This window comes from Castanea sativa, chromosome 8 (genome assembly GCF_040712315.1).
Source record: "Castanea sativa cultivar Marrone di Chiusa Pesio chromosome 8, ASM4071231v1".
Classification (NCBI taxonomy): domain Eukaryota; kingdom Viridiplantae; phylum Streptophyta; class Magnoliopsida; order Fagales; family Fagaceae; genus Castanea; species Castanea sativa.
Window position 1 is genome coordinate 20,535,777 of NC_134020.1, and position 143,474 is coordinate 20,679,250.

The 143,474-nt window shown below is 34.6% G+C and overlaps 7 protein-coding genes across 13 annotated transcripts; 3 read left to right on the plus strand and 4 right to left on the minus strand.

Annotated features, from left to right (window-relative positions):
* Positions 1 to 3,243: 3,243 nt before the first annotated feature.
* Positions 3,244 to 10,399, minus strand: LOC142605578 (protein DAMAGED DNA-BINDING 2). The gene is made up of 11 exons (XM_075776993.1): positions 10,033 to 10,399; positions 9,823 to 9,913; positions 9,390 to 9,517; positions 7,874 to 7,996; positions 7,662 to 7,750; positions 7,425 to 7,545; positions 6,590 to 6,681; positions 5,270 to 5,399; positions 4,757 to 5,005; positions 4,462 to 4,658; positions 3,244 to 4,116 (listed from the first exon to the last, which is right to left on the minus strand). Exons 1-11 carry the CDS (start codon positions 10,258 to 10,260, stop codon positions 3,897 to 3,899), a joined length of 1,668 nt encoding a protein of 555 aa, XP_075633108.1. The 5' UTR covers positions 10,261 to 10,399; the 3' UTR covers positions 3,244 to 3,896.
* Positions 10,400 to 38,150: 27,751 nt separating this feature from the next.
* LOC142607195 (dehydrodolichyl diphosphate synthase 2) lies at positions 38,151 to 42,711 on the plus strand. Its single transcript, XM_075778620.1, has 3 exons — positions 38,151 to 38,841; positions 39,995 to 40,062; positions 42,171 to 42,711. The coding sequence occupies exons 1-3, from the start codon at positions 38,398 to 38,400 to the stop codon at positions 42,616 to 42,618; spliced, it is 960 nt and encodes a 319-aa protein (XP_075634735.1). The 5' UTR covers positions 38,151 to 38,397; the 3' UTR covers positions 42,619 to 42,711.
* Positions 42,712 to 61,165: 18,454 nt separating this feature from the next.
* On the plus strand, positions 61,166 to 66,615 carry LOC142606824 (E3 ubiquitin-protein ligase AIRP2). The gene is made up of 5 exons (XM_075778176.1): positions 61,166 to 61,378; positions 63,851 to 64,001; positions 64,211 to 64,277; positions 64,425 to 64,659; positions 66,278 to 66,615. The coding sequence occupies exons 1-5, from the start codon at positions 61,311 to 61,313 to the stop codon at positions 66,486 to 66,488; spliced, it is 732 nt and encodes a 243-aa protein (XP_075634291.1). The 5' UTR covers positions 61,166 to 61,310; the 3' UTR covers positions 66,489 to 66,615.
* Positions 66,616 to 67,451: 836 nt separating this feature from the next.
* Positions 67,452 to 69,180, minus strand: LOC142606823 (ammonium transporter 1 member 3-like). Its single transcript, XM_075778175.1, has one exon. The coding sequence runs from the start codon at positions 69,046 to 69,048 to the stop codon at positions 67,666 to 67,668; it is 1,383 nt and encodes a 460-aa protein (XP_075634290.1). The 5' UTR covers positions 69,049 to 69,180; the 3' UTR covers positions 67,452 to 67,665.
* A 2,271-nt stretch (positions 69,181 to 71,451) lies between these two features.
* Positions 71,452 to 76,840, minus strand: LOC142607251 (non-specific phospholipase C1). Its single transcript, XM_075778674.1, has 3 exons — positions 75,484 to 76,840; positions 74,003 to 74,179; positions 71,452 to 72,030 (listed from the first exon to the last, which is right to left on the minus strand). The coding sequence occupies exons 1-3, from the start codon at positions 76,571 to 76,573 to the stop codon at positions 71,699 to 71,701; spliced, it is 1,599 nt and encodes a 532-aa protein (XP_075634789.1). The 5' UTR covers positions 76,574 to 76,840; the 3' UTR covers positions 71,452 to 71,698.
* A 5,669-nt stretch (positions 76,841 to 82,509) lies between these two features.
* LOC142607364 (villin-1) lies at positions 82,510 to 96,098 on the minus strand. 6 transcript variants are annotated; one of them, XR_012839303.1, is made up of 23 exons: positions 95,927 to 96,098; positions 94,454 to 94,571; positions 93,776 to 93,875; positions 93,323 to 93,391; positions 92,640 to 92,876; positions 92,054 to 92,231; positions 91,829 to 91,961; positions 91,276 to 91,441; positions 89,500 to 89,650; positions 89,307 to 89,392; positions 89,057 to 89,212; positions 88,663 to 88,731; positions 88,329 to 88,397; positions 88,079 to 88,216; positions 87,509 to 87,637; positions 87,122 to 87,269; positions 86,984 to 86,994; positions 86,320 to 86,460; positions 85,870 to 85,995; positions 85,280 to 85,342; positions 84,105 to 84,405; positions 83,425 to 83,603; positions 82,510 to 82,891 (listed from the first exon to the last, which is right to left on the minus strand). XR_012839303.1 is itself a non-coding variant. In XM_075778819.1 (23 exons), the coding sequence occupies exons 2-23, from the start codon at positions 94,507 to 94,509 to the stop codon at positions 82,778 to 82,780; spliced, it is 2,703 nt and encodes a 900-aa protein (XP_075634934.1). In that variant the 5' UTR covers positions 94,510 to 94,571; positions 95,927 to 96,098; the 3' UTR covers positions 82,510 to 82,777. The 6 variants fall into 6 exon arrangements, 5 of the variants coding, with proteins under 5 accessions (XP_075634934.1, XP_075634932.1, XP_075634933.1 ...); XM_075778819.1 differs by having other exon boundaries at positions 83,425 to 83,582; positions 84,201 to 84,405; XM_075778817.1 differs by having other exon boundaries at positions 84,201 to 84,405.
* A 30,131-nt stretch (positions 96,099 to 126,229) lies between these two features.
* On the plus strand, positions 126,230 to 140,190 carry LOC142607170 (zinc finger CCCH domain-containing protein 25-like). 2 transcript variants are annotated; one of them, XM_075778595.1, is made up of 5 exons: positions 126,230 to 127,388; positions 133,438 to 133,612; positions 133,749 to 133,858; positions 134,006 to 134,193; positions 139,100 to 140,190. In XM_075778595.1, exons 2-5 carry the CDS (start codon positions 133,440 to 133,442, stop codon positions 139,814 to 139,816), a joined length of 1,188 nt encoding a protein of 395 aa, XP_075634710.1. In that variant the 5' UTR covers positions 126,230 to 127,388; positions 133,438 to 133,439; the 3' UTR covers positions 139,817 to 140,190. The 2 variants fall into 2 exon arrangements, with proteins under 2 accessions (XP_075634710.1, XP_075634709.1); XM_075778594.1 differs by having other exon boundaries at positions 126,231 to 127,388; positions 133,435 to 133,612.
* Positions 140,191 to 143,474: the final 3,284 nt, after the last annotated feature.

Consider the following 143,474-nt stretch of genomic DNA (forward strand, 5'->3'; position numbering starts at 1 on the left):
GCACTGCCTTTGGTTATGTGATGAGGCACGCTCAGTTTGGTGGTCTGACCCAGGCTTCCAACTAGTTTTTACTTCGGAAGAAATTTCGCTCCTTTTACGATCTAGTGGAGGTATTGCTCAATGAGGGGTCGAGCTATAGGGTTGCTTTGTTTGCTACGATCACTTGGGGTTTATGGCAGAGGCGTAACCGATTAAGGAAAAATCGGCGTTGTTGGCAACTTCAGGAGATTGGTGGTCATGCGAAGGCGTTGATTAGGGAGTTTTTTGAGGTGCATAACCCTGACTTGCTAGTGCCAATTCCTTGTCCTTGTGCTCGCTAGTGTCCTCCTCAGCTTGGATATTATAAGGCAAATGTGGATGCTGCTATGTTTGTCGACTTGGATTGTACAAGCATTGGGGTGGTGTTTCAAGATGATGTGGGCTATGTCATTGTTGCACTGAGCCAGTGTATTCCCTTGTCCCAATCTGTTGAGATGGCTAAAGCATTAGCAGTGAGGCGAGCAGTGGTCTTTGCTCAGGAGCTTAGCTTGACAAATGTGATTATTGAAGGGGATTGCCTTAGGGTGATACATGCTTTGGTTGATTCAAGTCGATGCAAAACGTTGTTTGGTTAGGTGATTAAGGAAACTAAGAGGCTTGGGGAGTCACTTCGATTGTGCCAGTTCTTGCACGTTGGACGAGATGGTAACAGGTTGGCTCATGCCTTAGCTAAAAGAGCAGTTTCATCTGTAGATACTGTTATTTGGGTAGAAGAACTACCTAGTGATTTGGATGATGTATTTCAATCTGGTTTTACTCTTCTTTAATAATACTTCACTTACCTCTTTCTCAACAAAAAAAAAAAAAAAAAGATTTCCACTAGGCACAATCATATCTTTTAAGACCCAATTTTTGCTATGTAGTATATAAATAAATAAATAGATAAATACGTGTCTAAAGTGATTTTTTCATCATGAAAGATCAATAGAAAATAAAGTCAAGCTAAATAATAAGAAATTATTATGTCAGGAAAAAAAAAAGTTAGGATTTGTGTTGTCATTAGAGATTTAGCAGGTTACGTATCCCATTAACAAATTCAGTCGAATTAGTGGAGGCACTAGCATGCCGCAGATCAATCACTTTCGCTGCTGAAATAATTCGTATTCAATAATTCAAAAGATTATCTTTGAAAGTGACGCTCAAATTATTATAAACATGATCCATAACAACGACAGATGCTATTCATAGTATGGCCATGTACGTGATAGAAGATTATAAAGCTTTGGACACTGGGTTCAAATGGGCTATAACTTCTTCCATGTTAAACGTACGTGTAATGTTGTTGACTTGTTGCTCAGTCTCTGTGAATGAGTTTCAAGTTTGGTCAGTACAAGGGGTGGAGCCAGAGGGGGGCGAGGGGGCACCTGCCCCCCCTTGACTCCTCCTAAAATTGTCATATATATATATATATATATATATATATATATATATATATATATATATATATATATATATAATCTTAATTCTTAAGTAGTTACTCACTAGCATAAAAAATTAAAATTAAAAATTAAAAAAAAAAAAAAGGACTCTCACTTGGTTGAAACTTGAAAGTGATTTTGACACAGGAAAAAAGAAAGTAAAAAAAAAAAGTTTTCTCAAACATCAAACCGTATGACCTTTCCATAGACTCGAGCGTACAACCCATGGCAATCGAGTGGGTTCTGCTTGAAGGAGGGAAATAAGTGTTAGACCATTAACGGTTTAACACCCAGATGTAATTATAATTCGGTAATAATCACACATGCAAGTTTTGCAATTATACTATGTGTGAGCTTAGAAATTATGCCACAAATTGGCCTAGTAATAAAGTCGTCTGTAAATTTAGAACTTATGTGATGTGAATCTTAAGAAGAATGGTTCTAGGGTTCATAAAACAAAAATGAAGAATGTTTCTAAGAAGTTAAAATCCTAAGTCATTATCTTGAAGTGAGATTACATGGTAAAAAATATATTGGTGCATCAATACTATATATATCACTAGATAAGCATTAACAAACTGATGCTTTTAAAACACAAATAGCAATAATAATAATAATTAAGAAATTTATTTATTATGTTATTGATGATGTGGCACAAATGAGTAATACTACAAGTACAAACTAATTTACAACATTTTTATAAAATGCTTATGTTGTCAATCTTTTATTGGTTTTCATCTAAGTCCATCATTAATATCACTTTTTCATTTACCAATAATCATTCACCACATCAGCAATTTGTAAAAAAATTTATAAAAAATTTTGTATCTTTAGTATTATTCAGCACAAATTGCATTCATTTACATGTCAATTGTAAGTTTTTTTTTTTTTTTGGTAAAATTGGTTATAGTTTTAACCCTCCTAGGAAATAACTAATTTTTACTTATATTACATGGGACAATAAATGACATTTGTCAATTTAGTTATAAAAAACCTTTTTTTTTTATACAAGATAGAAATTCTACTCTAACCTAATCTAAGTGTATATGTGTGTAAAAGTTCCCTCTTAGAGACTTAAACCCCGGCCCTTACCCCCCACACCTCACAAGCACTTGTACTTATAAAGTGATCATCGCACCAAGTAGAATTTAAGAAACTTGAAGCTACTTATCACTCAAGTAGAAGACTTAAGGACAAAGAAAAGTAGTTACTAGAATTTAAGAAATTGCTCCCTTATCTTGTAAAGTAGTTATTGGTTAGAAATTACTACCTTTTTTTCCTATAAAAAGTAGAACAATCCATGGATAAGGGACATAAACAATGAAAAATTCAACACCAACACTTTAACAAGTCTACTTTACTTCTATTCTAGGAGTAGTGTAATTCTTCCGGTTCATTTACATTTCCCTTGTTGCCATATACTTTAGAGCAAGCAACAGTAGGGTATTTAGTTATTAAAACGCTTGTATTAAGTTAGGTTTTTTTTTTTTTTTTCCTACGTATCCTGTTCTTCAATAATGCATATAATTTTCTTTAGTTTCTTAGTTGTTGATTCTATTTACATTAGTTTCATTGTTGTTATTATGCTTTTCCATCTCTGTTTAAATTAATTCCTATCAATTGAAATATTATCAAATCTGCTGAATTCACTAGAGTTTTAATAAAAAAGTTTTTTTAAAGAAACGTGAATATTATATTTTTAGATGAGACCAGGTTTGATCAACTTGATATTTTGCAGACAGTATACGAAAATGGAGTACGACTGCTAGACTACAAGTCTACAATATTTCTAATATGTACTCATATTATATACACAAGTAACACAACCCGCAAATAATAACAATAAGTCAATGTTCATAAAAAAAATAACAATAAGTCAATAAGTTACCTTCACATTCCTGCCCTGCCACTACAGACTCGGTTGACAGGAATGTCATCAGTCCAAATGCTTCTTCCCACTTTCTAGTTTGTTAAGCAACTGCTTAAGGTTTTACTTGACCGATGAAAACAAAAAATAATAATCAGGTGAAAAAACTCCATCACCATGTAGACTAAGCCAATTGTGGGAATTCCTCACACACAAAGTTACATTCTGAAATGTAAAATACAATGCAACATGCTGAGACCACATACCCAACTTTGTACAATGCTGCAGAAAGATTATCATGCATCCTCCTGCAGGCTACAGTCAGCCTTCCAAATGTAAAGGAAAAAGAGGAAGCAAGATGCTAAACAGCTAAATACAGCTTCCTAGTACTAAATCAAAAAGGTCTTTGCCTGAAAGGCTAAGCAAAAAGTGGCAAAGGTATCTTCCTGTACACAGATGTGGCAGATGGAAAGCTTCAAAACAGCTAAAAAAGTTCTGCCAGGGTTGGTAGATATATTCCAGCTCTTGGACCAAAAAGGAAAGAGGGCTTTGAGTTCAAATTTAGTGCTAGATTAGCGTTTGACCTTGCCAGAACAGCGAGTTAGTTTCCATTCAGGTTTATTGGACTTCAACTTCTTACCCTTGGAGGTGAATTTGTCATCATCAGAATCATCACTTTTATTCCCATACTTTCGACTTTGTTTCTTCTCGGCTCTATCGCAAATAACTATCTTCCTTTCAACCTTCTGTTCCACAAGCTCAGACTTCTTTGGCCTCCAAATGAAAAGTGACCTAAGAGAGAGTAGCATGGTAAGACTACAAATAGCAATAGAACAAAACAAAAGTAACATTCCAAATCCAAAGTTATCTATTTAGGGGGGAAAAATGAAGAAGCGACAGAAATCAAGAATTTCAACTCCTCTATATTAATGTAACAAAATAATAGAATTTTCAAATCATTAAAAGGTACTCTAGATCTCAGAAATTAATGTTTGTTAATCAGGAAAAAATATCTCCTACTCCCATCTAGCCAAATTTAATCGCATAAACAAAGCTAATTATCAGAACATAACGGAGGAACATAAACAAAGCTTTATCACTTTGCATTATAAGTTGATGAGGGAATAGAGTCCTAACCTTGAACTACCAGAGGCCAAAACATCATCACATGGATGCAGCTTGTTCACAGGAGTAATAGTTGTGATGTTTGGATCCATGACCTCAGCAACTAGTTGTCCAGTGCTGATGTCTATGAAATCAATGGGATGTAAGGCAGCTCCATTATAATTTTCACTAATGTAGCGACCAATAACTACAAGGGACTCCGAAGGGTCCTGCACCGAAAAACATCAGTAATTCATAGGAAAAAGAAAAATTCAAAGAGTATATTGTATAATAAGTATATCATAAAAATATGCTACAATTATATTACCTTTGGATCCCATTCTGCTTTAAAAGGAGTCAAATGTCGATTAAAATCATGACTATGCACTATTTCTCGGCTTGGGGAGTCCAAATCACCAAATATAGAATCCCATATACGAAGACGATTGTCCTGTGATGTGGTCAGGATTTTGCTGCCCGACAGTGGAGAGAAATATGCTGAGTTAACAACTCGTTTGTGTGCAAGGTCATAGAGGGAAGATCCAGCTTCCATTCGACGCAAATCCCATATACGAGCCTAAGGTGCAGAAACCAGTTTATAAGGGCTACTACGATGAGAACAATATTTATAAAGTATTATTGCACAATTGCAGATTTACAAGTAGCAGCAATTGCATAGAATAAATCTATTTTTATCATCATGGCACATTGAAAATAAAAATTCTAAAAATTCTTTAAAATACGTACAAAGCAAAACCAAATTACACCTGGGTATACACAGGGAAACAAACCAACAATAAATAAAAACTCAAACTAATCACATTAAAACTAAAAGACTCACAAAATGATCATTTCCACAGCTCAAAAGAAGCTCTGGTTGAACAGGATTGCAGTGGAGTCCAACCACCTTGCTACCTTTCTTATGGATCAAAATTGCCTCCCCAATTTTGTTGTTTGAGCGAGTATCCACCCTAAATATGCCAAAAGAGAAATCAAACCTACCTGTGAGTATGCCTGAAGTTCAAAGAAATAAATTATGGGTAAAACTATATCATAGCAAGAGATCTTGAGTTCAATCCTTGTAAGCAATAAATTTCACAGCAGTAAATTGCAAATTGGCTCTAAGCAATAACAATGTACATCATGTCAAAACACTCTAGCATGACCTGCGTGATGGGAAACCCAAAACAAGGACTAGATTATCCTTTGTTAACATGTATAGTGTTGTGGGCTTTAGGCCCAACTAGTTTACTTGTATAGCACACATTCTTGTACTACACTCTTACTTGTATTGCACTCATATTTACTTATACTGCACTCATATGCCTCCTATAAAAAGGCACTCATATATATTCTTTCAGTGAGAAATACAATACAATCATTCAGTATTTCTAACATCCTTGATAGCATCTATCAAATAAAAATATACTAAAGCTGAGTAATAAAATAGGATATATTGGGGTTAAATGAGAGAAAATGAGAAAAGAAGAATGAAGGGAGGGAGGGAGAGAAGGAGAGAAAGTGAGATTTAAAAAAAGTTCTAGGGCTATATTAATCAATTCCTCATCTTCGCACATATTTATATTAGGGTTTATGGCATGATTACAACATTCACAAGTCACAACAACCAAGCCTTAGTCCCAAATTTTGGGGTAGGCTATGGATCCTCAAAAAATTACTCAAGGTCAGCCAGATAATTACAAGAATACCCTAATGCTAATATAAATTTTATTTTTTGATAGGTAGTAATATAAATAACAAGCTAATGAAAAATAGCCAGCAACTCTAACAAATAAATAATTAGTTGCCAGTTTTATCATTCATTAACCATAAAGGTGGCCCACCAACAAGGCAATGCCAATGACAAAAAGAAAAAAACGTACCGGATAGCAATGAAGTAGCCACATACTATTACAAAATAGTACAAATATAAAAATACTTTCAAATAACTATTTCAGTAGCATGCAATGCAGCAGGGTAAATTCTATAAGAAATTTAACATAGATGGCAAAAATTTGTTAAACAAAATGCCAACTGTATCACTTAAGTGTCTTACTATTTAGGTTCACTTTTCATTAAGTGCCTGTATCTGTATATATCTTTTTATCAGTCTAACCATACGACTCTTTATTTTAAGAAAAGCAGTTAAGAAAATACTTACATGTAGAGAAAACCGAAGTTATCAGCAACCAGCACAAGACTTTTCTCTGAGTTGATATCCATGCCATAGAGCATCCTCCAGCTGCTTGGACCCTACAAGCAAACCATATATAATCCATGCCTGATGGTATAATATAACATTAATTGTACAAGTAAAAACAGTCACCCTTTACTTTTCTCTCCTACTCTGTTCCCCAGACTGTTCAACCTAAAAGAGACCCAAAATCCCACAAAGGGAAGGAAAGGGGTGGAACACCCCCTGCGGCTTCCCTATACTTTTACTATAAAATTTCAGACATTGCCAACACAGATCTTTCCATAGAGTTTAAGACTGAACCATGGTGATGTCATTTTTTTTTCCCATCACACAACTACCAAAAAATAATAATAATAATTCTAGTATGTAAAGCATTATGAGATGCATCTGAAATGGTATCGTTTAAACTTAAAATGATTTCAGAAACTAAATCAATACACAAACCAATACCATAGATTCAAACCTGAAGAAAATGAACACTGACTAATGACAGATATATAAAAATCTACTTAATTTAAAACATATAAACTTAAAAGATATTATTACACAGGGGGTAAGAGAAACTGCTTCAGAGTGAAAAAATAATCAATGTAACTCTTACTAAAGATTGTGCTACAGATAAATCAAGTCTCAACAGTTATAAATTTATCTTAAATTTTTGAAAATTGAGTGGTTTTTAGGCATCAGGTCCAATAGCTTAGATATACAATTGAAAAACAACTCTCACACTTAAGATTAATAAAATAACATGACAAGTCATAATTAATTAACTCCAAAAAAAAATGGAGAAAAATATCACCTGCCACCCATCAGGATTGAGATTCATCAGAGATAATGAAATTCCGGTCTCCAAGTCAGTGCAACTAATGGTTCCATCTGAGGATGCAGCATATACTGAATCATCATTTGTAGGATTGAACCTGTAAGTATTCAAATAGTGCTTAGCACTCTGACTTTGATGTGCACTATAATATATATATATATATATATAGAGAGAGAGAGAGAGAGAGAGAGAGAGTGAGCCAAGATAACTAACCTCATATTATTCACTATGCAAGAGTGAATATTTCCATAGACCATCTTTTCATGAACTTTACCAAAATCCCAAACTCCAACTTGCCCTTTCTTTAACATCAAACCAGAATTCAGAAGAAAGAAAAACAAGTGTCAATGATCACTAAACAATTACTGAATTACACAACATAAAACTTGAACCAAGCAATGACATGTAATGCGGGTGAGACTGACCTTATCTCCAGATAAAAGGACGTTATTGCTTGTTGGATGGAACTCCAAGCACGTTATACGTCTACTATGATATCTGATAACCGCACAAGTCACCTCATCTGGGATTACAAAAGCTGGTTTGATCTGTTGCAGAGATGATAAAAAATACAATAAATTCATCGCAGTGAAGATCACATTTCCACCCACTCCTTTCTAATACAATGGTACAGCTCCATGAAGACCCAGAGGGCCAGGCATTAATAAAATTGAAAAAGTTGTATAAACAGCCCAAATGCCAAGAAAGAGAGAAAATGAAATAGTTTAACTGTCAAAAATATTCCAATGGTATGACTATGGCCTAGGAAATTTTCTTACTAAAAAAGATCATATAAAGAGAATTCTGTTTGTCTAGACCCATAATAGCAAACCTGGAAGCCTCAACTTAAGATAGCCTGACCATGACTTCATGATTCAGATTCCTTATTAAAGTAACGAAACATTAATGACTTTATGACTCAGATTCCATGTTGAATCTATGATAAACATTTAAAGTTACAACCAGGAGACAGAACCCCATCCTCTGGCCAAGAAAAGAAGAAACTGTGAGAAGATAGACAGAGTGACAAGACCCATAGTAATGCAACCAACATAAATAGAAGGCAGCAGATATGATCTGACATCTAAAATTGAAAAATTCAGTATCATTTCTTTTACTTTTATATTTTTTTAGTCCATTTGCCCTCACCAACAGGAAGGCACCACCAACACTCCATATTCACCGTTTGGAACCCAAAGTCTTGTAGTCGCCCATCTTTTTGCTTCAATTACAAATTTGTCATATGTAACTCGGAAGATTCATACCAACGAATAGCACAATCAGATGGAGACCATGCCTAAGTAGAGACAACTGGTTCAAAACTCCACTTCTAGGAAAAACTTACTTGATAGCCACCCTAAAAATCATGCTCCTCCCAGGTCCTGTGTTCCAAAATGATAGCCACCTAATTGACCAAACTTCTTTTTTATATACATATGCATATGACATGGAAGAACTTCACTCAGATTAGCTACACATCACAAAACATATGGTACAACTTTTCACTGTTAATCAAACTCCTACAGGCAACTAATCCAACCTGCCAGAGCCAGTTACTGGGTAATCCAGGAGCTTTTCGCACCTGGCGGGCTGAGCAGTTTGTCCTCATGCCCAGGAGGCACCTAAATGACCAAACTTGATATCTAAAGTAGAGTAATAAGTCAAAACAGTGTGAATTCTAAAATACCTAGAAATTCCTTATCATACAGTAAACCAAACTAGCAATACTAAATGTCTTCACATGCTTCTTAAGAGACAATTTGACATGTAAAAAATATACTTCGATACTACAGATCATACTAAAATAAAACACAAACACAAAAACAGAAGGGGAAATCATAGCTCCCACCCAAGGGAAAAAAAAAAAAAATAATAATAATAATAATAATAATAATAAATAAAAATAATAATAATAAAAAAAATAGTGAGTTGAAGGATTACCCGAAGAACGCCTGGTCTGAACTGGCGCTCAAAGACATATTCCAATGGATTACGGGTATTTCTGCGGGGTGCAGGGATGACCCCATGCTCAGTAGCCACTCGATGCGGGCAAGCCATTGTAGTGTGACCTTAAATTCACAAAATCCACATGCCAAAACACATAAATTAACCTCAAAGTAACACAAATTATAAAACTTTTATAACAATGTCACACAATATCAAAATCATTATATCATTTAAAAGATGTGTAACTAGTATATTACCAAAGTGTTTTTGAATAGATGTACATCAGTGCTATCAAGAACAAAATACATAAATTTACCCACAAAAAATTCCTAATTCCATTAGACCGATTCACGAGGAGACATTGCAATTCAATTAGCAATGCCCAGTAAGCAGAATTCTACAAACAAATAAAAAGGTTCGAACTTACCAGGCATTTTGCAGAGAAAGCATGGTTTCATGGGGCAGTCTATATACGTAGCCCCCTTGAATCCCGCTTCATGACCCACTTTTTTGCAAACCTGAAACATCACCCAAAAAAAAAACACACACGCACACACAAAAACAGAAACAAAAATTATAAATAAAAAAAAGTGGAATTTTGAAAAAGCCCATAGGGTAAGGGTAAAGCCTCCATTACTTTGCAAACTTTCTTGAGACTAATAGTAATGGGTGTTTTCCCTTTCTTCTTCGCTTCCAAGGGTTCCTCCATTCTCTCTTCATTTTTGTTCTCCACAACTTTTTCTTCTTCTTCTTCTACTTCTTCTTCTTCTTCTTCTTCTTCTTCATCGGACGAACTGGGTTCAGAGTCAGTGTCTCTCTCAATGACCACATTGGGAAATGTCATTCTTCTGGTTTGTGGGGCCATTTTTGGCAATCAAAAGAGAAAGAGAAGTTATGTATGAGCAGGAAGTAGAAAGCAGCAAAAAGGCTATGATGGAAAGGGATGGGAAAAGACAAGAGGACAAGACCGAGGGAAGAAATGAAACGAGGATTCCCATCCCAAGAACACGAACCGACTTTTCTGCACGAAGCTCATTGGGAATCAAAGTTACTCAAATGCCCCTTGGAATGTGAAACGTGCCTTTTGACTTTTTAAAATCTATTTCCAAATGGAAACTGCCGTGTGGTGGTAGTGATACTCTTGGAAAAATTGTTTTCATTCTTGGGCTATATCCGGAATACGGATTTTGGTGCGTGGCGGGAGAACACGTGGCTCGCTATTTGCCTTTCGCACTGATACGATGTCGCTATTTCTTTTCTTTTCTCTTTTTTTTCTTTTTTTTTTTTATGGAGAGTTTTAAGTTTTTAACTTATATATTCAATAAAAAAAATTTTTATCATCAAACTAATACATCAATTAGTTTTTGGAGTAGACAATAATTAGACATCAATATCGTATTGAAGTTTTCAACCTATGTCTCTTTCTTTCTTTTAAAAGAAAATAATAAAACTCATTTTTCTATCTCTCCCATCATCAAAATAAAAAAGTGAAAAGGTGTCCATATTTTTTTTTTTTTTTGTAAGAGCACTCACAGCAGTGGTAGTATATTGGTATATTGATATTTTTTAGCTCTTCAAACATCAAAAAGCATGCTCCAGCAGTAGAGCTAAATCTATTTTTGTTTAGCTCTAATGAACAGTGCACATCTATAGATAGATGTGCACTGTTCATGAGAGCTAAACAAAAAAATATTATTTTATTGTAGTTGGTGTTGTGAATGTTTTTTGAGTTGTGGGATATATTATTTTATTGTAGAATATATATTATTTTATTGTGATGTTTATATTATTTTATTGTGTTGAAAGCTAAAATAGATCCACTGCTGCAGCATGTGTGTAAATATGTATAGGTAAAATAGATAAAGTAACTTTTGGTGGGGCTAAAAAGCTAATTTTTTAGCTCCACTGCTGTGGATGCTCTTATAGTACCAAATCATTGGGGGTAAATCGTATTTTTCCCTTAAATAAGGCAACACATAGTGAACTTTTGAGATACACTTACAAATCAGTTTATTACTTATTTTTTTATACTATATACAGGTTTCACAAAAGTTAATAACTTATTTTATTTAACTTTTTTTTATATTTCTTATTATTTGTGAGCCCTACAGGAGTCATCTACGTATTTTATTTAAGTTTTACCTTTTATTTACAATATTTTTAGTAAAAAGTTAAATAAGTTATTCCAACCTCAAATACACTATTTGACAATTGAACAAAAATGAGAAGAAAAAAAATCTCCATCAAAATCGATTGAATTAATTATTTTCATCAATAGAATCCAGGAAATTTTTTAAATAAATTATTCCCAAATAGAACCTTAAATGCACTATTTAATAATTGAACAAAAATTAGAAGAAAGAAAAAAATTTCATCAAGACCGATTGAACTAATTATCACCTATAGAATCTAGGAATTCGTTAAAACATGAGTTATTTTGAAATAGTGAAGAATAAGATTTGTTTTCCTTGTTATTTTGAAATAGTGAAGAATAAGATTTGTTTTCCTTGATAGTCTAATGGAGAAGATTACATTGACCCTCCTAAAAACTTCCCTTCAAGTGGGAGTGTTTGTTCATAAGGTCCAACTTGCCAAGGTCAATACCATAAATGTAAAGTCCCAAATTAGCAAACAATCAAAGATAGAAACCCACAAGGAAACAAATACAAACACAATTCTTTAAAATATATATATAAAAGAAGAAGAAGAAGAAGAAGAGATACTTATTGGAAAAAGGAGTCGGTATTTCTTCCCTGACTGTCTCCCATGTATTTTTTTTCTAATAAAAATTTGATTTGAGGGAGTCGATTTGGTCCAAATAGATAGAATAGAGAAAGAGAGAGAAGATACACGAAGAAACTCTCTCTCTCTCTCTCTCTCTCTCTCTCTCTCTCTCTCTCTCTCTCTCTCTCTCTCCACCCCCTTGATTGTTATATTCAGCCAAACCCACCATTTAGACCTCAACAAATGGACAACTTAACGAAACAAAAGTTACTGTACATAGAGTGACTCCTCTTTTTATATAGTTAGTAGACTTGGGAACCTATTTGAGGTGGGTTAGGAATTCCTTAAGCCTTTTAAGTGTTTAAAGTAGAAAGTTTTGTGTTTAATTCCTTAAGTTGGCTATTGAATGCCTAGTCTAGGAGGTCTTGATAGCCCACACCCTATAAGCATACCAGACAGACAGATAGACGAAAGCAATAATTATGTTTTTTTATTATAGAGTTTCAACCTATATTGTCTGCCTCTAATGATTTTTTATATAGTTAGTAGACTTGGAAACCTACTTGAGGTGGGTTAGGAATTTCCTTAATCCTTTTAAGTGTTTAAAGTAAAAAAGTTTTATGTTTAATTCCTTAAGCTGGCTGTTGAATCCCTAGTCTAAGAGGTCTAGATGGTCCACACCCTATAAGCATACCAGACAGATAGACAAACCAAAGTAATAATTATGTTTTTTATTATAGAGTTTCAAACTTTCAATCTATAGTATCTACTTTTAATGATTGTGTTATTTATCATTAGACCAAAACACCAATCGGTTTTTTGTGTAAGAGAAGATTGAGCCTCAGATCTCTCATTCAATTATTAGAGACTTTACCAGTTGACAAAAGTAATAATTATGTTTCATGTTATGATAAAGAAAACTTTTAATTATTTAGTGGTTAATAACTATGTTATAAGAGGATAAACAAGATTGTTATATGAAGTTAAATCATGGAAGCATGATTTTAATGAAATATTCATGAAGTTAAGAAGCTTTCAAGAAAGAGGCTTTCTCAAAAGATGTCATGTTTATGAAGTTAAGAAGTTTTCAAGAAAGAGTTTATTTATTTATTTATTTATTATTACAAAGCTTTCTCATAAGATATTTTAATTAAAGTTGTTCTAAGGTGATATATTTTTCTAAGAAAAGTGTTTTATTTATGCAATGAGGTATATTTTTTAAGAATGTATCCAAGTTATTTTCCAAAACAATGTAAAGACTTGTTTATATTCATGAAAATTTATTTGTGCCTGGTCAAAGAATTTTACCTTGATACATGCATTCTTTCTAAAATATCATACCACCTAACCCCCTTATCGTGTATTTTTGCTCACCCTTTTTTAAAATACATTTAGTGAGTAGGCAGCGAGAGCCTTTGTTGAGCTTTGCACTAGCTTATTTAAGTATTAACCAGCTTATAGTTCCATGCATATGCATGAATACACTATACATTAAAATGCATAATATAATTCCTATATATATAATTTAAATATTATTGATAGTTATTTTATATTTTGTTAACTCTTTAAAAAAAATTTGTAAGGATATTATTAGGTATAAAATGTAAATTGTCCATTTAAAAAAAAAATTATTGTGAAGCACTTTTTTTTTACAATTCATTTATTCTAGACTCTTTAGTTTTTGTACTTAATAACTCACTTTAATGAATATTTATGACGTGGTCTCACATTTGATTCTAAAATTAAGAAATAAAACTCTTTTAAGAATAAATAATTTGGAACACATAGCACAAAATAAGAACTCTAATTTGGAATTATAATTTGAGTTTCTCTCAATTTCACCATTACTATATATATATGCCAAAGGCTTTAAGTTTATTTCTATAGAGTTCGATTTATAAATCAATAGTTGAAAGTTGGAGCTTCTGATGTAATCAGAGATTTTAGTATGTGAACCCATAGTATTTTCCTAATTGATGATTTATATTATGATTTGGAGAAAAATATTAGATGCTTTGAATATTAAGTAGTGAATAGGAAAGTTTTTTGTTTACAAGTTTGGTTTTGTTGTGTTAATATTAGGCTTAGGCTTGGTATTAATATGTTAGTCATGGTTGCAAATTTGGAATTCAGGTTTGGCTCATGATAGGGTGTGGTGGGCCTTTTTTGTGTTTTGGGCTGGATTGTTCCTGCTGTACCAAGACTTGTGATTCTAGGATAGGAGAGTCAAGACTGGCTTAACTGAAACACACCTTAGGCCAGCTTGTGCGCAAATTGGGCCCCTTATTATGCTGACATGTTCTATCAAGAATCTTGAACATATCACGTACTCACGACATGAAAGATTGTTACAAATGTTATAGCATGAAACACAATGCAACAAGATAAACACTTTAACTAAAACATCTTCTACTAATAACAATAATACTTGAGTAACTCCACGAAGGAAGATATCACAATGTGATTACGACAAAGAAAGAAAGATTAATAACAAGATGTCAAGTTAGTCATTAATCAACCAAGACAAAAGAAAAGAAGATTAGTCTGTTAAAAGAATGGGCTTGACTCTTTAGTAGATTCAAGTCCAAAAAGGAACCAATCTCTAATGTAGGTAACCTCAGAAGGGGCTCCTGACATAGAAGTTACACACTTTGGAAAAATGGCCTAGATGACTTAATCTTGGATTCTTGATTCATTATAGAGTGGGCTATTAAGAGGGAGAGAAGTGAGTAGCTTATTGATACATGATTTTACTCCTATCACTCATATTTTTCCATTACTTTTGGTTTTTAGGATTCTTTCTTTCCTTCTTCATTTGCTCTATTTTCTTTTCTTTCTCTTTGTTTTTTTATATCTCTCGTTTGCCCTTTTTTCCCCTTTTTTTCACTATGCACGTCTATGCTATTTTATACTGCTTGTTGTGACAAGGTTTACCATTTTTACTCCTTAACCACTTTTTGCTGGTTATGAGTGTACTTCCAAGACTGCTCACTAATTTGTCGGCTGCCCAACCACCACAACTAGACTGTGTTGGCCATGCCACACCTTATTACCAGACAAAAGTGACTTTATTATGTTTGTTACTTCCCTTAACACTCCCATCTGAGTAAGGGTTAAACTTCTCCATTATCAACCTCTATAGCATGTATTTACTGATTCCAGCTCATACTTGCCTCTTTTGGAGGAAATGTCATCTCAGCAGGACATTTTTCCCAAAAGAGCTTGAGTAGGAATCCCAAAAATAGGTTGTTCCTTCTCCCCACCGCTAGACCACACCCTCTTTTACCTCTGACTCGTGGCCCACCTCCCCTGTATTGACTGGGTACTGGTAGGTGGTGCCTGAGCCTTGTGTGCATGCTCCATTTCCATATGAGACCATTGCTTTTCTGGCTCTCACGCGTTTGCCATTGTCTCTAGGTTTGTCTGATTCTGCTACACTCCCTGGTGCTTGCTTGACTCTTGCGGCGTGAATGAGTCTTTGGGCTTTCGTTCTCTGCATCCCATCTCTTTTTGGGTATGGGCTTTCTCTTCTTTAACTTGGTTCATGTCCCTTTTTTATCTTGCATCCATGGGCTGACTAGCGTTCTTGCCATGCCACTACACTGCTCCTGCTATGATATCACTTATCTTTTGCCTTGTTGTTACCTCTAGGCTTATGAGCTGAAGCATTTGTCACGTCAATTTCTTACACTATTCCTTCTTTTGGTCTTTACTGTCCAGCATTCCTGCTAGGCCAATCTATTCAATACATAGAGCTTCCTTGACCCATTTCGTTCTTTAGGCATTCTCGGCCCATTTCATCATTTCCTACCTCTTTCATTCCTATGGGCTTTTGCTAAATCTTTTGGGCTTCCCTGTCCCAATTACAATATCCTTACCTTTGGGCTTATTAGCCTTTAAGCCAACCTCATTTACTAATTCCTTTCTTTGGGCTTCCCCGACCCATTTTTTACTTTCTTACAATTTTCATGGGCTTACTACATCATCCTTTGGGCTTCCTTAGCCTTTTTGCTTTCTCTTTGGCCACATATTGTTTTTTATGGGCTTGTTAACCATTATTCCTGCCATTCTGGCCTAATGGTCTTTATTTTACTGCCTTCTTTCTCCATCTTTTTCATATTGTTGGGCTTCTTCTGCCATTGGACTCTTTTGTCAAAAAATGGGCATCAACACAGGGCAACCAGTACCCAAGATGAACTTGTCCTATTTTTCAAGTTGGTTTTTTTTTTCCCCAACATATCAAATTCAAATGGGATAATACAGTATACCAATTCTTCACCAATGTTGTTAATATCGTTTTGATACTCATTCTAGTTTGTCCATTAGAACGGAATATTTCGGTATCAGATTGTTTCAGCGTACCATTTGGGTATATATTGGTTAGGTTCAGGTTACACCTAGTGCAGCTCTAAGTAATATTACATAACCCGATAACTTATTATACAATTCATATTATGAAAATCTCACTGTTAAATCACATGTTCTATATATTCTTAACATTCATACCAATTTTCATGTTAATTAGATGTTATTTATCATTCGATTCATAAACTTATCTTTTATGCATTATTTTAAACTACAAAAACTTGAATTTAAACAATCGATTGATGACATGGCTATTAATTTTTTATCACCTTGAAATTTTGCTATCATGGAGAATATACAAAAATAATGTAATCTAACAGTAGATTTGTCAAAATTCTCATATAATTAAAAACTATTGAGTGGTTTAATACTACTTAAAGTTACACCAAGTATCTTTCATATACTTTGGCCAGCACAAGTAGTTTTGTGTCCTCACCAGAGTTTGGACCATAAAAGGACCTAATGCAACTAAGGAAGTTGTTTAGTCTACCCATCCACCTCTAGTCAAATTACCCACAACTAAGCACACCAACCTTAGTTATCCTAAGGACAAAACAGCCTTAAAAATAGTTGCTCAGAAACTAGAAGAACTAGTGAAGAAGGAACCAGTCACCCCTTCATCAGCTTCAACTAGTAAGAATCCCCACCTTAAAGTTTTAAACATCCGTACAACCTCTAGCAATTCCTCCTCTGACACTGAAGAAGATAGAGAACCCTAAAAGCCAAATGGAAACGTTTAAAAATAAAAAGACTTGAAAACCGTGATAGCAGAGCCCCAAGGCTAAGAATAGTTTCAAAATCCTACAGTAAGGCTAAGAAACTTGAAAATCATATTCCACAGAAATTGGGAAAATGCTTCAATTGTGGCAAGCGTAACCATCTCAAAAAAAATTGTGGAACCAATTCCTTTACCATAAAAATAGAAGACCCAGTGGTCAAGATTCAAGAGCCTAGCCAAACCCATCAGCCTTTAGTACAGGGAACCAATAAATCTGAATTAAGGATCCAGCAACCGAAGTTAGAAATAATCTACACCAAGTCCTCGAAGGGAGTAACGGTCAACGACCTCTAGAGAGAAGCCAAGGAAACCAAGTGTAAGATTAGAACATTAAAGCAAGAGCTAAATGCTCTCCAGAAAGCTCATGTTTGCCAGGATAACATGTGTTTCAAAACCACATTTGTTCTTGTCAAAAATATGGCAAACAGGGTTATCTTAGGAAATCCTTTCCTATGCATCCTGTACCCTTTCACAGTAGATAGTAAAGGACTTACTACCCATCCCTTTGGTCAAACCATCAAGTTTAAGTTTCTTAGTGGACCAGTGCCTAGAAACATTAGCACCATCCAAGCAGACTCTGTCTCCAAAACCTTAAACCTGATTAGTGCCAAGACCATACATCTTAAGTACCTTCAGGAGGAAATGAGATACAAGAAAGTTGAGGACCAACTAACTTGTAAAACCTTCCAAGAAAATATCAGAAAGTTTGAGGAAAAACTTAAGCAAGAAGTCTGCTCTGATCTACCCACAGCTTTTTGGCATAGAAAGAGACACAAGGTAGCTCTTCCATATGTCAAAGATTTCAATGAAAAGGATATCCCTACCAAAGCTCTACCTATCCAAATAAACCAAGAACTCATGGATACTTGCAGAGTAGAAATAGAGGACCTCCTTAAGAAAAGAATCATTAGAAAGTCCAGATCACCATAGTCCTATCCAGCCTTCACCACACCCTTTGGACATTACGAATGGAATGTAATGCCCTTTGGTCTCAAAAATGTACCTTCTGAATTCCAAAATATCATGAATGAGATCTTTAATCCTTTCTCCAGCCATGCAATTGTGTACATCGATGATGTACTCATCTTCTCAGAATCTTTGGAACTACATCAGAAACAACTAAGAGCATTCCTTCATACTATCAAGCTCAATGGTCTTGTTGTTTCAGCCCCCAAGATCAAACTTTTCCAAACTAGAGTTCGATTCTTAGGTTTTGATATCCACCATGGTGTAATCAAACCCATAGATAGAGCTATCCAGTTTGCAGATAAGTTTCCAGATGAAATCTTAGATAAAACTCAGCTTCAGAGATTTCTAGGATCTCTCAACTACATCTCAGATTTCTATCAGAATCTCAAGCAGCAATGCAAACTTCTTTTTGATAGACTTCGAACCAATCCATCCCCTTGGACTCCATCCCATACCACAGTGGTCCAACGTATCAAACAATATGTCAAAACCCTTCCTTGTTTAGGAATTCCCTTAGTCAATTCCTTCAAGATTGTCCAGATAGATGCCTCTAACATAGGTTATAGTGGCATCCTCCTCCAGCGTGTTAGTTCCAATTCCCCTGAACAGATAGTCTGTTTCTATTCGGGAATTTGGACTCTCACTCAGATTAATTATAGTACTATTAAGAAAGAAATACTATCTATAGTACTATGCATTTCAAAATTTCAAAGTGATCTTTTGAATCAAAAGTTTTTGATCAAGATTGATTGTAAATCTGCAAAACATGTTCTAGAAAAAGATGTTCAAAACATTGCATCAAAACAGATTTTTGCGTGATGGCAAGCCATCCTTTCAGCTTTTGACTTTGATTTAGAATTCATTGAAGGAAGCCAAAGCAGCATCCTTGATTTCCTAACCCGTGAATTTTTGCAGAGTCACAGCCAAGATGTCCAGGAAGAAACCCGTACAACCCCAACCCCCAAAGTTACCTAAACAACAAAACCCTGTTGGTACCAACCAAAGCTCTAGCAAGCCTATACTGATCACTCCTAGCCAAATTGTCCCATTCTCCCCTAGTCAGAAAATGAACCCTGGACAGCATTCAGCCTCCCCATCAGTCATTGCTAATCGTTACTTAGTATCGACAATTCCAAAACCAAATTATGAAAGGCCACCGTATGGTCAACCCAGTTATAGTTCAGCCTTAGCCACTCCAGTACCAAGGGGAATTAACCCTTATGCTGTTGAAGAGCCTTTTGACCCGATCCAAACTCAAAAGTCTTTTTCCTATCCAGCCAAGAAAGGAAAAATCTTCTTACATTAAGAAGTCCTTCATCCAGCATATCTCTTATATTGAACCTCACCAAGCCCATATAATAGATCCCCTTGCCCTAGCCATGGAAGTTTTGCCACCAGGATGGCATTTCTTACCTAGACATCCAGAAAAAAAACATCAAGTTCTATAGGAGCATCCTCACCCAGGAAAAGTCTGCTCAAATAGAAAACATTTTTAATAAAGAGGACCCCCCCAATTGTCATCTATCACAAGTTTATCATCACAGGCTTCGTCAGTTGCCAAGATTGGGGATAGTATCCTTCTTTATCTTCCTGATTTGGTTTAGTCAGCCCGTGAGAAGCCGAGGGAAGGCGATAAGGGTGGTCCCCATTTGGAAGAGTTTGGTTGGATTGCGTTGGCACAGATAAGGCTTTTGTCCTAATAGTATACCCTATTCCAGATCCAAAGGTTAGATCCAGAAGTTTGAAGTTATTAAAGGTGATTAGGTTGTAATTGTTAATTTAAGCTTTTAATCCTGAATAATGAATAGGTTGTTTAGAAGTTACTCTTCTACCAGCAGTAGATGTTCCTAACCATCATCCTCCCAAAGATACCAGCAGATGTAGGAATATTTAATTCAGAGTCTTATGAGTTATTAGATGTAGATCTAGACATAGGAGATTGGAATATCCCTAAAGTTCCCACCCACCAGATCTATAGGTCCTCATGGTCTTGGAAGAAAGCCTTCAAGACAAATTACCATGTTAAGACTATAGAACAAGTTTATGGTATAAAGAAGGAGTACGAAACGTGCTACTTGTTATCCCCTTCAGCCATTCAAGCACATAGGAAGCAAGGTCATAACTTCCTACACATAGGTTTAGTCCAAGTCGGAGTTAAACCACTTGTCAAAAAGGTTTGAACAACTCAATCCTTATGGCCCTCAGAGATACCTGTCATGTTAGATTCCATGATAGCCTCTTAGGAACCATAGAAACCAGTCTCAGCAACGGACCAGTCCATTTTGACTGTTTCCCAGATTTTGCTATCCATATCCATGACAAGAATGTCATCAATGCCTTCACACTCAATATCAAGACCCATGGAACCCTCATGACGCAGGGAACTAGCTAGATAGCCTTGATATACAGAGTCTATTACAAGTGCATGAGAACGAACATGAATGTCGGAGCACTTGACAAAAGGGAAAAGGGTGAGACAACCCTCATCCAAACTACTGACCCTAGTGCCAAGATTCGGGTCCCAAGAACCCTGAAATGGACAGAGGTCACATTCCCAGCCAATTGGACTTTAGAGAATGAGAACCATACTCTACAAATCCAAAAGCTAGCCCAGAATACAGATCTAGAATTTGTCCAACAGCTAGCCGACGGCATGGTTAGGTTGAGTTTTGACAGATCTAGGCTTAGCACTCCTCTAGACTATGAGTGTAGACCACCCCTGGATATATCTCAGTTTAGATCCCCAATAGATCTACACCAACCCCATAGGCAGTCACCTATCTACCTTAGAGATAGACCTGCATCCCAATGTAGCTCATCCAGACCTTCAGGATCACCATTCCTAAGATCTAGAAGAGATTTAGGTGTCCAACTCCAAGGAGTCCAATTCAAATCCCAGCTTAGCACACCTTACTACACAGCCAAAGATAATTCGGTTGCCAATGAAGAAGACGACACCTTTAACTTGAAACTTCTGGATCTAACCTTTGGATCTGGAACAGGGTATACTATTAAGACAAAAGCCTTATCTGTGCCAACACAATCCGACCAAACTCTTCCAAATGGGGACCACCCTTATCGCCTTCCCTCAGCTTCTCACGGGTTGACCAAACCAAACCAGGAAGATACTGGACTTATAGGGCTAACAACACAAATCCCGACTCAGAATGTCTCAACAGTACTTCTACAACAAATTTTAAGGCTAAACACAGGAATAAGAAGAAGCAGATAACTGGGAAACAAAAGTTAATCTGAACAAATAATCACAGAATAACAAATAGAATAGCTATATATATATATATATATATAATTGGTCAAAATCCATATAATTTATTAAGAGTCTTAAAACAATAAGTCCATATTTCAATTAATATATCAATTTCAAGTCTAAATATCTACCCAATAATTATAATAATAATATTAAAACAACTTTACTATTAAAAAAACAAGAGATAAAGGAAAAAGTTAAATATTAAAATAGTTTTATTATTTATAGGGAAAAGTTAACAATACCCTAAGGGCATTTGTTATTGTTTTATTATTTATGAGAAAAGAAAAGAAAGTAATTAATATTTGGGTAAACTATATATTTGATCCCTAAGCTTTACATCATATGTCAATTTGGTCCCTAACGTTTCACTTGTGTCAATTTAGTCTCTAACCTTTTGATATTGTGTCAAAATAGTCACTGTCATTAAGTGATGGATAAAAAATAATGACGCGGCTAACAACCAAAATAAAAAATTTATTTTTCATGCCAAATGTACTGACATGATTAAAATTCCAATTAGTCAACACCACCTCACCCAATGGCTAATAGAAACCTAAGAATCCATCTCTTTCTCAATTAACACTCTTCTTCGTGTAAGCTTAAATCTCCAGGTAGGCCAACAATGATCGCCTACCCAAATACTGTTGTCTTAGTCACTCTTCTTCCTAACACTCGTCACTCTGCCTTCCTTTACATCCATCCATATTTTTCCCTACTTCTACTAAGGTGTTTCATTTTCTCTAAGGCATTTGGTCGAGCATATAGCAAACATAGGCAATGTTAATAATTAGTTAACCATGACCATAAGCATATACCACACAAAAATAGTAGCAACACCACTCTCTTTGCCTTTAGGTTTTCACCCACAATCTCCAATCATTATTATCAATGCTTCTTAGTTAGTAGTCGCTAGTCAAAATTGTAATTGAAGTTGTTGATTTGATCACATGGTTGCTAGTGTTGCCGCCCTTAAGTTGAAATTGCAACATTCTTTCTTTATTAATAATTCAGATTTTGTTTGTTTTGGTAAGCTGAGAGGAATGAGATAGTCTTAGTAGTTACTTTTATAAATTGAAATTGGCCTTTTGAATTCTAATTTCTCATTCTGAATTGAACCTTAGACACAAATATACATGACTTAATGAAGTTTATGGTCAGCTGGAGCTGGACATTGTTCTCTCTCTCTCATTAGTTAAAATCAGAAGATAGGTTTTTTTTTGCTGTGTTAGTACACTTGGCATCCCATGTGGCATAATTTTTATTTTTATTTTTTTTAGTTAGCCATGTCAACATTTTTCATCCATTACTTAACATCAAGAAATATTTTGACATAATAATAAAAGGTTGGAGACTAAACTGACACAAATGAAATGTTAAGGACTAAATTGACATATAATGCAAAGGTTAGAGACTAAATATATAATTTATCCTTAATATTTTAACAGCTTTTTCTATTTTCCATAAAAGTGATATAAATTTTTTCCTAAAATGATTTATTAATAATTATCCTAAGGGCAGCCATTAACATGACCCTTATTTATATAAGGAAATACTAAGGGCATTGGTTTAGGAGCTATTTTTAGAAACATTTTATTGGAAGAATAATAAAACAATAAATATTGTTAATAATTTTTTATATTTCCTATAAAAGTAGTATTAAAACTTTCTTATTATGGTTTATCAATAATTACACTAAAGATATTTGTTATCAAACCATTTATATATTATCTATGGGCCCATGAAAATAAAGCCTAAAACTTTTTTTTAAGCCTCCTTTGCCATTTCCAATGCCTAGTCATGGGTCTAGGCTCACAAAGCAAAAAAGAAAACTCAAAAAAAGGTAAAGGAAAATTCAAAATTGAACTAAAGAATGACCGGCAGACAAAACAAAGAGGAAGCAACCTCTGCCATAGCTTGGGTTCATTCAAGTGATCAGCAACGTGGTGGAAAGGAGTCAAAGGGTCAAAAGGTAAGGTAAATGTTATGTTATGTCAGTACCAATCTATATATATATATATATATAATAGGTGAAGCAGAAAGAAAATCTAATTGCAATTCTAAATTAGAATTCTAATCTATATTGTGTCATGTGTCAATGTAAATATGAAATTGGAGTCTAATTTTCCTCCATCTGTTGTAATTCCAATGTGCTCTTTTTTTTTTTGTCCACAGTCGTGTATTTTCAAGTTCACCTCCCTTTTCCACACCCGCGTATTTTCAGGTTCACCTCCCTTTTCCACACCGATTCAGGCACCTTAATATACATCTCCTCTCTTCTTCAATCAATGCTATGGAATTTCAATGATGCATGTATTTGGGTATTTCTGTATCTTATACAGGAAGAGGTTCCCTAGATATTCTGATTGTACTTGTCTTTATAATTTTCATGGTCCTAGTTGAAATTAAGAGCATCCACAGCAGTGGAGCTAAATTTTTAGCTTTTTAGCTACACAAAAAGTTACTTTATCTATTTTACCTTCTCACATTCTACAGCAGTGGAGCTATTTTTAGTTTTTAACAGAATAAAATAATATAAACACTACAATAAAATAATATTTCATTTAACCACCAACTCACAACAACAACCACCGTCAAACCCATAAAAATTACTGTACAACCACAACCCCATCGTGCCCATCAAATCCCATCAAAACCAGTGAAGAATAACAAAACAAAAACCTAGAAAAATCAACACGGCACCGAGGGGCACAGTTTCAGTATCGGTGGACGAAACCCATGCCCGATACTCTGTCCGATTCAGTATCGGTGGACGGTACCTGCACCGAGGGGCACGGTTTCATGGTCTTCACCGACGAATCGAGCCTTAACTGATACAGACCGCTCGATTTTGCTGCCAACGGCGTGGCTCGGTCCTTCACGATCGAAATCGGAGCAAGGCAACATAGTGGATTCAACACAGCCAAACCGAAATCCATGCCCGATACTCTGTCCAATTCGGTACCGGCCGACGAGACTTGCGCCAATCATCAATCAATGATCATAGACAGTGATGATGAGTGCAAAGCGAAACGGAGTGCTTCGATTTGAGGTGAGTCGCCGATGCTTTGGTTTCCGATTATGCTACAACTCTCTCTTGGCTTCGATCTCATCGCTCTACTCGTGGGTATGAGGCGGATGGCGGATTGGCGGCGTGGGTCTGAGGCGGATGGTGGCATGGGTTTGAGGCTGATCGACGGTGGGTCGGTGACGTCAAGCTTCAGAGTTAAGAGAGATGAGGTTCAGATGTGATGAATGAGTGAGAGAGAGAGAGAGAGAGAGAGAGAGAGAGAGAGAGAGAGAGAGAGAGAGAGAAAGAGAGAGAGGCACGGTGGGATTTGGGATTATTTTAATCGGAAGCTGAAATAAAAAATTATTAATATTTTTAGCTCTCATGAACAGTGCACATCTATTGATAGATGTGCACTGTTCATGAGAGCTAAAAAAAAAGAAGATTTAGCTCCATTGCTGGAGCAAGCTTTTTGATGTTTAAGGAGCTAAAAAATACCAATATAGCAATATACCACCACTGCTGTGAGTGCTCTAATGCTCTAGCCAAAATTAATCGAAATAAGCCAAAATGACTAAAATGGACTAGAATGAAGTGGAATTTAGGCTGAGGTGGAACAAGAAATTTTCAGGCTGCACTGGCCAAAACAAAGTGGAATTCATAACAATGTTCTTCATAGCTTCACAATTCACGTACACATTTAGTATTTATAACAATGGCAGAGCTAGGATTTAAGTTCAGGGGAAAAATTTATAAGCAATGCACACAGGCACACACCCAAAAAATAACATTAATATGATTGTGTGGGAAGGAGGGACCCGAACACAATGTAAAGCCCAAAGGCCAAGTCCGAGGACGGGAAAAGGCCCATACATGCACCAATCCTGATCTGACACGTGGACTAAGCTCGAGGAGGGAAGACATAAAGACCACGTTGATTCAGACTTAAAATATGAACAGAAGTCCGAGGATGAGAAATGGATGGACCCACCGTCTAAGGAGTCCAAGGAACGAATGCACCTCAAGAATGCCTCAGTTGGCCACTTGCACCAAAAAGTAGGGAACTGTAGAAGACATCAAAGACGTGTAGGTGAAGAAGAGATGAAATATCTGGGGAAGATAGACATCGCCTCCGCATTCAATGCACTGCACCAACTAAGCTAACCGCATTTCTGAGGAAAAGACATCTAAACAGTAGTTCCAAAGCTCACCACACTCTCTACGACTTCTAGAAGGGTCTTGATGGGACAAGCATCCCAACTACAACCCTAAGGCGTACAGGTGGAAGGCTCAGATGCATTAGAGGAGACTATATAAAGGAAAGGAACCCCTCTAGGAAAGGGGGTGATTGAAAAACAGAAGCGAAAACCAGATATTAGAGTGCATCAACTTGTGTAAAGAAAGGAAGAAACAATATATATGAACAATCCATCCTCGGACAAGCCCGAGGAAGAATTTACACTTAACTCGTGTATCATTTCATCATAATAAGAGTCATCACTTCATTAATTTCACGCTTGGATCCTACTTAGCATTATAGGTGACTTAGGAAGCCCACTATCTTACAAATTAATTATGTTGGGCCAAAAATACTGAGTACCACTATTCTAAGTAGGCTTAGGCCAATTTTTTGAGCTCCTACAGTTTGCTATACTATATTTTTCTATTAGGGATTTATTTATATATGAATAATTTTTTTTAATTCAAAATTTCATTTACAATTCTGAAAAAGGATTTTAGCAGCTAGATACTCTATTGCAAATCATATGAATATGATATTTTAGTGAACAAATTGTAATATTTTAAAAATGAAATTGTGAACTTATAAACACTTGAAAATTCAAAGTTTAACATGAAAACAATATTGAGCTCTAGAATTTATTATATAATTATCTTTACATTTTATTGCTTACGCTAATAAAAGAAGAATACATTATTACATTAGAAATTGATTTTTCTTTTATCGTTTTTATCAATTCAAAGGCAATAATAATATTCTTTTTCAATCTTTTCAATTAAAACTTGTGCTTCTTTACACATTTTTTTTTTTTATGTTTGCCTTTTCTTTTTCTTTTTTTTATTATATATTTTGAGCTTTGAAACACATTTATAGATTATAAATGATTTTATTTTATTTTTATATTTAATGAAGTTTTCATATATAAAAAATAATAGTCCAACGATAATTTTACAAATGAAGAAAATACGTAAATGCAAATCCATGCAAACAGAATAAAATAAATAAATGAAATACAATAATTAAGATGGGACCAACAAAATGAAGGGGAAGGAACAAGTCAATAAAAGGACAAAAAAAAAAAAAAAACTTGAAACTCACAAAACAGTTATTACTCTTTGAGCTCTATTTTCTCATAATCTTCTTATTTGGTGTAGACATATGATTGGAGGTACCAAACTCACTAGGTAATAATTTAGGGATGGCAATGGGACGGGGCGGGGCCGAAGGATGGGATCTTTGCCCCCGCCCCGTATAGATTTTTCTTGCCCCATCTCCGCCCCGCCCCGCATGACGGGAAAAATTTCTTGCCCCATCTTTGCCCCTTAAGGCCCTGCGAAGCCTCGCCCTACACCATAAAACTTTATTTCTTGTTAATTTTCCATATAACTATTATCATTTTTTCAAATAAAATGACATGTTTCAATATTAAAAATATACTTGAAATTATAAATAAATTTATCCTATCAAATCAAACTAATTTTTAGCAAAAACTAAATAATATTATCTAAATGTTTAACAAGACAATTTCACAACAAAAATCTCATAGTATGACACAAAAATCTCATATTATGTTGATAGTGAAAAGTAAGTTGAGAAAGACATGCATCATGAATGAAAAGACAAAAAAAAGAGTTAAAATTGATATCTTATTTCCGACTTTTCTTGAGAGAAAAGAGAGGTAGAATCATGTTAGGTATAATAAAATAAGATAATGATATTTTTGTTTAAATAGTAGGATTTTAGAGTATGAAAAAATTACAACTTAATCCTTATTAACGCGGGGTGGGTCTAAAAAGTGTAAACCCATCTCCACCCCGCCCCGTGGTACGGGTCTAAAATCTCGCCCCATCCCCGCCCCATCACCTTTGCAGGGCGGGGAAAACCCGCACGGGGCGAAGCGGGGAGGGGCGGGTCGAGCAGGGTGGGGAAAAATTGTCATCCCTATGTAATATGACAAATAAGTAAACCCATTGATAAATTTTGGTCAGGCCAGGGGTGCAATTGCCCCCCCCCCCCCCACCCCCCACTCCCCACTCCCCTGGCTTTGCCCTTAATTTATGATAATGATATATTGTACCTAAAAAAAAATTATGGTCTATAGCATTTACTGTGTTTTTTTTCGTTTCTTACCATGATGATATCATTAGTAAACTATAGATTGTAAAAACTTAAGAATTTATGTATTTTTTTACTTTTATTTTTGTGTAATTTGTTATTTATTCTCTTATTTGTATTGAAATGAAGATAAAGATTTTATTAACATTCAAACATGTTGCAAGTATGTATATACATTTTGTTAAGGTGAAATTTTAATTAATTGAAATTAAACCTATTGGTTTTTGTAAATCTAAATTCTAAAACAAGTATTCAAATACCTAAGGTGCTTGTAACTGCATGGAGGAGTAATTATCAATGGGTTGATAATTATGGAATTAGGATACTGAGATGTTAAAAAATGTATAATTCTTACAACAATTTTTGCAAATTGTTAACTTGACAAATTGTGTTTTTTTTAGTGGGAATTGTGTTCATAGTAATTAACAGCACTTTTATATACTTTAACCACTAACACTACCTGTATTATACACCCAATGACAATAAACTAAATATATAAAAAAAAATTAAAGTTATTTCTTTTTTCAATAGACTTTCCAATTCAGATATAGTATGCCAAAAATAAAAACTACCGATTAAACTAAATAACAATTTTTTAATATATGAGTGCCACAATTTTTTAATATATATCAAACTAGGGTTGGATAGAAATAACCTATCTCATCCTCCTTCCCCTATATATGTGTGTGTGTGTGTGTTTTTTTCTTAAGAAACAAGGGTTGGATAGAAATAACCACTAGAGAGGGTTGGCCTTAACCCTAGAAAGCGGGTTTGGCTCTCCTCAAGTTTAAACTCCTCATATTTTCTCCTTTTTTGTCCAGATGAGTGACACATGGCAAGAACAAATCCAAAAGTTAAAAAGCCACCCACATCAACTATGATTTTTCTCTCAATTTTTGGGTAGTCGTTTCTCTCTTTCTTTATGTGTCTCTCTCTACCCCTTTCTATCTATCTCTCCATTGTTCTCTAATATTATCACCGCCACTTGAACATGAAAGGGCATCAAGATTAGAACTTGGGTAAAAGCCAATTCTGAATGATAAGAGAAAATCCAAGTATGTTTTCTTTTTCTTTTTTTGACAAAACCAAAGTTTGCTTTCTTTTCAATCTCAATATGCTGCTGAACTTCACAAATTTGTCCTATAACTGTAACCATAAACAAAAAATAATAGAAATTAAAAACAAGAAAGGGGAATGGAATAGATGATGGTTTTACAAGAAAAATGAACATGGCTTTACAAACAGAGGACAATAACTTGCACACCCACATAGCACGTACAATAGAGCTTCCTTGGCTTTTGGCATAAAGATCTTTTGCTTTTCTTTTCTTTCCTCGTCTATTGTTTCACTCTTACCGTCTTACCCCCTTTTTTTCCTGCAAGTTATGATCTTGGCACTTTTGATTCTCAAGCTATTTTCATAGGGGCGGCTTGATGCATTTAGGGGCCTAAGGCGGAAATTGATTATCTTATTTTAAATGCAAAATTTCTATTAATTAATATGAATTACGAAGAATTTTTTCTTTTTTTAGATATTTTATAGATAGAAAAAGTTTGACAAATTTTTTAAAACTTGTTGATGTGGCAGATTGATAGTGGTAAGTAAAAAAGCAATGTTAGTGGTAAATTTAGATGAGAACTAGTAAAAGTTTGTAAACTCAACTCTTATTATTATTTTTTTTTTTTTTTTAGAAGTGCAACATTCACAATATTTTTTACAACAAATTTTAAGTTTTAATTTTTTTTATTTAAAAATATCACTATAATTATTTTTTTGTCATCAATAACAACCTACTACATAACATTAGTTGTAAAAATGTTGTGAAAAATATTGTGGACGTTGCATTTTTCTCACATTTTTATTTTTTTTATCTGGTAAAAAAATATTATTTTATTTATTGATTATAAATAACTCTATTGGTTAAAATTTGGGGGCCTTTTTTTTTTACTTGGGGCCTTAAGCGACTGCCTTTCTTGCTCTAACATTCAGCCGGCACTGTATTTTGACGATGTTGGAGAGAGAGGGGCATAAACTTAGAGAGAGAGACCAAAAAATTAAAAGAAAATCTATAGTTGACAACTTGACGCGAGTATTTTTTAAATCTTTGGATGTATTACTCACCATATGTTACTTCTGGACAAAAACAGGAGAAAACATGAGGAGTCTAAACTATAGGGGAGCTGGCCTCATTTTAATTAAACTCCCAATATTAACTAATAAATTAGAAAAAAAAAATTTACCCCAAATATGCAAAAAAAAAAAATTATGTCTCTTTGTGCACTATATTATTCCTTGTTCCCTTTGAGTAGGAGTTCTAGGGTTTGGATCTCAAAATTTCCCACATAGAAACTAAAAAAAAAAACTCTCTCTCTCTCTCTCTCTCTACAACCAAATATAAAATTTAAATAAAAATAATATAAAAATTAATGAGTTATTCTATGACCATAACTTTTGCCATATATTTTTCCATAACTATCTTATGTGGTGGATTGTACCTAACTGCCTAATTCTCTTATAAATTTACACAATCAACCACATATAATAGTTGAGAAAAGAATATGGTCTTCGAACTTTTTGAAAATCAATACCTCAAATTTTTTTTTTCTCATTGCTAGCTAGAAATGAAAAGAAATGTGATTTTTTTAATGTCTTCACGTACTATAAAGAAACCTTCAGAAAGGACCAAAAGTAGATGGCTATAACATGGTTCAAATCAACAATGCTAAAGAAAACAAAAACTTCACAACTTTTCCAGAAAGCAAATGCAGTTTTAAAAAAAATTGCAAAACCAAATGTAATTTTTTGAATTTAGTTACAAATATTCATTCAAAATTATTAATAAATAAAAGCGCTCCTATGCATAGAACACCCACCCAACATGACAACACACCAGTGAAGATAGAAAACAGAAATACCTGAGAGGGTTTTCAATGAGAGGAGGAGGAGCGGCGAGAGTGAGGTATCGGTGGCTGTGCAAGCACGAAGACACAAAAGTGCTTGAGAAGGAAGCGTCGCTAGGAGGCAAGAGGCCATCGTTGCCAGTAGAGGGAGGTGTCATCATGACAGGCTAGGGTCTATGTTCGACATCTCTCTTCCACTTCTTTCTCTCGCGCCGTTGTGTGTTTGTTAAACAAAAATCAAATTTGTTTTTAATCGGGTCAGTATGATTTAGATTTGATTTCAACGTGTCAGTTTGATTTATATTTAATCTAACATGGAAACTAATTCTTTTAAATAAAAAATGCCACATCATTGTTCTGTTAGCCACGTAAGTAACATCACGAACGGCAATTAATAAAAGGACTAATAAAACTCAATTTTAAAACTTGAAGGGCCAATTGTGCTCGCTTTAAATTTAAGAAACCAATTGCGCACACAGAGTAAGCATGAGACCAACCTTGTAGTTATCTGTATTTTTAAGTTGATTTTTTAAGGAACCAATCAGCACTTCTCAAGTGTCAATTGGCCCAAATTGTCAGCTCAACCCGAGGACTCCTGAATTGAGATAAACCCTACCTTTTTCGATTTTTTAGAGATAAGGACGCATCCTAGTTCATATTTGATCATTCAGCTAATTTTTCGAAGCATTCTAACCTCTATAAATAGAGGATGCCTCTCAAAATTCAGCACTCTTTTTACACTTTCTAACCCCTTCCCCCCCCCCCCCCCCCTCTCTTTTTGGCTCTTCTCTTATGAATTTTCAATTCCCCTTACATTAAAGACGTTTTGGAGGCTTTTACTTTAGGAACTTCTTTTTTGTAAGTAAAGTATTTAAGGTCTCAAAAAGGTGAATAAACTTCTTTGAATTCTAAAATATTCTTTCATTAGAAGAGCACGCTCATGCAAGAGGTATTCTACTTCTTTCTTCTCTTCTTTCATTGATTTTTTGTTATTGTTTGATTTATGAATATGTTTAGCATGTTTTATTATTATTTTTGGTTCTTGATATGTAATTGTCATGCTCTGCTTGAATTTTCTTTAACATGTTCTTAGATGATTGCTTATTGTCTTTTTCTTAAGTTTTAAAATCTGCTAATGACTATTAGAGATCTGATTTTCTTTAAACTCAAAAACTGATCCAAATTTTTCAGACCTGATTTTCTTTTAACTCAAAAATTGATCTGAATTTTTTAGATCTGATTTTCTTTTAACTCAAAAACTTATCTGAATTTTTCAGATCTGATTTTTTTCTCAAAACTGATCTGTATTTTTTCAGATCTAATTTTTTTTTTTTTAAATCAAAAGCTGATTTGTATTTTCATTAAATACAAATTTGATTTTTTTTTCAAAAAAAGTTTTCCTTGTTACAAAATTGCGGATTTTGAAATTTAAAAGAAAGGATTGAAAGTTAGGTTGATTTTTTTTTTTAATATGTGATGCATGCATATTGAATTTATCTCATGAATGTGAGTCCTCTTTCAAAAGTCTTTTTTATTTGTTTCCAAAAACAGATCTGATTTTTTTTTTTTTTTTTTATAAACCACATATCATTTTTTATTAACTTTTCAAAACAGCTCCGATTTTTCTTGATAAAATCACTTTTTTTACTTTACACAAAACAGGTCTAATTTTTCTTGATAAAATCTTTCTTTTTATCCTTTCTAAAAACACATCTGATTTTTTTTTTTACCAACTACGTCTTATTTTTTTTTTACCCTTAAAACAGATCTTTTTTTTTTTAACAAAATCTCATTCTTTTTCTTTTACAAAAAACAAATCTAATTTTTTCTTGATAAAATCTTTTTTTTTTTTTTTTACTTTACACTAAACAGATTTGAATTTTCTTTTAAAAGAGGTTATATTCATGAGGCAAATTTATTTGGATTAATTTTTGTTAAGTGTTTGTCATGTGAGTTCAACATACCATTTAACATCATGCAAAAAGGGTATATTAGTCATTAGAGTCTAGAAGACAAGACTCTGTTTGGGCAGAATGAGTGTCTAACACCTTCCCATTCTGTAACCTAGCCTCTGAGCTTCGAATTTTTGGATAGGTAGATTACTGCTTTTTTTTAAAAAAAATTTTGGTAGATTGTAACTAGGATCAAAACTTTGTATTATTTTTGCATAGATTGTAACTAGGACCCAAATTCTTGTAAGGTTTAATTTACTAAAATTGTACTTTTCTTTATTCAATCAATGATAGTCAAAGTATTCTGAGCATGTAATTTGTATTTTTTTTTCTTATTCTTTTTTGTATAAAAAAAATTAGTGATGACTCCACACCACTTACCCAAAAATAGAGGTGTCATTAAAAGCATCCAAATCTCTTTTTTGAGAGCACCCAGGTTTACGGTCTCTCACATAGGCGTTAATGATATTCGTAAAAATGTTTTAGCTATCCTTTTGTATTGTGTTCCTGCCGTAATATATGTAACAGTTATTCCTGCCATGAGCACGCTGTTAATTCAAGACTTCTGCCAAGGCGCATCTATACTGGGATGGCCCAATTTGTGTACAAACTGGCCTAAGGTGTGTTTCACTTAGGCCGGTCCCAACTCTCTTACCCCAGAATCACAGGTCATGGTGTAGCAGGAGAAACCCAAGCCCAACAACACAAAAGGCCCACCACAAGCATCGAAGTTGGAGTCACGTTAGGAAACTATTTCTCTAATTGACCAATTAGATACGACATTAATGGATATGTCTTTATATCCTTTTAAACCTCTAACTTATCACATGTGCCTTATCACATGGACCACCAAATTAATTAATAAACTAATTTAGTCTTACACATTATTGTTCGTAAATGCTTGGTCCATTGGAAGGGACCCCAAGTATTGGAAAAATCCTTAACCCAGACTTATGGGTCATGTATAGACCCTATTAATGGTCCCAAGTTGTGGCCACAAAGTGATAGAGAAACCATACTCCCTCCTAAAAGAATAAGACAAGAGGGTAGGCCTAAAAAGAAAAGAAAGAAGGAACTTGGTGAGCTAAACAATCCATATAAGATGAAGAAGAGAATTGGTCATGTTAAATTTAGCCAATGTGAGACAGTAGGCCATAACAAGAGAATGTGCAATCCCACTACTTAGGCTAGTAAATAGTCGAGTAAGGCTTGTAATAGTTAGATTTTTTTTTCCCTTGTTGATAATACACTACTAAGTTGTGATGTAACATTTATAGGTGAGAGAGCCAAATGTAACAGCACAGAGTTTGGAAAACCAAGAACATGGGACATCTTCAAGCCATGTACAACCTACTAATGGGGCAGCACTTCCATTGCAAACAAGCCATGTAGCATATGCAAGTTAGCACAGTCAAAAGATACCTATGAGTGATTGCAACTACTTATTTATATTTGTTAGTCTTATATGAAAAAAATCATAGATTTATAATTAATGTACTAAAATGAAACTATAATGCATTTCCAAGTTAGGAAAAGAAATGTCACAACACAAAGTCAACCAACACCCCAATGTGAAGGAGTACATCGAAGTCAACCAGCATCTCAAGTTATTATTATTACATTTATATGTTACAACAAAGTTGCCTATGTTGTTTCTAGTAGATTAATATCTTTGTGCACTTTTTCAGGTTGGACCCAATGAAGTTACAAGAAATTACAGTTTTGGAGTGTCATTAGAGACAATGGCTGCTGCAAGTGAGACTTCCAAAAGCATTACAAAATTTAAGAATGCACAAGTGCAAAAGTGAACGACATTTCTTATGGTTAAATGTGCAGAAGTGAATTGCTTGTGGAGATAAATGTGTATTTTAAAGTAGATGGAACACTTAGATATTTTTTTGTTATTGTTTGAAATAGTTCGAAGATTACTACTATTTTGTTATTGTTTGAAATAGTTAGAGGATTACTACCACATGTTTTACCATCTAGTACAGTTACATGGTATAATTCTAAGGATGATATGCTAGATACCAATTTGTAATTAATTGCACTACGGGTTGAAGATTGAATTCTACTTGTATTTTGTCTGAGATCAGCTAAGCCAAGTGTAGTAAAATTCACTTTTATTCTTAAATGTAAGCGTGAGTGCAACTTAATTATCATTCAATACAGCAAAAGTTGATCTCATTTTGGTAATGGAGGCTTCACATTCGGTTTCAAGTTTTAACTATCTCCACCTCCAGTCCACTAATTCTTGCAATCCCCTTGGGCACCAGCTTTCTGCCTATACTGCTGTCTCATCTATCGTGGCCTTTGCTACTGCTACTATCTTTATCTGTACCTCCACGGCTACAACCAAGTCTGCAACTCATGATGGCTTGGTTATAGTCCACCTTGCACCGAAGTTGATTCTGGGAAGTGGGAATAGGAAAAAGCCACTCACGGTACAGTCCTATATACCTTTAGCATACATCCCTGCATAGACAATATAAGTACTGTCATGAACTTTTATAAAATCTGTAAATAGAAACTATTTGGGCCTATCTAAAAAATAAATACATTAGTCATGCAATGGTATCCATCAGCCATGACATCTCAAATGGATACACGAATTTCTGTTGCTTCTAAAGATTGCAAATAATATAATGGTACATAACCCTACTAGTTTAGTTCACTATATGATCTTTTCTTTTATATTCTATTTCTTTTGTTAGTTCTAATAGCCAATAGTCAGTTTTTGCTGATATGCAAAGATTTAATTTCCATGTGATCCAAAAGCACCGATAAATGTATGATTAAAGTAGCTCTAGGAACCATTTTAGCCACAGCTCCAGAAAAAAAGTAAATTACTTAATCTATGACATAGAAATTATAATAATACACAGACAACTACGATGAATCGCTAAAAGAAAATGTGTTACCTTAAACATATTTTATAAAAAGGTCTTTCTAAATTCATTCTCCTCAGCTTCAAGTAAGTATATGCAAAGCTCAGTTAACCACGTGAGTAAATCGGTCAACTTTGTTGAACCAAAGACAAGAAAATAAATTTGACATTGGTGTATGTGCCCGTACTATAAAGAACCCTTTAGGAATGACCAAAAGTAGATGGCTATAACATGGTTCAAATCAACAATGCTAAAGAAAACAAAAACTTCACAACTTTTCTAGAAAGCAAACGCAGTTTTAAAAAAATTTGCAAAACCAAATGTAATCTCTTAAATTTAGTTACAAATATTCATTCAAAATTATTAATAAATAGAAGTGCTCCTATGCATAGAGCACCCACCCAACATGACAACAAACCAGTGAAGACAGAAAACAACAAAACTTAAGAGGGTTTTCAATGAAGGAAGGAGGAGCGGCAAGAGCGAGGTATCGGTGGCTGTGCTAGCATGAAGACACAAAAGTGACTAAGAAGGAAGCGTCGCTTGGAGGCAAGAGGCCACCATCGCCAATAGAGGGAGATGGCGTCACAGCAGGCTAGGGTTTGTGTTCGACATCTCTCTCTCTCTCTCTCTCTCTCTCTCTCTCTCTCTCTCTCTCTCCATCGTACGTTTGTTAAAAAAAATCAAATTTGTTTTTAATCAAGTCAATATGATTTAGATTTGATTTCAACGTGTCAGTTTGCTTTAGAGTTAATCTAACATGGAAACTAATTTTTTTTAAATAAAAAATGCCACATCATTTAAAAATGTCACGTCATTGTTTCGTTAGCCACGTAAATAACACCACGAACAGCAATTAGTAAAAGAATTAATACAACTCAGTTTTAAACTTGTGGGACCAATTGTGCTTACTTCAAACTTAAGGAACCAATTACGCACACAGGGTAAACTTGAGGGACCAACCTTGTAGTTATCCGTATTTTTTAAGTTGATTTTAGTTTTTCTTTATTAATATTTCAAAGTGATAAATCAAAGTTTTTATTTTAAATCTATATAAAAATATTGGAAATTTTTTGATTGTTAATATGTGATAAACACCTAAAAATATTTAGCAAATTTCAAGAATACAACCTATGGGGTATGAGAATTCCGAGTAAGGTGGCCACGCCACGTGCCACGCCTGACCGAGAGAGACAGTTGTTGGGCCAAAGAGGCCATGTCCTTGGATGTTATGATCACATCATCAATGCGCCAACAGAGGAGGATTTACTGTGCAGAAAGAGCTTTGGGAAAGGAGATGGCAATGACGGGATTGAAAAGCTAGATACTGCCATCACATTTAATGCATCCCACCAAACCTTCTGGCCGCATTTATGTGGAGAAGACCTTTAAACAGTGTTTTCTGGCCGCATTTATGTGAAGACGACTTGTGAACATGGTTGCTTTGGGCGCCGCATCTCTCAGTAAACTACAAGAAGATGCTAGATAAGATTGGAAGATGGGTGATGATCTGTGCGATGAACAGGTGGAAGGTCAGGATCATCTGAAAATGTCTATATAAGATAGAAGATCCTCCATGGGAGGGGGATCGAGAAAAAGAAGGGAAAAGAAAAACTCTGTAGATTCAAGAACACTATATGTAATTTGTCTTTAGAAAAGAGAAATACAAGAATCAATCTCCTCGCTTGAGTCCGAGAACAAATCTCAATACTTAAACTGTTCCATCTTCATCCCACTGTAGTTTTAGCCAGTTATCATCATTAATTCAACTCATTAGAACCTAGATTTAGAGCCTACTCTTTATAAATTTATTGTTTTGGACTCTTTGGGCCTACACCCATCTTGTTTTAGGTTTAGGTGCAAATTCCTTCTTTACACAACCCAACATTGAAAAACAAAAAATTTCCATTGAAAATTGTTTTAAAAAAAAAAAGATTTTTTTTCAAGTTATTGGACTTAAGTGTCTAATATAGGGAAACTGGGCCCAACCCATGTGCTTGGAGAGTGATTTAGAGCAAGATAACAAATAATTGAAGTGTTGTATTTTGGAGGAAATGAGCCGAAGAGAAGGTCTATTTCGAGATTCTATTAGTAATTAGTCATAATTTAAAAAAATTGTAATTTCAATTTTTTTTTCTTTTTTTGTTAAACGTAATTTCAATTCTATTTGCGTGTATATTTCGACAACCCAAAAAAAAATCTAATATTAACATATGATCCATACAAATGAAAATTTATGATCCACATATATTATGTATTTTTTTTTTTTTTAGTTTAAGTGGCTTTTAATGATTTGTACATAAAAGAAACGTAATATTTTAACACGTGTTAGATTGATTTTTGTTTTCGGTTTGTACGTATATACTGAAACTGAAACGATAAGCCCCAATCTACCACAGAACTTACCGAATCTGAGCAACCACCCATAAAAACTAATATATGACAATGATTACTCGACTCGAGAGACTTCGTTCCACTAGTACTAAGATAACTTAAATTTGTCAGATACTATAGGCCACAGCCTACCTCAAGGCCTCTAGCCACCGTTCAAAGTTTGGACCAAAATGAATCAAGTCGTGAATTTATGAGTTCATAAAAATAACAGAGTGGGTGTAAATTGTGTAATAATCATTTTCAACTACGACGTCTTGAGTTTGGTCTTTATTTATCTACCTTTGCAATGTAATAGGTACTCAACTCAACAACCACACAGTACACAACACAAATAAGCACAGCACAACGTTCAAACTGCGCGCGGCAAAGTACAGCTCGAACCAAACAACAACAATAATAATGATATGCTTACTGACCCTTCCTCCTGTTCCTCTCGAACTCAAATCCCCACTCTCATTCAGAACCAGAGCACAACAACAACAACACTCACACCCCTTCTCTCAAACTCTCCGCTCTCACACAGTACCCCACAAAACTCTCACTGGAGGAGGCACAGCAACAACTACTGTAACCAACGTAGCTCTCAGTGAACATAATGACCTCAACGCTGCGGAGGAAGATGAGCCACTGCCGGCGGAGCTGAATGAAGAGCTGATGCCGAATCATGTGGCAGTGATTATGGATGGGAATGGGAGGTGGGCCAAGCAGAGAGGCTTACCAACCTCGGCGGGCCACCAGGCAGGGTCACGGTCACTGAGAGAGCTCGTTGAGATTTGTTGTAAATGGGGGATTAGAGTTCTCACCGTTTTCGCCTTCTCTTATGATAATTGGATTCGCCCCAAGGTCCGTTTTACTATTATTTTGCGTGTTCGCTTTGATTTTGAAATCTGGATTTTTCAACTTATTTTAACTTATCAAAAGAAATAAGATTAGTTCCAGACTTAAGGTTGATTTTTTTATTAAAAAAAAAAAATTAGAGCTTTTTAAATTAGTAACAACTATGTAAATAGAACTTCTAAGATTTTTGCTATATATATAAACCTGTCTAGTCTACTCTGGAAAGAACAAAAATAACTCCCCTTATGTCCCATCAATAATTCAACACCCCCTTGTTTGCTGTTGGCCTGACCAGATTTATTAGGTCCGTGCTGCTTTGTCATGGAGAGCTTGGGGTCCCCAAAGAGTGTACGCGATTAATACTTAATAGGCAGGCCCCATTGGGATTCAGGTTCTCTCTTTTTGTCTTGCACTACACATACTTGTAAAACGTACAGTCAATAGAAGACTGTTGAATAAGGTGAGTAAAACATTTAAAATGGAGAAGAAGAAAAAAGTTGGTTTGAAGTCGAAGGGATCCGGTTTTCAATTTGCTTGATGTCCAATCTTTAGCTACACTATCTCACTTTCTTCCCATAAGATACCCCCATAAAACCTATGCACCAAGAACTTGGAACCTTCAATTGTACATGAAGTGTCCCCGAAGGACTGTATATCACCAACATCTATTTAAGCTACTCATGGTTTGAAAAATCTAAAGCGCTTATTTTATAATAAATTGATAGGATTTTATTTGAGGACTGCAAAGGATCTTAGCTACTGCCATTGGAATAATGGTTATATCAATAAATTCACAATTTTCTATCAAGTTAAGCTTTAAAATCAAGTTGTAGTTTATCATGACACCAAGACAAGTACTCCAAAGATCAAAAATTGCCTCTAAGGAACTTTCCATTTAAAAGTTAAAAATTCCACATTTTTAGACAAATTAATGGTAATTTAACAAATCTAACTGTGATATCAATTTTTTTTTTTAAGTGGAGATGGTAATGGTTCTAGATCTAGAAAGCAAGAAACATACTTCCAAATTGTAAATTTTGCAGTGTTTTTGTCTGTTTTGATTTGTCTAGAACCTACAAGTAGTAGAACTTTTCCAAAGATTGAATTTTTATTTTTATTTTTTGAAAACTTTTCAATGATTGGTTTGATTATGGTGCAGGTGGAGGTTGATTTCTTGATGAATTTGTTTGAAAGAGAAATAAAGTCACAAATGCAGAAGTTTGTGAGGTAGTTGTTACCCTCCTGCTCTCTTTCCCAGCAGTTACCAATTCTTATGCTTTGGTACATTTGTATAAGGATTCAATTTTTTTCATTTTCTTGTTCATTATCTTCATATTTTGATTGCATACAGTATATATTTGCTTGAGGAAATTTAAAGGTAATTCTGAACGAGTGGTAATAGTTTTAAATGATTGGTGTTGTGCATATGTGGCATGATTAAAAGTAGTCAGACTTTCAATTTATATAACTGTTTTAGTTTCTTAAAAAATGGAAACTTTGAATTATTTAATCCAAATATTTGTATCAATGTTGAGTTGGAACGGATTAATCTATATGAAATTTTCTCAGTTCCTTGATCAATAGACATATTAATCAAGGTAGTATCATGATGTTCTTATCAATCTAGCAACTTTGTCCTAGATTATACTATCCAGTTTGTTAACCACTATTTGGAAATAATTTCATTCTTCTAGAACTGTAAGGGTATTTCAGAATCCAAATTCCAGAAAGATCAAGGATGTGATTGGGGTTTGGAGAGCAACTGAGCGGTAGTAAGAATAAGTTTCTGATTTGTAACTTTCATTGAACCGTATCCTTGTGCCAAGGTCAGCACTTGTATAACATATTGGGGTCCAGCCCAATATGGAATTTACCAACTGTGACAGGTAGTAGATGTTAGGCTTAGAGCCTGTGTTGAAGATAAATGGGGGACAGAGACATGAGATTTTTAACTTACCATGTAAAATAGGCGTCAAAAAAGTTGGTTTTGTCAAAGCTCTTACTTTACATTACAAGGAAAAGGGCTCGTACATAAGCTAGTTAAATAGGGCTTTGTTAGCTTATGGAAGAAGACAGAATAAGCAATGTTTCTGCCATTTCTTCTCCATTTTAGAGGGATGTTCATACCATTCTTGCTCTCTTATTGTGATGATCAATTTCTTCTTGAAGTACCTCTTTTCTTTACCACTGTTGTTTTGTAGTGCTTTTCCCATGGTAGCCACTTTTTCCTGTAAGAATTGCCCTGCCTCTTGGCAGTGCATTGTAGTTTTTCAATTTTTTTTTCAAGCAGTTCAAATATAGTCAGGATGGCCCCCTCCAAATGCTTTGGGCTTTACTACCATTCATAGAGCACTCTAGAATAAGTCTTAGTCCAAACTCCAATAATTTTTATCTCATTTGGAAAGCATGTTTGCACTACTGCCTTAGTGATAGGTATCATCTATAGAGTATTAAAAATGTTTGAAACTGTGCATCATTGTCTTAAAGTTTTGATTGTTGTCAAATGCATACATACAACATTCTTTGTCCCATCTTTTTTGTTCCATTTTATGCTCCACCAATCCCAACTTTCCATGTGTTTGATTTTTTATTTATTTATTTTAAACTTCAGTTTTATTGAAAGTGATTACCTAGAACTCCTTTCCCATAATAATCTCCAAGGAATGTACAAAAGCAAACTAAATAGGTAACATACAGTTGCCATTTGCAGCTCATAATAAACTGTCCCACATACGATCCCCTGGAGATGATTTCTACTGCCCAACTACCTTTTGCTGAAGGGGAAGGGATGAATCAAGAAACAAATTAGGTCATATTTACAAGATCGAAATAGAAAACTAATCTTAAATAACTATGGATCTAAATCTGGAGGTCTTGCACTCACTGGAAACAGTTTTTGCTCATTTATTAAAAAGTTTTTGCTCATTTTCTAGAAGCATGAAATGTCAATGCCAAGCTAGCAATAAATTTCTTCTGATAGACTGAACTGCAATAGTGAGACAATATCTTTTGTTAAAATTGCTAAATGTGGATGCTCATTTTGAAAAGATAATGGATTTATTTGTTTGATCATCACATATTGGAAAGTAAAGCAGACATATGCTATCAATGAAACCATTATTTGAGATTATAAATAGAGTGTTCAATGTTGGATTTGCTATCTTCATTTTTTATTACCTCCATGTCTTTGTAGCAAATAAAGCAGTCACTTCCTAGTAGGCAGACCATTGTTTCAATTATATGTGATGGGTGGTGCTAGGTTAAATATTGAGGTTGTTTCATTAATAAACGGGTTATTCAGAAAGAAATTGGTTTATCCTCTTTTGCTTTTACAGTGAAGGTATTCGAATAAGCGTGATTGGTGATTCATCTAAGCTTCCACAGTCTCTACAGAAATTGATAAGTGATGCAGAAGAGAAAACAAAAGACAATTCTAGATTCCAACTCATTGTGGCAGCTAGTTACAGTGGGAAATATGACATTGTGCAAGCATGCAAAAGTCTTGCTTGCAAAGTCAAAGATGGCGTCATTCAACTGGAAGACATCAGCGAAAGCTTGGTTGAACAGGAATTAGAAACCAACTGTACTGAGTATCCCTATCCTGATCTACTAATACGAACCAGTGGTGAACTAAGAGTCAGCAATTTCTTATTGTGGCAGTTGGCCTACACTGAATTTTTCTTTGTAAAAGAACTCTGGCCTGATTTTGGGAAAGCTGAGTTTGTAGAGGCTTTAATTTCATTTCAGCAAAGACAGAGACGCTATGGTGCGCGTCTTTCATAAGATATAGCCAATTACAGATATCTTAGCTTCTGTATCATCATACGGAGAGTTTGAACCATGCAATGAAGGTTTCTTATGATAATTTCACGATAATGCATTGAAGTATAAGAATCATGTATAGCTAGTACATAATCAACATCAGGGTGCTGGACGTACATATAATAAACAAACATATATAACTTAGTGTGAGAAAGATTTCTATATCTCTTCTTAGATAAACATGGGGTAATTCTCTTTGCCAGAAGCATCGATTCTATTATCTTACTTATCAACATTACATAAAGGAGCATTGTTTTCCACAATCTCAGTGCATAAAGAAGCATAGATTTTCTGTAAGCTCTGTATTTCTAATTTTTTTTCCTTGTGTCTACTGTCCTTTTGTACATCCAGATTGACAAGAACTTTTGCAATTAAATTTTTATGTTGTTGAAATTAAAATGAACTAGATGTTAGGGACATATTTATGTAATTGGCTAATCTTTTGGCAAAACGCACTTTACTTGTAATTGGGTAGATCTAGGATGAGTTTAGTATTTCAATAAATAAATATTCAAGTTAAGTATTGAAGCCACGTAAGACCGACCAAGAAACAAGTGAAGGAAGTGTTATTCATTAAAGCTCAACAGAAGTCTCGACTGAATCTTTTTTATCGAGATTTAATATTGAAGCTTGACAGAAACTCGACACAGGCTGTATCTGTCGAGAATTATAAAATCAGACTTTTCAGATTTGATTACACGCATATGCTTATGTATTTGTATAGGGTTTCTTTTCTCACAACCCCAGACATATATAAGGATTATTTTAAAGGTCGTCACAAGGTGATGCAAATAGAATACAAGCATTGTGTGACCAAATACAAAAAGTGACCTAGTTTATCATTCTCTATGTAGAAATTACTGCATCTTTACGCCAAGAGTTTTGTGACCAAGGAGCTTCCTGATCTTTATTGTTGATGAACTAAAGAACTTTGTAGCCAACAATCTTCTTCAAATTGGTGAGTTAGTCACGTACTGGGATCCATGCATCATTGGTTAGTCACATACTGGGATTCATGCATTAAACGGAGAAATTGCTGCTACAATACAAGTCCAATTGAGTATTGGGGTAAGGATTCAACTGTAGATTGGTATTTCGGGATAGGTCATACAGTTTGGTAAGATTCTTTATACTTGTAACCACTTGTGATTGATAATAGTGGATTCTTGGGAGTGGTGACCTTAAATTCATCCAGTGGGGTTTTGCCTCAGTAATTTTCCCCATTCGTAAACAAATCACCTGTGTCAAATTTATTTTTCGCTGCATTTAGTTATTTGGTGATTTGTTTATGCTACCATGCTATTGCATGTAATTTGACTAATTAATTAACTTGGATAATTAATTAATTTGCAAGGGATCAACTCATTTTAACCCAACACTAGATAATATCATAGAGATGAGAGAGTGGAAGCAATGAGAGAAGAGAAAAAAAGATGGAACCTAAGAAGCATGGACATTGATGGACACAAGTACGAGTACAACACAGTGATACGAGCAATTTTTGAAAAATTATAACATGTATGGAGTCAATATAACACAAGTACGACATGAATATGACATAAGTACAACACGAATACAGTACCCTAAATGAAGTGTCCGAGCTTCTTAGGATGGAACACTGAGGTTATGTGGTTCAACCTACGACATACATCTATGGAGGAAGCCCTTGATGGCTATGTCTTCACTATAATCTCAGTTCATGTGTTACAATAAACCCAATATGGAGCATTTATACATGACTAAAATTAACCATGAAATAGATCATGCTTAATTGACTTATAATACAAGTAACACATTTTGCTTACACACCAAGCAAGACTAGATTTGGGCCTTGACTATTGGGCTTGGTATCTCTACACCCCTCAAACTCAAGGTGGAAGCTTGAAGAGAACTTACTTTTGGAAAGTGAATTCATGAAAATGCTTGAAAGACGCCCTGAAAAAGATGACCATAAATGACCAACATGTAAGGAGAATGGAACCTGTAAAATGAATGTTCAAATTGCTGATTATGATAGCAAATAACAATGATGGATGACTGTCGGAAGATAATAATTAATAAGTGACCAGGGAGGGGCTACTATGGCCTGAGAATGACTACACTGAAGGCCTAAGGACCATCAACAAAGAACAACATTGTGATAAAGCACGTGACTAAGTTAACGTTGCCATAGATGGAGATCTATACTGCTAGCTTGTTCATTCATCGAAGCAAAAAGGTCAGGTGGTACTTGTAGTAGCAGATTATAACGTCTTGGAAGAATAATTAAACTCCTTAATGGCTTAAATCTTTGGGTGGTCGAGCTTCATATTTATTGGTTATTTTCTGCAGGAGCATGAAGTGTCAAAAAAGGCAGGGAATAACAATTAAGACAGAAATCATAACAGCTCCTTGTGCTTAGTTGCGAGGATAATTAGTACCGGGTTATAGAGGGTTAGTTTTGTCTGTCTGATATGGCCATTTTGTGCTAATCCTTCAACTAGGCAGTGTATTTTTCAGGACATAACAACTGCAAAGAAGGCAACATATATTAATTATAATATAACTACCTAATGACCATAGATACTATAAATTTTCAATTTATAACGGATGCTCTAAAATAATTACTATTTATCAAAAGATTTTATCAATTGAATTAATTAGAACCTAAGACCATATCATTGTTTATATTAGAAGATAAAGTAGTTATGCTAACATTATTGATAATTTATTTATAAGTTATAAATTTTATTTAGAAGTTATAAATGTGTGTTTTTGGGAGGTGGTAGTTTTCACTAGTTCGATGATTTTAACAATTTATTATTCCCTAAAATGCTATGTACTTAATCATATAATCAATAATGGATAGTGATCAATAAATGGTCTGGCAGGATGACTGGGAGTGAGAAGGCATTGTCCCTCTTGTCCGAAACATTAATGGTTACCATTTATTCTTGCTTAGCGTGCGTTTGGATTGCGTTAAGATAAAAGATTTTTATGTTTTGCTAAAAAAATGGTAGGTTTTACGGCACCATTTATGTATTTTTTTGGTACTATGAGTCCGTTTGGATAGAACTTATTGCTGAAAACTGAAAACACTGTACAAAAATAATTTTTTAATGTGTAAAAATTACTGTTCATCCCAAATGTACTGTTCATTGGCCTAAAATCACTGTTCATGGCCAATGAACAGTGACATATGCGCGTGGAAAAAAAAATAATAATAAAACGGGCTGGACGTGGACGTGCTGTGCTATCCAAACGCATTCTATTTATGGGTTTTATACTATTTCAATTAACTTTTACTTTTATTTACCGTACTTTCACTAATAAATTCTTATTTTCAAGAAAATAAACAACATACGAACATACTCAATCTAGAGAGGATGGCAAAATTGACCTAATAAGAGTAATATAAAATAAAGGGTAATAATCAGACCTGAAACCGGCAGTCAAATCTGATTCTTCAATCTTGATCTGGAATGTTGGAACAATGGCAAATAGCAATAGTAAATTAGTAATGAAGTTTCAAACCTTTGACCTGGTCCTAGTTACTTATCTTACGTGCCAACGCCCATCAAGCTATATCCAACCTTCTTCGTTGTCCCTTTTCGTTTCTTATCCTAACATACATGATACATGATCACACACAAAAATACAAATTAATAGATTAGTAATTAATAAACATCTGATTCATAAAAAATAAAACTTTAATAAACGTTACCATATTTATTTTGAAAGTGATATTTTTATTATTATAATGTTTTGTACTTCTAATATTGGGACAAAGTTTGCTTAGAAACTCAGTTGTAGTCAATGGCTACAACTTTATTCGATCATATCTTTTTATCATATGTGAATTTTGATAAGTTCACCATTAAATTTCATTTTCTTCTTATATCTTTTATGTTTGCAAAATTTATAAAAGATCAAAGATCAATAATTATATCATCAATCAAATGTTTAAAATTATACATAAAAAACAAGTTTAAAGATCAAATAGTAAATAACATTCAATTGATAAGAAATTTAATATGCATAATAAGAACATAAAAAATATGCAATCTAACAGTTAGATTTTTAAAATATGTAGTCATTTTAATATTTTTAATGGAAGTTTTAGTCATTGGCTATAACCAAGTTTGTAACCAAACTTTTTCCTTAAGATTGAGTCTTGTTTGTTAATAAGTCATTTTAAGAAATTTTTAATATCACTTTCATGGGAATTATAAAAAAAATTGTCCTCAAAGTTAGGTCATTTTTTTTCATTTCCCATAAAAAGTTTCTCAATGTAGTTCCTAGACTAGTATCTTTAGGGCATTTGTTAACTTGTCCCCCTTGATTAATAAACCCAAAAAAAATTTATTTACATTTGTTCATGCTTTTCTTTTTAATTATAAAAGCTATGAAAGTACATTTAAAAGTTGTTTGGCTTTTTTTAATATTATTTTCAGTCAATTTTACTAGATTTTACAAATTTAATCTGTTTGGATATATGCCAACACAAACAATATTTGACCCTTTCAGCTCCCCCCCCCCCCCCACCACACACACACTAGCCTCTAAGCACGCACGTTGCATGTGCTCAGAAGTTTTTCTATTTATTTTTTATTTTTTATTTTTTATTTTTTGGTAAAGATTAATAATTTGCATCTGTTATAATTTGGAAATATTTTTTTTTTCAAACAAATAAAAAAGATAAACTTTAAAGATAAACAATTTCTTTTTTGAACATGAAGGGAAAAAATTATAAATTTTAGGAATTCTCTTTTTTAATTCAAAATTATGATCCTATTTCTAAAAAAAGTTACCCTTCATTCATGAGGGTATTTTTGAACCACAGAAAAGTTCAATTCAAAGAGAGAAATCCTCTTATATATAATATAGATATAAATTCTAACAATATCTATTGAATTGTATCTTAATTAATTATTAGATTACTTATGATGCCATCAGTCAAGAACCTTGTATCTAAATAGCATAACCTCTTCTCTTTTATTAGATAAATTAGGATTCGAATTCCTCCTTCCTCCATTATTGTAACTTTTGAGTTATAAAAAAGATTATGATATCATCACAAATGGACTTCCAATTGAATCTCAAACCTTCAAAACTTTAAAATTTTCCATTTCTCAATTATCAAATGGTTCAGTTTTTAAAATGATGTAGTCATTGTACTAATAATAAAATAATTAAACACCTCTCTTGGGTTAATTTGGAAAGTAACATTTTTTTTTTTTAAATCTTGTTTTCAAAACATATTCAAAATTCGATCCCTAAATAACTTTAAAATAGTACTATTTAAATAATTATTATTAAAATAATATTGTTTTGCAAAAACTTTTGTGCTCTCATTATTACTCTCCCTCTCTCTCTCAAATCAATAACCTTTTTCCTTTTTCTTGTTTTTTTCAGACCAGTTAGGCTACAAGTGGGCCGGTGTTGGTGTGTTGACTGTCTATCATTAGACCATGATATAATTTTTTGTAGACTTTCTCTTCCACTCCCTTTAGATGGATTTTATTTTTCTATTCTTTTTTTTTTTAGAATCCATCTATACATGGATTATGAATTTTGAAAGTTGATACAATGAGGATTCATAACAAAAAGAAGAATATGACAACAGCATGTAAAGTTATTAGGATTTATATTTGTCATTGATCGTATCCATACAATTACGGGTGTCCACGGTTCAATCCAAGTCAGGTTTATACGCAACCCAAAATTGACCTGACCCAATTAGGTGTGCAATTTCCAAACCTGCCGCCAATTGGTGAAGGACTCAGGTTGGACTGGTCAGGTTCTTGTCGAACGGCAATCGATCTCGGTCAAGTCAAGGAGGAGGAGATTTGGATAGAACTCGCCAGATCTAGCTAAAATCCAGCTGAAATTTGACCAGATCTAACCGGATTTGGCCGAAATCCTCTAGCTCTCATCGAGATCTTGTTAGATCTGGTGAAATCTAACCGAATAATGATTCAAAGGATGGCAAACAATGGCTTTTGGTTGTTGGAGATTGGTCGAGTTAGTTGGAGTCGGATTTCGAAGTTGGACCCACCAAAATCAATTTCTAGAAGTTGGACCCCATTGCCAACCATCATAAACCTCGGATCTAGTGGTTTTCGAGTCAACCTGGTCGATTTGGGTGGGTGGATCAATTTGGGGTGGGTTGGACAAGCCTACATACAATATCATTAATCAGCATATATCTAAAATCCTTAAATATTTTCTTGACAGTCAGAGCCCCGAAAACTATTAGACAGTTGTTACAACTTACAACCCATGGTTGTCTTAGAACTTAAATACGGTGGGGTTCACAAATTAGATAGCTCTCCAGCCTCTACCAAATTTCCATCCATTCATTTGTTTATGGCTAGATTAAAACTTGAGTAATGCTAGGATTACAACTTTTGTCATAACTTTTGCGACAATTTTTACTCACGTGGTAAGTTGTAAGAAGTAGAGTTGTGGACCCAACACTTTTATTCCACCACTCGCGACTTACCACCTAAGTAAGTTATGACAAAATTTGTAGTAAAAATTGTGATCCTAGCATTTTCCTTAAAACGTGTCACTGGACTAAAACATGTCTCATCATCAATATTTAAATAAATATTAAATGTCATTTTTCTTATATCTATTTAAGGGTGCATTTGGTTAGGTGTGTTGGGAGCCTAAAAGTGTGTTTTCAAAACCCAAAAATTTGTTTCACAACAATTCTTTGTAGCTTTTTTACAAAAGCTCATTTTAAACTCAAAACATCGTTTTGTAATAGCTTGTACAAACACACCCTAAATCGTTTTAAAAAAAGGTTAACTATCATCATTTTTTTCAAGAGTTTTGTATCTCAACTAAGTACTGACACTTCCTGGTGTTCCAATTGAGACTTCTTTTTAAAAAAATTCATCATTATTTTGACATTAGTTTAATTACTGATAACATGAAAATTTTAATCCATTCATTTCAAAATGAATGATCATATTTTAGAAGTATCATAATGAAATTTAGGAGTGTCCAAGATCTACCAAACCCGATAAAACCAGCTGACCTGCCAACAACCAACCCTGACTCCTACCCACCAATGGGCCTGGCAATCAGCAATGGTTTTGGAATGCCCAATCCAATGAAGTCAGTTCTAAAGGAAAAAATTCTGGTTTTGCATCTCATGCAAAACCCACAGCGGAAGCAACAAACTAGGATCTATTTTATTCATGATTGATAACGTGCACAATGTAAATTTCAGAATTTAAGAACAAGATAGCGTACCTTGGTGTGGAGAATTTTAAAATAAAGATTAGAAGCACTTGGGAACACTTTTAATCTTCACTCCAATTCCACTTTACGCCCAAGATGTGTGGTCTCTCAATCAGTTTTTCAAATGGAGAATGAAAGGGTGTCTCACACTCTCTCACACACCGTTTCTTTTTCTTTTCACTAACTTAAAAAAAAATTTGTATGTTTCTCCCTTTATAACTAATTGATTATCTAATTGGGCTGGCTTATTGGGCCTTTCCAATTGGGTTTTAGTGTGTGGCTTGGAGTGGGACCAATAAGATACTAGCTCCAATGGGCCTTGGGCTTTTCCGTCAACTCTTGACAAGTCCAAAATTACCATTAATTATATTTAATACCACTATATAAATATAATTGCACTCTAGGTCTTATTAATAAATTATATCCCAAGACTTAATTATACACGTAACCCTTTCATAAAATATTCGTAGTAACACAAAGTCATAAATGTAGACTGCCACTTTGTAAATTACTACATCTTATCCTTGAGTACCCGGTTTAATTCTTTAAAGTTATTCATCATATATTTATGAAATCCAATTTCATAAATATATACTTTAGTAATTTCTTACTAAAGTGGTTAGGTCTAACTCTCTGAATAACTGAAACCATTAAACTTATCTCAAGGGAATATTTTATATCTCCATCAAGAGACTATAAATTCCATCTTGAGAATATATATTCCATCAACACTAAATGTGGCTGCCCAACATACTGAGGTTTTGACCGTCACTTCAGATCTCACTCCTGATATATCAAAGCAACCTACACTTCATGATCATGCCCATTATTCTCTCAGGATTAAGAGTTCATGCAAATAGAAGTCGTGAGATTTATTATTCATTTGACAGTCGTTAGAAGAATAATAAATCTCACAGCGGTCCTGTTCAATATGTTTTAACTCTTAAAACATATCAACATATCAACTAGAAGCTTCCACTTCCATGATCAAGACAAATCATCTTAGTTGACACGTTATAGTCTTCGCAGATGAAATGCCCAATTTCATCACCGACTACGAACTATTAATTCTGAGTTTACAAAGAACTTGTGATTTACATCTTCTGTGACTTTTCACATAAATCACATACAATGCATCTCATGGACTATATGATAATGTCTCATATTCATGTTACCATTATTTTAGATAATAATAAAATAACTTTATTAATCATAATATTAAGTCATACATCATGTCATACATAATGTCATACATAATATCATACATAGTATCATACAATAGGATTTAAGGGCACTAATCCTAACAAGTTCAAGTGCTAGGTGAGTGAGGTCGAAACCCAAAGGAACCAACCAGTCCGATATTCCACCATTTTTTAGTGAGTTTTCCATCATCGTTGTTGATTTCAGACGAAATCTAGTAAGATCTAACTTTCTTTTCATCGATATAAGGAGATCTCGACCATATCTCAACCCGACCGGATCGACTAGTGGACATTGAATTATTGATATTTTTTTATTGACTTCTAATTTCAAAAAGTCTACATGATTAATGAAATCTAGGTAGCTCTTGTTGTATTAAATAATTTCTACCACCGCGCCCCCTTGGTGCGGTGGTCACTCCACAAGTATAAATGTTAGTGAAGTGTAGGGACAAGGGCCGAGGTTCAATTCTCCAAGAGAGAGCTTCACACACATATACACTTAGATTAGGTTAGAGTAGAAATTCTATCTTGTATATATATAAAAAATAAAAAATAAAAAATAAAAAGAATAATTTCTCACTAATGAGGGGCATACATTGAAACTGAAATGACATGGACTTGAGGGGCTATGCTTGAATGACAATATTCGGGAATAGGGATACGATCATGCAAGCACAACTACACTTATAAATTTTTTTTCCTATTTATTGAGATAATGAGTTGTTAAGAAAAAAAAAATCATGAGGGCTAACAAAGTCCCTCTAGAAAAGCCCTCAAGAAAAATATGATCGGATACAAAACGAATTCCATTGTCTCTTTTTTCTCTTTTTTTTTTCTTTTTTCTAATTACTCATGGAAACGGTACAATCCTAAATTTTATCAGTTCATAGTCTTCATCCTTTATCTCTTTCACACACTAAAAATCAATTTTACGTTTTCCAAAATCAATTACCACTTCTAAGTTCTAAGAGCATCCACAGCCCAATAGGTACATTGTATATGTTGATATATTTTACCATCGTAGCCTTAAAATGTAGCTCCAGCCCGACTTGCAAAATGTGCCAATGGTAAAAAATTTTACAATACTGCTACAATACCATCCTATTTTTAGGATAGTACTGTAGCAAGATTGTATAATTAAAAATTATTATTATTATATTATCTTTGATTCTTCTCTCTCTTCTTTTCTCATTCTTTCATTTCCCTCTCTCTCTTGTCTTCTTCTCTCTTGTTTGTTCTCTCCTCTTCAGGCCCAAAACCATGGTGGACATGAACGCCATCACCACGCCACCATGGCCGGACCCATTGTCACAGGCCCCACCGCAAGCCACCTGACCAAGCCTCTCTCTTCCCTCTCATCCCCTCTCTCTCTCTCTCTCGCCATCGCTGCCAACGCTAAGCTTCTCGTCTTCTCTGTGGATCGTCGTGGATTCTTCTCCGTGGATCGTCTTCTTTGAATTTTGGGTTAGGGTTTTTTTTTTTTGTTGCTATGATCGGTGCTTAAAGGAATTGGGTATGACATTTTGCTATTGATATGATTTGATTTTGGGATGGATTTTTTTTGTGGGTTCATGGTGGTGGAGTTGGGGGTTGTCGTGGTTTGGTTTGATTTTGATTTTGATTTTGTGGGTTGCCGTGGTTGCCGGAGTTTGTGGCTGGGGTTTCTGGGGTTTCAAGAAAACAACAGTTTGGGTATGTTCTTCGTGGTGGTGGTGGTAGCAGGTGGTTGCAGAGGTGATTTGGTTTTGGGTTTTTGTTTTTATTTGGGTTTTGGGATATATTATTTTATTATGTAGAAATCTTATTTTAATGTGTTGTATTGTAAAATAAAAGTTGGGATACTGGAGTATTGTAAAATGGTATTGTATAATTGATAAAATAACTTTTTGGGATGGTTAAGTAGAATAGGATAGCATTTTGGGCTGTTGATGCTCTAAGAAATCACTTCCTCAAAAAATAAAAAGTTCTAAAGAAACCAATTACTCTGACGAATATCATCATCTACCAAGTGGGGCAAGTGCATCATTATGGAAAAAAAAAAAAGATAAATATCATTTTGCAAAATTATTGAGAATAGTTAATAAGGAACATTGGCAACTACAGTGGTAAATGAGCAAAGTTAGGGGTGTCAAAATTAGATACAATCTGCGAATTTGATACGACACGACTCGAAATTCGTAGGTTATGGATTGAGGCTTAATGGGTTCATGTTATATTCGGGTTAACACGATTGACTTGTTTAATAAACAGGTTGAGTTAGTGTCCATCACATGAAATCCGTTTGACTTGTCTGACTTGTTTAATTAAATAACATTTTACCAATATACCCTTCGAACCCTAGGTATATAAATTTATTAGTTGTTGTGGCTTATTTTCTTTGACATATTATGATTGATTATTTGTGATATTGAGATATGCTTTAGTTTTTAATGAATATTTGTGATCCAGTTACTCATTAGTTATGAATTTTGTATTAAAAATATTTATTTGTTTGGTTTTTTATAATTTATATCAATTTGGTTAATACTAAAATTAGTTTTTTTTTTCATTTTGATAAAATTTGATAAACCGGTCAACACGACTGACTCGTTTAATAAATGGGTTGTGTTAAGATTAAGCAATCTTAACTCTTTTAATAAACATATTGGGTTAGAGTTAACCCATATAGTCGAATACTTATGAGTTAAAACGACACAAATCCGATACGTGGACACAAATTGCCACCTCAAAGCAAAGTCAAGTCAAATCCATAATTAAAATTTCAAGATTCGTTCTTTATTCGAATTCAAGTCAAGTTTACCAAGCTGTATTATATGTTTAAGTTTAGTTCATTTTCTTATCAAACAAAATCAAACATGCACTATTTCAACTCTATGGGATTAGTTTAGTAGTTCCCAAGGCCTTATGAGAATCATGAGGTCTTAGATTAGAAACTCCAAACCTGTATCTTGGGACCACCTTTCTTCCATGTAATTATCTAGTGTGTGTAGGATGACATTTTTGTCATACCTAAGGAAATAGTTAGGTACTTGAAAAGCTCTAAGCACCATCATTAGCCCAAAAAAAAAGTTTAAATTTGTTTACAAGCTACTTGATTAACTTATTCTTTTCAATACATAGTAAATACCATGAATAAAAAATTTTACTCATTCACAAATTTATGCAAATAATTAATAACTAAATTATAGTTGAAATTATATTATTTAAGTTAATTAGATTAAATAATTTTCATTTATGAACTTATAAAAATCAAATATAACTTTTTTTATGAAATGAAGTATGGCTATAAATTAAAAATAATAATTTGATCAATTGCACATCTAGATAAGGAATTTTTTTTCTTTTTTGGGAGGGGGTAGAAAAAGGAAGGAGTGTTATTAAAAGATAAAGGGAACAGTCAAAATTAACCGATCCAAGTACCTTTTATTTTGAAGTAGGATCCAAATAAATTTCAAAAACATCTAGATTTAATCAAATAAAATAAAAAACTACTTCAATAGTCAGAACAAGATAAAGTTTTTCTTAAAGATGTGAAGAGTGAGAGGTGGAATTTCAATCACAAATAAGAGGCATCACAAAGGAGAACGAAGTAAACTAAGAGGTCTTCAATCTAGTTGTATCCTTGTTTGGTTAAAGCATTGACACAACAATTAGCTTCATGAAATATATGATTCAATTTAAAATGATCAAACTTGTTCAATAGTGTTGGGAAATTTAGACCCCAATTGATAGAATTAACAAGTTTTAAACTCTGATTGTTAATTAGATTTATTATGAATAAAACTTATTAAAACAAACAAACATCAATATCATGTCAAATATAAGTGCAGCGGAAAAGTAAATAAGACAAGAAATGATGACTCAGGAAAACCAATGAAACAAACTAGTTTCACAATAAAAAACTTGGGGGAAAACCTTCCCGAAAAGCAATCCACTATAATAAAGAGAAGTTTCAAATCTAGTACAAAACCTTTGTCCCTAGACTATACAATCCCCGTAGATGAACTTACAGCAAAAACCTTCTACCACTTCAGAACCTCTGAACTCTTCAATTTATGAACGCCACCATTTTGATGCAGGGATCTCAGTACGTGACTCACTCCTTTGCACGAATCTCAATACGTGACTCACTCACCAACTTGAGGAAGAAGAATGTTGGCTGCAAAGTTCTTCACTTTATTAACAATGAAAATCAAGAAGCACTTGGTTACAAAACCCTACGATGTACAAACACAGCACCTTCTTCAAGAACTAGGGCAAAACTAGATTTCTGGTCACACTTGTGGAATTATGCTCTTGTGCAATTGTGCTCTCAACTATGTTACCAGATACGGCCCTTAAAATAATCTTTATATATGTCTAGAGTTATGAGAAAAGAAGTCCCAAAGACATATTCAAGGATTGGAGTCAAAACAGATCTGAAATTCTGTTTTTCATAAACCTAGATAGATGCCTATCTGTCGAGCTACTGTCGAGCCACGAGCTTCAACAACTCCACAGATCTCGATAGATGTTAGCTGTCAAGCTTTAATGAACAACACTTTCTTAGCTTGAATCTTGGATAGATTTGCATGGCTTCAATACTTGGACTTGAACTCTTGTTCTTTGAAGTATTAAACACATTCTAGATCTACCTAAATACAAGCAAAGTGCGTTTTGTCAAATGATTAACCAATTACATAAAATATGTCCTTAATAAACAGGTCCTTACCATCACACAGAAGTAGGGTTGGCTTAACACAATTTGAGGACTAAGGTGAAAATTTAATTGGGCCTTTTTATATTTAAGTATTACTTAAATAATATTTAATTTTTTTCAACACAATTTGAGGTCTAAGGTAAAATTTTAATTGGGCCTTTTTATATTTAAGTATTACTTAAATAATATCTAATTTATTAACAATCAATTTAATATATATTTTCACCCATTATTCTTACTTTTAATATGACTAATCCACTTGAGTGATACTAGGGATATTACAAATTTTACTACATAAACTTTACAAACTAAAATATCACCAATCAGAAAAAATTGATTCAAACATTTGTTTATTATATTGTTTAAATGGCACCAATAATATTCTTGTCATATCTTTGTAAGCATTTTGTAGTAAAATTTATAGTAACTTTAGCATTTTCTATTCACTTAATAGTGATTTGGTTGGATTTCTATTAATGTATAATTTAATAATTTGGTAGGTTTTCTAGGCCTAGGTCGGCTCAACATAGAAGCAACAATGTTCTATTAATAGGGGACTTAGATTTAACTACACCTACAACAACTTTTGTACCAAGTTATATTTCAATGACCATATTTTTATCTATACACACACACACACACACACACACACATATATATATATATAATATTATATGTACTGAAATTGAGCTTTATAAGTCACAAATTTGTTCACGTATGCATTATTACGTTTGAATTTGACTCATTTAATTAGCCCATTCTCTAAATAAACAAATATAATCAAATTTGTCTCACAAATCAAGCCTAAGTTATTTATAAATATTTTGATTAATTTGCAACCCAACTTGCAACTTCTTTTTCCATGATAATATTGACCTCCTCAAATCTCCCTCTGCTCTTCAGTATGAATACATCAACTTAATTCAGTTAACTTCACTAGTAACTAATTTTTGTTTTCTTGTGTGCGTTTGGCCAACCCTGCTTGCAACTCTGTTTTCCTTGCCAATACTAACCTTCACATCTCCCTTTCCTCTCTAGAGCAAATACTTTTTTTATTTTTTAATAAACCGAAGCCTTCGTTAAAAAAAAAGAGAACTAAGTAACAAAAAAACAATCAACCCTACAAACAGCAATAGGCCAATAGCACAAGGGAGATTGAACTTTTTACAAGAAACATGGCATGAGTTGCAGCATTTCAAACTCTACTAGTCCAGCAGAAATTACAACTCAAAAAACTCTTAATAATTCCTAAGGTAATTGACCAGTCCTACTTAGGGTCCGTTTGAATACAGCTTATTATGCTAAAAACTGAAATCATTGTAACAAAATAATTTTTAAATTTGTAAATAGTACCGTGGGACCTATTTTTAATATTTTTTTCTGAATAAAGTGATAGTGGGTCCTATGAACAATGCATGTACAATGCACAATGTCTCCTGCACAGTGTAATCCACGTGCATGAACAGTGCGGGTTATTATTCATTTACGCGTTTCAACTGTCACTTCTCAGCGTTTATTTTGTTTTACTGTAGCATGGGTTCCAGCGTTAATAAAACACAAACGGGAGGAGAAAACGCAATCCAAACGCTCACTTAGTTTCCTTTATAGCTCATAGAAACTATAGAGACAAAACAGATTTTTGCATATTCCTCCACAATAATTCGCGCCCATTTTTTCTTAAGAGCAATTTGAAGAGCCCATAAAATAGCTACAGCCTCAACTTATAAGGCATCTCTAGCTACTACAGCTAAAGTGGAAAACTCATGAGTGATTGTAGCATCCACATTCAAAATGATCCAGCCTATTGCAGGGGGGGCCCATTGCTTCACATCACCGGCTACGATGCCTGGCTTTTCACTTGTCATTGCAAATACAATTTCTTAGAACCTATGGTCAATGTTGCTAGCAATAACAACAATGTTAGCTTGGCTACCATTGTGAAGAATTTTATTTCTCTAGTTCCAAATAGCATCCAAGGTGAAAGCCATATACAAAGGCAATCTGAGAGTTTCTTCTTTGTTGTGTTATTGTCCATGCAACCAATGTTTTAAAGGTTCTGTCACCATCTTGATGATGTCTTCACATGAGTTTATAGGAGCATAATCTGATCTTAAACCCCACCTTCCAACAAGCTAAATTGTCTTGGCAGAAGCGCATTTAAAGAATAATTGAGAACAAGACTCCAAAGCACTTTCACATCGAGGACAGAGAGTAACATTGGATCCTAATCTCAACATCAGATTTTCTTTGGTTGGTAGAGAATTTGAACCAATTCTCTATAGCAGCATCTTTTTGCCAAGGAACAATAAGTAGAATTGAGTTGGGAGTGTCCTCTTGGTCTACTCTATATGCAAATATCACAGAAAATGCACCTTTAGAGACCTTCACCCAAATTAATTCATCAGGTTTTGGGCTCAAAGGGATTGGAATCCTCAAAATGGCTTGAACAAATTCAAGCCCAAACAACTCTCAAAGCACGGTTCTAATCCAGCAGTGTAATTCATGGTTTATGAGAATTGAAACCATTAGTTATTTCTGGAGCGTACCTATACTATTAGATTTTGGCTTGAACTCAGTTAACCATGGTACCCAAGGGTCCAACCAAACATTTATGGACGCCCTATCACCAACCAAATAGCAAGCACCTTTGTCTTTCTGTCTCACTCAATCCAACGGAAGGACGAATTCAAAACGAAAGAGGAAAGGGTGAAAGGGGAAGAAGGCCCTCGCAGATGAGGCGGATAGGCTAGGATCAGAGGAGAAAAAGGGCTATTAATGGAGAGATCAGAGCTTTTGATTTTTCTATGGCTTTCCAAATTGGTGAAACTTTTTTAGGAGGGTCTTTTCTCAGCCAATCACTTCTCACCTTATATTTACATTTTAGAACACTCATGCAAAAGTTGTTCCTTTTGGAAATCACCATCCATGCCAATTTGGAAACTAGAGCTTTATTCATTGCCTTGGATTTCTTGAATCCCAAATTGAGTAATTTTTAGATATGGAGAATGGTGCTCCCTCCTCTCACATTCATGATAGGGTCCGCTCATTAAATTCATGATGGGGTCCACCATGAATGTGAGAGGAGGGAGTACCATTTCACAATACTTCGGGACTACCTAAGAATTTTCCTCTCAAACTACCCTTACTTTTTTGTTGGCATAATTTGTCCCTGGCTCTCCATGCTAGGTACCTTCCATTAAGATTTTTCAACTTCCACCGAAATCTTCTAGTCAGAGCATCCATATTATCACAAATTTTTGTAAGAATATCAAAAGTAGTCATGGCGTATGTTGGAATAGCTTGAGCTACTAATTTTATCAAGGTGCACCTATCGGCCCAAGATAGGGTTTTGCTTCTCTAACCCCTTAATCTTGTCTTAAGTCTACCTTGTAGATACTTGAAGTCTCTTATAGGTGCTTTAGACATGAACAAAAAGAGCTACAAGGTATACTATGTCTTTTTTTTTAGAGATTTCATTTGCATAGTTTGTTTAATGATTTTACCAATTTGTGTTTGGGTGGCTTTGGAGAAAAATATTCCAAATTTTCCCGTTTATAATTTGGCCTAACTATTTGTAGTAATTGTCCAAGCATTCACTAATCGCTAGAGCATCTTTCGTACAAGCTTTTGAGTATAATAATATCATCTGCATACATTACACGAGTAATAACGGGGCCCCCAATATTGGCCTTCACCCCACTAATGCTTTTTTGTCCCCCCAAACTCCTCTTCTAACATTGTAGACAATAATTCTTGTAGTGTAAATACATTATCAATGCTGCATCTCCATTTATTGTAGTTAACTTCACTAGTAAAAAGTTTTGTTTCCTAGTGTAAAATTGGCTAACTTGTTTTTAGCCATTAAGTTATTTGCTTAAAGACAAGGCAAAAAGTGACTTTAAGTTAATTAATCAGTTTATTTACTTTTTGAAGGGATCAGTTTATTTACTTAAAATGAGCCCATTTGCTTAAAAATTACTTTATGTCTTGCCTTCAACTCTTTAAGCAAATGAACTGATCAAAAGCACACAAATGCTTTTGAAACGCAGAAATTGTGAAGAGAACAAACTGTCCCTTGTCCAACTTTTCATTGCTCTAGGACTAGGTGGGATTTGGAAAAATCAATAGTCTCCGTTAAACTTAATCCTTATCCAAAATTTATTAGGTTTAATCTTTGCACATTAATTTTTAATAATTAAAACCCTGTTCCTTATAGGGAAAGATATTTGAACCTTATTCTGGCCTGAATAGGCTTAGCCTAACATATTACTGCATATAACTATATATTATTAATGTCATTATTAGTACATACTAGTAGATACATTTTTTTTTTTTATAGGAGTAGATACATTATTATATTGCAGCTAAGCAAACAAAGATAACGTTACTTGTATTGTATATAGTGGATAAGGGACAACATTGTCTTTTCACGATAAAGCCGTGAATTTGCAAAACCAAGGGGCCGCGCCAGCAGGTTTTGGCTTTCACTTTAAGGGCGGCTTCCCATTATCCTACTTTTAAACTTTCAAACCTCCAATCAAATCTTCCCACCTTGCCCATATTCCTTTGGCCCTTCACACCTTGGTGGTTGGCTCCTCCAATCACAACCTTTTGGCGCAAGATCATTGTTTATTCCACGTGTGAGAGGTCTACGTAGCACTCCATCCCATCCAACTCTTGGAGTATGGTTGGTGACCTGGGCGGTGTCGTACCATTGTTTAAGTATTAATATTTAGTTCTGAGTGTTATAAAAATATGTGTTAAAAATATTATTATTATTTAAATATTAAAAATTGTTATTTAAACAACAGTATCAAACATTACTTGATTTTTCATTTTCTCACAAATTTAATCACTAGCATAAAGTTTCGAACCAAGTATTTCATGAAATCACTAAACAAATTTTTTGAGATTTTTTTAAAATAATTTAATAGTTTAAAAATTAGTAAAATTTTATTTTATTTTTATAATATAATAATCATAACACCGGAGGGTTTTGGACACACCAATAAATTTCAAACCAATTATTAGTAAAATTTTAAAAAAAAATTGGAGAAGAAATACATTAAATTATACATTTGTCAAATTGTCAATTAGCCTTATCTAATGTATTTTGATAACTATTATTATCCACACCCAAAAATAAATACTCATTTAACTGAAAGTTACTAGTATTCCTAAATAAAGCTAGTCAAATTGTCAACCAAAACACCAACTCAATAACCGGATCCAAAATTTAATAGTTAATTTAAGACGAGTGATCCTATCAAAAATAATAATAATAAATAAAAGACACTCGAGGGTAAATTTGTAATTTAAAAAGAATCCCTCTCCTAGTAGTGATTTATTATAAATAAGTGAGTAGTAAAAGAGAATGAAGTGTCCTGGTTTTGTTTTTACGAGGAGAGAAGGGATTCATCAAAAACTGCGAGTGTATCTTTCTCTGATTTTAAGGTGGTTCCGTTTCTATTTTTCTGTTTGTTGGATGGGAATTTTTTTCCGGGAAAATATAATCGGCCATGGGAAAGTCTTCGTTCAGGGATTCTCTGAAAGCGCTTGAAGCTGATATTCAGCACGCCAATACTCTGTAACTCTCTCTCCCTCTCTCTCTCTCTGATATGAATTTTCAGATTCTTCACATCAAAAATTGAACTCTTACGTTTGACGTTTAAATTTATAGCGCTTTTTAGTCCTCTGAACTGAGCTCCCTTTGTATAAGATTTCTCAATTTGTTTTTCTTGAATAGTCTTTGATTTCCATTCAAAAGTTTGTGTTTTTTTCTTTTTTCTTTTTTTAAATATTAGCTCTATTTATGTGATAGCATTCTTGAGCATGAAATTCCTAGGCCTTTTATGTATTTATTTATTTATAAATTATATTTTAAAATTTTAATTTTCTAGAATATTTAATTCCTTTAAAATGAATTGAATGTATTAAGTATTATACATGCTTGTGAGTTAGACGTGGGCACCAGTTAAGGAATTTGATCTGTTTATTTAATTCCTTTAAAATAAATTTATTCACAATGATGAACGAACCCATTGTTTTGATTGACCAATTTGTGGGCCCTCCTTGAAACTTAAATATTTTGCCTATAGACACGCTCAACCAGAGTAAACCCATTAGTATATTGTACTAAATGATAATATATTTTTTTGGCTTTTATAATCTATGAAATGAGAACAAGACAAGGCTGCTCAAGTAGCATCCTTTTGATGGACCACTGCGTTTTTGCCTTTAGGTAACTAAAGAGTACAGTTGACAACCTGAGTAGAAAGTAAAAAATTATTGTGAATGGATTTTACACGTGTATGATGACTGGTGAATTGGGTGGATAATCTTCTTTAACATTGCAATGTGGCTATTGAATTGTGATTCTTTTATTAGTCTTTGATCTTAAACTTTATTTGAAGTAGAAGATATATATTTGCCACATGGAAAGGGAGATTTTGTCATCATGAGAAGAATGATATTTTTGGGGACTTTCCCTTTTTGCACTTTATGGACAATTTGGAGAGAGAGAGAGAGAAAGAGAGGAATATTATTACCTTAAATAATACTGAGCAGACTAGGAAGTAGGGATTCATTGATAAGTTTTTTATTACCCTCTTTATATGAAATTTACAGTGTCATTCTTTTTTGGATTCCATTGCTTTTACGGATTTTCAAATGTAACTTCATGTGAGGATATATTGTAATGATCCTATGTATGTTTGACATGGAATTTATGAAGAACCTGAAAATTTATTGACTGAGTGTAATCGTTTCAGACCATGATGGCACATATTTCCATTCTTTAAAAATAAAATAAAAAGGAACATTAAACTAGTTGGGTTATGCACATAAATCCCGGCAAACTCATTGACATTACTACATTCCTATAGATGATGCTAGTCTTTGGACACAGAGTATCATTGCTCTTCATATCATGTATCTTCTGCAGAACTGAATAGCAAAGAGTTCTGTTTGATTGACTGCAAACCCAACTCCTTTAGTCAAAGTTTTGTAATCATGAATTTTGAAATGGCAGAACTAGATTGAAAGATTAGTTGATTGAGCTAAGACGACAATATATATATATATGTAACCTTGTAAAATCTGGTGTTTGCATTTGTGCGTTGTCTTTTCTGTTGTTCTTATCCCATAAATCCTGGGTTATGTCTCCTGTTTCCTAACAGCTTTTTTGTTTATCATTGATATTAATCATCTAATGTTTAAGCTGAAACATAAAGTGGGAATATTCCATATTGTGATTGGAGAAGACTGAAGAGTGGCTACAATGCTAATTTTAATCCAAACCCCCTAACAAAGTCAAATGAAGTTTTCTAAATGGTTCACATGAATTTTGAGATTAACCATTACAATATGGACTGTTGTAATGCTAGCATCTACGATGCTCTAAATGACCTTGGATTCATACTTCTTGTTAGAATGTCAATAGAGTGTCAAGACAGTTTGAATGATTAGGGGCTAATTTCATGTATAATTCAAAGGCTTGTTGTAGCAGCTCCAGGATGGAGTACCATGCTGGAGGCATGAATGAAACAGATACTGCATTTTCGAAACTGTGGTTAGAGCAGATAGATAAATGGCTTTTGCTAAAATATTGATTTTCTGTAATTCTATTAAGAGTTGTTTACAGTAAATTCTACCACTGTCCTGCTTTTACCCAGGTCCAGAACTTTAGCTTGGGTTCATAATGGTCCATTAGGTGTGAGACTCTCCTAGGAATTTGTTGATTTTTTTTAATGTTAGTTGAATATTCAAGCAAACGATCTTCTTCCTCTTTCTCCTTCAAATCATATGCAATATTTCAACACATTCCTTTTCTGTAATTGTTGGTATGGGATAAAGGCTCTCTAGAAATAAACTTTTTTAACATCTTAATTAGTTTGGAGACTGGCTTTGTTGTTTGAGCTAAGTTGTGGAATAAAATGTCTACCGGTTATATTTTTCATGTGTGTGTGTGCTGATTCTATATCACTTTGATTATATGATCATTGCTGTACATTTGTTAATCTTGTGCTTTGCTGCCTTCTTTCCTCTCTTGTTTTTTCAGGGCTTTAGATTTTCCAAGGGAGAATGATGGAGCACGTATGCAGATGAGACTGTCCTACAGTCCAGCGGCTCACCTTTTTCTTTTTCTTGTTCAATGGACTGATTGTCACCTTGCTGGTGTACTTGGTTTGCTTAGAATTCTTATTTATATGGTACGTATCTCTCCTATTAATACTCTTCGATTCTGTTAGTTTCTGCTTTCAGATTTATATGATCTCTCTCTCTCTCTCTCTCTCTCTCTCTCTCTCTCTCGTCCTTGTAATTGTTCTGTGGTTTGATTTGCATCCCATCCCCTTCAACAATGTAGTAATTTTATAATGACTTACTTGTTGGGGTGTGGCAATTTGATGGATTGGTGCAGACCTATGCAGATGGCAAGACCACCATGTCTGTCTATGAAAGGAAAGCAAGTATTAGAGAGTTTTATGGTGAGTGAGATTCAATGAAGGAGAAATAATTATTTTTTGTGGATCAATGTTTAACGTTGCTGCAACTTATCTACAGAGAGAAGAAAAAATAATAATATTATGAGTTGGGTTTTTTTGTTATTTATTTATTTATTTATTTTTAAACAGCGGTGATATTTCCATCTTTCTTGCAACTTCAAAGAGGCGTCACAGATTTGGAGGACCGGAAGCAGAAAGAGACATGTAGTCTCAGATACAAAAAGAAGGATGAGTTGGAAAAAGGAAAACTCTCTGAAATTGACATAGAAAGAGAAGAGGAGTGTGGCATTTGCATGGAGGTGAATAGCAAGGTTGTTTTGCCTAATTGCAACCATTCTTTGTGTTGGAAGTGTTATCGGGATTGGTAAGCTTTCTGTTTTCCTTCTCTGAACACATTATGCATTACATTTAATGATTATGTATATAACCACCGCTTTTAGTGACCAAAACACACACACACAAAGTTAAAATGTAATCATGTGGTGTCCCATTGAAAATTGAAGTTTTTGGCCTTCCTTTGGTCTCTTTCTTGAAAAATTTTATTAGAGAAACTCTGCTACAAAGGTCCAATTTTATTTCCATCCTTCAGGAGACATTCACGACAGCCTGCAAGAACTGAAGTTGTGCCAAATTGGATGAGGCATTAACCTGACCTGGTTCATTATTCGTGTCAAGACTGTTTAAGTCATTTGACACAAACCCATGTAATTCATATAATTAAATGTCATTTTTTATCTAACATAATTTAAAATTTTTAATATGGAATTAAGTTATTACAAGAGTTTTAATAGTTGTCTTGGTAAATTCTTTATTGAAACTCTACAGTCCTTAACCCTTTTACTATAACCAAAGAAGAAGAAAAAACACTCATTCGATTTTACTCTTTTTAGAGCATTCGCATTAATCCATGCAAAATTTACCGTCTATTTCTTGCATAAAACCTTCTTTTTCTGTTTTATACAACCACTTTTTAAAACCATCCACACCAATGTATCTATTCTACACTTTATTTTATTTAAATAATAATTTCTCATTCCTTTTTTATTATTAATTTCATCTACTCTCTATTTATCTCGCCTCTAGCTCTCTCCCTCTCCAATGTCCTCCTCTCAAGTCTCTCTTCTCTAAGCTCTCTCTCATCCCAAACCACAACCAGTCATCATCTCTCTCTTTCTCATTTCTTCCATTCACACAAAGTCACCTTCTCTCTTTCTCTTAAAAATTCACTCATTTCCCCCATATTCTCTCTCTACTCAATTTTCGCCTAACTGATGTGGGAGAATTTTGGGGCCCAATGTGCAAAATTGGCCACTTTCTATATTTTACATTTGATGTGAATGCTCTTATAATGTGTATTTTTAAATTCGGATGAAACTTTATTGTTATTATTACGTCAATCGATATTATCATGAAATTGAATTTGTATGAAACTTATTTGTTTATGACTATTATGATTTATGCGGCGCTTATAAAATTTAAAAAAAAAATGTTAATCATTTTGGTAATTTTTATTTAAATGAATTATCATGATTTACATTCATTTCAACCCAATATATTGTTTATTGAACGGGTCAAAATGGGTCATGTCTATATCAACCCAACATGATCTGTTTATTAAGCATGTTATGTGGTTGTGTTGTGTCAACTTGCTTGTTAAATAGGTCATGTTAGGTTTGAGGGGTTTTGATACAATTATTAAATGAGTTGTGTTTGGGTTGATTCATGTAGTCAAATATGCTATCTTGACAGACCAATAAAACAAATGGTCTCCCCTACCTGTCAATTATATATGAGGAAATTGGAGAAATTCGTATGGGTTAACAATCCATATGATGAATTTGAATTAATTAGGCTCATAACTTGTTTCTGCCTTTACTAACATATCCATATGATGAATTTGAATTTAACTAGGCTCATAACTTGTTTCTGCCTATACTAACATATAGCGGGATCTGATTTCATATGCTTACTGTTTGCCTTAGGCATGGGCGGTCGCAGTCATGTCCCTTCTGTCGAGACAGCCTTAAAAGAGTAAACTCCGGTGACCTTTGGATCTACACAGATAAGTCTGATGTTGTTGATTTATCTTCAATTTTGAAGGAGAATCGTAGGAGGCTGTTCATGTACATAAATAAATTGCCCCTTGTTGTTCCAGATCATGTGTTAGTTCCCTATAATCCTCATGTTAGGTGAGAGCATAGATTTAGGAAACTGTGTATATAATAAACCTGGCTGTACATGTTCTTTTGACAAACATACTGTTTTTCCCCCATTAGGCCATAGTTTTATTGGCTTCAAGCAGGTGATATTGATTCCTAAATTTCTCCTTGTTTTTTTGTTTTTTTGTTTTTTCTAAACTCTCTTAAATTAGTTTTAATTGGGTCTGCTCTTTCACCCATTTATTTCATTGCAAGATCCTTAGCCTCACAAGAAAGCATAGGCAGCAAGATATGAAGCAATGTTCTGGTTTGCTTTACAGGGTTGGTCAGTTGAGGTGCTGGGATTCACTATAATTGGTCAACAGTAGATATGAAATAGAACCCTCACGAACCAGCTGAAATCAACAATACAAACTTGGGTTATTAGTTCAAAAATCCAAGCTTTCACCAGTGAAACTTAGGTTGTTTAGCTCTAATAGCCATCCCATGGTTGTAACTGCCCGGGGATTCCAAAGCCCCCTACAGTTCGAACAAATGACACTTATTGCTGTCAGCAGGAGTGCAGGACTGTTGAACAGCCATGGCTGCTATCATTGTTCTGGGGTCTCCAATTAATTAAGCTATATCATGGACATAGTTGAAAGCTTGTCTCTTGCTCACCCGGTTCGGTTCTATAGCAATTGGGCCATCATGAAGCTTCCTTCTACCAGTTAGTGGCCCATCATGTTGGTCCAAAGTGATGTGAAGTTCACCCTAGGCTACTATTTTCCATTTGTGCTTGGGGCCTGATTTTGGTAGGCCAATCTTCTCAGCCCCTTCCGCCTGTAGACTCTACTCCTTTTTCTTTATCACACTTCACTAGGCCCTTCTATCCAGAGATGGTTTGTGATTTTTCAGCGATCTATTTGGTGAACAATTGTACAGACTTTCTCAATTGTAAAATATAGAATCAATCCATAGCATGGATCAACAATAGTGTGAAAAAAAAAAAAAAGAGTTGGAAAATGACAGAGGGTCAACTCTATTAATTTAAGACTTAACAGTTGTTCAGTAAGCTTTTGAAATTTTCAGGAGAGTTCTTTGAAGAGCAAATTCAAATTCGATGAGACAATTCATGAAGCTCATGACATATCACAAACCTATGAGAATCGAATAAAGATATGTGTAACATACTAACATGCAAATGAAAAATGCCATTTGGTTGGGAATCATCAATTTTGTACACGTATGTAATCTGCATAGAAGCGAGGTTGGTCTTCTTCGTGGTGAGCATAGGCATAGCCTCCATGTGTAGATATGTCAAGGCCGGCAATTTCTTCTTCAGGAGAGATTCTCAAAATCCCAAGCTTGTGTAGGCCATAAAATAGAGGTCCCATTGTCAAACTTACCCAGCCCACAATCACCAAAACCTCTATCGCTTGGGCTCCAATCAAACCCCAGCCTCCACCCATAAAAAGACCAAAGGGCCTCACCACGCCTGATTCGCCTGAATCATATGCTTGAATCACAAATTCTTCTTTAGCGAACAACCCTGTAAATATCAAACCCCAGGCACCACAACCACCATGCAACTGGGTTGCCTCCAATGGGTCATCAAATTTCAGTTTTAAGGCCAAGATATTGAGCCCAATCAAGACCCATGCAGCGACAAACCCGCACACAATAGCAGCCCAGGGCTCAACAACCGAGCAGCCTGATGTGATTGCAACAAACCCACCTAGCAGCCCATTGCAAACATCCAATGCATCCCAATGTCCCACTAGTAATCGTCGGCCGAAAAGGGTTACGAGTCCAGCAGTTGACCCGGCTAATGTGGTAGTGACTGCAGTCCGGCCTACCGCAGTCCAATTACCTTGGCTGGTGTTGGGATAGGCCACAAGAATCTTATCAAATGAGCCCGGATTGAACCCAAACCATCCAAACCACAACAGAAAAGTACCTAGTACCACAAGGGTTGCATTGTGGCCTCTCATTTGTATAGGCTTCCCAAACGCATCAAACCGGCCCACTCTTGGGCCTTCTATGAAAGAGCCCCAAAGCCCAGCAATTCCACCAACCAAATGCACCACCCCACTCCCAGCAAAGTCAATTGCACCTGAACCTAACAACAAGTCACTGGAACTAGGACTGAGCCAACCACTAGATGACCAAACCCAATGAGCCACAATTGGGTACACAAATCCAGTGAGAAAAAATGAGAAAATTAGGTAAGAAGTGAACTGGGTTCTCTCTGCTATTGAGCCACTGGTAATACCAGCAACAGCTATAGCGAAAGCCCATTGGTAAAGAAAGAAGCTGTAGTCATATGAGGTATTGGGGATGTTAAACAAAGCAAAGAAGTTTGTACCAATGAAAGGGTTGGAATTGGAGCCATCACCAAAGGCAAAAGCAAAGCCAAAGAGGTAATAAGAGATGCTACCAACAACCGCATCAACAACATTGGTAAGCATGATGTTCATGGCATTCTTGGCTCGGACTGAGCCAGCACAGAGCATGGCAAAGCCAAGCTGCATTACAAAGACAAGGTAAGCAGAAAAGAGGAGGTAAACGGTGTTGATGGAATCTGTGACACTTTGTTCCCATGAGCCCTCCATGGTTCTTCGGAAGAGAGAGAGAGAGAGAGAGAGAGAGTGTGTGTGTGTGTGTGAGAGAGAGAGAGAGAGAGAGATGGTTGGTGGTGAATGAAAATGGAAGATATAGACTTAGATAGTTGTATGAATGAAAGTGGTGGTTTGAATGGTAGCTGCATTGATCGTGGGGTCGCTTGTTTATGCATGCGTACGTTGTGACTAGTTGTGCATTCTACTTCAATGACTTGTGGTGAAAGGATAGGATTTGGGTGCCAATAGTTTTATACTCTTGGACATAATTAATTACATAACAAAATAGTATTATAATATTCTAGTGCCTTTAGCTTTCAACTGTTTAGTGACATGCGAAAAAAGACACAAAGAAATCAGTGATCTTAGATACACAAAATTTTGTATAATATTTTTCACAACTTATTAAGGTAATCTATTATTTGAGTGTTTATTATAAATATCACTTTTATTTTACTTTTATTCTTAGAAAAATTAATAGAACTTTCATTTTGCACTAATCAATAATCATCATAAAGTATGTTAGCGAAAATTTGTGAAAATTTTTATATCATGAGATTTATTGATAGTGATAAGGCTTGGAATGTGTAAGGTAGAGGAGGGATGAGATCTGCGAGTTATTCTTTTATGCAAATATTATCTTTTATAAGCTGAATACAAATATAGAATCAAGGAACAAGTTGCATATGAATTTAGCGTCCTATTTCTATGACAACACAATATACGTATATATATCATTGTTATTGATTCGGTTCCGTTGCCGAAACGGCCGGAATATTTCGTACCGGCATGCAAAACGGTACCATAATACCCCTGTTCCACCTCGGGTCAAATTTCGGCCTATTTCGGGGTGTTCCGGCCATTCCGGCCAATTTCGGCTGAAACACAAATTTCAGCCAGTACCAGATTTTGGCTGAAAAAAAAAAAAATCATACCTTCTCTTCTTCTTCTTGGTCACGGACCCTTCTGCTTCTTTCTTTTTTTTATTTTTTTTTCCTTCTTCTTCTGGGTATCAGACCCTTCTTCTTGTTCTTTTTTTTCTTCTTCTTTTGGTGGGTTTCGGACCCCCCCTTCTTCTCTTCTTCTCTTTTTGATTTTTTCTTCTGGTGTGTTTCGGTCTTGCTGTGGCTGCCAGTCTGCCTTTGCTTTTTTATTTGTGTGCTGTACAAGTAACGTATTTGACTGTCAGCCTCTTTACTCTCCCTTAAAAGATATGTCCTTTGCTTTAAATTTTTTATTTGTTTAGTTTTTGCCGGCCCACATACTCCTCTTTTGTCACTTGTGTTTTAAATTTTGAATTTTTTCTTTGTATTGTTTTTGTGAGCTCCACGTGAGCAACAATAAAAACAGATGTTTCAGCCTTTACCCTCTTTTACTGTTCCAACCTCCAACAACTAAATATAAGTATTAACATCAATTTTTTTTTCATATTATTACTCTTATTATATTTTATAAATGATTGAACTAATACTTCTTTTTCTTCTTCTTCTTCTTATTATTATTATAATTATTTGGACTTAAAGATTACATATTAGTTGAAATATGTACTTATAACTTCGTTAAAACATTTAATAATTTATATAAGTTTTTATTATTAATAATATATATATATATTTTATTATAAAATAACGTAACTCCGAAACACTCTGAAATAATACATCGAAATAGGCCGATACCGAAATATTTTGTTCCAATAGACAAACTGAAACAGAGTCCGAAACGGTATTCATAACATTGATATATATATATTGTACTACATATTCTATAATTATATTCATCACACCAATATGTGAAGAAGTATTCAAGGACCACTTGCACGTGAATTTATTTGTCCTATTTCTATGATGGCACATTTCGCAAAAAGATTTTATTGAACATTTCTACAATAATCATATTATTCAAGGTCAGGTCCTAGGAAAAAAAAAAAAGGGTTTTAGAGGATTCGTCTAGAACACTTTAAAGATTATCTTTTCCCAGGACACATTGGCCTTTCCATTATTTCCGGCATTTGAGGAAGAGTCGCCTAGTGCCTGATTTGCTGCTGTTGAATCAACTGAAGCCTGGATTAGAATCAAATAAAAATAGTAAAATACTAACAGATATGGACTACATGCCCAATACTTTAAACAAACGTGCTGACGTACAACAACTAATTTGTCAAATATTCTACATGAGAGTATTAATTTATGCACTTTGATTGACAAATTAATGGTGCATTATGATATTCATTTGAGGGATTCGAATCGATTATTTCTAATCCATGTGTGAAAATGTCTGTATTGAGCAATAAAACTCGTACATGTAAATGACAGCTAGCAAATATCCATCGTGGGCATATATATACACATTAAACTGCCCATTTTGCATCCGTATCAGAAATTTCGACTTGACAAGTAGTTGGAGTAAAAAGGTTGACCCAGCTATATAATGCTCTGACGTGTACACAACTGTGTTATAAATAGAAATAGTTGATTCCCATATGCTTTCATGTACCACTCGGTTTATTGGGGAAAGCTTTACTCTAAATAGGTCCGCATCTTTCTGATATGCTAATTATAGTACAAATATACACAGGCAACATTGTAGAAGTGCCGGTGCAAATGTTTATTTACAAATGGCGTTTCTGTTTCTGAAGCCAATTCAATCAGTAGCTTTCGACATGGTGGCCGTGACTTTGCCGATCCCTCAACATAATTCGGCTAGTGAGGGAAGGTCTCATTGTAACAATTGCAGACTCATTAGCTCCAGCTTTAAGAGCAGCCTTCCCTGCTTCCAAGAATCTCTTGACTGCATCCTCTGCATACTGGTTGGCTTCACCCACTGTCATGCTCTTACCAATATCTGGGTAGGCGTTCAGGAGATAGTCACCATTGAGCTGGGATGCAAGCTGGATCATTTCAACTTGAAATTCTGAGAGTCTGGCATCTTCTTTCGGTCCCCATGGCCTCAGTGATCTCTTTACTTCTGGAAGGGTTACTGCATCCAGATACCATGATTGATATTCAACAATCAATTGCAAGAAATTAACTAAAAACTTCAATCATATGCTAAAATAAGAAAGCAAATAACTTCCTCTATCCCAAATTGCTAGTCCCATGTTCCACTTTGAAATGTCCCAAAATATAGTCCTCATTGAAACGTCTTTAATAAATTTTCTCACTTACCATTTACTTTACTTAAAGAGTCAAATACCCTTCTTACTCTGGAATTTAAATTATCATGTGTAGTTTTGGAAACTTGTACATTTTTAACTAAAAAACAATGCACTAAATTTGACTTTGGGACAAAGGTAGCACATATAACCCTCGAATCTAAACCTTGGGTTCTTCAAGTTAAATAAGCATACGAGCAGTAGAAGCAGAGCCAAAATTTGACTTTAGGAGGTAAAATTTATTATAGATGTATTCATATCTGATATCCCCACTAACATGCATAGGTACGTACAAATACGTTGTAAACAAAGACAACAGACACACATTATATCTACAATACTAAAGACTAATCTGGACAATAAAATGTCACTTATGTGAAATGCTAAGTGGCATTTTAACGTTAGAAAACCCATAAAAAGATAGCACATCCATTAAATTGTGTTTATTTCTTAGGGTATTTTTACATATGAATAAGCTGTGTTGTAATTTTTTCAAAGTCCACTTATAATTCTTATGTAATGATTTTTAGTAATTAGATAAAGCACATCTTATGCTTGTTTTTGTTGAACTCATAAAAATATGATTAAATCATAACAATTTTAAATTATTTTTTATAGGTATAACAATTTCAAACCTTATTTTTAATAGGTATAACAATTTTAAACCTTATGGACTTTATTATATAAGTAGTTCTAAATTTTATTATTTACGTACACATTCTTTATGAAATTTAAAGAGTTTAACCTGTTAACACTTTTGAAAAGTATTTTTTTATTCTTTGTTTCTTAATTAAAACTTTCGTTTCTTTATAGTTTCATTTTTTTTTTAATTCTTATTTCTTTGAAACTTTTAAACCTCAAAAACATCGATGGAAGCAAATATTTTCTAAATAATATCTCAACAAAAACATACACAAAACAATGTAGAAAAAAAAGTGAGGAAATTGGGGGGGGATTTTTTGCGAGGCCACAGATATCTACCCCCCTTGGAACAAGCACCAGCCGATATCATTCCAAATCTCCTACTCAGGAGATCATAATTGGACCCGTTTGGTATATGTGTTTAAAAGCTGAAAATTGTTATTTGAAAATATTTGTGGAAATAAGTGTAATGTTATTTAAAAACTGAAAATTGTTGTTTAAAAACACAAACCAAACACCCCCTAATAACTAGTTCCTATCAATAGGTGATTTTGTGGACCACTGACAAAAAATAATCTCCAGATTTAAAAACAGTTCATTACTAGATGGCTCTTAAAAGTCACTGTTAAAGCTACATGCTCAAAGAGGCATAAACTGCCCATGGAGACCTTGAGCTTTCACAGAATGGAGAGGTCCAATGAAAGCATATGGTAGAAAAGAGAATACACAGTTGAATTTCATACTCTTCTCTCAAAATACATCAGACTGTCCTCCCAACCCACATAAAAGAAAAAGAGAAATGAAGAGAACACAGTATTGCCACACAATAATGGCATAGGTACACGTGCTCCCCAAAAAGATAGTAGGTTAATGAAACTTGTCTTTTTTTTACACAAGATTACAGATACTTTAATTTCAAACCACCAATGAATAGTATATGTCTATGGTACTGAATACGAGAAGGGGTAATCCGATTATAGATTCAGGTCAATCTGTAACCCAGAATAGGTAGCAAGAAAGGAAAATTCCAGAATTGTGCCACACAATGGCCCCTTATAATTTTCATATTATGAAGTGTAAAGTGAGAATAGGAGAATCAATAGATCACTAAGAAAATGAAAGTAATTTGTAATGATGAAGGAGAATGGTGCAAACCTGGACAATCATCACGTGGACTATCACGGATGTTAAAATAGCTCTCAAAAGTACCAGCCCATGCATCCCTCTTGGTCAGGAAGTTTGATTCCAGATTGAAAAGCTTCTTCACAGTTGCAGGTATAGAAGAATGTTCAAATTGTGAAGTTGCTGTTGGTCCATCTGGCAAATGAATCACTGCACAAAACAATCAAGAGTCAGTCCGCAGGTGGAAAGGTCTGGGGTCAAACAATGGGTGCTGATATTAATAATTCTTTAAAGTTGACTGCACAACCTATGTTATATAAACAAAATGTACATTCAGAAAACCAGAACTTCTGTAAAATCAAAAATGTGAATAATATAGAAGTTGGAAAAAAAGAGTATCAAAGTCAAAGAGCTGTAGGTTTCATTTTCCAAGCATGACTGAAAGAAACAGTACAGGTCAGTTTAGATAAGGAAGATAAAAAATCCTTTGGGAAGACTGAGCCCAAAGCATTGCAGGTTAATAGATCAGCAATAAATCCCAAAAGTATCAGCAGCAATGGATATTGCTGTTATGAGTAAGAAAATTGAAGACCTTGCAGCTATCAAGGGCATCTTTACATAAACATAAGCACTTATTTGAAATAATATGCAATCTGAAACCAAAATTTGGAACGTTAGCCGATCAAAAATTTACAAAGAAGCCAATATATATAGTTCAAGCGTGTTTCAAACTTTAAAGAGATGACACTAGCCCCAAAATCCCAGCAGACGTAGTTCACCTTTTGGAAAAGCAGGTTGGAGACTAGAGGTAATATGCTAACCTAGTGGTTTGCATCTATTTGACTCGTTACATGGATAAAATAGGAATGTTATTCTCAACTTCTTCATTAGAAAGCACAGATTTCATATCCATTTTAGTTCACAATTTTCTATAAAATGTGTTGTGTGTGAGAGTGTATGTCTGGAGTAGGCTTTATCTAAAGCAAGTTTTGGCCATGAATGACTATGTTTTGGGAAATCTGTAAGCAAAATAGCCAGGTTAGTTAGAAAAAGGATACTACTCAGACCATAAAGGTTATACACACACTCAATTACATAGCAATATCAAGACGTAAGAAAAATTCTCCTCCCTAAGTTCTTCAATCCCCTTCCCAATCAATAATAAGGTACTAGAAAAAGTTTCTTATCACATTAAAACAAAGATATACACCCATCACAAATGTCCAAAGCTGCTAAACCCCAAAAACTTACTGTATCACAATTTTGGTTTTGAATCCTTCAAAGTAGAAAACACACAAAGAAGCATACAAAAAATCAATTAAGCAGTAATAAACAAAACAAAACAAAACAAGCTCTTGGGGAAAATTCATTTTGATACCACAGCAATCACCCCAAGTGTACAACAACATCAAGCAATACCAACCAAAATAAGAAACATAAACAATTTCAAGCAATACCAAACTTGTACCATAATAAGCACATATCCAAATTTGGAACATGAAAAACAGACTCACCAGTACCCTTCTCGACCCACGGCGAGATAAGTATGGTCGGGACCCGAACACCCAAGCGGTCGAACCGGAAGTAAAAGGGGTCACCACCAATGATCCCATCAGGGCTAGGCACACCATAAACGGGTGTAGGCACGTGATCGTAAAAGCCACCATGCTCATCATAGGTAATCAAAATAGCCATCTCGTTCCACTGAGGGCTAGCTCTCAGCGTCTCGTACACCTCCTTCACGAACCTCTGTCCGAGCGCCACGTCATGCGATGGGTGGTCATCATTGGCTGGGAACGCGTCCACATCAAAGTACCTCTGTTCCACCACCGCATAGTTCGGCAGCTTACCCAGCTTGGCGTGCAATTTAAACTTCAAAGAGTAGCTGTGAAACTTAGTCACGTGCTTGAGTTTCCTCAGGCTCGAGAAGAACAAGGTTGCCGGGATGTTTTGGTAATAAATGCCAAAGCTGAGGCCATTTTCGTCGAGCGAGTCGAAGATCGTTTTTTGTGGGAACCCATGGATAAGGTCTTTCCGTACGTTGCTCATAGCTCCGTGTGACGTGGCCGAGTGGACGTAGAATCGGTTCGGCTGAGTCGACGCGGGCACCGAGGCGAACCACCGGTCGAACACGGTGAACTCGTTCGCTAACTCGGTGTAAACCGGTAGGAGCTCCGGTTTGAACCCGCTCATCACGGTTCTCGACATGCCTGGATTCTCGCTCTCCGCTTGCTGAGCGAACCCGTTCATCAACGGCTCTTGGGTCGAATCGTTCGACCCGAATATCTGTTCCCTGATCGCCTGAAACGAGTGACCCGGATCCGAGTCTATGAACAGAGCGTCGTTTGAAACCTTAACTTCTTCCGAGTCCGGGTTCGTTACTACAACCCGGTTCGACTCGTCGCCGTCCAAGCCGTCGATGTCGGGTCGGGTCGCTTTGAGCCAACCGTAGATGTGGTCAAAAGAACGGTTTTCCATGATGATGACGACCAGGGTCTTGATGGGTCCATTGATTTTGTGCTTCTTTTTGAATTCCAAGGACTGGGAAGAAGCTATGAGAAAGAGAAAGAAAAAGAAGCTAAAAGGGACTCGCCGGAAAGCCATTCCGGTGATCGGAAAAGGGAACGAGTTAATGTCGTTGCCTTCTATAGGAATCAAAGGTGGTTGTACTGAAACAAGAAGAGAATCAAGATTTTTGTAACTTTACTTTGTTTCCAATTATGATAGTAACTTTCTCCCGCACGGTATATGCTTTGAGAATAAGGAAATACCCAATATATTTTGCTTTTTTATATATTGATTTTTGGGTTTTTGTGGTTGTGAATTGCGATCGTGTACACTTTGTTTCGTCTTTTGTCTTTTTGTTCTCCCAGAGTCAAAGGTAAAGAAGGAGTCCTAAATAGGACTCAATACTTGGTAGAATCGTTATCATATTCGTAGCATGTACATCTTGAATATGATAGGTTTCATATACATGAATATGATAGCTTTATAGAGAGACAGAGAGAAAGAGAGTTACGGAGAAATAAGGGACAGGTTTTTTTAATTGGGTAAGTGTGTGTAGGCCTTATATTGTTACAGCTGAGCTGATCCATTTTTTCGAATTATCGTTTGCCCGTTTTTTTTGACCTTTTCTGGATTTGTTTTTTCGAAAGGCTGGATTTTTTTCTATTTGATTCTATCATTTCTTTTTCTTTTTTTGGGATGAGATTTGAGAGGAGATTTATCATAATTAATTAAGATTTTGTTTTTTTTCTATAGTTATTATTATTTGCTATATGTAGGGTCTTGGGTTTCGGCCAAGAGCATAGGGTTTTGCCCGAGATCGTGAGTAATCCGAGTTCGAGGAGGAATATCTCTTCGGACAAGCTAAACGCAGATTGAGTATAGATCCTAATGATCAAAGTGGCCTTCCAGGAGGTTTTAATGATAGAGACGAACATCATGAAAGTACAAGAGGGATAAGGATTCAAAAATATCTAAGGAAAAGCTTCTACACCGCATTGAATGCCTTGTAGTTAACTTTCTGACCGCATTTATGTGGAAAAGACCCCTGAACAATGCTACCTTGGCAACCACAACTCACAGAAGGCCAAAAAGGGTGTTTGATGGGACAAGCACTCAAGTGGTGGCTCAAAAAATCAACAAGTGTAGGATTAAGATCATCCAAAAGGAACTATATAATGAAAAAGACCCTTCATGAAAAGGGGATGGAAAAAGGAGAAGAGAAAGCACTGTAGTAATATCAACAACTCCTGTAACCATTGTCATCCAATATATACTAGAACAGAGCTCCTCGGACTGTGCCGAGGACAAACTTTCTCACAAAAATCGGGTTCAATTTTCGTTGGCTCATCATCTAAAACCATATTAACTGTTATCCATGCACTAAAACCTAGCTCTTTGACCCACACTCTACAAATTTATTGTACTGGGTTCACTGGGCCAAGATCCCTTACATTTTTAGGCTTGGTCTGAAAAATCGTGTCCCTACACTATATATTAAGAGGATTTAGAAAATTAGTTTTAGTTTCAAAAAATGTCAAAAATACCACTAATCTAATTAGATAAACTTTATTCTTAAAAAATAAAAAATTTGGTTAAAATTGTAATTCAACAAAATTTTAAAAAAAAACTAGTAGAGAAACTTTTTTCTTAAAAATTATCACTCTTTATTTAAATATACCTCGCACAAATTTGATACAATTTTTTCTTAAAAACTAGCACACACTAAACCCAGCATTTTACTCCATCTCAAATCCTAAATTTTAGTTTCTTAAAAATTCTTTCCTTTGTAACCTCACTAACAATAGATAAATACAAATTGAAAAATTATATTAAAATCAAAATTATAAAAAGAGCCTCATTACACATGCAAAGTGTGTCCGATGAAACTAGTTATTATTATTATTATTATTATTATTATTTGATAGTTTAACATTTTTTTTAGAAGAAAGACAATGCATTTCAATTAAGGGAGGCTGCTAAAATCAGTCTGAAGTATATTAGTACTATCTAATAGGACATCTTCCATTGAGACTAATAAGTTAAGTTTAACCCAAACTAGTAAGTTAGGTTTAACATGATATCATATTATACAAATTGCATAATAACTTATAAGAATTTTAACAGTTTTTAATTAATATATTAATATTGTAAGTGGGTAATCTTGTCAGACCTAAAGTCCTGATGTAAGAGCCGGTTGGACAAAGCATTGGGGTTAAGGTGCACATGAAGGATTACGTATCCGTACGTGTGATGAGGTTAATTGTTGTTGTTATTATTATTATTTGATAATTTAACATTTTTTTAAGAAGAAAGACAATGCATTTCAACTAAGGGAAGCTGAAGTATATTGGTAATATCTTATAGGCCCTCTTCCATTTAGACTAGTAAGTTAAGTTTATCATGATATCATATAATACGAATTGAATACTAATTTATAACTTATAAGAATTTTAACAATTGTTAGTTAATAAATTAATATTGTAAGTGGGTAGTCCTGGCTGATCTTGGGTCTTGTTTAAAGAGCCGGCGGGACAATGCATTGGGCTTAAGGTGCACATGAAGGATTACTCATTTATTAATGAATAGGGATGGCTTATCTTCTTCTTTTTTTAATATTTTGATAGAAAGAGGATTATTTTTTTGTAATAATTGTAGTTCATATTTAGTGTACGTTTGGATAACGCCGAAAATTGAAAGTTTTCAAGCATTCAGCGTTTTTAGTGGGTTTTATGTGCTATTTACGGGACCTGTAAGTACTTTTTTCAGTAAAAAAAAAATAAAAAAAAAAAACTTTAGAACTGGGTCTCACAGTACTATTCCCACATTTAAAAATTATTTTACTACAGTGTTTTCAATTTTCAGTAATAAGTAGTATCCAAACAGATCCTTAATATGCATTTGACTCCAGCTTAAAAAATCAGCTTATTTTACTATTTAGCTTATTTTTGCTACTATTTATGGGCCCACTGCAATTTTTGGTACTATTTATAAGTCTCACTATACTATTTTAGCTAATTTTTACCTTTATCTATAGTATTTTTATAAAAAAAATTCAATTTCAATAAAATAAGCGAATCTTAATCAGACCCTAAGAGTCCATGTGGCATAAAATTCCATACATGGTTATTAATTTATGGGAAATGTTAACAAGCGCGGTGCGCTGCTTGTTAAGATTTTCCTATATAAGTCTCACTTAATAAAAATGACAAAAAATATTAAAAGAGTTGTCAAAAATGATAAATAAAAAAAAATATTGCTAAAAAATTGTCAAAAATAACAAAAAGCTGGAAAAAAAAATTGTTATTAACCGACACCAACCCTTAATGTATTATTATACTCAAAAGGTGGGCAGGTATAATGTATCATATCATATGTGAGTCGGGCATTATTGTATGTCAAGCTCAGGCACGTACAAGACAAGTTAATGTAGTTTTACATTCAGCAAAAAAGATAAAAATAATTATGTAGTCTTACTATTATCATTATTATATAAAAAAAAATGTAGTCGTACTCAAAAAAATTATACGTGTAGGAATTATTAATCAAAGAATAGTTGGGATTTTAAGAATGTTATACATAAAATCATCTTAACAACTCTAATAAATTTTAGTTTAAATTACATAGTTGGTCTTTTATGCCATATATCAATTTGGTCATTAACTTTTCAATTGTATCAGTTTGGTCTTAACCTTTTACTTCAGTGTCAATTTGGTCACTGTCGCTATTTTTTGATTGAAAAAAATTTAATGTGTCAAACAGAATAATAAAAAATGATTTTCTTTACCACATCAATTGTCTTTTCTTTTTTTTTGAGAAACACACATATGTGTGTTGTGTTTCTCAAAAAAAAAAATATACTCAATGTTGTTGACAACATCAATTGTCAACTATACTAATCCGTCAGATAAAAAATATAAAAAATAAAAAACTCAAATTTCTATTCCCAAGTGAGTTCAAAGGTTTGGGAAAATTTTAAAATTCTTATCTCTCTCTCTCTCTCTCTCTCTCTTATCCCCACACTTGGATGACTACATTGAGGTGTTCACTTAGCTGTTGGGAATTCGCATTAGGCCTACTCAGTGTTTATCTTACTATGCCCGCATCTGAGTTGTATTATCATTTTTTAGATGGGATTTTGATAAGGTTAGCGTATTTGCATGTGGGTCTGATTTGGTTTATTTTTTATGAGGGCTGTATTAGGTTTTACATATAAAGGTTATCGATTTAAAGAAGAAAAAAATCTCCTTGATTTGTAAAGCAGCTGTGGTTAAAATCTAAAGTCTAAGAAAGGAAAAGCAATTCGTTCATACAAAACAAAATAAGGGGTTTAATTACTTAGTTGAATTTATTGCAAGACTTTTACATGTTCATTGCAGATCTAGCATGTTAACTTATATGGGTTATTGTAGGGCTGTTAACATCTGCCTAATGATTAGTTTGTGGCTTACCAGGTAGTCCTTGGGCTGCCTCTACTCTCTGTCTAACTGGGCCTGGGAGAATGAAGATAAAAAGAAGGATTAATGAAATATATACTTGAAGGTTAGTCCTTGGTTGGCGTTGATTTTAGAGTCCGAAAGTGGAGATGAGTTTTGGTTGGTGGGATCTCACGTGTCTCAATTTAAAAAAAAAAAAACTGACATGGTGATATAATTTGCAGCTGATTGTGGCATGAAAAATTAATTTAAGTTGTTACATTTAACACATCAGTTTTTTTCATTAAAAGAATAATGGTAAGAACTAAATTGACACAACATTAAAAATATTAGGGACAAAATTGACACAATTGAAAAATTATGGACTAAATTAAAATATGATGTTAAGAATAAGAAACAATTTTGTAATTTACCCTAAATTTTATTTCAGGTTTAACATTTCCCCCAAATGATTTGGAGAAGATTCTCAAAAAAAAAAAAAAAATGATTTGGAGAAAAATTATTATGTGCCATTCAACGGAGGAAAACTAAGATTTGACAAATGGGGTATATAAGAAGATTATTTAGGTTTATAAATTAATTGTATATAAAAATGGTGGCCGAAAATGCTAGGTGCAGCCTAGTAGGTTGGAAGCTAGTGAACAAAACTTGGACTTGATCAATATATATCTTAAAAGAAAATATCTCCTGAGCAATCCATGTTACTACATTGCAAATTGACAAAAACAAAATTTTAAAATAAATTAAGGGTCTGAAAAGGACTTCTAAACTTAAATTGATATCTACGAAAGAATGAATAAAACTGCGTGACAACACTTCTATACCTTAGAAATGGCTCCGGCACACATAAAATAATCTTCTTCTGAATGAAACTAGTCTTTTTTAGCAGAGTGACAAGGAACTTTGTCTAGCACTTCTAGGCTTGCCGGCAGGCTCAATCTGCAAATGCATTTGGAAAGACAATGAAAACAGTAGTCTTACAGTCCTAAGAGTCATTCTAAGTTCTCCTCCCAGTTGGTAATTCTGTATTAATCTGCGCCACTGAGTGTTTTATTTTTCATGTGCTAATGGGGTTGAGCATAACTTAGGCACATTTGGTTTGTAATTTGTCATCACTCAATCTTCATCCCTCTAACTCAAACCGAGTTTTCAACTTCAAAAACAGACCAAAAGTTGCGCCTGGGTTTCTCCAAAAAAAAAAAAAAACCTGAGCTTTTGTCAAACATTGCGGCTGGATTTCACCCCAAAAAAAAAAAAAATCCGTTTGTCAAACATTGCAGCTGGTATGTGGAATTAATTACAAAAATATCATCATAACTTTGTCTTCATAACTTGAAAACATCTAAAATGTGCTTTCAATTTCCATAATTCATCACTCAACAATCAGAAAATTGATGAAAACAAGGGTTGAAAACCAAGCCAAACAAAAAAAATATTGTGGAATCCACGTGTTTTGAGAACGGAATAATACAATCCAAAAACACCCTCATCCAAACAGGCTCTTAATCTCAAGCCTGTAGTGCATAATATCAACCACGGGGATGATTGGCCAGAGCACCAATATTAGAGTTATCAAGCTAAGATAATCGAAAATGACTATTAGCAAGCATCTGATCTGATTCAAATATGATTAAAAGCCAGGTCAAGGATCTTGGCTTTAAAGACTTTAATCAAGGATTTCTTTACAGAACCGCAACTCAAGATTACAACATGAACTTAGACGTAGAGTAAGACATTCAGTAGATCACATTTGAGTAGTAAAATGCCCCATGGGCCTATCTAAGAAGAAATATGTGTCAATATTTGACAACAAATAAGTATCATTAGCCAAGATCAGCATCTAGATCTAACCTCCAGCAAGTATGCCTCAAAATAGATGAAGAGACATCTTAAGCTTGTTTTGTCTCCATTTAGGAAGCTCGTAGAAAGCTCTTTTTGTCATCCCAAATTTGTCTTGAAAATCTTCATCGGATAAATATGCCTAAAGCCACCAGAAAGGGCAGATCTATTTAGTTACAAGAGTAAAAAGAGAGTGATAGTAGTATGGAATTTAAAGCAATGTGATCAAACTACACAATAACTAAATGAAGTTTCAGTTGCATTCAATGTCAATTAGTAATAATAAGCTTGAAGTGCAGAAGGCTAACATTCCTTCACTGTGAGAGAGAGAGAGAGAGGGAGAGGAAAATAATGGAAGTGATGAAGTTGATTATCATGGAATAAGAAACTATTTTATCCCAAGGTTTTGAGTCTGGGGTTTGACATGTTTTCAATTTCGGATCCAGTTATCACAATGTATAGAGAACTATTAATAGATCATGGAAGAAGTAGGCCTGGACTTTCTGTAATAAAAAAAGGGACTTAATCAAATTGATGTGCCATTAAAAATAACTAATAAAATAGTTGCAAAGATAATTATTTTAAGAGGCCAGGGCCAATATTCAAGTGGAAATTTACAACACTAACTTTGGCACAGGTTTCTCTATATCTGTTAGAAGGAAAATGGGCATGTACCTCTCTTTTGGTTACATCTATGCCTGCTACAGGGTCACTAGAAATCACACTCAATCGTTCATAAGGGTATATTAACAAGTTTACACAATCCCCGCTTCCATCAGCCTGAATAAAACCTGCACTCTGAGAAAGTGACCTTGGTTCTGCTGCTGGAGAACCTGCAGAAACCAACGATTCATCTACCACAGAGAGGGAGAGAGCTTAGTGATGTTACCAAAAGAAGACAAACATGAGGTAATTGATAAAACATGAAAGGAAAGTCCGAGAAACTATTTATTGTAAGAAACTAAGAATACTTTAATAAGAAGCCAGGCACTGCATTCCCATATAGCAGGCATACACAAGATCTTGCTTTGATATTCAATAACTTAAATTCTAACTCAAGACCAATAGACAGAGAACAGTTCAAATGGATAACTGAACCCAAAATATACACAATTTTTTTGATAATCCAATAGTACAATGGGAAAGGGAGGCTTTGAACCGTGTTTCTCCTAATGAAGGAGAGAAGGTTATGCCACTGAGCTACACGGCTCTTGGCGAGAACTATTAAACCAGTCATACTTATCTATGTCCAATTCAATAGAGTACTAATTATTGGGCAGATAAAATCAACCAATTAAATCAAATTTGGAAAAGCCAATTCTCATCATAGGACCCTTTGCCCATAGTTGTGTTACCATGTAATTAATAGGCAGTTGAGTGCAGAGAACTATATTTCAGTGTTCTGTATCTATCCATGAACAAAATTAAGAACCCTCTGTTACCAGCACTACCATGAGGAGATCCTGAAAAGAGCTTTCTGACAATTGGAGTTGGGCTAGAAAACAGCTGATTGGTAGAAGACTTCGAATTTGAGCCTGAAACACTTGATGCAGGAGATCCACTTCTTCCCAGACCATTGGATATGACAGACTTGCTCCTCAAACCATCTGGTGTGGTCTCCCTGGAGTATGCCTTCCATGAGTTTCTAGTAGGTACCTGAATACTCAAGTGAAGAGTGAGTAGAATAAACCTAGAGTTGCAGATAGAGAGGGACAGAAGTATTATCAATGAAAAATACTAAATTATTGAAAGAAATCTAAGCTTACTAATTTTAAAATTATGAAGAAAAATAAATCTAGTTCTTGAAAATAAATCGCTGAAACAAGATTGCTGTTCTTATTTAGTTACATATTCCAAGAACTCCTACAAAGGTATCATCTTCTTGATGCAAGGAGTGCTTGATTGTCAATGACAGTAAAGCTATAACTTAATACATTCAGAAGTACTTGGCCCACCCTCGAAGGTAATATAGCTCTTACCTTGATCACCCAAAGCTAAAAATTAATCCAGTTGGTGCATTAAAGATCTTGAGCATTTGTGGTACAAGAGCACTTATTAGACTGTAGTTTTTATTGAGTTTCAATAGGGCAACCCAAGCATATAATACCTGAATAGACAGTTGTGATACTTGATATTGGCATTCAAAAGGATCAGAAAATTTTCCACTCCTAAAAAGCATAACCGTGTACCATGTTTAATAAGAGCTTTCATCGGCTGTAAGTACATGTTACTGCAATTATTACATCAATGCATGTAACGCCACTCAACAAAGTCATGCACTAGGCTCTTCACTGCATCAGGCTATATGTTTCAATAACAGAAGCCAGACTATAATGCCCATCAATAACATGATGACTATATCACAGAGATGGGTGACATTCTATGCACTTTGGTGATATAATATAATGAGCTTTCACGATACAAACAAAAGAAACTCATCTTCAAATGGATAAAACCAGGCTAATTGAAAACATGAGAACAAAAAAGCATGTCATATCAAAATATTGAAGCCTTCAGTGGATTCACTCACTTCTAAATTATGCGGTTTTCCCTTCAGAATAGCAAGTTTTCGCTCAAATGAGTTTCCATGCATCTACAAGGCAGCAAATCAGTTGAAACTGTTAAATAAACCCAACATTTTTATCAGGTTGCTAACTGAAATCAAGGACATGATCATAAATATCCTCCTTTATGCTACATAAACTTGGGACTTGACAAGACATGTCAGGTTCCAGCATATTTAGTTCTAAAATAATCTTCACATTCAGATCTAGAACCATCCAAAAGGGTTGTCAGGTTCAAGTTTTCATTCTTCAACTCGTTTGGTATAACAAGGTGTCTATTAACACAGCTTGCCTAAAATTGGTAGGAAAAAAAAAAGTATCATGACTTTCTAGAAGATTAGGAATTTATTCTCTCTTCTATTGCTAAAGATGATTGTTGTATACATTTGTCGTGCATTAAAATTAAAAATAATAAATAAATAAATAAAAAGCATGTCCAAACATTCCAAACTCATGCATATGTAATATGCAGTCTGACTAAAGTAACTTGTGAAATTTTCCCACTACTTAATGAAAGTAAGTGCCAAGATATATATGACCCACTAGGGAATCTTACATTTGCCTTTGAGGGGTCCCATTCAAAGAAACGAGTGAAAAATGGTGGCTCATGCCCTTCTGTAACAATGTAGATAGGAGTCTCCAAAGATAGGCCTTCAATGAGAACATCCATCTCAAGAAATTTCTGCCAGTTCCGAGTGATAAAGTAAGAATAATGAGAACCCAGATAGAAATGAAATGTCAAAGCATCAATAGCTATGTAACCATAGGACTAGAATGTTAATGAACATATACTATAGCCATATGTGATACCAAATTTCCTTGTATACTAAATGCTTCACATCATTATATAGGCATACCGTTTGAAGCAATTTATAGGGCCTGGATTGATATAGAAGCGGGTTTGGAGAATACATATTTAATTTGGGCATCATTGATGTATGCTACTAAAATGATAACCTTCAGAATTGGGAAAATAATATTTAAAGAGTGGAAGTGAAAATTGTACCAGGCCTAGAGTAAGAGCTTGTTGCTTTGATCCAACATTTGAGTGGCATCCAATCCAAACATATATCTCTCTATGGCAGTCCAGTACAAGCACGTCTTCAGTAGTTAAATCATCCTGTGTAAAATTGTATATCTCTTTCACCTGTAAAAGTTTTTAGCCACACTTAAAAAATCATTTCATGAACAGAACTGAAAGATTTTTTCCTGACTTCATAAAACTAAATGAGAGCAATTAAACCAGTTCATAATCCATATACATCATTAATAACAAATATATAGCCCAGATCCTGAACCAGATTTCAGAATTTTTAGTTTCAATTTTATACCAGGATGAAACGACATAAAATACTAGCTTGATTCACAAAATAAGAATAGGGATAACAATTTAAACCCTAGCTTGATTCACAAAAGTCCATTGGGGAGATCAAAATGGGTTTTGTTGATGTCTTATTGATTGGGTTTGATCCATCCTTCATATGGATCTTTCAGGTAAACTTTTAGAATTTCTTTGCTGCTCTGGATCAGATATGTGGCATTGATTATTTTTCCTTTTTCTTATCTCAGATGTGCTTTTGTTACCCTGTGTGGTTGGGTAGCACCCATTAATAAATCTTTTTGTAATCTACAAAGAAAAAAGATGTAACAATATAGAATGTTGAGTGTACCTTGAAATCACCTGAAATGGGAAATCCCAACCGAGTAGCAAAGGAACCAGAACCCACCATTAGACACATTTTTACAGCCGAGGTAATTCCGAACCAAGGAAGAGCCACATTATCTCTTGACATAGGTATTTTGCCTACCTTCAGTGGTGTTCAATGTAAACAAATGTGGATCTTCTATGCATTGCTTCATCTCTTTCGCCTTTGGATACTCTGCTTTCCCACCAAGTGCATTCCAAAAAATATCAGGTTCGCTTCCTTCCCTCACTGATATGGGTTGCAATGTTGGCTGCAAATGATTTCAAGAGAAATAATGTTTTGACAACAATACTTATGGGTAAATTCCATGAAAAGAGGGAAAAAAATCAATCTTTAGGGTGGTCATGTGACAACTTTTCTTTAACAGCCTACTAAAGCCAAGTGCCAAATTACAATCATTCCACTTCTTTTTCTTGATCCTGATTTGCAATTTTAATTTAGATAAAGATTCCAATATCATGTCCAAGAGCAAAATATGCCATTACATACATTTATCAGTTCCAGCATTCTGTCAAGAAGATCATGGTCTCTGGTCAAAGAGAGACTCCCAATCCAAGTGAAGATAAATGTTTCAGTTTGCAGAATGTAACAATAGGATGAGTTCAGAGAGCTTGAAACCTGCAAAAGTTTTATTCCGTAGTGAATAGATACTCAATTCAAAGGGGCATTTGCAGTTCTGGCAATAAACAACCAATAACAAAGATACAAACTTAGAATAAATGTCCATGCCATCACAATTCCAGAAATTGAAGATGTGCAAACTGTATAATATATGATGTTTGTATCAAAGACATAAACGTAATAATTTAGAGCTAGGACACTTTCAATTTTTTGTGTCGGAGGCAGATATGAGGCTTTCAAAAAAGTGACATCATGAAATAAATTGCAAAGTGAGTGTCATCTGCCATAAGGCTGTTTCACACTGAATGTCACTACCTTGAGGGAGAGAGATATTAAAATGCCATTAATAGATAGATTGCACAACATCAACAAGAGAGATCAAAGGTGTCATTATTAGATAGATTAATTGATCAGTCATTTTTCTTTAATCAAACTCACTAGATCAACTTCAATAGCTTGCATGTTTTGTGGACTTGTTCCTTGAACTCGAAAAAGAGCTGTCTTGATTCCATCATAAGTTTCATCAGTGATACCTTTTTCTGCTATAAATTTCTTGTATCTTTTACTCATACCCCCCTTTAAGAAAAGAAACAATGGAATAATCAGACAATTATACTTAAACACTAGAGTATCTTTTTTTTAAATGAAATAAAATAACTGTCTTTGAATTCAAAAGTGAGGAATGAACCTTGAAAATGATCAATGTCTGGAAAATCAAGAAAAATTGGACTGGCTCCTTGTCCTCTACAGTTTGAGCCTGAACTCAAAACGTGTGAGCTAAATTAGAGTAATCTTTGTCCAAGTAATGCAGGAAAGTCCAGAAGTCAATAATTTTATGCAGGACAAGGAGATGGTGTTATAAACTTATAAACAAGGTAGCATCATCAAGGAGACATTAGTAATACTTGCAGATCTTTTATTTCAGGTGTAGCATCAGGTTATCCACTTAATAAGCCACTAGTATCATAGTTGTATAGGGGATTCAACAGATCATGCACATAAGGCTGCAAAATAGAACTAACCAAAACTGGATCCCCTTTGGTTGAATCAACAATTGCGTTCATATGGGATATGGCATCCCTTCTATCTTCCTGCAAGCATACCAAGAAACAATATTATTTAAAAGTTAATATAAGAGTTATAAGAAGCTAAATAACCAGTATGTTATAGAGATTTACCAACAAAAATGACAGGAAATAAAGTGCTAAGTCTTTAAAGTCCGAGCAAGAAATATAGCTTGCAAATTAAATAGGAAATGTTTGCAAAGGAAACAGGAGCTCTTCTCTTTATTTTCATTTCAGTATAAATAAATGAACGTAGAGTTATATATGTTACACAAGCCAAAAACACCAGTCATAACAGAAAAGCTTCAGTTGAAGAAAAAACACCTATGCATAGATGATATACCATGCTTACCATTACACTACTGCGACCAATCCAGGTATAAAATAGATTCTCATCTCTTTCATTTCCAGGATATGTAAACTGCACTACATAGCAATCCCCACTGTAAAATTTTGTCTGCTCTGGAACTGGAAGAAGGGATAGCTCATCACCATTCACCCGCCAAACCTAAAACATTAAGATTGCATCAACAAAAACCACAGGATCGCTTGTGCTGACATCCATAACTCAAAAGAGAGAACAATTTTTGGTGAGAATCTACTTTTAATGTGCCTCTGCAATTTATAAAAGGCTCGCAGTCCTCTTCAGGAAGCTCTTTCACTTCATAACCCTGTTGCTTGAATATTGCTGGAAGGAATAAATGAAGGCTATAAGTATTACTACTACAACAATGCTACAACTTGTACTACTTTTTTTGTTCAATAAAAATTTGTTGCAACTTGACAGAAGGTAACCTGCTACTTTCTCTCGACCTTCTTCATATAGCTTGGGCTCCACCTTTTGAGGCCAATTATCAAAGTATGACCTAAATATGTTACTTTCTAATCCTTCAGTTAAAAAGGTTAAATGGGTCCCAGTTGACCTGCCCTGAGTTCTGAGGAAATCCTGTGAAAGAGTAATCAATGATCACTAATCAATTAGGGGATAACATCCTCAAGAATACCTGTGGGCAAGCACAGTCAGTTAAGTCCACTGAAAAAGGCAGCCTTCCAAGTGTACATGATACGTTTCCCATGTATCAAAGGCATTCCTTAAGAATGCAAATGATAATGATTAGAATGATTTATAATCACATTTATGTTTGTGTTGCTCTAGAGGAACATATCAAGATATGGTGATATGTCTAATATGCCTCATTTTGTTGGAAATAAGGCTTTGATGTCATTTTTGTACTAGTGAACTTGCCTTCAAACTTTTAAATTTGTTTCTAGATCAATATCACCATTAGTTATATGATATGCCCATAATGTCTGAAAAGACAATAGTAACAAATGACATACTTTAAAGAAGAAATATGGTAAGACAAAATCCCACTGAGGCCAATTAACAGTCCTGCGTCTCTCTTTTGAACTTGAATTTCTAAGTTAAAAGTTTTTCTTTTTTTTCTTTCTTTCTTTTTTATGTTTTTATTTGCAGTGGAGTTAAAAGATCATAGATTATTTCCTAATTGTTTAACCATTAACATGTAACCAGTGGATGACTGCTTGAGCATGTGTGTCAAATATGCTGCATGCTACTGTAAAAAAAATGTTAATAATGTGGCTTGAATTTCAGTGTGGGTGCCCAATGCACATGGGTTTGCACCATATGTAATCATGGCCCTTGTTATGTCAGTCAGTGTATAACCGAATTTGACTTGAATTTCAGCTAGAATTACTTATCCATGTACAGACACAATTACCAAGCCAATTGTATGCCCACACACACACACACACACACACACACACACACATACAGATATTGGGCCATGCTTGATTTCTTGGAGACACAACTATTGGATTTGCATGCCAAGTTTAGAAAATTACAAATTTTTGTATTGTAATCTCAAATTTTTGGGGCGTATTTGGGATTGTATGAGTCATGTATGCCACTATTCTAATCTCATCATTTTCTTAACAAAACTTTCTCATCAGTGTCGTCTGTGGACAGAGGCCTAACGCCGAACCATGTAAACCTTGTGTGTCTTAATGTAATTATTTGTTCTATTTTTCTATTTCTATTTCGCATAAACCTGCTATAATTAACTAAATCCACAACAAATTAGTATCAGAGATATCACTATCTCAACATATAGTAACTTCTCTTTAGAAAATAACAATACTTATGTGCAATCCAAAGTCCAAACCATTTCACAGGTAGATCACATAAATTCAGATCACATTTAATGTCAAACTACTAGATATAGTTGTTTGTAGTTATGAAAATTTTAAAAATTAACACACCTACTCATCAAAAAGAGGAAAATAAAATAAACTCATAATGGTATATATGGAAAAAAAAAATTATATATCCAAGATTGGCAACCTATAATTAGGCCATGTGACTCTATCGAAAGCTATGCCATGGTCTAATCATGGGCTTTTGAATCATTTTCCTAAATATATGTATGATTGACCATTTTTATCAGCTTTTTCCCCTCACCACACATTCACTTCTCAACAACTCAATGATTTTCTTTCATGAGTGAGTTCTAATAGGGGCTAGGGACAGAGAGGAAATGTAATTCTTACTTCTGTTGCTGAGATTGATGTCTTCCGCTCTGAAATCAATGTTTGTCTTCCCATCCAAACAAAAATCTCAGCACCACAATCCAACATATAGCACTTGTCTGTCTCAAGGATTTTCTTATTCAAAGAATCAGTTCCAGTTTGACATAGCTTGCCCAGTGTAGTTATCCTGTTGATAAAGAACACCTTAAAGTAATACTCAGGGACATGCCACTACATTTGAAAGAAATAAAGAGAACAAACAATAGTTGCTACCATATGGAATCTGAAAAAAAATTAAAAAAAATTAAAAAAATAAAAATTGCCGAGTCAATGATGATATAGGCAAGCCAATCAGTCTGAAATAAGCGCAATATAAAAATCAGAAATTCATGGACATTTTGTATACCTTTCTTTTTTCTTTTTCAGTATAGGTATATAAATTACATTGGAATACTAATATTAATACTTCAGTTACGCTCATCTTATGCCTAAGAAAACTCACTGGGTTTTCAAATGCAGACCAAAAGAGATTGAAATAGCATAATTGAATCCTGGATGGTTAAGGCAAACACACCAGAATAGTTTCACAGATGAAGTGTCAGATTGTTTCTGAACAGAAGAAGGTGAGTCCCGAGGAATGGGAGCAAAACCACCAAATAAACTCCAGAATTCACCCACATCAGAATCACCAACAAACTTTCCATCCTCTGCAGCATTTGAACGATTAGCAGTTGGAATATCTTTTCCTTCAAGGGGGGGATTGGGGGGACAACAACAAAAAATATTAACAGATACCAACCTATAGTTGCCACCTCACACTTTCCACCATGATTATTCTCTTTGATATACTGGACAACCTCCAAAGCTTTGGCTCTTTCTTGTATGCTAGAGTTGCACCCACTGAAGAGGAAAATTTTTGATGCAGTGTCAAGTATGAATACATCATTGTGGTTCAATGATGACCGAGAGAAAGGTACCTGCAAACATGCATACCATTGAGACCATACTCAAAACAATTTCCAAGAAATAAAGAACAAAGATGACAGCGTTTTTGTTAAGAAAATAAAATTGTAAATAAAATAATGTCAGATCAAGAACTCATGACTTGGATTTGTTCTTAATAGAAACTGATTAATGCTACTTAACTAAATTGGCATGCATCATGTGACACAAAGAAACCACCATTCAGTTAGCCATACAGTAACGATTACCAATAAATACATTACATAGAACAATTAAAACGGTGATATAGAGTATCTTAATTTAAGGATTTAGTTATTAATTAGTTGACCTTGAAAATTATTTGGCCCTTTTAAGTAACAATTGGCTCTTTCACAGAAATGAAACCACAAATAATCATTCATTATGCTTCAAATGAGGCTTACTTCTTTAATATGAACAACATGGTCTCCCTTGCATGTTAACAAGCTAAATTTGTATGCTTCACCATTTAAGTGCCCTTGATGTGAAGAATATAATCCTTCAACAGGTATAATACAAGGTTTGAAGTATGACAAAAACTTTCCAGTTTCTAGGCCTTGAAGCTCCCTATATTGGACAGTGCAGGACCCTAGTGCAGCATCTAGTTCAAGTGCCTTGTCTGATGCAAAGGCCGAGTCCACCTGCCAATACAATATTCAACCTTAAAAACAGGAGAATGATATAAATTATCATATCAAATGCATTATCCAAATTTTATGTACAGTTACTACCTTTGAATATATTACAAAATATAAATGATGTACGTGAAAATGATCTGTACCAAAACTAGGCCATTTACTAGGCAGATCTTTCGCTCCCCCATTGTTGCTCTCCTTCCCCTATTATTTCTAAAATGGGGAACAAGACTGATGGATAACTAAATTTGTGATCGTCAACCAACATATTTTTTAACTTAGTAAATTTTTTAATGCTAATCCTGGGTTCAGTGGATTAATATGTCCCATCAACCAACATCTGCACTCATAATATCTAAAAGCTGGTTCTCTGCCTCAATAGCAAGAAGTCTTGATAGCAATATTTCAGTTTACCAAGTGCATGGATTAAAGGAAATGATGATGAGAAATACCTTGTTTGTATCATTTCCCAGCCAGTAATGGATGTCATGCTGCGCAGGGCCAGTTTTGGGGAGAACTGTCTGACTCAGACAATGAACAAGTAAAAAGATCAAGTTCATTGCAAACAAAAGGAACAAAAAGAATAGACTCATAGAGTTGTGCCGCCACTAAAGTTACAATATCCTGAAAATAAATTCCATCATTACTGGAATATAATTGAAGACAGTGGAAGTAATTTCTGGGAGATATACTTGAATCTCCAATTGCCAGGTAAAAGATCCAGTGTGTGAAGTTATTAAAGTGTTCTGATTTAGGGATTCCACTGTTCAGACGGAGACATTGTTGATGATGTTGCTAGACTTACTAAAAGGTGACTCAAGTCTCAACTGTGCAGTCATTTTTCATATGATGGCTTCAAAAATATCCACAGGGAAATGAAATGGACAAAACCTGCAACAACTTACTTTCAAAACTATATATGCATTTCCAGTATAGAATTTTCCATGCGAAGATTTTGGGACAGGAACCAACCGAAGGTTCTCAATGCACCAGATTTCTAAACCACTAACATTAAAAGTTAAGGATACAGAAATAAACTTGAATAATGGAACATGATGTAAAACCAGATGGTGAAGCATATTTCCAGCCCAGGAATGTATATGTACGTCTAATAGTCCACTCAAGAATTCTACAAGTAAGACTTGCCCACTTAGAATTCACAACAATAATCGATTGTGTCCAATCTTTAATCAGTAACAATTTTAGTTTATTAGATACTGACAACAACCTAACTTTTTATATTTATTTCATTAATTATTTCAACATAAAATGCTTAGTGAACACAATTACTATGGCATTGCCCAATTTTCTTATTATGCTGCTCAATTAAACATTTATTAACTGAATCAGTATCTGCATTGATTAGGAAGACAAAGTGCCTAACTCTGATAGCAGAGGAAGTCCTTTACAAACTTGCCAAAGCTAAAACAGAAAAGTATTAGTTGGCCTATTTTGTAAGATGAGAACACGTATGATGCTCTGTTGCACAATACAAAAACTCTTATATGAAGGAGCATTATCATAATCTTTTCATGAACTGTACTACAAAGAAATGTCAGAATAGAAATTTTTTATAAGGATACGCCTTTGATCCTGCTCCCTCAAATGCTGAATCTGTATCTTTCCTGTGGAGAGACATTGTCTCTCATGGCCTTAGCACTCCACACACGACCACAGAAAGTGGAAACTTGCAATTCAGATCTGCATTGCAGGCATTGAGTTTTATTAATGAAAATGCCAAGATAAGGTTCATCTTTATACAGCAATAATACTTGTGAGTGAAACGTTGATGTTTTCCATGAATGATGATATTGTAAAATTGTAATAGGAGATTTAAGACATCCTAGTGAAAGGTAATAAGCTAATGTGTCTCATATCGCAATTAAGTTAGGTCTATTTATATGTTTCATTTATTCATCTTTGTACTTCAATAATCAGAGAAAAATATCTCACAAAAGATGCAGATATTTTGCCCAAGCATAATACAATTGTGCTGTCAGGGTAATAAGAAAATTTTAGTCATTGTAGGGAAATAAGATATTCATATCATTTGAAATAATTCTCTATGTTGATTATAAAATACAAGGATCAAGAATTTAAATGACTTTTCTTTTGATTATTTTGGTGATGGAAACAATCCATTGAGATGGATCTATTTCTAGTTTATAAAAGTGTTATCTTGCTAGCGTTAGTGTGTGTTGATATACATTATTGGCTGACTTCCAAAAGCTTTTCATTTCAATGGTCTATAACATGGTATCACAGCCAAGTTGTAAATGGCAACTGACAAAATTGGAAAATGTAGAAAGCTATATTAATGTATTATAATATTTGGCAATTTGCTGCTTTTGGGGCCATAGGCTTGAGCATAAATTACTTAGCCTATCAGGAATGAAGGCCCCTAGATTACCCGGGAACTAGTTCTAGTGATTAAGGTCAGTGCCCATAGTTTTTACCAACTAGAGGCAAGTCCAAAGGGCTCTTTCTCTTTCTTAGAAAATTTCCCGACATTATCAGAATAATAATAATAATAATATTATTATTATTATTTGGAAATTTGCATACCAACCTCGTCCAAAGGGGTCTTTTTTATTCTTGTAAATGTAGTACTTTTCTTTCCCATTTACCAAAATCTTTGAGCATAAAGAAGTTGTTATATTGAATCACTGAGTGCAAGTTAAGCAACTCAGAATTATGCCTACATATTCATAGAGGCAAGCTATAAAAACAGACAGAGAGCAAATATCCCAGCATGGAAATAGTAGCTTATAGGTCCTATACAGGAGCTCCACAAGAACTTCCGTATATACAAACACAATTAAAGTAGAGATTAGAGAACCCCAGCATTGCTCACACCAAAGTTTCCAACAATCTGTCGAATCGTGTGGATGTGGGTGTCAAAATAAATAACACTAACAGTTCATAGTTTCCTTTTTCTATTTTGGGTAAGTAGATTTAGAGCTTCAAATTGCAAATGCTGCAAGTCTGATCAAATTCTATATAAACTGAAAACAAAAAACAAAAACAAGAAGCATAGTTCAGTTAGTGAATCTTACCTATATCCTCTGTAAAGATCAAGGTTACAGTCCTAATTGTATTGGTTGGTCCTATAGAGAGAGAATCATCAAAACTGGGATATTCCCAAATGAAAGATCAAATATGTGAGGGAAAAGAAAAGAAAAATAAAAGGTAGGGGAAATTGTACAGTAGTTGAGGAAGTGGAGAAGTGAAAATGTTAGTTGCCGAAAGTGAAATGATAAAGAAAGAGAGGCATTGCTTGACTTTATCGTCCAGCTAATTAGTTGGACCCACCAAGAACAAGCTTTTTGCTGTCCCCGTTTCTGTGTATTTTGTGGCAAGAGATGCTGCCATGTGAGATAGAGCTGTCCTAGATCCCAAATAAGTCCACAACTTTTATCACAGCTCACTCTTCTGCTTTACAAATTGTGATTAGGTGTACGTTATTTTCACGACACATCCTGCCCTCACAGTTGGGAAAGTTGTGAAAAAAATTTGTAAATTTGTATGCGCTCTGTGCTACTAATAAATTTCCCGCTCCTTGGATATTTTTTTGAACAACCCGCTCCTTGGATTTGGACTTTCCTCAAATGAAACTAGCAAAACGATTTGGCGAAAATGAGAAATTAACTATAACTTTCCAATTATATGGTTAGTAGGCTCGGTTCTCAAACTATATTATTTAGTAACATCTTGAGTCTCAAATATTCGATTTTGGCCTTATAAATCGAGTCTTTGAGGCTCGATTTTTCCAGTTTGATGTGGCGTTTTTTCCACATGGCGTCCACCTGAAAATCGAGTCTCTAAGACTTGATTTATGTGACGTGGCCATCTGGGTGTGACGTGGTTGGTCCATATGAAAAAATAGGAAACTGAGTCTCTATGACTCGATTTCAAGTTGGGGTTTTTTCAAAATTAACGCCTCTCACACAGATCAAACACTCTCCACTCTCACTCACCCTCTCTCTAACACAAAGCAGACACTCTCACGCTCTCACTCTCCTTCTCACTCACCCTCTCACTCTCACACTGAACCTCAACCTCTCTCACTCACTCACCCTCTCCACTCTCACTCACTCATCCTCTTCTCTCACTCACTGTTCTCTCACTCAGTCTCCACTCTCAGTCTCCACTATTTCACATTCATCGCCTTCGCCAAAAGATTTCATAAACCCACAGCAAGGTGTACAGAGCTTTGAGTTCCTTCAGTCTATGCGGTCTGTCAAAACTATAAAAAAAAAAAGGTGAGTCGCTTTGTACAAAGTTCATTGTTTGGTTAAAAGCCGAGAAACAGTGGGAAAAATCAAAGAAACTTTGGTTTCATCAAGTTTTTTTCTATTTTGGTTTCTGTATTGAATTTCTAATAGAACTGTTAAAAAAGATCGAAGTTTTATTGTTTTTTGAGATTGAATTGGTTTGTGGGTTTGATTTTATTTTTTATTTTTTGGTTTTGTTTTGCGCTTTGTCTTGTTCGTGGGTTGATATCAGGCAAATTTCAAATTTCTATCTTTAACTATGCATTGTTCTACAGTGATGATGTTAGGGTTTGTTAACTGGGTCTTTGTTAAATTAAATTGTTGATGTTAGGGTTTGTCAAAGTCGATGATCTATTGTTTAATTGGATCCATGTTACTAAAATTTTGATGACTTTCTTCTTGCTAAATTTGATAATGTCAGAAATGATATTGCGCTTATTAATGTAATATTGCTGTAGTGTTATTTTATTTGATTTTATTTGCTAAGTTCTTGCCTTGCCTGCATTTACTGTGTTGAGATATTTTATTTGATATTGAATTATTGTTTCGTTTACTTCTGTCATCTATATCATACTAGTCCTCCCCTAATTATTGGTTGAATAGGTTACCCTTTCCATTACTTTTGGCTGTTTTTGCTGATTGCCTGCTCTACTTAAGTTTTTGTTTATATAAAGTTCTCTAAACTCTAGTAAAAAGCAATTGTGAACTCTAGGGCTGCAATTTAGACTTGCAGTAGAGTGTATGTCAGTTATTTGACAGAGATTGTCAAATTATGACTCTTGCTATGTAATGATCAAGCATGATATTAGATTAGATCATCAAGTTATGAAATTGGTTGGGTAAGAGAGTTTGAGGTCAATGATAAAGAATGGCTGTACTTTCTTGGCTTGGAGGGCATATGCCCTCATGTTGCTTATAGAAGGGGTATTGTACTGAAAATTGACATTAGAGTGGAAGCATTTACTATGCAGACCAGGCTGATGTTCCATCTAGCAGATTTGCATGCATGTGTCATACTCTGGTTGAATGGAACTTATTCATGTAGTGAAGTAAAGATAGTCTACCTTAGCAAGGTCAAGTGCAAGGATTGAGATCCTCTCCATTTGGATTGAAATAGACTAAGCCCAGTTAAAAAGATCGGAGTAGCATTTAAATTTCTATTTGATGTAGTGAAGTAAAGATAGAGAGACTTTGAATTTCCATTTATGAGGATCAATATGGTGTGTGGCTTGAAAGTCAATAAAAATATTGATTATATTATAGTCTTGTGGAGCAGCATTGCTGCTGTTACCTTTTATGACTGACCGTTAGGCATCATTTCTGATACAACATTTTGTTTAGTTTTTTTATGTTTCTTTGTTTGTTTTTTTTTTTATTTTTATTTTGTAATTTTTATTTTTATAAGCACAACATTTTGTTTAATTCTTACAAAAAAAGGAAAAAGAGGAACAATCAATAAAAACAATTTTGTGTTAGGTATCATTTTTTACTTGATACCAGTCCAATCCCTTTAGTGTCGTTCCAATCTTTCTAGAATTAAAAATATCGTCTTTGGCAGATTGCACTAGCCCTTGGCAATTTGTGGGTCCGGTGCATCTCCTTGTCTTTGTAGTTACTGTCTTTGTCCACATCCGTAAATGATACATTCCTCTTCTTTGGCATGGCCTTTTAGTCTTTGACAGCATTGATCAACAATTTACATTTTCTATGGTCTCTCTATGTGAATTTTATATCTTGGATAAAACAACGGTTTTTTTTTTTTTTGGTAATATCTAACCTCATGATTGATGTGGCTAATTTAAGTCTTATCTATTTACAAAAATATGTCATGGCAAATAGAGAGGATGACGTAGGAAAAAAGAGTAATATAGCCAAAGTAGGTCTGACAATTCTGGACTACTTGGAATTTTAGCTTTGGTTTTGGTGGGAAAAAAGCTAGAAAATAGTAAGGAAGATAGGGCTTTTAGCGGTAAAAAGAAATAGAAGGACTTGGGGATGAAATGAAGGGAAAATTTTGACAGTTAGGTTGTTGTTCCAGGTTTGTAAGTAGTAAGCCATTAACTGTGTTTGGTTCTTTATGGGGTATTTGGGGTTGTTTGATGGTGAGTGATTTAGGGTTTTGAAGTTTTGGGATTTAAGGTTTGAAAGGTGACAAACCAATGTGTGTTTGTAAGGTTTTAAGTAGCTAGGAATTTAAGCAACAAAAAAGGAAAATAGAAAAATTCTAGGCATCACACTTAAGATTTCCTTGGCATCACACGTCAAATAAAGTTTCATAACTTATAAAAATTTAGAAAACTTATTCTTCTTCACTATAGAATAGAAAGCATTACATCCATATAAAGAGATGACTAATACCCATAAAAAGCATTACATCCATATAAAAATTTAGAAAACATGCACTTTATAGTTCATTAATCTGCTTGCATATCAGTTTATTAATTCTAATCTGGCTCTGCTACAGTTGATTGCTACTACTACTCCTTTTCTTGCTTCAAAACTTTACCTTAAAAATAAAATCCTAGGTCTAAAAAGCTTTGTGTTCATATTGGCCTCTTTTGGTTCATTCTTTCATTTTTTACTGAATTCTCATTGTACAAACTGGCTTTAGTTGCTCTAACTCATACCTAGTTCCATAAGCATATTGTGTGTTCATTTCTCAAACTAACTGCTTATCATTATTATGTAGTATGGCTGCTGCAAATGCTGGGCGGATTGACTATACATTGCCTAGACCCATTGACAGGTCGGTGTTGTCACAGCAGCTCAAGCATCGGTCCGAAGCTATTTGGAATGGGAAGGTAAAACACAACACTAAAGATTTAACCAATGTACATGCATTTAATTCATACAATGTACACGCATTTGTTGTCATATATTAATCCATGGTTCTGTTCTGTGTAGGATCCAGGGTCCATTACCTGTCATAGCCGTAGTTCAGAGTTCTCCAATTGAGAGCCAATGGTGAACGACTGAGTCAGGAACATCATCAAGGTAGTTGGTTTGGAGGGACTCCTTTGGGTCCCGGGTAGAGATATTGACCATGTCCTAATAACGGCCTTAGTGGAACGATGGCGGCCCGAGACTCACACCTTCCACATGCCATATGGTGAGGTCATCATCACATTACAGGATGTGGAGGTTCTTCTCGGGCTTCCTGTTGATGGTGACACTATAACAAGGAGCACACAGAAAACTTGGGTGGATGTGTGTCGGGACTTCCTTGGCTTTCAATCTATAAATCTAGACAACCATAAGCAACTTACTGGCCAGAGGATTCTTATCAACCGGCTTTTAGAGCAAGTTGCTAATCCATTGCCGCCTAATGTTAAAGAGGATCAATTGCATAAGTACGCACAATGCTACATCCTAGAGCTACTGGGGGACACAATATTCATGGACAAATCCGGCAATAGGGTGCATCTAATGTGGGTGCAGTAGTTGGAAGACCTTCTCAACCCACGAAGGTATAGTTGGGGAAATGCTTGCCTTGCATGGCTGTACTAAGACCTATGCAGGGCAAGCGAGGACACCAGTCAGATTGGTGGATGCTTACTATTGGTCCAGTATTGGGCATAGACCAGGTTCCCCTATTTGTGCCCGGCAGTTGAACGTGGCCCGCCAATGGGTACTTATGGTCCTCTAGTGCATGGTCCACTGTCCCTAAAGTAAGTCTCTACCTCATACCCGTCATATACATTATGTGATCATTACCTAAGCCCACAATCATGTAACTTGATTTTATTTATTTATTTTGAAGGCTTCTAGCAATTTTTTATGTCAACATAAAAAAATTTTAAACAGAGGTTCAATATATTGGATTACGTTAATATACTCTAATTTTGTGACTGTCATGTGGCTTGTATGTGCTTTGTTTTTTATAAGGACTGTTTCTTATTCTAGTGATATTATTAATTAAGTAAATATCTATAGGATTATCTCAGTAGTTATACATGATTACATTATAGTTTTAACATTGAAATTATCTCAGTTGGAAAGTTCTAGATATTGATCTCTTGTTCTTGATTGTAGGTGGTTGTGGGTCCCAAACAAGAAAAATAGGCCCGCCCACATCTTCAGGGACAAGTATTGCGAGCAAATAGCTTCAATGTTGCCAGGCCAGGTATGAAAATGCATTGTTTTACATGTTTAGGAACAAGATATATGTTTGGTGAACTTTGAAATATAAACATTGTTGCCTAATGTGTTGTGTACTTGTTTTTTGGCTGTTGTAGGTGGTGTGGCAGCCATATGAAGCTGAGTTAGAGGACCTTCCACTGTGGTGTGTTGCAAGGAGGGTCGTGTGGATGGCAACGGTGCTGCTTGTATGTTTCCACCTAGTAGAAAAACATACACCGGATCGTGTCGTTCGTCAATTTGGGATGATCCAAGAAATTCCCCGCGATGTTGGCACTGACACAGTGCTTCATGGCATTGATTTGAGGGGGAAGGTTGGTGTTGATTGGATGCGGAAACATGCTGTGCATATCGATGAGTGGGGTAATCACCTTCAACGGCGTTGTGAAGCAATGCTTGGTGATATGCCTCCACAGCACGAGTACCACGATTGGTTCAAAAGGGTAACTCAGAGGTTCATCAATAGGCTCGATGCTATAGTGACTCTATTGGTAACTTCTCAACGTCTTCTACATCTTACCGTACTTCTTAGCATGAAACCACTGTTTAGAGAACATGATATATGTTACTACATTTTCTGCTTAGCACTTGGTCTCCCTATAATTTGCAATTATTACTAGCAGAACCAATTCAGAACCAACATTTATTTTATCATCGATTGGAATTGTTGATTTGGTATTGCATTACTAATATGTGTGGTTTTTCCATGTGCAGATTGAAGGATACGTCCGTTTGTTGAGGCGTCACCCAGTGGGTACGGAGGACCACAAGGACAAAACTGAGGTGCTAACGGCAGTGCATGCAATTGAACGTGTACAACCTCCTATCCCTGAGGCCCCAAATGAGGAGGCAGCTACTCCTGTGGGCCCAAACACTAGCATAACTCCGGCCGGATGTCACCCTCGTCCGCCTGTTGCTACCCCTCGGGTTGTCCCTACCCCCAATTCCTCTCCATCCACCCCACATCCATCCCCTAGCCCTACCATCCCTTCACCCACACCACATCCATCTACTCGCCCCACCATCCCTCCACCCACCCCACATCCTTGTCCTGGGTCTGACATTCGTCCACCTACCCCACAGTCATTTCTTGAGCTGTCACCCATTCCATCCTTTGACCTGGGTATTGATCCAACCCCACCTAACATGCAACAGGAGCCACCCTCCCACAGTACGTCTACTGGCCCTTCTTCAGCCACACCTTACCTCGAGAGAGATTAGAAGTAATTTGTTTATGTCGATCATGGAAATATGCAACAAGTTTGCACCTAGTGAACTCAACCATTGCCACAATGGGCAAACTGCGAGCACCTTTAAGTACCCCATTAAAGCACTTAGAGATATTGATTGTCATTGCCCCGTAACGTCTTCCACCATCATGTGACTGGGTCCATTTTTCCAGATCCTTGCTCATTAGATTTGTGTATGGCATATAGCGTGCAACATGGCGATCAGTAGGGTCTACACCCCTCAGTAAATTAATCTCGGCCTCCTTCATGGTCTGCATTATGGACTCAAATTTATCTTCATGAATTGCATATCTAGCTTTCAAGGCCAATGCCTTTAGAGTCAGGTCATCAAAGTGTTTATTGAAGTTGCTAGCAAAATGTCGAAGACAATATCGGTGAAATACCCATTCTGTTCCGTCCTGACCTCTAGGCCATTCTCGAGTGGCGCATTTGATACCTTTATGTCGGTCAGAAATAATGCAAATGCCCTCGTTAGGTATGACATGCTCTATCGAAGTCCCGAGACACTCTAAAAACCACCCCCAACTAGGCTCTGACTCCTTGTCCACAACAGCAAAGGCGAGAGGCAAAACTTTTTGGTTAGCATCGGTTGCCATTGCAATCATCAATACCCATTTATATTTACCATACAAATGAGTCCCATCAATACTGATCACTGGCCTGCAATATTAGAATGTAGCAATGCATGGAACGAATGCCCAATATACATAGCGCAGTAACGTAGTACCTTCGTATGACCTAGGTATGGTGTGATAGTTGTACTGGGTACCTGAATCCTGATCCAAGTATGCCAACAACAACTTTTGCAACCTTTGGTAAGACTCCTCCCAATCCCCAAATATCTTAGCAATTGCCTTTTGTTTTGCGTCCCATACTTTATAGTAAGAAAGCTCATGTTTATACTTAGTATGTATGATGTCCCAGAGCTCATCAATACGAGCAGTGTGATTTTGTCGCAAGTTTTCCATAAATTCTGATGCAAAAAAATTAGAATCCATTATTTTACCATCTCTTCGCAGGCCAAAGGGTATACAAGTGTATAGACCCACATAAGACGTGACTATCTACAGACCATTAAGTTTAGCCTTCATGAATGCCCCAATATACCACTTGCAGTTGTCGTCAACACATGTAGCGCACAATTTAGTTTTGGTCAACTTCCGGATTATAAAATTTCTATTATCATTTGCTGCGTATATTATCAATGCACGCTTCACCACCTCTTTATTTGCAAAAGTCAACCTTTTACAAAAATGCATCACATCTTCCCAAGTAGAAACAAATGGTATCTGAAGACATGAAGGATCAACTATATTTTCTTAAGTATTTGTGTAGAATGAGTCGGCAGGAGGTCTGTAGCCAGTGGTCGTATTTGTATCATGCTGGATGCCAATATTATCGTCTGCATCGCCTTTATCATGGTACTCCATATTTTCCTCTTCAAAATTGGGAACGACTTCATGGTCATCCACATCATTCTTAAAGTCGCCTCACTCAATCCTCTCTTCATACTCATCCACATCATCAATATTTTTACCATCATTTGCAGCATGATCTTCGTCTTCGTCTTCGTCTTCGTCTTCGTCTTCGTCTTCGTCTTCCTCCTCTAGATGTGTCTCTTGAGGATGGAGGGTTTCACCAGTATTGACAACATGATCTTGAGATGGGAGCGTATAACCTCCCATTGTATACCCTCCCATTGTAGTGCATCCATCATCTAGGGCTATAAATTGTAAAAACGTAATTGCTTGTTGCACCACCTCAGTATCAACTTCTGCAAGCGACTCGAACTTATGTACAACTCAGTAACATTTACTTCGGGCATTTTTTGGATCCTATTGAACATCATCTTTACATGTTTGTCTTCTTTGATCGTTATATATCCGCAATTTATCCGTTCATGAAAGACTTCTTGTGGGTAACAATAAATAATCTTGATGTTATACCAAGCAGGGTTCAAATTCAATTCGTCCATTATTTTCCTCTTCAAATCATTCAACGTTTTCAACTTACGACGTATCATCATGTAGTAGCATTCAATACCCGGCCTTCTAAATGGGAATCAGTCAATCTCTCAAGGATTGTTAAAGGGGTCCACCATAGTATACATTTATATCAATATTCTTCAGAGATTGTGAACCTATTAGAGAGTCAAATATAATATGTTAGTGATATATTTTTATCTCTTTCATTTAACATCAATTATAAAACCTTTTCTATCTACTCAAAGTACAAAAATTAAAACTTCTCACCCCACAATTGCATATACTCACCCCACATCACATACAAACACACTCAATCATTATCATTTCGTACTCAAACAAATAAAAAAAAACTAAAGACAAAACTCATCCCCATTACAAAATTTCAACTCAGCTCTAACAAAAATATAAATAAAAATATCAAACCAAACAACAAAAGTCATGAGGATGTGCAAATGAATGAGTGCAATTATGTAACATCATCATTCCAGTGCAAGAAAATTCATGGCATGCCCTATTACACTACTATTAATGAAATAACATAGAGCAGAGTTCATCAGACAAAAAAAAAAAAACACTAATGTGAATATGATCATGAGCAATCAAAATTAGACATATCATATAATTTCAAAATCAAGGCATTAATATATAGTCAAATATACCAGATGTGATATACAAACTCAAATTTACTCCAAATTATAGAGAAAATGAAGCAGATAACTTCACTGAAAGCTAGCAAAAAGACTACCTGGATCATGAATAAAATATATATATATATATATATATATAAAGTGGTTAATACAAACAAATATTTTATCAAGAAATATCATGATAAATTCAATGCAGGCAACACTTTCTAAAGTAGTTATATACACTAAACAACCAACTAGAGAGTGAGGAGACCCTTACTTGACATGAGGATGTGCAAATGTACTGCGGGATTGTATGAGAGTGAGAGAGGGAGACTACAATGAATGTTGGGCTTGTATGAGAGTTAAGAGAGGAGCAATGTTCTGCTGAATGTGTGTGAGAGTTAAGAGCCTACAATGAGTGAGAGAGGATGTGCTTTTCTGCTAAATCCCGAGAAATCCAGACCCAGACAAAACCAGATAGGACCCAGACATGATCAGCCCACGTGGAGCAATAATTGACCACATTTAAAAATCGAGTTTCTAAGACTTGGTTTCACTTTAGCAAACCGAGTCTCTAAGGCTTGAGATCCAAGTGGCGTCTACGTGGAATCTCATAGCACAGAAATCGAGTCTCTAATGCTCGGTATAAAACTTGAGTCTCTAAGACTTGAGTTCCAAGTGTACTCCAAGTTGAATTAGGTCACATCAAACTGGAAAAATCGAACCTCAAAGACTTGATTTATAGGCCCAAAATCGAGTCTTTGAGACTCGAGATGTTAGTAAATTATATTGTTTGAGAACCGGGTCTACTAACTATATAGTTGGAAAGTTATGGTTAATTTCCCATTTTCGCTGAACGATTTGGATTATTCTTTTAGTTTTTGCAATAATTTTTCCTTTTTTAGTTGTCCAAAGAAGCTATAGGATTTATGTAGGCCTTTTTAAAAAAAAAAATTATTATTATTTTATTTGTATGAGATTTAAAAATAAATAAATCGATTTTTAAAATACTATTTTAAATATTCAACTTTCAAATTTTGCACTGGAATTATATTTTCAAAACACGACTCGTCTAGTAGCAGTGTTTAAGTATTATTGTTCAGTTTTTAGTGTTACTGTTTTTAGTGTTGTGTAAAATGTGTTTACAATAAGCCTTTATTTGTTTTGATGGAAAAGTGAAGATAATTTTCACCATTTTCTTGTATTTAGAACTTTCATTATTTAACTTGGCATGGGATAAAGTTGTTTTCTGCTAAATTTTTTTGGATAATAACTCTATCTTTTGTGAAGCTAAATAAGGAAAACAATTCAACTCTATCTCACACGAAACTAAATAAAAGAAGTCAATAAATAATTTTTCAACCCATTTAAGGTCGCTACCAAACATAGGAAAGTGATATATTTTTATAGAAAGTGCTTTTTGGAAAATTATTTTCCATAAACTGTAAATATCTTCTCAAAACAAGATTTTGCAAAATTTGAAATTTCAATGTTGAAAACATGATTTTCAAAGAGATGTTAGATGTTATTCTACTAAATAATTTTACAACAAATCTATTTTTAATAATTAATAATAAAGTAATATTATTTTCCAAAAATTTTTTTTTTTCCTTTTTTAATAAACTATGCTAGTTGTTTGATAATAATACAACTAAATTATATCTGGAAAAAGTTAGCTCCGAGGTTATATATGAACCAAGCTGTTTGTGAACAATTCAAGCTCAACTAGGGAATTTTTATTTTATTTTATTTTGTGTTATTTTGTTTATAAAATAAGTCAAGTTCAAGCATTAAGTTTAAGCTCAATTATTAAATGAATCAAGCTCAAACATAATATTATGTTTATGAACAAATTCATGAACATGAGAGCTCAATTTAATTATATATAATATTATATTTTTATATGTATACTTGTCTAAAAATATATTTATATAGACTTAAAATTAGATTGTACGTGTAAGTTTGTCAATAAGATCATACGATATTGAATTATTATATGTAGATTATTGATAATATAAATAGTCTATTTGTAGTAAAAATTCATAGAATTGTGAAGAGGTAAAACATTTTAGTCATGATTTCACAATATATAGGAAAATAATAAGTTAATTAAGTAATTCGTAAACAAGTTCGAGCTTGCTCGACAAGAAAATGAACCAAAGTTGAATATAAAATCTAGTTTGGTGATGAGTTCAAGCTCGGCTAGTGTTTTAAAAACAACTAAAAGAATAAGCTTAAACTTTTAATACGTGTCTTGTTTACAACCGTACTTCAAAGTACTCACACTCCTCTTGGTAGCCATCACTCCCTTCAAAAAACTTAAAACATCAATACCCAGATCATAAAAACCAGAAAAAGATAGATTGGTTTGGTGAGTGTGAAGCTGACTTACAAAGATCAAAGAGAGAAAATGAAAGATCAAACTTTCTCACTTGTCATTGTCTTTATGTGATCTCAAATGATTTTCTCTCTCTCTTAAATAGCTCAAATCTTTCGCACCTTGCGTTGGTGTAGCTCTTTGGGATTGGCAAAGAGAGCATGAGGTTAGGGATTGGAACAAAGGAAAATAGAGAGAATGAGTTTGAGGCTTAAAATGACAGATTGGGTGAGAGAAAATTGGAGTAGGTGAGAGTGATTTTTGTGAGAGAGAGAGAGAGAGAGAGAGAGAGAGAGAGAGAGAGAGAGAGATAGAGAATGGCCAATGGCGGCTCCACATTCAAGTTAGGGTGTTCACAACAACACCTTGACTTGTGAAAAATTGTGTGTGCGCGCGCATATATATTTGCAAAATAATAATAATAATAATAATAATAATAATAATAATAATAATAATAATAATAATAGGGCAAAACTTAGGTACAGTACCTTAGGTTCCTTATTTAAAATTTTGACATTTGTCCAATTTAACCATCCAAACAAACGGGCGTTAAAACTATTTTTTTCCCTTTTCCTTCAATTTCCTTGTACTGCAACTGCAAGAAAACCCACAGCTTCAAATCTTTTCTTTCTTTTTTTTTTGGTGAAAAGGAAACTTCATTAAAACAACTTCAGATCTTTCAAATTGTAGGATTTGTGCCTTCAGCAGAAGAATAAATAGATATCATCATCAAAAGCAAACAAAAAACCCCCAACAAAAAAAAAAAGAAAAAAGGGGGAAAAAGCAATAAGCTTCCTTCTTGCCTCTTCTCAAAATTGTCACCTTCTCCATCGCCGAACCGGTCTTCGCCACTCTCAGATCGTCCGCAGAGCTCAACCTCTTCAAGATTGACGGCTCCATCGTGGTGACATAACTCTTCTTCTCCACAGTGCTTTCTCCTTTCTTCTTCATTTTTCTGTTGGGGCTTTTTTGTTTGCTTTTGATGAGCACCGTGGGAAAGCAGAAAGCATAGCTTTTGCTGGGCTGAGATGAGAACAAGTTTATAGCTGATGGGCTGATGGACTTCTTTGTTTTCCTTTTGAGAGCCAATGACTATTGGATTTCCCACAGTGATTTTTGCTTTTTACTTTATTTGGAGCAGAAAGCATAGCTCATCTTTTATTTTTCAGCAGAAGACACAGATCCTACCATTCAAAAGATCTGAACTCTGAAACCGTGGGTTCTCTTGCAGTTGCAGTACAGAAGAAGGGAAAAAAAAAAGAATTTTTAGTTTTAACGCCGTTTGTTTGAATTGTTAAATTGGACAGATGTCAAAATTTTAAACAAGGAACCTAAGGTACTATATCTAAGGTATTGTACCTAAATTTTGCCCATAATAATAATAATAACAACAACTTATGTACTAAACTAACATATTTTGACCACCCTAAAAAAATGTTGAACACCTTTACTTGATAATTACAAGAATTTGGGTTCAACAAAAATAAGCGTAATGTTATATTCAAAACATTTTCACAATAAATCATATATGGTAGGCTATTACTAATACTAATTTAAGCCCAATATTGACATAATTTTTTTTCCACCAATAACAACTTGTCATATAAGATTTGTTGTGAAAATATTGTGAAAGTAGTGTTAGATTCATATGTTTTTGTGTTGTCAAACCGTGCCAAATTATGTGTCTTTTATTGAGTTTTGATGTGTCTTAAAGTTCTAATTGAAGACACAAAGTCTGCTTAATAACAACTCAAGAGAAGTGCATTTTCAGCATGTGTCTCAATATTAGGATACTTCGAGCCCCTCTACGCCACTTTCTACCTCATCAATAGTGGACTTGATACATCCAATAGTATGTTGATAGCACCTTTGATACCTCTTGATCCGTCAAGCTTCACGTTTCAACAAAAAATTAACAACATGAAAAAGCCTATAACTTATCTATTTCAACCCTAGATTGAGATCCATTTGATCTGACATTTTTAAGGGTGTTATAAGCCATATATTATGAGGCTTTTTAGAGAGAGAGAAACTCTTTTGTGTGGCTAGGGTTTTTGTAACCAAATTCTCTCAATTTCACTAAACTGGAGAGTTTCAAGTAAATCTAAGGTTTGATTAGTGAATGAGTTGAAATCATAACAACCACCACAAACATGCAAATGTGGTTCAAACCTTCAAGAGGTTGTTGGAGTCAATCGGAGGTTCCAATTGTGATTGCAAGTGCGTAATCTGTGGAGCATTCATATAATAGAAGAGTTCAGAGGGTTTGAAGTTGTAAAATGTTTTTGCAATAAGTTCATATACTAGGATTGTAGAGTCTAGAGACAAAAATTTTGTATTAGATTTTAAACTTTTTTTTTACTATAATGGATTGCTTTCTGGGATGGTTTCCCCCTAGGATTTTCTTTTTTTACTGTGAAACAATTAATTTAATTGGTTTTTCATGAGTCATCATATATGTGTATTGATAATAGCTTAATTTTGCATATTTATATCATTATTAGAAAGCATTATCATACTTATTTTAAGTTATTCTTGCATTTTATAGTTGGTTTTGGAATAATTCTGAATAATCAATTTTGTGCTTAATTAAATTTTAATGTGTGAATTTGTCTTTTGTAGGATAATGAAATTAAATAAGTGGATTTGTGCAAAAAAGAAAGCTATGAACTTTACTTTTATAAGAGCCATGATTAAGTTAAAGAAGGCCAACCCAATTAAATTCAAGTCCAATTGGAGCAAGGAATCAAAGGAAATTTGCACAAAGTCCAAGTCCAATTCGGATTAGGATTCCAGTCTACGCACTAGTTAGTATTTGGAGCATAACTTTCGGCTCAGATGTCCAATCGAGATGATTCAAGTTGGGCTAGAAAGTTAAATTAAAGGGCTATAGCTTTGTAGTTTACCAACCAAATTCTGATGTTAAATGGGCCAAAAACATCAGTTAAGTGGAGCCTAAAAACTTGAGATTTTCTCTAAGCGGGAATTCAACTTGTAATAGAATTCCTTGACCTATTTAAAGGCTCTTTAAAGCAAAATTCAGAGGGGAGCTACCGTAGAACATAATTTAGGTTTTCTCAAAGTTTCTTTACAGTTTTTAGAGTTTTATTTATGTTATGGCTTGCTAGAAGTCTTGCTAGTTAAGGGGTGAAACCCAACTGTTTATAGGTATGTTCTTAACAATTATTTATTGGTTTTAATGCTTATATTTTTTTGTTTTTGACTGTTTTACTCATCTAGAAAAGTGTTTAGTTCTATATAATCCTTTGATTTATCGTAGACTTCGAGCATGTTAAATGCTTAGCATTCCCTGCGAACTAATTTACTAGTTTTGTTTTGCTTAAAATCAATCAATTTCATAAAGTTATGTTAAACAATTAATTCTTGAGTTCTTATTGTTAAATCATCCGACTAAGATAATCCTACGTATGAATTTTTGTTGAGTTATAAAATAAATAATATTAAGACTTCCAATAAATGTATATTGTGTGGATCCCTAAACTTTAGTGCCTTAATACATTGTTATTTTATCTCATTCTAAATTACCTTTACTAAACCATCAACAATTTCTTCAATTAAACTTTATTATTTTAGTTTTATTCTCTTGTGATTTTGCTAATCAATTCCCTCTTCCCTGTGGATTTGACCTCAGACTTACCGAGTTATTAGTTTGTGACAATCCTACACTTGACTTCTTTTTACTATAATGGATTGCTTTTTGGAAAGGTTTCTCCTAGGATTTTTTTTTTAACGGTGAAATAGTTAATTTCATTAGTTTTTCATGGGTCATCATATATGTGTACACTATTTATATTATGTTGTGCATATTATAGATGATTGCTAGATTAACCAAAAACTTTCATAATTATTATATTAACAACTCAATCTTAAAACTAGATATTTCTATGGGTTTCAAAAACCGAAATGTTCCGGTTGGTTCGACCGGGTTTTAGACACTACTCCAACCTAGTTGCTATAAAAACCAAAAATACCATAAAAGACAAGTTTAACTAGAACTAGACAATTCAATCAGAGGAACTGCAAATCAAGGATGGTTCAACATGTTATTGAGTGATTCGCTTCAAGCACAAAACACAACAGTTTTAATCAAAATGACACCATATTTCCTCATATAAAAAACATTATTTTGACCCAAAACCTAATTTCTTTCCCTCATCTCATTCAGTCTCTTATAAACAATACAAAAACCTTAGATCTAAGAATTAATATGTTATTAATATTTGTCATGTCAACTCATTTTAATTAAATCCCCCTACATTCACATTCTCTCTCTCCTTGATAGTCATCTTCCACTTCTCGTTATTTTGCCCAAGAAATACCGAGGCAGTAAGTTCTCCTTGACAGTGTCTGCAGCTATGCTTTCTTGGCTTTGCAATCGCAACAATTTTGTTCTCCTCAATGACTTGGCTCACAGTTGTAACAAGTATTATTTGTTTCTCTCTCTTTCTCTCTTCATTTTTCTTTCTCTATTATCATTTTAGACTCTTTTACTTTATTACTCTCATCTCAGCATTCTTAGTTTCCACTTTATCTCTTATGATTTCTTTTTTTTTTCTTTTTCTATTTGTTAGTAGAAGGAAATTATAATACTTTATGTATTTGTGTGTTTTATTTATTTATTGTGTGACATTGATATATTCAAATTATCGCTTTATAAGATTTTGTATTATTTAAGTTTTTTAGTGACCACCCTAGAAAAATTTACAAGACAAAGTTTAGGGTTTTTTTTGAAGTTCTTAATTCTCATTAATTCATATTGAACTTATATATATATATATATATATATATTAAATCAAATAGGTTCTTTTGAAGTTCTTAGTTCTCATAGATTCAGATTGAACTTATATCTTTTTAAAATCAAATAGCCAATAATGATGTTTAATGATAGTGGATTTTAATGTTGAGTAATACTTAGGTACTCCGGGAGCATGAAAAATGGTGCTCATTCCTCTCGCATTCATAGTAGGGTCTACTTATTAATTCATGGTGGGGTCTACCATGAATATGAGAGGAAAAAATACCATATAATATATCCATACTCCAGGAGTACCTAAGAATTTTCCTTTCATTTTAACTCAATCTTTTTACCATACATATCACAATGTTTTTAGGCTACACAAAGATTCAACTGGGCAAAAATTGTGGTCAGTGCTCAGTGGTAAGCTTCTAAAAAAAAGCGGTTTCTATCCACCATATGGATAGGGAATTGAGCTGGCTGAGAACTTTTATCAATTTATTACTCTCTTTAAATGTGTCATTAATTTTCAAATATCATTTAAATTCAAAATTAATTTTCATATATAGATAAATAAATTCCAAAATTTATAGATAGAACTAACTTTTTTGGCCAAAGATTTCTCCCTTATATATGTGTGGGTAGAAGGGCACAAGCAGTAAGGGTGCAAAAGTAACACAATAAAGACAACGAAAGTAGCAACTATATACACAAAGACATAAGAGATGGAAAAATCTTCCTTCAAGTTGGCTTTCTTAATTGTACTCTTGATTCTTGGCTCCTGTAAGAATCTTGAACTATTCTTTTTACTTAATTTTGTTTTCTTATATATAAAAACGTTGACTAGACACCGTCTCTTAAGATTTATATGATGTTACTGTTCGATAGAAATTTAATAAAAATCATTCATTATTCAAGTCTGTGTTATAGTGGAAACACTTTTAATTCATTCACTCATTTAAAATTTAGATTCCTTTACTGCATTATTCTATATATTGGCATAAACGGATTTGAATACAATTATTTTATCATTATTCCTTTCTCAACAATTTTTTTATCATTATTATTCATTTAAGAGAGAAAATTTGAACCCATCAAGCTTGATTGGGGCTGCCAACCATAGTCTATATATATAATAATAGACTATGCAGAGAAAAACTCAAATTAGAATTTCAAATTAGAGTTCCAATTTTGCACCATGTGTCTTAAATTATTTATTCTTAAAGAGTTTTATTTCTTAATTTTTGAATCAAATGTGGAACCACATCATAAATATTCATCCAAGTGAGTTATTAAGTATAAAAATCAAAGAGTTTAGAATAAATGAATCGTAAAAAAAAATTACTCCACAATAATTATAAAAAAAAACATGAATAATTTACATTTTATATCTAATAATATTCTTACAAATTGTTTTGAAAAGTTAACAAAATATAAAAATGACTATCAATAGTATTTAAATTATATATATATAAATTATATTATGCATCTTAATGTATATCTTTAAGTGTATTCATCTATACACATGGGGTTACAAGCTAGTTTGTATAATGGGGGAATAATTATGCTATGATATCTCAATAAACCAAAAGACTCATTACTCAAGTAACACTTCCTAGTGTTTCTAATTGAAGATTTTCAAGATTTTTTTTTTTTTTTGAAAACAAGATTTTCAAATTCAAATCTCCATTCCCTTGTTATAACTAATGAAAAAAAAAAAATTCTCAACGATTTTTTTTTTGCTTTAAAAAAAATGATCAACTAAAACATATGTTTAAAGTAATCTATAAAATATAATAAAAGCAACTTCTAATATTCTTCTAAAAAAAGAACTTCCAATATTTAGTTAATTCAACAGTGTAAAATAACCGTACTTTTCATTTTTGGAAAATGCATAATGTTTGGAAAAAAAATTAACATTATTTATCATAATAAAAAAAAAAGTATCAAACACAAGAATTTTCACCTAATTATCATTCACATAAGAGATTAATATTTTATTTTTTTATATAAAAAATAAAATTGTGCAAAGATGCATTGTTATATATAAAATAGTTGAGTGCCATCATTTAATAATTTTAATGATTAATTTTCAATGTTTCATACTTAAATATAATTTCAAAGAACTCAATCGGTACCACTGCACACCCTGGGTGTGATGTTCATTCCATAAGTATAAGTGCTCGTGGAGTATGGGGGGCAAGGGCTGGGATTCTAGTCTCCAGGAAGGAACTTCACACGCATATACACTTAGATTATGCTAGAGTAGAAATTCTATCTTGTATAAAAAAAATATATAAAAAAAAGAACTCAATCATTAACAAATATTGCAGGTTTCAAGTTAGATGTTGAAGGATTTAGAGGACTTAAATGCAAAATTTCTATAGATTATGGTGATTTAAACTATTGTTATTGCAACTCGGATTTGAAGTTGTGTTTTTGTGATCCCCCACTAAATAGGAATTTGTAGCAAAAGTTTTCAATAGTTGTTTGGAAGGACAAAATGAAAACCTGTTGCATTAGCTACAACCCTATAAGTTGTGATTCAGTATAAATTGTGATTCTAAGAGCATCCTATTATTCAAGATAAATAAATCAAAGGTCCTGTCGATGAGTACTATAAGAGCATCTGCAAAATATTAATAAATAAATTCTTAATTATGAGTTATAATGCACACTTAAAAAAAATATAAAATACACATGTTCATGATTCATTGGTTTATACACAAAAATTCATTGTGGTTGTGTGTACTTGGGTATATGTATACTTGTGGGGGGATGAATATGAACTTGGGCTAAGAACCAAAAGCCCAATAAGATCATTTTTGGAAGGATAGGCCCAGCCTAAAGGCATGGATGAGGATGAAGTGATTTGATAGATAGAGGGGAACCTCCCAGTATTACTTTTGCGGAGGCTCGGACTAACTTCAATTATTGAGGTCCATTGCCAAGGTGATGTGCTCAACCTTCCCTACGAAGAATGATGAAAGAACCACTGAAGCAGTCACTTTTGCATTAATGAGATTCTATATTTAATCTCTGCCACATTAAATGCTAATTAATTGGTCTAAATAGTAGAAACATCCTTAAAAGTCCTATTTCATAATGAAAGAGTGGCAGAACAATGGGGTGATGATGGGATAAGTATTCCCCAAATCCAACTGGGAACAAGCCTGCTGGGGAGAGAGGGAAGGGGAGAAATGGCTATAAAAGGAGGAGAGGTGCAGTAGGAAGTGGATTCATGAAAATTGAGATAAAAAAGGTTTATAGAAGAACAAGAGAGAGAAAGTGAAAAGAGAGATATTTCTAAGGTTTTTAGTCCTTGATCTTACCCCTATACCATGAGAACATTGTTTTTGTATCTGTAATAGCCTGTTTTGATCTTTTTATCCCTTCAGTTTGCTGTGTACATCGCCCATTGTGGAATATTTTCCCATCTTTTTAGAAATTAATTGTGAAGGTCATTTTGTCCATCTTTATTATTTTGGTGGTTGTTTTTGACCCCACATATAGAATTTGACTTTATTTTTTTGAAAAATATATAAAAGTATTATTTAATTAAAGCATTAAATATATTTTAACTACTACTCTTAGGGCATTCAAAGCCATAAATCAAGGATTCAGATCCTCTAGAGTTCCTAGGGTACTCTACCAAGTAGAGTTCATTAAATCCTAACCACTCTTTAATGATTTAATGGTCTAGATTTTGCCATGTCAGTATTTCATTAACAATCATCTTAATTGTTTTGTTTACAACATTATTTTATTATTTCAAGAATATTATTAATGAAATGCTGACATGGCAGAATCTAAACCATTAAATCATTAAAGAGTGGTTAGGATTTAATGAACTCTACTGGTAGAGTACCCTAAGAACTCTAGAGGATCTGAATCCATAAATCAAATATAATAGATTTCATAAAATTATTTATCTACATTCATTTTTTTCATTTGTGGTAATTTCTCCGCTTGTTTCTAAAATCATTTGAACTCGTAAAAGATTAGCATTAAACTATTAATTGCACATTTCCTTCAGTAACCCTTTATTTTCTTTTTCTTTTTTCTTTTTTTGGTAGAATAACCCTTTATTTTCGAATCATAATATGGTGAGTAATTTTGGTCTGTAGATTACAAGTTTTTATCTAGACTAGTATCACTTGACCTGCCAAGACCTTTACATATATAAAAGGTGCTATGGAAATAGAACGTTGAAGGTTTTTTCCTCATTTACAAACATTCTACTATTCTAGAGAACAAATCACGCTAATTTCCAAAAAAAAAAAAAAAAAACTTCAACCATTTTCTTTTTTAATAAAAAAAACCAAAGGGATAGATATTTTAAATTGAATCATCAGTTACAATGGGAAGAGAAAAGGATACTCATCCAACCATGTAGAGGAGTCCTTAAGTCCTTAGCATAGGAAGCCAAAAATTAGGGCACCTTATTACATCACCTAGGAACAAATTTAAAAGAAAGATACTGAAATGAAGAAGCAAAATCATGATTCATTTCTAAGCTACTGAAAATTTCCATAGGACATGTTTTTGTTGATTATAGCAAAGAAATTTATAGTTGCAATTTATACTCACTGTTGAAGTATTTTAATATTAATTAAAATGAATAAATATTACAACATAAATGTAAAGATGTGGAAGTGAATATGAAAGATGAGGAGTTAGTAAAAATATTTAATCCCACGTTGAAAAGGAGAGAGGATATTTTATTCTTTGTAATTGTGGTGATTAATGGGTTAATATGAATTGACTTACATATTGGGCTAGATACGTGCACAAGGGGGAGGTGAAGGGTGGAAGTGAACCTAATTAATCAAATTAACACTAAAAAAAAATAGAGAGGTTCTTGGCAAGGAAGGGTGTTCTTGCACCAATACTTATAAAGTTACAATATATAATTTAGCCAAGTTTATAAGGGCAAAGGATGATAAAAAAAAGTGTATAAGAGAATTAGAATTAACCCATGTAAAATAGCTAAAGCCCACTTTTTGATCAACCAACCATAAAAATCATTCACATCAAATTATGCAAAATTGTGTAAAATCCATCTAAACCCATCCATAGTAACCATGAAAATTCCCACGATTGCCATTCATGTGCAAATTCTTCTTCTTCTTCTTCTTAACTACGGTCCCCCAGATCATAACCATGGCCTTTGCAAGTAATTGGTGGGCGCAATAACATCAAATCTAGTTCCTTCAAACCTCCAAATTGGTTTGGAAAAAGTCATTTTGTCCATTGTACTTTATCCTTAAAGTTTACAATTATTTTGATTTTACTCACTTAAAAATAAGATTTATCTATGCCAAAAGGTCTCTAAGTGCCACCTAAAGGTCCTAAACCCAAAACAAAATAATTTGGCAAAAAAGCAAAACTGACCCTTTAAATTTCATTTTTTGTTATTTCAATCCTCTAAGTTTCAGTTTTGTTATTTCATTCTTGTAAGTTTCAATTATAGTCAATTCAGTCCTCCGTTAAGCTTCTGTTAAGTACTGTCGCTTACTAATCAAAACCACGTTGTTTTGGATTTTTTTTTCTTAATTTAAAAAAACTAAAAAAACGTTTGATGATGCTAAGAAAATCAGTAGGCTGGATATTTCGGATTTCAAAGGTGCGGTGACTATCTTGAAGGCCTGAAAAAGAAGAACAATGATCAAAGGTGACCAGGGTTGTCGGCCAAGAACCCTCTGATGGCAAAGTTAATTTTCTCTCTTAAATTTTGGAGTTCCAAGTTTTCAGGAATTGTAAAAAACGTCACTTTGTTTGGTCTGAATGGGCATTGATATAGTATGCCCTAGAAACAGTTATTAGACTAGTAACTTCCCCTATGTTTGAGGAGGTTTAGGGTTTAGGGTTCAGGGATAACTTCCACAACCGGTTAAGAGTTACATTTTTTCATATAACTGTTACTGGAGGTTATGAATGTGATAAGGAGTTGTAGTATGTAGGCATGTCACTGGATTTTACTCATGTCCTGGAACATCAGCATGTAGGCAAGTTCATGCTTGAGAATTTTCCTAAGTGTCAGGGGCTCGTCCAAGAGCCTCCCTGACGAGCGTACCTTGTTCCCACGGAAGGTCGTCCTTTTATAGACGACCTTCTCATTTTTCCTAACAGGGGTCGTCCAGGAGTCTTCCTGACGAGCGTACCTTATTCCCACGGAAGGTCGCCCTTATATAGACGACTTTCTCACAGACGGTTATCCTTACATGGACGACCTTCTTATGTGGGATGCATCTTCTGTTTTGGACGGATCCTTTGGACGAGATGGAGTTGGTCAAATTTATAATTCACCATCAACATTAATTACCAAAAAAAAAAAAAAAAAACTAAGGAATCCCCAACCCCGCCCACCTATACGATTCCCTAGCTTAGATGAAACCAATATCTGAGAAATTTGAGAGGCTGAGGTATCTGAAATTGGGAAAAGAGAATCCTTGGATGATATGGGTCACAACCATTGACAAGTACAACATTTTTCCAAAAATTCGGTTCGTAGCTATTTTCCTTCCATTTACTCCACTTTGCTAGAGACTCAGATGAACTAAGGTTTATGGGTCCTAGAAGACCCATTGAAATGGCAAACGCCGAGGCCTACTCTCCAACAATCAAAGTGTGTTTTGTTTGTATGCTTCATTACTAACCTAGCAGCTCTGATGCCATCCTTCACATACCTCATAGCAGCCACAGCTCCAACCTCCATTGTCACCTATGTCCTCTGCATCCAACTTGGTGTGATTCTAAATCTAACAACGAGTGTGATTACAAACCATATGCTCAGAATCAATAAATGAACTAATAAATTGGTTTAACATTTTTTTCCTCAGATATCGGTTTCATTTGAGGCTAGCCACTAGCATATCGTATCAATGGGTGGGGGTGGGGATTTGTTTGGTTTTTCAGTGGGCAAGGGAACGGCGTTGATCCCCTTTTTTTGTGTAATTAACGTTTTTCAATTTTTTTAATTTAAGAAATAAAAAATAAAAAATTCAAAGTGACATCGTTTTGGATAATAGATGGCAACACTTAATAGAAAACTAACAGAGGACTAAATTGACTATATTTGAAATTAGAAGATTGAAATGATAAAACTAAAATTTAGAGGACTGAAATAACAAAATGTGAAACTTAGAGAGTCAATTTTGCATTTTGCTAAATAATTTTTAGGCGTAAATGCACTTTTAGTCCTTACATTTTGGCTTTTTTCCATTTTAGTCCCTACATTTTAATTTCACCACTTTTAGTCCCTAAATCAATTAGCGCGTGTTATTTTGGTCCTTTCTGTCAGTCAACAGCCGGAAATATTTGACGTGGCAAACAGTGTGTACTGTTGACACAGTAAATGCTGACATGACGAATAAAATAATAATAATTAATTATATTTATTATTTAATAAATGCCAATTCAGCATAAATAATAATTAAAAAAGACATTTTCATGTTTTTTTTTCTAAATTCTTTTAAAATAAAATAATATAATTAAATTAAAAAAATTTATTTCTTTCATTATTTTTTCTGAAGAACATGTTCATGTTCACGTTCCTATGTTCATCCCCAAAACATGAATCATATTCTTAGATCAATAAGAGTTAAACTTTATTACAAACTCATAAAAAATTCACACAATTAGAATAAAAACTTTCCTAGATCATAAGAACACAAGAACACAAATCCAGATAACAAGAACAGTACTCAAAGAATTTCTATTCCAAAATTTGTATACATTCTTCCACCAAAAATCAATTGTAAATTAAATAAAAAATGGGTGTTGTGTTATTCCACAAAAATCAAAACCTAAACCATCAAACCCAATGAACACCACCACAATCCGCCACACTAACCCATATCCACCAATACCAAACCCGAATGACCTCCAGCACCACCACTACCAGATCCATCACCACCAAATCCTACAATCAAATTTCAACCACAACTCAAACATATTTTGAACCATTGAACAACCCAAACCCCCTACACCATCACGAAACAAAGAAAGAGGCATCGAGTGGGTGAGTCCAAGAAAAGAAGTGATAGAGGGAGAGATCAAGGAGGCTACCTTGATGGTGGCTGGTGGCGGTGAATGGCGAGGAAGGAAACCACAGCCACCACCACCGATCTGAGTTTCACAACACACACAAGGGGGAAGATGCCATATTGCCCATCATTTTCTCCAATCCATGCTGCCCACTAAGCACCGAAGCCTCCATGATCAAAACCCAGAAGAGGGATAAGCAGATCTGCCTATCGTTGGTCGAGGAGGGAGAAATCGAACCATCGTCAGCCACATCTAAGCCTCTCTCTCTAAACCCAGATCGTCGTTAATTCTCTCCTCTTCTTTTTGGTCAGCACCCAGGCGATTCCCTCGTCCACTGCAATTTTGGTCAACCCCTAGGCGATTCTCTCTAAACCCAAAATCGTTTATTCTTTCTTCTCTCCTTTTTGGTCCCAGATCACTCTCTCTCTCTCTAAACCCATATCGTTCTCTCCCAGGTCACTCTCCCAGACCTCTCTCTCTCTCTCTCTTTAAACCCATAGTCATCGTTTTTATTTTTTTATTTAGTTAAAATTAATAAATTAATTTTTTAAATTTACATGCTGATATGTTATGGTGATGTGGATTTTTAATAATATTTTAGTCTTCCGTTTGCCACGTCAGATATTTCCGGCTTTTAACTGACAGGAAGGATCAAAATAACACGCGCTAATTGATTTAGAGACTAAAAGTGGTGAAATTAAAATGTAGGGACTAAAATGGAAAAAAGTCAAAATATAGGGACTAAAAATGCATTTACGCCTAATTTTTATTTCTATCCAAAACTATATCGTTTTGAGGCATATTTTGACCACATCAAAATTAATTTTTTTATATCTTCATTGTTTACGATTTCTATATGTGTCATCATTTTCTTGTTGATTAGGCTCCTTAACATTGGCCCAAAGAAGATGAATAGCTACTGGTACGGTGGACCTCTCTCTTGGTTAGGATTTCTCTCTTGGTTAGGATTTCATACAATCATAGGTTAGAGACCTCTCTCAATTAAATCTATTTGATAATCTTAAGGTCTTATTTATGAGTAGTCACATGTCTGTTGCTAGAGTGCTCGTCTTGCTAAACTAAGTTTTTTTGGTAGTCGAGTCCGAAGCTCAACATTGGCACAGAGAAGACCAATAGCTACTGGTGCATCTCTTCCACTATAAGGGAAATCATGCCCAAAATCCAAATAAGTGAAACACATGCGATAAGAAAACTTTGATTCATTTCCAGCGATAAGACAAATATCAAAATAAATAATTAAAGTCTAATGGTGAGAAGGAAACATGATAGTGATAGAATGAAAAATATATATTATACATATAGTCATAGTGCGAAACACATAATACACATTCAGCATTAAGATAATTGTGGGGGAGGGGGTGGACTTTAGCTCAACCCGAGAACCAAAGCCCAAGAGGTAAGCCCGGACGGGCCCTGCCCATGCAATAGTTCTAGATGAAGGAGTATGTTAGTGGCAAGGGGTCACCTGGGCTTACAGTCGTGGAGACCCAAGGTGACTTCTCGAGGATCATATCAGAGGTAATCCCTTGAATCTTTATTCTGAGGTCTTAAAGGTATCTCAGATAACCGTTTTTCTCCCTTGGCTACAACTACTCGTCTTCCACACTTCCCCCGAGGAACACGACGAAAAAGATGTAGAACCCAATGAAACAGTTACCTCCGTATTAATGAGATCCTTCACCTAACGTTAGCCACATTAAATACTGAATGATTGACATGAACAGTTGAAATACCTCCAAAAGTCCTTCCTCATGATTAAAAAATGGCAGAGAAGAGGTTTGATGGGACAAGTATCCCCAAAATCCAACTAAGAGCTGGACAGTTGGAGGATGAAGGAAAGTGGCTATAAAAGAAGGAGGGCAACATAATGGGGATCTAGAAAAAATAGAGAGGATGTCCAAACAAGAGAGAGAGAGAGAGAGAGAGAGAGAGAGAGAGAGCATTTTCTTGTGTTTGTACTCTTGAATTTTATTCTTGTATCACGGGATGATATTTACTTATATAAACAAAGTTGATTAAGTTTATTCTCGTCTTTATTTGAATTCTTAACCTTCCTATTATGGATTCTTAACCCATATATTATAAATTAGTTGTGAAGATCAAAGATACTCGTTCTAAGCTTTTCATCAAGTGTTTTTGACCCCTACAATAATATTGGAACAAAATAATTTCGGTAATATTATAATTCAGCATCCAACCATAATAATGCCTTTGGATAAATGGGGTAGGGCTAAGAGTTTGGTTTTTTGTTTCGTCGGTTTTGTCTTCATAAAGAGTGTTCTTACTTGTGATGTTTTAGGTTTAAGGGGCTTAAGCCTTGATCCCAGATGCCCTATTTGTGGTCTCTACTCAAAATATGTTTAGCATGACTACCAATTTGCAAAATATTTCTAGAGGAAGCTTGGTATACCAAGGTGCATTCCTTATTTTTTTTGCCCTCCCCCTACCAAATGTTTAAGCACTAATTGTTTACCACCTTTTCATCTCCAACCATCATCAAATGTCATGGAAAGTTCTCTTTTTGTTTGGGTTGTGACAACTTTGGTTTCATGGAAAGCTTTTCATCCAATGTTTTTGACCCCCACAATAATATTGGAACAAAATAATTTCGGTGATATTATAATTCAACATCCAAAAGTAAAAATGCCTTTGGATAAATGGGGTAGGGCTAAGAGTGTGATTTTTTGTTTCGTTAGTTTTGTTTTCATAAAGAGTGTTCTTGCTTGTGATGTTTTAGGTTTAAGGGGTTTAAGCCTTGATCATAGATGCCCTATTTGTGGTCTCTACTCAAAATATGTTTAGCATGACTGCCAATTTGCAAAAAATTTCTAGAGGAAGCTTGGTATACCAAGGTCCATTCCTGATTTTTTTGCCCTCCTCCTACCAAATGTTTAAGCACTAACTAGGGGAGTTAATACCGTATTGTACCGGCTGGTACGACCGGTATTTACCTTTTCGATGCTTAGACCGGTATAGAAACGCAGTTTTTTCGTACTGGTTTATATACCGGTTGTACTGGGGCCGTTTCGGTCATACCGGGGTATATACCGGTTTTTGGCTGGAAAATGAAAACTGGTCGGAAAAAAAATCTTTGAAAAAATTAGCAGTAAAAAGGAAAATCACATCACCGCTATTTCTGCTAATTTCGATAATAAATTTTATTTTGCCAATAATCCATCACCTCAGATCTCTTCCTTTTCTTCATCATCTTCTTCTTCTTCGCTCAACGATTTCTTCTTCGCTCAAAGCATGGACCAGTCTACCAGATGCTCTCAACTCTCTGCCTTTGGCTTTTTCTAATCTCTAATTGTTTTACTTTTTCATTTGGTAGCCGAAAGCCCCTTTCAATTTTGTTAAGTGTGCCCTTGAATGACAACACACTGACAGATCACACTAACACCACTGCTACACATTAGACTCAAATTTTGTACTGCCATCCAACTTTTTATTTTTTTTATTTTTTATGGGATGTACTGCCATCCAACTGTAAACAAATAAAGAAGTTTGTAATTCACAATAATTTTTGATAAGTACAAATGATTATTTAAATTTTTTTACAACTACTCTTTTTTTTTTTAGATAAATTCTACTACCATTTTTGTTAGACTTTAAATAAGTACAATCATATCTTCTTAAAAAATAAAAAAAAGAATAAGTATAAACTTACAAATTATATGAATTTTGACCAACCAACGTATAAAAAAATAAATAAATTTAAATGTAAATATTTTTATATTTTTATCTATATATATAGTTAAAGGAATTTCAATTTATGTAAAAATATATAAAATTTGCGGTAAACCCGAAACGGTACACCGGTATAAACCGGTATCCGAAATATATCGTACCACTAGCCAACCAGTACAGCTTCCAGTACGGTATTGACTTCCTTGACACTAACTATTTACCACCATTTCATCTCTAACCATCTTCAAATTTCATAGAAAGTTCACTTTTTGTTAGGGTTATGACAACTTTGGTTTCATCGAAACCATCTCCTTTTCCAACGGGGTGTTAGCCCAAATATGCATGAGTAGTGTACTAAAAGAGGAGCCCAACTCTTTGCTTTAACTTTCAAAGTTAGATCCAAGCTAACTAGAACTCCCACATATGTGAAATGGATCAAACCTTCCAATGGATGAAATAAACTTAACACAAACAGCTTGACCTTTGATAATCTTGGGCTCGTAGGGGGGGAGGGGCTTCTTAGAAATAGTGAAGGACATTCAATTAGAGGGTTTGCTAGGTCGATGGAGAGAACTACAAGTGTTAGTGTGAAACTTTAGGCACTCAAAGATGGCCTCACATTATCCCTATGACTTGGCTTCACCTCTATCCATATTGAACTAGATGCAGAGATTATTGTTCAAACTCTTTGAAAAATAATATTTGCAAAAACCATATAGTGAAATTTTTACTATGCAAGAGCCTATTAAGGATTTCCCCAACAAGATTGTTGATCGCATTTATTGAGAGAAGCCAATTGCTGTGTAAACGTATTAGCAGCCAAAGAATCTAATACATGTTTCACAAAACTAAAAAAAGAAAAAGGAAAGAAAAGAAAAGAAAAGATAATAATTTTTTAAAGTAAACTCTTAAATCTCTGTTAAGAAAGGGTGAGATCCATGCCGACATACTCACCAATTTCTAGTTCTACCATGTTACTCACGTGTTAGCAATCAACCAAACTTTTTATTTTTTAGAATTCGATAGTTACAATAGAGAGGGACAATTTGAACTTTAGATATTATAAATATACCAAAAGATACTAATCAGTTAAGATATAATACTCTTGGTAGCAATCAATGATTTTTTTTTTTTTTCTCTGGTTCAGAATCAACAAAACTTAGTTCTTAATTTTTTATGAAAAATTATTATTTTACTATTGAAATATGATCCACTCAATAGCATTATCTTCTTCTCTATTAGGTATCCATAATTCTATATCTAATCTAATAATTAATGACTTTGCAAATGCAAATGCAAATCAAACATTTATTTATGATTCTAAAAAATATTTTTTTGATGAACAAAAAAAAAAAATCTAAAAAATATTTATGATTCTAAAAAATATAAATATATATATGATGAGTTAAAAAAGAAAGTTAAGTCCTATAAAAAAAAAAAAATTTAAATACTCTCCTAACTCTGCTCTGTTTTCCTTCAAAGTAACTGTGTGTGTGTGTGTATATATATATATATCACAATCTTAGTGTTATAATAATATTACTTTTTCTTTTTCAGCTCTCTCTCTCTCTCTCTCTCTCTCTCAGAGAGAAAAGAGCAATCCACTGCGAGACAACCATGAAACCATAGCTGGTGAAGCTGTGATGCCAAGCACAATTCTGTTGGCCCAAGTTCACTCCACGCATAAATCGTCGCCGATTCATAATGCTGCCTTCGATCCATTAAGCGATTGTGTACTCTCTCTCTCTTTCTTAGATTTGTTGTTGGGATGTACTGATATGAATACAGGTATCAATATGGTATGGATACGGGTACAAGAATACAACATTTTTTGAAAAATCTAAGATACGATATGTCAGGATACAACAATTAATCAATATTTATTTTAGGTATATTTATATATTTTTGTACATAATTTATGTTTATTTTGAGTTTTAAAATTAAGTAAAAATAACAATAAAATGCTTGAAAACTTATCTACAACCAAGAAACAAACAATATTATATTTATTATTTTATTTATATGATTATAATTTATAGGGTAAATTCCATTAACCTCCCCTGAGGTCTGGACAAATATCACTCAGGTCCAAGATATTTTAAAATTAACCAGTTAGGTTCCTAAATGATCATTTAATACCTAACACCCCTGACTCCGTAACCCCTCCGTTACTCATTTTTCTTTACTCTTCTCGCTCGTTCCTCTCTCAGACCACGTCAGGAGCCACAACCACCCCCACTCCAAAATCCACCCATATCGGAAAGTAGCTCCAATTCGATTGATCCGAACCCAAATATTAAAGCTTTCGAACCAAGATCTGCCCAAATCTGTTTCAAGTTGGCTTCAATTCGAACAATTTGAACTCATATTTGGTTCGCGTTGGCTCTGATTTGGTTCATAAATTTGAGGTCTTCTTCATTTTTATCTTCTCTGAGTTCTCTCTCAGAACACTCTCCCTCTAACTGAACATCAGCCACTGCAAAACCCATGATCTTGGTCACCGGCGTCAGCAGCACCACCATGCAAGGGTCATACCGATTCCCACCGCAAGATTGATGTCATCAGCACCGTCAAGGACTCGCATCTCTCTCAGATCGAAACCCACGCAGCGGTGGTGCTTCGATATGGATCTCGCCATCAACGGACTCTTTCATTCTCTTTGCGGAGACGTCGTGGGTCGTGTTATGGCCTTTGGATTTCAGATTCGGGTAGTGCTTCTTCAAGAGACAATGATGCAGGTCTTATGATATGGTATGGTTTGTGGTTTCTCTTATGAGGTTTACAGTTGGGGTTTTGTTGATTTTCTTTGTTGTTTGGCTGGAAATTTTGTTGGTTTTTTTTTTTCTGGCTTTTGTGCAGCAGTGTGGGTATTAAGATGTGGGGCGAAAGAGAGAAACAGATGGGGCAAGCCAAAGAAGAGCGATCTGAGAGAGAATGAGTGGAACGAGAGAGAAGAGACAGGTCTGAACGAGGGAAAGAAAAATAGTAACGGAGAGGGTTAAATTGTATTTTAAGGACCTAATTGGTTAATTTTAAAATATTTTGGACCTGAGTGGTATTTGTCCAAACCTCAGGGAGGTAATGGAATTTATCTTAATTTAATAAGCCTAAAAGCCTAGAAGCCCAGCGCAAACCACTGAGCAGCAAAACCAAACGAGGCTAAAAGCCCAGCCCAAGCCACTGATCAGCAGAGCCGTATGAGAGGCAAAACGAGAGAGAAAAAAAAAAGGCTAATCGGCGATCCGATTCAGAACAAAGGCAAGGCGAGAGGCGAGGGAGAGCCAGTGAGAGCTTGAGAGACTTATCGGCAAGAAGGAGGAGGAGCTCTGTCGTCGTCGACCCGTAACCCAAAGGTAAGCACTCATCTTTACCCCTAAGAACCCCAAATTTCATTCAATGTATAGAGATACTAGAAAATAGATTGAGGTACTTGTTTAGGTCATTTATATTAATATCTGTTTGTTTGTTTGTTTTTGTTTTTGTTTTTTGTTTTTCAGTCCAATAAGTAGTATGATTATTGTGTGTGTGTTTCTTTGATACTTTGAATTTGGGTGTTTCTTGGATTTTCAGCTAATGGTGTGTATGTGCTCTGAGACTGTCACATGCTGATTTGTATTGTTCTTTGTTTTAGAATGGAGATTTGATTGAAAATATGATGTAGGGTTTGTTAAAGTTATTAAATACCATCCTTTTCAAATTCTGCATAATTATTTGCCAAGTATTTTGTAGTTCAACTGGTTGGGGTCGCCTGGTGTTTCCCATGGAGCTAGACATCCAATGTTTAAATTCCCTCTCCCCCATTGTAACTATCGAGTTATAAAAAATTCTGAATAATTATTTATGTTATAAACAAATATGCTGATAGAATCCTTGGGAATGAACTAGAATTTTTATACTGAGGAACTAACGAATTTTCATATAGGTGTCAGAATTCAAAAGTTGTGCCAGTACAGCTAATTTTTATTAAAATTTAATAGATTAGATTCCCAGCTTGTTCATATAGTGCCTATATAGTGGTGCTTGTGGCCAACATGACCACAACATGAAAAGGTCAATTTTTGTTTTTGTTGTCGTTTTTATCTTTCTCTTTTTGTTTTTGTGAGTGTGCGTGTGTGTGCACACTCTTCACTTCTTATATTAACTTTTTTTTAGATAGATAATCATAGAAATATTATTAATGAAAAAAGTAAGGAAAAAATATAAGTTGTTCATGATGATGAACATCAGTAGAAGGAAAAACCAAACAACGAAAAGAAAGAAATCAGGAAGCTAATAGAAAACATAAACTTAGAGAGAGAGGAACAATCAGTAAAACCCCAACAACAAGACCAATAAAAAAGACTACGTTGGCATAGAACATTTAACTTTCCAATGTCTTCTCAGTCTCCTCAAAAGGAGTGTCAATTTTGTTCCAACCAAACAATCCACATAAAAAAAAAATGGAATCAAATTCCAAATATTTGAAGAATGATTCCCAAGCCATTGATGCAAGCAAAATAACAAACTTGCCTCCAAGCCTGGCATGACCTAATGGATGCTGAAAGCCAGAAGCATGAGAATCCATAAGGTGTGTGTAATAGGATTGTGAAGAAGCAGGTGGTCCACCGATTCCCTATCACATCAACCCATACAACACCGATTTGCCAAGGAGTGACCCCTAAGCATAAGATTATCCAAAGTAAGAATTTGACCATGAGCAGTTGTCCACAAAAAGAAAGCCACTTGCTTAGGAACTTTCGTTTTCCAAACACCCTTTGAAGGGAACAAAGAATTTTGAGTATCTCGAATTGCATTGTAAAAAGTCTGGGTGTCAAACTTGCCATCTCCTTTAAGATGCCAACAAAGAGTATCACTCCCTACATCCCGAGGAATGTGAGGTTGGATAAACTCAAGGAGAGAAAAAGATGTTGCTAGCTCCCAGTCTTGAATTTCTCAATAAAATCTCAAATCCCAAACTCTAACAGTAGTCCCCTCTAGAAGCCACAAAACTTTAGAAATACAAGCTTCCTTGTCAGCTGAAAACTCAGAGCTCAGGATAGAGAAATTTAAGGGTGTTATCACCAATCCACCTATCATGCCCAAAACGGATACGAGTACCATCACCTACAGCGAAAGACAAATGCTTAGAAAAGCTCTTCCACCCTTCATGAATACTTCGCCAAAGACCACATTCGTGAGCTCTCCTGCATACTTTGGTACTGCACCCCCCTTTACCCTCACCGTATTTTGTGATGAGTAACTTCATGACCAACTTCCACAGCCATTTTCCTAATAAAGCTTGATTAAAAGACACCACACTTTTAACCCCCAAACCGTCTAGTTCAATAGGTAAACATATCTTTTCCCAAGCCACCAAAGGGTATTTAAAACACCCCTTTGAAGATCCTTAAAGAAAATTCCTTTGGATACTTTCCAGTTTGCAGCCATAGCTTTAGGAATGGTAAACAGTGATAAAAAAATATGTTGGGAGGCTTGAGAGACTACTCTTCAGTAACGTGAGGCTACCACCCTTAGATTAATATAGATGCTTCCACCCTAGTAATTTCTTCTCCATCTTCTCCAAAATATGGTTCCAGATAGAAGCTATCTTAAATAAAGCACCCAAGGGCATCCCTAAATATTTCATAGGCAAACTACCCACTCTACACCAAAGAATATTTGCCATGACGTCCACAGATTATTTACCTCCCCAACAGGGACAATCTCACTTTTCCCAACATTAACCTTCAACCTTGTAAAAGCTTGAAAACAAGACAAGGCCAATCTTATGGATAGCAGTTGTTCCTTAGAAGTATCATAAAATAAGATAGCATCATCCGCAAACAACAAATGGGAAATAATCACACCAACAAAATTCACTGCTCCCACATGAAAACCCCTTACTAGATTACTCTCCTTTGTTTTCCTCAAAATTTTTCTCAAGACCTCCATAATCAAAAGAAACAAAAGAGGGTCCTCAAAATTCTGCTCAAGACCTCCATAATTAAAAGAAACAAAAGAGGGGGACAATGGGTCACCTTGTCTCAAACCACGAGAGCTTCCAAACTAACCTTCAAGGGTTCCATTAACCAGGACTGAAAAATAGACAAAAGTGACACAAGCCTTAATCCGCCCCTTCCATTTCACCCCAAAACCCATCCGGCTCAACAAATAAAACAAAGCACCCTAGTTCACATGGTTGTATGCTTTTTCAATGTCAAGCTTGCAAACCACACTTGGTAAGTGACTCTTCAACCTACTATCCAGGAATTCATTTGCAATGAGCATTGAATCAAGAATTTGCCTTCCTCCAACAAAGGAAATTTGAGATTTAGAAATGAGATTATCCAATACCGCCCTCAATCTTGTTAGCCAACACCTTGAACAACAGGTTGTACATATTGCCCACCAAACTGATAGGGTGAAAATCTTTAATATTAACGGCATTACATGTCTTAGGAATTAAAGTGAAAAAAGAAGCATTCATAGACTGTTCAAACACAGAGTGCTGGTGAAAGTGTGGGATGGAGAAGGCTGCCCTTTGGAGGTAAGTGATAGAGGTGAAATATGGCTGTGGATGGGGTGGCTAGTGTACTAGGCCTGGTGTTGGCTTGTGGAAAAATATTAGTTGGGGATAGCCTTCTTTTTCTCACCACATTCTATATGATATTGGGGGTGGGTCTAGGGTGAAATTTTGGCAAGACCGTTGGTGTGGTGAGACATCTTTGCAGTCAGCTATCTTGAATTGCTTAGATTTTGCCGAGATAAGGAGGCTAGTGTGGTTGAGCTTATGAAGTTTGATAATGAAGTCCTGTTTTGAGATGTAAGTTTCTTTAGGGGTGTGCATACTCGGGAAATAGAGGCATTGGCCAGTTTCATGGATACCATATATGGTTCTTCGGTAAAGGGGTTTGGTGAGGGTAAGATGTGCTAGAAAATTGATAGAGAGAAGGGCTCTAATGACTATTGCATGGTTAAGGATTATTATAGTCTTTTAGCGGGCTCTAATGACTATTGCTTTCCTTGGAAAAGTATTTGCAAATAGAAGATTCCTTCTTAAGTAGCTTTCTTTGTTTGGACTGTTGCTTTAGAGAAATGCTTAGTGATTGACAACGAAAAAGGAAGGTTTGAATATTGGATTGGTGCTACATGTGCAAGTGTAATGGTGAATTAGTTGATCATATTTTTCTTTATTGTTCGGTTGCTATGGATTTGTGGGCTATCGTGTTTGGTTTGTTTGGAGTGAGCTGGGTTATGCCGCAATTTGTAGTGGGGCTTCTAGTGTGTTGGCAAGGCAAATATGGTCATCATTGAAATGGGTATATATGGTTGACTGTTCTCCATTGCTTATTGTGGTGTGGTGTCTTTGGAGGGAGAGAAATGGTAGGTGCTTTGAGGATAAGGAGAGATCCATATTAGACTTAAAGCTATTTTTCCTTAGAACTTTAATGGATTGGTTGGCTGCTTTGTGGAACCAATAATTTTTTTTTTCTTTTCTTGATTTCCTAGATTCTTGTAATTTTTGTTCTTGAATTGTTTGACCCCTTGTACACTCCCTGTGTACTAGGGTGTTCCTTTTTTGATATCAATAAACTTATTACTAATAATAAAAAAAAAATCCATGACATTTTTTTCCACAACCCTCCAACATTTGTGAAAAAAAGCTATGGTGAACCCATCAGGACTAGGGGCTTTATCACCCTCTATTTCCCTCGGTACTTGGATGACTTCCTCCTTCGTGAACGCCCTCTCTAAGGACAACCTCTCTTCCTCCTTAATACATTTAAATTCTAACCCGTCCATTGTAGGGTGCCCCACCTCAGTTTTCTCATACAACTCCTGATAGAAATGAACTATTTGAGATCACACATCAGACTCCTCCTCATATAGAACACCATCCACCTCAATCCTCTTAATTCGATTAGCACTTCTATGGGAGTTTGCTAACCTATGAAAGAAGCGAGTATTATTGTCTCCTTCCTTCACATACAAGGCACGAGACTTTTGTCTCTAGAAAATCTCCTCCAGAGAAGCCAAATGTTCTATGTCTCCTTTAATCTGAATATGACGATTCTGATCCTCAGTCCATAGACTCCCCAACAGCTCCTCTCTAGCATCTAAACCCATTAATTTAGTCAACAAGTTCTTCTTTCTAAAAGCCAAATTGCCAAACTCCTCCCTATTCCACTTTTTTAAAACAGCTTTCAAAGCCTTTAGTTTTTGGGCCAAAATAAAGCTTGGAGAGCTCACAAAACAGTACCCATTCCACCAAGTCTGAACTCTATAAGCAAAGCCCTCGGCCTTCAACCACATATTTTCAAATTTAAAAGCACATAGACCTCGGTGAACACCATCAACTTCTAGCAAAAGCTTATAATGATCTGAAATAACATGAGGAAGCACCATTCAGGATACATTTCCAAAATGTGCCTCCCACTCTAGAGATACCAAAGCCCTGTCAATTTTTGACATAGAGGATATACCAGAATCTCTGAACTAGGTAAAAGAAGCCCCCTAACGGTAAATCAACTAAATAATTACTCTCCATGGAATCTAAGAATGCAACCATAGCTAGGCTAAAAGACTTCACAGCCAAGCTTCTCACTTGGGTATCGAATGATGTTGAAATCACCTACCAAACACCATGCCATGGGCCACCTAGCATGCACCCTTGACAGCTCCTCCCACAAAACAGATCTCTGTCCATCATTGTTCTCCCATGAAATAAAGAGATTCACTCAAGTTAAAGTGGGGGAGTTTTAAATCCAAACTAATTGGTAGTTAAAGCACCCAAATGATAGAGTACTAAAATTAATTGGTAATTAAATTTCCAATTTTTTTATGGTTGATCCAAATAACGGTATTTTGAAATCTATGGATTACAAATCATGGCATTCCAAAATCTCCATTGATTTAAAATCCATTTCTAAGATTCCAAATCTAAGTTCTCAGATTCAACCTAGTGATATAGAGTTTGTAAGTTGGGAATGGTTTCTTTTGTAAATGTTTTGCGTCCATTCGGGCTAATGTATAACTTCTGTATCTCAAATTGGGTGTTTGATTGTTCTTGTGTAATGTGCTTTATAGAGAAATGACTTTTTCCTTTTTTTGGTTGATTCCCAAAAATGTAAAAGATTAGATTAAATTGACTATAGATGGTAGTTACATTAGGTACGTCTATAGTGACAAAAAAAAGAATTTTTTTTTTTTTTGGTTCTCTTTTCTTCATTTTATTAGTCCCTCTTAAAGAATTCCTCTTGTTTGACTATATATTCAAACTTTATTTAAATATACATGATTGTTTCCAATCAGCAGATTTTTCTTTCTTCAGATTGTGGAGGATAGTTGACACCAGTTTGGTGTTTGACATTCCTTAAGTAGAAGCGAGTCTAATAATTTGGGCATATCTTTGATACACAGAAGTGATGAATCCGTTAACCCTTGTAAAACGCATCCAGAATATCAATTCCAGAGAAGCAGCATTAGGGATCTCCGAAGAAGCTTCATGGCACGCCAAGTACAAAGACTCTGCTTACGTATATGCTGGAGGCATTCCCTTTGATCTCACCGAAGGCGATCTCCTTGCTATTTTTGCTCAGTAAGTTCAATAATTGTTATTGTTTGCTAAATTCCTTAGTGCCTCAAGAAGATTTGGTTCCATACTCTTGAATTTGGATTATCATATTACTTTCTTCATTATTTCTCATTTCATTCTTTAAATAAATGATTTTTAGATATGGAGAGATCGTTGATGTTAACCTTGTTAGAGACAAAGGTACTGGAAAATCCAAAGGTTTCGCATTTGTTGCATATGAGGACCAGAGAAGTACAAATCTTGCTGTAGGTTGGTTTCTCTCAATCTGTCTTTTCAGTTTGGTGCGAATGATACTTTTTTTTTTTTTTTTAAACAATGACTGTTACAAGAGATAGAAAAGTTACTGCACATTATAAAAGTGATCACTAATTATTGTTGTTGTTGCTGCTATTTTAGATAATTTGAATGGAGCACAGGTTTTAGGTCGGATTATTAGGGTTGATCATGTTAGTAGCTATAAAAAGAAAGAGGAAGAAGACGAAGAGGCAGAGCAGAAGAAGAGGGAGGAACGAGGCGTCTGTCGTGCTTTTCAAAGAGGTGAATGTACTCGTGGAGCTGGATGCAAATTTTCTCACGATGAGCAAGTAAGAAGAATATTGAATTAGTTCCATATTTTGGATTATTTAGTTATTTGGACAAACTGCACTTGATTATTACACTGTTGCTCAACATTTGGCTTGGAAATTTTGTTATGGTTTTGAAAGTTTTCACTCGATCATACGTTAGACCAACATTTTAGGTAGTGCAAAAACTGGAATAGTCTGAAAATAGTTCCTAGTTTTGAGTGAAGTATTTTTTGCTTTTTATTGTTATTGTATTACAAAGTTAATGAATAGAATCTTAATCTGCTCTGATTGATTATATGAACTGCTAACACTCAGGTTATAGACTGTAAGCTGGGAAATTTAGGCCTGCTAATTCTGTTGTATATTGGACAATAATGATGATTTAAACCCTCATGTCATGCCAACTTTCAATGTAGCTGGTCGTGTTGGATAGATTGAGTTAGATTGTACTTGTAGGGTGCCAAACCATTGATCTGAACTATATATGTTGTGGTGAACCACTTATGTTTAGTTCTAATAGATCATTTTCAGTTGGAGAAAGTTGTGTGTATCAATTATAGCGTATTAGGATCATTGGTTAGGTAATTGTTAACATGGTACGACTAAATGGGCCATTTAGTCGTACCATTTTTTTTTTTTACCTATCAAAAAAAAAATGGTACGACTAAATGGGCTATTGAACTTCGTGGATGGTGTTGGAGAGAGAATTTAATCCTTCTTCACCGTGCTTGCATTCCTAATTTCTTCTCTTTCTCTCTTTGGGTTGGGGGGGGGGGGGTGTTGTGAGTGACGTAGGACAAGGGGGAACAAATAAAATTCTGATTTAGAAGTGTTGGGGTAGAGCTGGTAATACCTCTGTTTTGAGGGTTTAGGGTAAGGTTTTGGGAGGAAATAGGCTCGAAAATAAGAGGGATAATAGGGCTTCCAAAGGGGACAATGATTAGTAGTAGGATTTGGGGAGAGGAGAACAATCGAACAGATAAATATCTAGGAATTACACCTAGACTTCCTAAGAATCACACCTAGGGTTCCTTGGCATAAATTTCGAAAACATTAATCATCTCAACAAAAAACACTACAATTATTTAAATAGAAGTCTAATACTTAATCCTAGTTGAACTAGGATTTCTTAAAACCCTAACAAGACTTGGACTTGGACTCCTTAGGCTTTTACTACTAAGCCCAACTAAATAACCAAACTTAAAATAAAACTAAAGTAAGACCCAATGGACCATAAGCACAGCCCATTCCAGAATATTAAGAAATTACTATATTGCCCTTGATACATAAAATAAAATAAATCCTTCTCACTACCTCTTGCATCAGTGGGTGTTGTGAAATGAGGTTGGGCCTTGGTGTGATGGCAAGTGCCTTCTAACAAAAGTGATAGGTTGCGGGTTTGAGTTTGGGAATCAGCCTCTCAAAAAAAAAAAAAAAGGGTAAGTCTACCTACCAATAACTTCTCTTGGACCTTGCAAAAGTGGGAGTTTTGTGCACTAGGTACCAAATTTTTTTGAGGGTGTTGTGAAAGAGAGGAGTCTATAAATTAGGACAGCTCTAAAACCATATTGATGTAAGAGGCAGTAAAAGGTTAAAATTGGTGCAGGATCGTTAATTGAGCACCAAAGGACGAGAACAATAAGATCTACAACTGATTTGGAGAATGAGGCTAGGATGCTTTATTATGTAATTTATGATAGTTGAGAGACATTGGGTTGAGACCAAGGGCCAGAAGAATGCTCGAAGGAAGCTAGATTAAAGTAAGAGAGTAAGGGTCTGTTTGGTTAGCTGAAAAAGTAGTGTTTTTTATTTTCAATTTCAACATGGTCCACCATAAAAAAACTTGTACACAGTTTTCACTTTCAGTATCCTAAAAGTTGGATTTGAATACAAAAAATGAAAACACCTTTTCAGTTATTTCATTTTCACAGAAAATGAATACAATGGCAATTTTGTAAATATTGTGAAAACGCAAAGAGCCCCACCTAATTGATGTGTGTGTGTAAGTGAAAAAAGTAACTTAAAATAAAAGAAAACAATGCCAAACCGTGTATGATGAATTTTATACCTAAATTATGTATTAAAAAAACTTACCAAACATCCCCACATGTAAAAATGAGTCATTTTTTCTATATTCAATTTTAAAATTTGAGTATGGAAAAGAGAATATGAAAAGTGAATACATTACTTTTTAGAACTAAACAGGGCCTAATAGTCTAAGGGCCCGTTTGGTTTAAAATTTACCATCACTCAATTTTCATCGTGCAGTTTTTAATTCTCATCACTCATCACTTAAAATATCTCAATTTTCCAAACCCACTGTTTGGCACCTTAACTCATACCAGTTTTCAACTTCAAAACCGTAGGACCCACACACTGACATAACCCAATGTTACTATTGTTACTACTTGCGTCTTTAACAAAAAAATATCTTCCTCCCTTACTTCTCCCATCCTCTCACCTTTCATTTCTCTGACTCTCCCTCTTTCCTATCAATTTTTTTTTCTATTTCTCTTTCTCTCTCTCCCCTCTTCACTCTATATTTGATTTTTTTCTTCCACTCTTCTCTGTTTTTTTCTCTCCTCTGTTTCTTTCTCAGCTGTTTTTGGTTGCTTTGAACCGGTGGTAATTGGGTTTAAAGTGGTGGGTTGTTTTAGTGGTGGGTTCGGATTGGTGATGGTGGGTTGATCAGGTTTTTGGGGCTGGGTTACTGTGGAGATTGGGTTTGAGATTGGGTTTTTGGGGCTGGGTTACGGTGGAGATTGGGCTATGGGTCACGGCGTGGCTTGAATCGGTGTTTCAGTGGAGATCGGGTTATGGGTCGGAGTTTGGAGATGGGTCGGCGTTATGTTTTCACTTTTGCTTGAACCGATCTTCAGTTTTCCGATCTGGGCTGAGCTTGAACTGATCTGGTGGTTGCTCGTGACGGTGATGACTGGTGTGGTAGTGGCGGCTTGTGGAGGAGCAACGAAGGGTCAGTGAGAAGAGAGAGCTCTGGGTAAAAGAAAAAAAAATGAAGAAGGAGAAGTGACAAAGAACGGGTGGAGAGAGAAAAAGAAAACAGTGAGAGAAGAAAGAGAGAGGATAAAGTAAAGAGAGGTAACAAAATGGGCCCCATAGAGGTCAAAAATTTACACAACTGCCATTGAGTTACATAACTCAGAAACTGAAAACACCAATTTGGTGTTTTCAGTTTTCATCACTCAAAATTTTTGAGTCTGAGTAATGAAAACAAGATTAGGAAATCAAGCCAAACAAAAAAAAATTGTGTGGGTCCCATGTTTTTTCATCACTGAGTTATGAGTTTCCAGTGATACCACTCAAAATAGGCCTAAACCAAACAGGCTCTAAATATCTAGATTGTCCCTAGAAGATTTTGCATTTCAAATTGGTGATTGGTTTTGAGAAGTTTCATTTTGGTCTTTTTTCTCTACACTGTCTATGGAATTGGCTGATGTAGCACCTCTCACCCCCCCTCCCCATCCATTGATGTGGCACTGTTTTAAAACTAAAAAAAAGCCTAATTAGCAACCAGAGTGCGCTCTCTCTATTTTGGGGGATGGGGCTTAGTGAACCATATTGTTGGTTGCTGATCAGGTCTTTTTAGTTTTGAAATTGTGCCACCACATTGAAAAAATTGCTAGGCCAATTTGGTCACTCCAGCAGATGGAGTATGGAAAAGAGATCGAAATGAAGCTTTTTTGGAAAACAAAGGGACCAATTTGACTCGTGAAATATTGAAGGGCACTTAGGGCTTGTTTGGTTTTAAAAAGTGCTGTATTCACTTTTCATTTTCTTTATTTTATATGCAAATTCTGAATTTGATTATAGAAAAAAAACACTTATTTCATATTTGATAGTGTTTGGTACGTTGTTTTGAATACATAATTTGGGTATAGATTCTACAGAATATATCATACCCGGGTTTGGTCATTGTTTTCTATTTAAAAAAAAAAAATAGTAACTTTTCTCATTCATGTACATCACATCGCTAAAAAAAAAAAATTAACTTTGTGTTTTCACAATATCTATGAATATGACACTATATTCGTACTCATAGGAAAATGAAAATGGTAAAAAGTCGTATTCATTTTTTGTATTTAAATCCAACTTTTAGGGTACTGAAAATGAAAACTGAATACAAACGCTAAAATCAAACCAGTTTTTTAGTGGTGGGACCCATTAAAAACTGAAAATGAAAATAAGAAAATGGTGCTTTTTTTAACTAACCAAACAGGCCCTTAAAATTCTGGTAGTTTTTCAGAGGCAAAACATATGCTTTGACAAAAATGAAAAAAATATCTAGCCTAGGGACCTTATACATTCATACCTTAAAAGAGATTGCTTCACACAGATAATGTATGTCAGCACACCATACAAATTGTATCAAGGTGCTGAAAGTTAATTCATTCTTTGTTATTGCTGTCCTGAAAATCATATAATCTATCTAGATTATCCATGCATGGAAAACAAGCAAGTTTTTATTTTTATTTTTATTTTTTGGCATTAAACTGCCATGCAAACTGAGACCTGACCATTTAGAAACTTACCTATATTGACCAAGACCAATGATCAGACCCATTAAACAATACCACAGCTAACCCAACCAACTTCTCGCCAAAACTACAAAGTCTAAGATATGCTTGACAAGCAAAGTTACATAATATTCATATGCCTTAAATGAGTGACATTCAATAAATTTTAGTAATCTAAGTTTATGATTTGGTTTTCAATTCCGCATCAGGGAGTTGGTTTTTATTTCTCATGACTAAAAAAAGACTATCTGCTTCCTATTTATTCTCTCTTTTAAAAGTATCCGTGTTTTATTACATTTTGGAGAGGAGAAAAATTTGTTCTATGCTTACTTTTACATCTTTGTCATATTTTAAGGTGCTTATATATACTTTCTTCTTTCTATTCATAGAGAGCTGCAAATACAGGTTGGGGACATGACAAGTTTGAGGGTCCAACTAGAGGCGAGAAAAGACTTGAAAACAAGCCGTCAAATCCTGTTCGCGAACTTATGACTCAAGGTGGTTTTAGTCGGGAAGATAAAGATTTGCACTCCAGAGCAAAGGGTAGTGATTGGGCCTTTGAGAGCAATAGTAGGCCAGGGGATATGAGGGAGGAGAAGAGATTAAAAAGGAATGGTGATGATGAGTTCAGGCTACAGTCAAGAGAAGGTCATGATAGGAGGGAAGAGAAGAGTTCAAGAAGGCATGATGACAATGAATTTCCGCCGAAGTTGAGAGATGAAAATAGATCTAGAAGACAAGGTGATGATGAATATGAGCTGAAGTCTAGAGGTGGAAGGGAAGAAAATCGATTCAGAAGGCGTGATAACGATGAGCTAGAGCCAAAATCAAGAGAAGATCATGATAGAAGGGAAGAGAAAAAATTTAGAAGGTACAATGATAACGAATATGAGTCCAAGTCAAGAGATCTTAAGAGAGAAGCAAAGAGACTGAGAAGGCATGAAGACAATGAATTTCATGGAAGTCGAGAGAAGTTAATGATTGGAGAGAAGAGGTCAAGAAGGTACAATAAGGATGAGTTTGAGCCAAAGTCAAGAGAAGATGGAAGGAAAGAAAACACATCAAGGAGGCAAGAGTCAAGTCTATCAGGAAGAATGGTGAGATAAGGGAGGAGGGGAAATAAGGTCAACTCATAGTAGGGATTAAATGTTTGCAATGACTAACTGTTAGGATCACTCTTTTGTTATGGGATGGGACCACTTCCATATGGTATCTCAAGGCTCTGATTGTTTTTCTTTTAGTTTGCCTGAGTTCTATACTTGATTTTGTTTGAATCGTTCCCTCCCTTCCCCGCATTGGCCAAGGATGGTGGTGTAGCTTGAGAGATAGTGGAACTGATGTCCAATCAACTTGGAATGTATCATTTTATGTGAAGTTATTGTAACCCCATAATGATGAGGATTTCAATGTCATTTTCAATGACGATTGTGTATCCTGATTTTCTTCATTGGAGTTGAACTAGTGTTAATTTGCAACAATATCTACGTCGTGGTTGATAAAAATTTCTCAGAGACAAAACTAGGTTTTTTTTTTGGGTTTTAAAGATAAACTGTTGCCCTTGCATGGTCGTGTGTACTGTTTTAGTATCAGGCCATTATTTTGGTTCTGGTTCCACTTCTAGCAGAGATGAAGGGGGGGGGGGGGGCGCCATGGCTAATTGCTGAACTGGTTTCGGCGTGTCACAGGACTGGCGGTGGGGCGACATCTACAAGTTAAATAACCATGGATTTGGATCCCGGTAAAAAGTTAATTTTTTTTTATGACATTTACTAATGATGTCAATTTTGTTTCAGTGCCCATTCAGGTTTGTTTTTTAGAATGTAATTTGGTATTGGTCAATTTTGGTATGAGTATATAATTTTGGGATTATCGCGCTAATACAAATATAACGCAATACATATTTTACACTTGTAATTACTTATTATTAGTGAAATAACAAGAATGAAATCAAAATAACATAGTTTTTTTTTTTAATTTTTATTTTTAATTTTTAGTGGAGAACCGGAATTTAATTGGAGTTGGTTGAAATGATCTAGAATGGATTGGGGAGGGGGGGGGGGTGTTTCTCATTTCAATTTGCTTATTGGTAAGGTATTTTCAGCCTGTTCTTGTTGGAATAGAATAAAACCCATAGCAATGCTTTTAACACCCTATCGCAGTTATTGACGGTAAGGGTTGGGATGAAAATATATAAAAAAAGGTAAAAACTTTTCTGATCTAAGGATTGAGCAAGATTTACCTCCTCCAACTTTCTGGTTGGGTTTTGAATTATTCTTGTATAGAGCGGTGACAATAAGATATGTTGAGACTCTGAACTTTATGCAAGTGAGCTTCGACACTGCAGAGAACACAAACCACGTTGTCAAGGATGAGAGCCCCTCTGCTAGTTTTAATTAAATTCACAATGGATTCAATAGTTGGTCCAATTCCATTCAAGAGGAGAAGTATGATATCTTCTTCATCAATGGGTATGCATGCCATAGTGAGAATGTGAGCAATAGAATTAATCTTATCCACATAGCCAGAAATTAAAAAATTTCATCTCTTTGTGGTTTGAAATTGGTGCTTGAGTTGCAAAACTTGAGATCAAGACCGAGCATTTTTCAAGAGGCATTCACGCATCACAAGACATAGCGAGTCAAGAAACAGTAGAGAGCATAGCCAGTGCGAGGTGGAGTTGATATACTTTATGAAATCTAGATCGATGGAATTTGTAATTATTTTCTCTGCAATAAGAAGGAACTTTTCATGACAAGGTTTTGTTCCATCAACAAAACCAATCAAATCAGTGCTTCTTAGAAACGGAAGAAATTGCGCAAGCCATAGAATGTAATTTGTACGATCAAGTTTGATAGAAACTAGATGAGAGATACTTGGAATAGTAAAAGAATTCTTCATTGTCGCAAGATGTATGGCTCTGATACCATAAAAGAAAACAAATAATAGAGCAAAGTTGTTGTATATTTCCCTAAACATATAATGTGATTACACGTCATTTTATAATACAAAAGTAATTTTCTACATATAATAATCATAAAAATACACAATCAATTACAAAAGATATGAGGGTGATTATTAGGAGAGATCCTGTGACAGCTTTCTTAGAGGTCTCCAATGGTAATGGTGGTTTACAAAGACCATATTTGGTATCTTGGGAGTGATTGCTTGGAGAATATTGTTTGTTTTCTTAAAGCATCTCAATATTAAAGATGGTTGACTAGAGTTCTAATATGGTAAAATTGGATTTGGAACCAACTTGATTTTGTATCTTGTCTTGATTTCCAGTAATATTGCTTGAACCAAAGGTTCCCTTCCATTCTCTGATGTAAAACAAAACCATAATTTACCCATGCCCAGGTGTGGACATGGCAAATGGTCGAGTTGGGTTGGGTCAACCTAGTTGTGGGCCAAAACGGGTTAGGTAAAAAATGTGCCATTTTAAAGGGGCTAAAAATGAGCCGACTCAATCAGATTGTAGGTGAGTCAAGTCGGGTTAGGTTGACTTGTATTTTTCACATTAAAAAAAAAATTTGAAAAAACATAAATACCTATTTTTTAGAGAGAATGAATCAAATCAATCATTGCACCTAATAGTATAATACCTTTTTTTTTGTTATTTTTTTTAACTAAGCACCTACTATTATTAGACTATTTGTTATTAACTTACTATTATACATGTGAAACGGTAAAAAAAAACCAATAAATATAAAGCTTTTCATATTCTTGCAATTCGATAGTTTTGAGTATGACTAAAATTCTTTATAGTCATGGACCATGTCAAATTATCAGCCTTCTTACATGCAAAAATTCCTGTTGCTTTAACTTCTGTTGCGTTTTGTGCTAGTTAGGCACTTAGTGTTAATAATCGTTACTTGTTAGTAACTTAGTCTTAGATTTCTAGCTAGTTGGTACTTAGTATTTAACTTAGTTAGTGTTAGTCTGTTAGATGGTTAGTACTTAGTAGTGTAGACAATTCAGTAGACGTATAGAAGTTTTAGTCTTGTAGATGCTTTAGTTTTGCCTTTTGTATTTCTTTTCAATAAAAGGGGCACACACCAATGCATTGCGCCTTTAGTTAATGCTTTGCAACTAAAAGAATTAATTGTTAAAAAATAATTTTAGAGAACATATGCACTCAATTTTTTTAACAAACGTAAATAGCTCAAATGTTTAAAAAAAGAAAAAAGTTTCTAATTTGGAAAGAAACTCTTCAAACTTCGCTATTATCTTTTTATCATATGTGAATTTTGAAAATCTAACCATTAGATTGCATACTCTTATTATATCATCCATGCTTGCAAAATTTAAAGAAAATCAAAGATCAATAGCTATGTTTTCAGTCAAATGTTTAAATTTCAACTTTTTATGATTTAAAATTATATATAAAAAATAAGTTTATTAATCGAATAAAAAATAACATCCAATTTGAACAAAATTTCACATACGTGTTAAGGACATAAAATATATGATCCAATTATTAGACTTTCAAAATTCACATCTAATACAAATTAAATGGTTTTCTTACAAACTAGTTTGGACAAAATTTTTGTCCTTTAAAAAAAGACTCAAACCAAATGAGTATATCCTTTTTTTTATTATTATTATTATTATGTAAGGCATCTCTTGCAACAAGGAAAGACAAACTCTAAAATCTTAAGCTCTTTAGTGAAACCTTTATTAGGGTATTTCATTGACTAAAGATAGTTTTTAGTTGACCAATTATTTTATTTTATTTTATTTTGGTGTGTGCTATCCAAAACTGAA

Excerpts from the sequence above, each read along its gene's own strand:
- LOC142605578 (XM_075776993.1), bottom strand. The coding sequence starts at position 10,260 with ATGGCCCCACAAACCAGAAGAATGACATTTCCCAATGTGGTCATTGAG. Across the intron at positions 9,518-9,822 it reads CTTTCTCTGCAAAATGCCTG|GTCACACTACAATGGCTTGC; the intron begins GTAAGTTCGAAC and ends TGTGAATTTAAG. Across the intron at positions 5,006-5,269 it reads GCTGTGGAAATGATCATTTT|GCTCGTATATGGGATTTGCG; the intron begins GTGAGTCTTTTA and ends TCTGCACCTTAG.
- LOC142607195 (XM_075778620.1), top strand. The coding sequence starts at position 38,398 with ATGATATGCTTACTGACCCTTCCTCCTGTTCCTCTCGAACTCAAATCC. Across the intron at positions 38,842-39,994 it reads ATAATTGGATTCGCCCCAAG|GTGGAGGTTGATTTCTTGAT; the intron begins GTCCGTTTTACT and ends ATTATGGTGCAG. Across the intron at positions 40,063-42,170 it reads CAAATGCAGAAGTTTGTGAG|TGAAGGTATTCGAATAAGCG; the intron begins GTAGTTGTTACC and ends TTGCTTTTACAG.
- LOC142606824 (XM_075778176.1), top strand. The coding sequence starts at position 61,311 with ATGGGAAAGTCTTCGTTCAGGGATTCTCTGAAAGCGCTTGAAGCTGAT. Across the intron at positions 64,002-64,210 it reads TTAGAATTCTTATTTATATG|ACCTATGCAGATGGCAAGAC; the intron begins GTACGTATCTCT and ends GGATTGGTGCAG. Across the intron at positions 64,660-66,277 it reads TGGAAGTGTTATCGGGATTG|GCATGGGCGGTCGCAGTCAT; the intron begins GTAAGCTTTCTG and ends TGTTTGCCTTAG.
- LOC142606823 (XM_075778175.1), bottom strand. The coding sequence starts at position 69,048 with ATGGAGGGCTCATGGGAACAAAGTGTCACAGATTCCATCAACACCGTT.
- LOC142607251 (XM_075778674.1), bottom strand. The coding sequence starts at position 76,573 with ATGGCTTTCCGGCGAGTCCCTTTTAGCTTCTTTTTCTTTCTCTTTCTC. Across the intron at positions 74,180-75,483 it reads GTGGGTCGAGAAGGGTACTG|TGATTCATTTGCCAGATGGA; the intron begins GTGAGTCTGTTT and ends TGTTTTGTGCAG. Across the intron at positions 72,031-74,002 it reads TCCACGTGATGATTGTCCAG|TAACCCTTCCAGAAGTAAAG; the intron begins GTTTGCACCATT and ends ATCTGGATGCAG.
- LOC142607364 (XM_075778816.1), bottom strand. The coding sequence starts at position 94,509 with ATGTCTCTCCACAGGAAAGATACAGATTCAGCATTTGAGGGAGCAGGA. Across the intron at positions 92,877-93,322 it reads TGGGAAATGATACAAACAAG|GTGGACTCGGCCTTTGCATC; the intron begins GTATTTCTCATC and ends TTGTATTGGCAG. Across the intron at positions 88,732-89,056 it reads TTGGTCGCAGTAGTGTAATG|GAAGATAGAAGGGATGCCAT; the intron begins GTAAGCATGGTA and ends GTATGCTTGCAG.
- LOC142607170 (XM_075778595.1), top strand. The coding sequence starts at position 133,440 with ATGAATCCGTTAACCCTTGTAAAACGCATCCAGAATATCAATTCCAGA. Across the intron at positions 133,613-133,748 it reads CTCCTTGCTATTTTTGCTCA|ATATGGAGAGATCGTTGATG; the intron begins GTAAGTTCAATA and ends AATGATTTTTAG. Across the intron at positions 133,859-134,005 it reads AAGTACAAATCTTGCTGTAG|ATAATTTGAATGGAGCACAG; the intron begins GTTGGTTTCTCT and ends CTGCTATTTTAG.